The sequence below is a fragment of the Mustela lutreola genome, chromosome 8 (genome assembly GCF_030435805.1).
Source record: "Mustela lutreola isolate mMusLut2 chromosome 8, mMusLut2.pri, whole genome shotgun sequence".
Lineage (NCBI taxonomy): Eukaryota > Metazoa > Chordata > Mammalia > Carnivora > Mustelidae > Mustela > Mustela lutreola.
The window spans coordinates 44,386,333-44,499,717 of NC_081297.1; the positions used below are offsets into that span (position 1 = coordinate 44,386,333).

At 38.2% G+C, this 113,385-nt stretch overlaps 1 protein-coding gene and 1 long non-coding RNA gene across 3 annotated transcripts; one reads left to right on the forward strand and one right to left on the reverse strand.

Annotated features, from left to right (window-relative positions):
• Positions 1-257: 257 nt before the first annotated feature.
• On the forward strand, positions 258-92,448 carry KDM5A (lysine demethylase 5A). Of its 2 annotated transcripts, none has more exons than XM_059184463.1 (28): positions 258-908; positions 3,427-3,504; positions 5,201-5,323; positions 16,052-16,222; positions 18,242-18,376; positions 23,651-23,756; positions 24,948-25,039; positions 25,644-25,802; positions 26,872-26,991; positions 27,686-27,859; positions 35,094-35,275; positions 37,121-37,283; positions 40,047-40,166; positions 44,130-44,324; positions 56,115-56,296; positions 56,663-56,787; positions 57,236-57,386; positions 58,755-58,869; positions 60,954-61,309; positions 65,608-65,746; positions 68,755-68,934; positions 69,707-69,868; positions 71,577-72,128; positions 72,487-72,630; positions 78,960-79,119; positions 81,003-81,223; positions 83,709-84,119; positions 90,607-92,448. In XM_059184463.1, the coding sequence occupies exons 1-28, from the start codon at positions 744-746 to the stop codon at positions 90,811-90,813; spliced, it is 5,088 nt and encodes a 1,695-aa protein (XP_059040446.1). In that variant the 5' UTR covers positions 258-743; the 3' UTR covers positions 90,814-92,448. The 2 variants fall into 2 exon arrangements, with proteins under 2 accessions (XP_059040446.1, XP_059040447.1); XM_059184464.1 differs by having other exon boundaries at positions 259-908; positions 27,686-27,844.
• Positions 92,449-94,949: 2,501 nt separating this feature from the next.
• LOC131838382 (uncharacterized) lies at positions 94,950-97,268 on the reverse strand. Its single transcript, XR_009356582.1, has 3 exons — positions 97,129-97,268; positions 96,869-96,966; positions 94,950-95,039 (listed from the first exon to the last, which is right to left on the reverse strand). It is a non-coding gene; the product is annotated as an uncharacterized LOC131838382 (long non-coding RNA).
• Positions 97,269-113,385: the final 16,117 nt, after the last annotated feature.

Sequence of the window (113,385 nt, forward strand, 5' to 3'; positions counted from 1 at the left end):
TGGAGATGAGGCGGCTATAAATTGGCCGAGTGAGAGTATTCAGAAGGGAGACTAACAATCAAAAGACTAAAGAAAGAGATTCCGAAAAAGTGAGTTACGTGGAAAGAGACAAGAAGGTTAAAACACGCCGCGGTACCCGGGCAGTGAGATAGTACCGCCTAGGGCTGGCTGAGTTTGTTTTCGTGTCATTTGTACACAAAGGGGAACCGAGCCCTCCTCACCGGAAGAAGAACCTCTGCCCTCTGGGACATTACACATTCCTCCGCGCCGGAAGAGTGCGTTCCCCCTGAGCTCCGGCTGTTTTCCTCTCAGCGCTCTCTTCCCTAAAGGAACGCTCGTGGAACCTCCGGGGTCTGCCGCTTGAAGCCGTCGGACAGCGCAGAACTTTCGCAGACAAGGAGATTAGGAACCACACCCGGCTGTCGGCAAAGGGAGGAAGAAGGAAGGCCCTACGACGAGGCGTCGCGTTGCTGCGGAGGGATTCTGTTTCTGTGGTGGCGGAGGGATTTGACAGTACGTTAACTTCCGGAAAAGTCCTGACCCAGAGAGGAAAAACCCCGAAGGAAACAATAACAAACGAGAAGAGGAAGCGATTGTGGGGTTCCTGTGTTGAGCAGTTCTTGTCCGAGAAGATGAGCTTTGGCCGCTGTCAGGAGACGTGAGAGGGTTCGGAGGGCTTCAGCCAGTCTTTCTCCACCTGTTCCCCGCCTCCTCCCCACCGGGGGGGCCCTCCGGGTATTGCCATGGCTGGCGTGGGGCCGGGGGGCTACGCGGCGGAGTTTGTGCCACCTCCCGAGTGCCCAGTCTTTGAGCCCAGCTGGGAGGAATTCACGGACCCGCTCAGCTTTATCGGCCGCATCCGGCCTCTGGCGGAAAAAACCGGCATCTGCAAAATCCGACCGCCCAAGGTACCGGAGTCCGAGGAGAGAGGGCAGGGAGAGTGCTTTAGCTTTACTTTTCGGGTCCTTCTGCCCTTTCATATTTACTCTCTTGTTTCTCAACAACTAGAAGCTAAGTTTCTCGATGTTCTTGCCTTGGTTTCTTTTGCAGGCTTTATGTGGTAGGTACGTCTGAACGCGAGAGTGGTGTCCCAGGGGCCTTTCCGCCTAGAACTTGGGAGCTGGTACTTCTCTTCTTGATTGTAGGCAGGGCTAACAAAAGACTTCAGGCCTTTCGTTGGCCGAGATGGTGTTTGAAGTGTTAGGGCATGACACGTCCTACCCTCCTGTACTGTGCTCATTATGGTGCTATAATAAAAACTGCCCTTGCATTTACTTTTTTATATTTATCCAACTTCTGTTAGTGCTTAATTTATTAAATATTTGCAGGCCTCGTCTCGAGGGTAAGGTTTCTTAAACGGTAATCTGAGATCTAATTGTCCCCTAAGATGGTATTTCCAAACAAGAACCCTAGATTCTGTTGCCGCAATGAAAGAGGCTTCCCAGGGGAAAAGGAAAAGCATTTATTTTAGAATTTGGTGGCTTAAGAGGAATTAGTCAACAATAGAGGTGGAAGAAAACGTTGAATCTTTTGACATAAGGAACCAAGATTCAAAGATTTATGAATTGCAATTATTGCAAATTACTGTTCGCCTGTAGGTTTTTATAATCTTATGTCTTTAAAGCAAGGAAAGCCAAGACTACGCCTTTGGGGGAATTAGTGCCCCAAGAGGTTGTGTGATTTGCTCAAGGTCAAAGGGTTTTTTTCTTTACCGGTTAAACCAGCATTTTCCAAATGCTATTCTTGGTCCACTTGCACAAGGCTCAACCAGATGCTTGTTAAAATGCAGATCTCTAGGCCCCTTTTCAGACTAGAATAAATTTCTGGATGTGGAAGTTCTAGAATGTGCTTTTCCAGCACGTATTCTCAGATGATGCTTAATGCACATTAAAGTTTGTGAACTATTGCCTTCGGTGCTTCTTAAAGGAACTCCTTGCTTTGTGTTTTGTCTACTAATCTGAATAAAAGGTGAAATACTGTTTTCCGTGTTGCATTTTAAAAAGTGTCTCTCACCACAGATAACCACAAGTGGTGGGCACCCTAGAGAATAAAAAGAGTTTAAGATAGGAGGGAGGAGCAGGAGCTAATTTAGCACCTACAGAGTATTTCACTTAATATTCTTTGAAACCTTAGTGGGTAAATAACATCTCATTTTACAGATGAGACAGGTTTGAATAAGTTACATAACTTATCAAATGTATGATCTTGGGTGAGTGGCAAAGTAGATTTTGAACCTAGATCAGTCTGTTTGATTCTAAAACTCAGACACGCTGCTAAACCTGTTTGTGCTTAATGAATTCGGTTAAGATTTATAAACTGTTAATAACAGGCAAAAGATTAAAAACTGATTGCTATGATAATTGATGGTATATGCATTGCCATCTTCCTAAAGCTTCATTTAACTGTTTAGCTATCAAAATTACTTAATACTGGCAAAACTTGAAGACTGAAGTTTTTCCTAAACCATGTTTTTATCTCCTGTCTTGCCTTTATGAATTAGAAATTGTACTAGCGTACCTTCAGGTAAAAAAAGTGTGTGTGTGTGTGTGTGTGTGTTTATGCCTTTTATTACTGAAAGATTGAAATAATATAGCTTTTCTTTGTATGTTATGTTATTATTAAAAATAAATCTTGTTTATAAGCGCTATTTAATTTCAATATTGGTGAGGTTCTTTAGTTTCCAAAAATAAGAAAAAATTTTTTGACTACTTCCCACATTTTTAGGTAGATTTACTCTTATTTAGGCCAAATCAAAATACGTTTTCTAGAACCCTACTTGAACTGTGCTATCTCATTTCATTTATACCATGGCTCCAATCTGGAAATTGCCCTTGTTCTGTGGATTTGCTTACTTTTTTTTTTTTTTTTTAATACTTGGATGCTGAGAAACCAGGCTTTGAACAAAACATTTATGTAACATAGACTATGAAGTGCTGTGTCACATTACACATGAACAAAAAAAGATTATATATGTATTATATAAGTACTTCAAAAATTATATAAGTACTTGAAAAAATTACTTTTTAATCCTCAGTTTTACCCTTTATAGTTTATTTCAGATTCTGTTTTGTTTTTAATTTGGTAAATTTAGATGTTTATTAGACACCGTTGTGATACATGAGTTCACTGCATTCCACTTGAGTAATTGGGGAAAACAGACTGGTGCAATTTGAGGAGGATTTATAGATAAAATAATTTTAATAATGGAATATGAGAGATGAGTGATTGAGATAAGTAATACTGAAAATATCTCATCTGAAAAATACTACTCTTTCTGTTTCTACAATGAAAAATACTTAAAAGTCGACTTCTTTTCATTATGATTTATGGCTATTCATCCCCTTAAACTAAGGGAGTGAATAATGCATTCTTTGCTTATACATCAGTATGTTTAAAAAAAATATATATGTATATATTTCTATTTAGGATTGGCAACCTCCATTTGCATGTGAAGTAAAAAGTTTTCGTTTCACTCCCAGAGTCCAGCGCCTGAATGAACTTGAGGTGAGTGTTAGATCAGGATTTCTTCCTCCTGATTCATTCTTTTTTTTTTTTTTTTTAGATTTTATTTTTTTATTTATTTGACAGAAAGAGAGAGAAGATCACAAGTAGGCAGAGAGGCAGGCAGAGAGAGAGAGGGGAAAGCAGGCTCCCTACTGAGAGAGAGCCCAATGCGGGACTTGATCCCAGGACCCTGAGATCATGACCCGAGCTGAAGGCAGAGGCTTAACCCACTGAGCCACTCAGGCACCCTCCTCCTGATTCATTCTTAATATTGGGCTCTAGCAGAGAACTTGGAGCAACTCATGTACCAGGCTTAGAATTAATGTTAGTTGGGATTGAATGGAAGGAGGTTTCTTCTTTTCCCTTTCCATTTTTTTTTCTCCTCTCCCTTCTTCCCTCCCTCCTTTCCTTCCTTCCTTATTAAATAGGATCCACTTCTGGGATGGAGCCCTACATGGGGCTTGAACCCACAACCTTGAGATCAAGACCTGGGCTGAGATCAAATTGTAAAAAATAGTTGTTAACAGTTTTTTTTCACTTAACTGGGACTATGGAAAACACTCTCTAGCTATGTGTTTCATAGTGGTAATATCTATTGCTTACCTGCAGAGACCTGGAATTCTTTTTTTCTTTTAAATTTTGAGATCCTGAAATTCTTTTTTTTTTTTTTTTTAAAGATTATTTATTTATTTATTTGACAGAGAGAGAGAGAGATCACAAGTAGGCAGAGAGGCAGGCAGAGAGAGAGAGAGAGAGAGAAGCAGGCTTCCTGTGGAGCAGAGAGCCCGATGCGGGACTCTATCCCAGGACGCTGAGATCATGACCTGAGCTGAAGGCAGTGGCTTAACCCACTGAGCCACCCAGCCGCCCTGAGATCCTGAAATTCTAAGTTCTACTTCCTTTAGCACTTATTATTCTACTAAAATTTTATGTTAATGTCGGAAGATTCTCTCTTGGGGTCTTGGAAGAATATGTTTTAATATTTTATGAAAGGTTTTCAAAGGTTATTTTTAGCTTTAACAGAACTTTTCCAAGACTGTTAATCTGATTTATTAACATGTCTCTTTAAGTATTACTGGTCTCTTTTAAATTTTCTAGATTGAAGTCTATTTAAATATTGCTGTTATACCTCTGCTGGGTTGTTGAAAGATATTTCAGTGTAGTAGAAAAGTGTTTCAGAGTACAAAAGAGAAATCTTAGCTAGCTGAGGCTTAATATGTCATGGTGAAGTTTTTTTTTCCTCTTGATGTTTCTGAGACATTTATTTTCTGGGATTTTAATCCTTTTTTTCCCTTAGTCTCTTGTAATTAGATACATGAAGGATTTTAATATCAGTAGGGTGGAGAATTGGTGTATCTGAGGTAGGCATATTTTCTATGGATGAGATGATAGAATGTTTAGAAACAGAATAATCCAATTTACTACATTTTCTGGTTAGCTAAAAGTTAAGCCAACTATTACCAAAAAATTGCTTTGGTTTATAAAATACAAGAACATTTCTGATATCTTAGAGTGATTTTTGGCCTTAGTGAATAAAGTTTCTTAGAAGTATTTTGTTTCTTGGTTGGACTAAGCAATAATGAGGTCTTTGGATTTCTTTAAAAAAAAAAAATGAGTACCTTTGTTAAGTAAAGCTGATTTATTTTCAATCATAATTTAATTCCTATTTCTGGTTTATGTTTTCTAAAAATCTTAGGCAATGACCAGAGTGAGACTGGACTTCTTGGATCAATTAGCAAAATTTTGGGAACTCCAAGGATCTACTTTGAAGATTCCAGTGGTGGAGAGAAAAATCCTGGATCTGTATGCTTTGAGCAAGGTGAAGCTTGTACTTAGTTTAGAAATTGGAGCAGGGGGGAAAAAAAAAAAAAAGAAATTGGAGCAGAGGCTAATGAATCTATGAAATTAGGAATTTCTAATAAACTTGATGGAAAACATTCCTTCCTGGGCAGGATTTGTGTGTTTGACTATGAAATGTAAATGAAAAATTTTGAAATTATCTTTAAAATTATTTTATAATTTATAGTTAAGATTTAACATATTTAGGGACTCCTGGGTGGCCCAGTGGGTGAAGCTATTGTCTTCGGCTCAGGTCATGATCCTGGGGTCCTGGTATCGAGTTCCACATAGTAGGGAACCTGCTTCTTCCTCTGCCTGCTGCTCCCCCTGCTTGTGCTCGCTCGCTCTTTTCTCTCTGACAAATAAATAAAAATCTTAAAAAAAAAGAAAGATTTAACATATTTAATGGCAAATTAGTAGGCTCTGTGATAATCAATATGCAAGAGAAATGATGCCAATCTGTTAATATTATCTTGTGTTGAGTGTATAATGTTTTTTGTTGACCTTGTCATCGTTTTTCTGTTTCTTAATTGAAAATTTGTTACATTAAAAGAAATTCATATCATTATTCTCATGTGTGATATGAATCCATTGTATTAATAGCTATAAGTAGTGTTAAGGGGTAACTGAAGCCAGCATTATCCAGAATGAGTAAGAGTTGAAAACTTAAGAGGGAAGAGTTTAGATTAATTTTTGCCTAAACTCGTTAATTTTGTAACATCTTATTTCCTAATGTGAAAAGAACTAACTGATCTGCAGCAGCATTTAAATTACGTTGAAAAATGGGGCACCTAGGTGGCTCAGTGGATTGGGCTCAGGTCATGATCTCGGGGTCCTGGGATTGAGCCCCGCATCAGGCTCTCTGCTCACAAGGGAGCCTGCTTTCCCGCCCCCCCACCCCACTCTGCCTCTCTGCCTACTTGTGATCTCTGTCAAATAAATAAAATCTTAAAAAAAAAATTACCTTGGGGCGCCTGGGTGGCTCAGTGGGTTGAAGCCTCTGCCTTCAGCTCAGGTCATGATCCCAAGGTCCTGGGATCGATCCCTGCATCGGCCTCTCTGCTCTCCAAGAAGCCTGCTTCCTCCTCTCTCTCTCTCTTTCTCTCTCTCTCTGCCTGCCTCTCTGCCTACTTGTGATTTCTCTCTGTCAAATAAATAAAATCTGAAAAAAAAATTTTTAAAAATTACCTTAAAAACATGTTTTGTTGATATAGTAATAAAAATATATGATCCTTCTGACTTGTGAGTGAAGATAGCTTGATTATCTGAGGAACTTTGAAAATATCTTTCTTTGTGGTCTTTCATATCCTCTGATTGATACATTCTTTTGAAATAAAATTGTTACTCAAATTATAGAGTTAATTTTGGAGACTCATTTTCAAGGAAAAACAAGACAAACATATTTAAGCTATTTTTTTGTGATACATTTTAAATTTAGTGTCAGGTCAGAATGCTGTGAAACAATTTTTTTAAAGATTTTATTTATTTATTTGACAGAGAGATACACAACAAGAGAGAGGGAACACAAGCAAGGGGAGTGGGAAAGGGAGAATCAGGCTTCCCGCCAAGCAGGGAGCCCAATGTGGGGCACGATCACAGAACCCTGGGATTATGACCTGAGCCGAAGGCAGACGCTTAACGACTGAGCCACCCAGGCGCCCCACTTTAAAAATTTTATATTAAATTTTGTACTGAAACTTAAAAGATTTGGCTGATAGCTGGTTATCATCTCTGGAGTTTGTGTTAGAGACATGATTTTGAAACACTTTGCTTTCCACTACTTTATAATGGGAAACAAATTTTCAGTCACCAGTCTGAGTCAGTAAATTCTCATTTTGATGGTTTCCTTGTTGATTAAATTATAATTTTGTCTTACTATTTTTAATAATAAAAAGTGATACTTGGAATGTCTATAATTTAATGGAGTTTTAAAATTAGCAATTACTGTTTACAATCAGTGCAGCAAGGAACATTCATTCTAGCCCTTAAAAACCTTGTTGGTTGGGTGCCTGGGTGGCTCAGTTGGTTGAGTGGCTGCCTTTGGCTCAGGTCATAATCCTAGGGTCCTGGGATCAGAATCCACATTGGGCTCCGAGCGTAGCTGAGAGCCTTGTTCTTCCTCTCCCTCTGCCTGCTGCTCTGCCTACTTGTGCATGCTCGCTCTCTCTTTCTGTCAAATAAATAAAATCTTCAAAAACAACAAACAACTTTTTTGGTCAGTGTAATACTTTGTAAAATATCAGGCTTAAAATAAAAACTAACATCCTTCCTCTCCACTCCCATTCCTAGTCCTCAGAACTAATTACTTTCAATTCTTTTAGCTGTTTCTGAGTTAGATCTTTGTATTTCCAAGTAATGTACTCACGCTAGCTCTTCACTTTTTAGTTTTAAATATTATACACTGATTTTCTACTGTTAGAGATGGAGAGGGGGTGTAAGAAACCTAAATCCTTACTTACTGCCCCTGTTCTATTTTAGTGTAGTTAGATCAAAAAAATTTTTTAAACCCCCAAATCAAGAGTTGCATGCTCCATGAATTGAGCCAGCCAGGTGTCCCAGATTAGTTTTTTATTAATCAAAATTTATTAGTTTGCCTGTAAATACAAATATTATTTGTACCTGAGCCTTATAGTATGCTATGATTGTTTTCCTTATACCAATTTTTATTTTCCTTGGAGTTAATAATCACCCTCCCTGTGGTCATTTTGTAAGTTTTCTTTGTAACCATCAAAAATTTATTTTCAGATTTTCCAGCAGCAGTATCTTTCCACATGATTTACCTGTCAGGTGATCTATCAGTTCCATTTTCTTCTTGAGGCCATTCCTTTGGAGCTCTTTTTTCCTGCTCCGATCTCTATTCCTTGTTTTTTAAGGTCAGCTGTCAGCTTGGAACCTCCTTATGCTGTATTGTTCTGGGAATTCCCTTTCCCTTTCCCCTTATTTCAAGTCCATATTACTTGGTTTCCTCCTATTTTGGTGAAGCATTTCTTGTTAGTTTCATGAAGAAGGTGGTGAATGGAATATAAATTTTTGCTCATCTCAAAGTGTTCTATTCTTACACTTTAGTGTTTAGAAGTCTAAATTTTAAATTGTTTTTCTTTAATATTTTGAAAGCTTTACTCAATCTTTCCGCCTTTAGTGTTGCTGTTGAGAAGAATGATGCTAAATTAATTCTTGTTCCTTCCTATGTGGCTTTCTTTTTCTTGAAGATGCAGAATCTAATCTTTATTCCCAGTGCCTTGAGATTTCACATCAGTATGTGTTTTTCATTTATACATAAATCTTTAGTTATTGTTTTGCTTTTTATCACATTTTTAAACAGTTCACAGGTGGACATCATGTGTTCCTTGATGTTTCATCTTTGTTCATCTGTCATCTTTAAAATGAAAGTCTAGAACTTTCACTAATTTAAAGTCCAGCTGAACATTTCATAATGAACAAAGCTTAATAAAATTTACATTTTATTTTTTACTTTAGAAATTTTTTTATTAACATATAATGTATTTTTTGGCCCAGGGGTACATGTCTGTGAATCATTAGGCTTACACACTTCACAGCACTCACCATAGCACATACCCTCCCCAGTGTCCATAACCCAACCACCCTATCCCTACCACCCCCTCCACCCCCCGCCCCCACCCCGGCAACCCTTAGTTTGGTTTGTGAGATTAAGAGTCTCTTACGGTTGTCTCCCTCCCGATCCCATCTTGTTTCAATTTTTTCCTTCCTGATCCCCCAGATCCCCGATGTTGCCTCTCAAATTCCTCATATCAGGGAGATCATATGATAATTGTCTCTCTATGACTTATTTCGCTCAGCATGATACCCTCTAGTTCCATCCATGTCGTTGCAAAAGGCCAAGATTTCATTTCTTTTGATGGCTACATAGTATTCCATTGTATATATATACCACATCTTCTTTATCCATTCATCTATTGATGGACATTTAGGTTCTTTCCATAGTTTGGCTATTGTGGACATTGCTGCTATAAACATTTGGGTGCAGGTGCCCCTTCGGATCACTACACTTGTATCTTTAGGGTAAATACCCAGTAGTGCAACTGCTGGGTTGTAGGGTAGCTCTATTTTCAACTTTTTTGAGGAACCTCCATGCTGTTTTCCAGAGTGGCTGCACCAGCTTGCATTCCCACCAGCAGTGTAGGAGGGTTCCCCTTTCTCCGCATCCTCACCAGCATCTGTCATTTCCTGACTTGTTAATGTTAGTCATTCTGACTGGTGTGAGGTGGTATCTCATTGTGGTGATTTGAATTTCCCTGATGCCAAGTGATGTGGAGCACTTTTTCATGTGTCTGTTGGCCATCTGGATGTCTTCTTGCAGAAATGTCTATTCATGTCCTCTGCCTATTTCTTGATTGGATTATTTGTTCTTTGGGTGTTGAGTTTGATAAGTTCTTTATAGATTTTGGATATTAGCCCTTTATCTGATAATGTCGTTTGCAAAAATCTTCTCCCATTCTGTCGGTTGTCTTTTGGTTTTGTCTACTGTTTCCTTTGCTGTGCAAAAGCTTTTGATCTTGATGAAGTCCCAGTAGTTCATTTTTGCCCTTGCTTCCCTTGCCTTTGGCGATGTTTCTAGGAAGAAGTTGCTGCAGTTGAGGTGGAAGAGGTTGCTGCCTGTGTTGTCCTCAAGGATTTTGATGGATTCCTTTCTCACATTGAGGTCTTTAATCCATTTGGAATCTATTTTTGTGTGTGGTGTAAGGAAATGGTCCAGTTTCATTTTTCTGCATGTGGCTGTCCAATTTACCCAACACCATTTGTTGAAGAGACTGTCTTTTTTCCATTGGACATTCTTTCCTGCTTTGTTGAAGATTAGTTGACCATAGAGTTGAGGGTCTATTTCTGGGCTCTCTATTCTGTTCCATTGATCTATGTGTCTGTTTTTGTGCCAGTACCATACTGTCTTGATGATGACAGCTTTAGAGCTTAAGTCTGGAATTGTGATGCCACCAACTTTGGCTTTCTTTTTCAACATTCCTCTGGCTATTCGAGGTCTTTTCTGGTTCCATATAAATTTTAGGATTGTTTGTTCCATTTCTTTGAAAAAAATTGGTGGTATTTTGATAGGGATTGCATTAAATGTGTAGATTGCTTTAGGTAGCATAGACATTTCCAATCCATGAGCATGGAACTTTTTTCCATTTCTTTGTGTCCTCCTCAATTTTTTTCATGAGTACTGTATAGTTTTCTGAGTACAGATTCTTTGCCTCTTTGGTTAGGTTTATTCCTAGGTATCTTATGGTTTTGGGTGCAATTGTAAATGGGATTGACTCCTTAATTTCTCTTTCTTCTGTCTTGCTGTTGGTGTAAAGAAATGCAACTGATTTCTGTGCATTGATTTTATATCCTGATGCTTTACTGAATTCCTGTACAAGTTCTAGCAGATTTGGAGTGGAATTTTTGGGTTTTCCACAAAAAGTATCACATCATCTGCAAAGAGTCATAGTTTGACTTCTTCTTTGCCAATTTGGATGCCTTTAATTTCTTTTTGTTGTCTGATTGCTGAGGCTAGGACTTCTATTACTATGTTGAATAGCAGTGGTGATAATGGACATCCCTCCTGTGTTCCTGACCTTAGCGGAAAAGCTCTCAGTTCTTCTCCATTTAGAATGATATTCTCTGTGGGTTTTTCATAAATGGTTTTGATGATATTGAGGAATGTACCCTCTATCCCTACCTTGTGAAGAGCTTTGATCAAGAAAGGATGCTGTACTTTGTCAAATGCTTTTTCAGCATCTATTGGGAGTATCCTATGGTTCCTGTTCTTTTTTTTATTAATATATTGTGTCACATTGATTGATTTGTGGATGTTGAACCAACCTTGCAGCCCTGGAATAAATCCTACTTGGTTGTGGTGAATAATCCATTTAATGTACTATTGGATTCTATTGGCTAGTATTTTGGTGAGAATTTTTGCATCGGTGTTCATCAAGGATATTGGTCTGTAACTCTCTTTTTTGATGGGGTCTTTGTCTGGTTTTGGGGTCAAGTACGTTTTATTTTTGTCAAAGTGTTTATGAAGTTTATTGTAAGTAGGTTCATCATAAGGGAATTTGTGAATCATTCCAGTCAGTGATCCTAAGACTTCAGTCTTTTTGCTATCTTTCTCAGTGTCACAATTGCAGGAAACCTCTCCAGGCAAAAGCAAAATTGTGATAGCCCTCAATCTCAGATCCAGTTTTAACTCCATGTAATGTGCCATGTTGTCTTCCTCCATATATACCCAAACTATTGCTTTCTTCATAGCTTTCCTGTACCCTTCTCTATGAAGTCACTTTTGAGGAGAGAATGTCCACTATCTCATTTAATACTTTGATTGCACTTGATAACTTTTCTTCTTCTTCTTCTTTTTTTTTTTAACTTGGTATAGGCACTCAGGCATGTATGTTTAATTCCTTTTTTTTTTTTTAACAGTAACATATAATGTATTATTTTGTTCAAGGGTACAAGACTGTGATTCATCAGTCTTACACGACACCCATTGCTCACCACAGCACATACTCTCCCCAGTGTCCTTCACCCAGCCACCCTATCCGCCCCCCACTCCTTTCCCCACTTGTTAAGTTTTCTTCTCTGAACTCATGTGTTTGAGGTCTTATAACTTTTCTTGTATTTTTTGTATTCTTTGATAATTATATCTCCCACTTATCTTTTCTCACTTTTTGAACTTTTATTAGTTAAATGTTAGACTGATAACTTGATTCTAGATTATTAGAGTATTTGATCCTAAGTTTGCTTACCTAGTTCTATTAGGTTAGAGTCCCTTCATTTTTTTTTTTTGAATTATTTTTATTAACATACATCGTATTATTTGCCCTAGGGGTACAGGTTTGTGAATCATTAGGTGTACACATTTCACAATGGATAGAGTTCCTTCTTTTCAGACTCCTGAGAGTAAATCTTTAGTCTTGTCCTGGGGTTAGAGAGCAATAGTTGCCTGGCTGTGCTGACTGGAGGAGGTCTAATTGCTTTTATACAGGTTTTCAACCAGTCCTGTTCTCTTTTTATTGCCGTTTCTGATTTTATTTTATTTTGTTTTTTTAGGATTTTATTTATTTGACAGAGAGATAGATAACCCAAACAGGGGGAGCAGCAGGCAGAGGGAGCGGGAGAAATAGGCTCCCTGCTGAGCAAGAATTCCCAACTTGGGGCTCTATCCCAGGACCCTGGGATCATGACCTGAGCTGAAGGCAGATGCTTAACTGACTGATCCACCCAGGCGCCCGCCATCTCTGATTTTATTTTTATTTTTTTATTTTTTAAGATTTTATTTATTTATTTGACAGAGAGAGATCACAAGTAGGCAGAGAGGCAGGCAGAGAGAGAGAGGAGGAAGCAGGCTCCCTGCTGAGCAGAGAGCCCGATGCGGGACTCGATCCCAGCACCCTGAGATCATGACCTGAGCCGAAGGCAGCGGCTTAACCCACTGAGCCACCCAGGTGCCCCAACCATCTCTGATTTTAAAGGGACTGCTGCTTCCATTTCTTAGGTCTTTCCAGGCTCTGATTCTCCGTGGCTTTCTTCTGTTGAAGGTGCTTGTTGGTTTTTGTTCTTGCCTGCTAGATTATCACTTAATGTATCTGCTTTCTCTTGGTCCTGTGCCTTTTTGTACCTTAACTATCTTTTCAGCGGAGGCTTGAGAGAGAGGTTTTAAGTAGGAGACTACTACTTAATTCTGTTAAGATTGTCTCCTACTGGCCAGACTTAGTTTTACATTGAATGGAAATTTTCACCTTGATTAACATTACTTTTCGCTCAACTTTTGGTTGAAGGGCTTGTTTCCATTTTGTTCGGTTTACCTTTGCATGTCATGTGCCTTTTTATAGGACATGGCTTACAAGTGATATTTTTCTGGTGATAATGGTGTGATATATTTCATGGTAAAATGTTAGGAGTAAATGGTTTTTATATTGTGAAATTATATGTGATAATTCTTGAATCTGTCAGCTAAAGAAAAATAAGTGTAAAATTTTGTGTGTTTTATGGTATCAGGTCCTGTTAGATTGTTAGAGTGTTATATACATGGAAACAAAGTCATAGTATTGCTTTCTTGGTGAGATAGTTTTATCTTATTTCTTAGCCATACTCTGACTGTGCTAGCTGTCATTTTCACAGCTGCATGCCAGTAAGCATCTTAACTGGGTGGTACAGCATGACTGGATCCATGCAGATATATCATTACTAATGTAAATTTAACTTAAGGTGCTTTGCATACAAACTAGAATAGTATGTAATGGTGATAAATGTATTGTATAATGAAGACTACTAAGAGGGCTTCTGTTTCTTTTGGACTCTTCCCCACTTGCTTCAACCACAGTGGTTTCCTTACTGTTCCTCAGACATTTGAGGTATACTTCTAAGATGGAGCCTGCGCTCTGACTGTTCGTGTATATCTGCTTGGGTAACTCTTTCACCTTGAAGAAGTCTTTGCTCAAATTTCACTTTTATAATGAACTTTTTTGTGACCATTTATACTTTGGTTAAACCCTCACTTGTGAGGTCTTTTAACTGCTTTTTAAAGTTTCTTCTATGGGGCTTATCACTTTAAAATTTACATACTATGTTTATTGGCTGGTTTTCCTGGTAGAATATAAGCACCATGAGGGCAGAGATCTTCATTTTATTCACAGGTGTATCCTAAGCACCCAGAATAGTACCTGACAGTATAGAAGCGCTGGAAAGATGTGAATTAAAGGCATCCTGATTCATGCACTTGCTTCCAGATAGCCCTCTAAAACACCCTCATTGTGTTTTCCTCTACACTACAAGATTGGAAAAATAAACTTTTTTCTCCTTATAATTTTCCCCTGGCAAGTCTTTTTTAACAGAAACGGCTTCTCTGAGGATGTGCTAAAAGAAGCTAAAGAATTAGAGATATGTTCAACTTTTGTGCACATGAACTTACATGTTCCCACCAAGCTTTGAGGGAAATTTTGCTTTGGTATAGGTTCGTTTTTGTGTATAAGAGCATTGTGGGAGTACAAGAGCTGAAAAAATAAACATGAAGTGTTTATTTACAGCATGCACAGACCTCACGTGCCTATACACACAGACATAATAACACTGCTAACGTTGACACTGTGCTTATTTTGTCCTGGTGCTTTTCGTGTTTTATTTCATTTTTCTTTATAACTGCCTCATAATAAATTGTAAGTGCTATTATTAATATTTTAATAATAGGGCTCCAAAGTGCAAATTATGATGTAACTTACCCAAGGTCACACAGTTACTAAGTAGTGAGGTTTGAACTCTGGAAATCTGGCTCCACAGTCCATGTTCTTAGCCTTTTTATTCAAAATTATGGTAAAATATGCATAACATAACAGTTAACCATTTTTTAAGTGTACAATTTAATGACTTTAAGTGCATTCAAAATGTTGTACAACCATCACTACTCTTCATTTCCAGAACTTTCCCTTTCCCTTCAGGCCTCTGGTAAAACCTCTTATTCTACTTCCTCTATTAAATTTGTTTATTCTGGGTATTTCATATAAGTAGTATCATATAATATTCATCTTTTTGTGTTTGAGCATAATGTTTTCAAGGATCCATGTTGTCACATGCATTAGTTTCATTCCTTTTTAAGGCTGAATAATATTCCTGTATATGTGTCTATATCAGATTTTGCTTATTCATTTCTTGATGGACCTTTGGGTTTTTTCCACCATTGTTACCAGCATTTGAGTATTGTGAGTAATGCCTCTGTGAACATTGGTTTGCAAGTATCTGTTTAACTCTCTGTTTTTAGTTATTTTGGGTGGAATTGTTGAGTCAGGTAATTCTATGTTTAATTTTCCTTTTAACTTTTTTTAAGTAAGCTTTACGCCCAGTGTGGCGCTTGAACTCACAACACTGAAATCAAGTTGCATGCTCCACCAACTGAGCCAGCCAGGCACCCTTTTCTTAACTTTTTTGATGAAGAGAAATAGCAGTAGTGTACAAGTGTACACTCAAATATTTTTTTGAGTTCAGGTAACTATGTCACAGTCCTTTTTATTTTATCATCAGTCACCTGAACACTGCCTGTATTTTAGAGTGTGAGAGATGTACAGTATCAGTTTCTGAAAGATAGGGAACCTTTATAGATGTATGTTCTATATAGTGCCTGGTTTGATGTGAGCATTCAGCCAAATTGTTCAATTTATCTTAACTCTTCCTATGTTAATACATTCTGTATTATGTTTTCTAGTAAGTTTACCACTGTAATCTCATCTTTCCTTTGTAATCTTCCATGTAAAACTTCTTTTGAAAAATTATAGCCTTTTCCAAAATAGTCTCTGAATCCACTGTTTCCTTGACATTTCTGTTAAAATTCTCTAAATTATTTGGTACATTTCCCAATTTTATTTCCTATGTTTATTTCATGCTATATAACTTACATTTATGTTTATTTTTGTTGTTTTAATTCTTACTTTATATTTTGAGTTCCTTATGGATATGGAGTACATAAAACTGTTTAATTCATTGAAAATAGGCACATTAAATAATAGAGTTTAAAACTTCTGAAAGTTGTTCTTTATTTCATGCTTTAAGTGTTGACAAATTTCAATGTCAGGTGTATGTGGAAAGGAAATTAGAAATCTAATTTCTTAAGCTCAGAACAAGTTTTCTGTTTAGCAGGCAAGATACAGAGTCAGAATGCATTAATCTGCCTTCTTTTTCTAAATGATTTTTACTTTCTTTTCAGATCGTTGCCAGCAAAGGAGGTTTTGAAATGGTTACAAAAGAGAAGAAATGGTCTAAAGTGGGTAGTCGCTTGGGATATCTGCCAGGAAAAGGAACTGGGTCTCTTTTGAAGTCACATTATGAAAGAATTCTCTACCCATATGAACTTTTCCAATCTGGTGTCAGCCTTATGGTGAGATGCATCATTTTTTGTTTTCAGGAGTGGATAAATCCAGTCCTCCAAATGAATGTTAGACTGTGTTTTCTGTAACAAGGTAGCAGTTTGCTAAGCATAGAAAGTTAAAAAGGTTTCTCTGGGTACCAAAATTTGGGGTAGCAAGGTGTGGTTTAAAAATTGCAGCTACTTTTGATGGTTTACAAGATAAAGGTCAATGGGAATGAAGGTTGTTTTCTTATTTATTTGAAATAAATTCTCTTGACTTAAGCTTTTTGAAGAAATCCTCCTCTTGATTTCATGTATTTTTTAAATAGCTTTATTGATGTTATAATTTGCATACTGTAGAATTCAGTCATTGTAGATACACAGTCAGTAAGCTTTAATAAATTATACATTTATGCAGTAATCACCACAGCTCAGTTTTAGAATATTTCCATCAGCCCAGAAAGTTCCTTTGTGTTTGGTTGTAGTTGGTTCCTGTTCATAACCCCAAACCCAGATAAACACCTGATTTTCTTTCTGGCTCTGTAGTTTTTTGCCTTTGTAGAAATTTCACATAGATGGGATCATACAGTATAATTTTGTGTCTGGCTTCTTTCACTTAGCCTAATGTTTTCAAGGTTCACCTATGTTTTAGCCTGTATTAATACTTCATTCCTTTTTATGGCTGAATAATAGTCCATTGTATGGATATACCATATTTGTTTATCCATTTACCAGTTGGTGGACAGTTGGATTGTTTCCAGTTTATGGCTATTATGAATAAATGCTATGAATATTCATGTATAAGTCTTTGTGTGGACATATGTTTTCATTTCTCTTGGGTAGATACCTAGGAGTGGAATTGCTGGGTTATATGGTAAGTTTATGTTTAACTTTTTAAGAAACTGCCAAACTGTTTTCCAAAGTGGCTGAACCATTTTACATTCCCACCAGTAATGTAGAGGCTTCCAGTTTCTTCACGTCTTTGCCAACACTTGGTATTGTCAGTTCTTTTGCTTATAGCCATTCTAGTGGGTGTGTAGTGGTATCTCATTGTGGTTTTAATTTTCATTTCCCTAATGACCAGTGGTGTGCATCTTTTCATGTGCATATTAGCCATTTGTATATTTTCTTGATGAAGTGTCTGTTCTGATCTTTTTTTTATTGGATTGTTGTGTCATCTTACACTTGTTTTAAGAGTTTGCTATGTAGTCTGGATACAAGTCTTTTATTAGGTATATGATTTTACAAATATTCTCTGCTAGTCTGTGGCTTATCTTTTCATTTTTATAATGGTGTCTGTTTGAAGAGTAGTTTATTAATAATTTCCTTTACCCCCCTTCTATGGATTGTGCTTCTGTTGTCATATTTAAGAAATCTTTTCCTAACTCAAGTCCCCAAAGATACTCTTTTTTGTTTTCATCTAGTAGTTTTATAGTTTTAGCTTTTATATTTAGGTCTAGATCCATTTTGGGTTTTTTTGTTTGTTCGTTTTTTTGTAGGTGTAAAGTATGAGGTAAAAGTGTAAGTTCATTTGTGGGGGGAGGGGAAATGTATATGTATATGAATATTCAGTTGTACCAGTATCATGTGTTTAAAAGACTACTACCCTTTTCCTATTGATTTACATTGGCACCTTTGTTGAAAATCAGTTGATTATTAATGTGGGTTTATTTCTGGTCTCTGTTTTGTTCTTTGGTCATATATTTACCCTAACACCAGTACTATACTGTCTTGAGTATTGTAGCTGTATTTTAAGTTTTAATATCCAGTAGTGTTAGTCTTCCAACTTGGTTCTTCTTTCTTCAGAATTTTCAAAGAACATGCATTTCCACATAAATTTTAGAAATTGACTTCTCAATTTCTGCAACAAAAGCCTGCTAGGATTTTGATAGGGATTGTCTTGAATCTGTAGATGGATTTGCTGGGTAGAATTGTCATCTGGTTTCATGTAGTTTTGGGATTTATTGGAAATTTATTATTTCTCTCCTGATTCTCCAATCTTACTTCTTATCAGTGAACCTGCTTTCTTTCTGTGCTCTGATTCTTTAGGGTATACAGATGCCTAATTTAGATCTTAAGGAAAAAGTAGAGCCTGAGGTTCTTGGCACTGATGTCCAAACTTCCCCAGAGCCAGGCACAAGAATGAACATTCTGCCGAAGAGAACAAGGCGTGTCAAGTCTCAGGTATCAACCTCCATGGATCATTTTTAATAGGAGTTTTAAATGCATTGACTGCAGAACAATTATGTGGTTATTGGAGGCATTCACATACTGTTGTTCTTTAGAATGTGAAGACACCTGTCTTTCATTTAACTTTAAGATGAACAAGGAGGAAATTGTAAAATTCAGTCTGATTTGATTTAGGAAGCTTTTTGTTAAGTTTGAACAGTTTTGATGAGGAGGACAAATCAGAGTAGGGCCAGTGTTATAGACATGCTGATGAACTGTAGTTTATTTTATTTTCATGGTTAGCAGAAATGAGAGGAGTAGGAATGGGTGGTTTTATTTTTCGCTCATTCCTTTAAAAGCTAGAGTATAAATTTTAGTGTTTGAACCATTCCAATGTTAACTTCTATAGTGTTCTTGTAGCCAAAAATAATTTCATCAGAAGAAAAATACCCTAATTTCTTCTTGTCTGGACCTGCCCTATCTTCCTTTCCCCATTCTCATTTGTGGTCTTCAAAGTGTGCTTTTAAAGTTGTTGTAAAGATAGGTCTGTAGGTTGGGACAGGAAGATGCTGCTTTCCTTGCTCTGAATTGCTCCTTAAATCTCCTCCATGGTAATTTTAGCTTCTTAGGTACTTTGATAACAGAAAGGTAGGTGTCTTGGATGGAGAATGTGAATTTAATGGAAATTCACTGGAAAGTGAATTATAAATTTATGTTCCTTTATTAGTAAGTTACCAGTATGTAATATAAATTGTTTGGTAATTTATAATTAAATAAGTATTTTATTGCATTATAATAATATAATTTATATTTAGCATAATGAGAATTCTTAGTTATAAACCATTATAAATTAGTAAACTCTGGTTTGGTCATTAAGTGATTTTTGTTACTGTGGCTGATCTCAAAAGTTCTAACCATCATTGGGTATATAGTGATGATTCTGTTTCAAGACCTGAAACACTTGAAGACTAGTAGTCTCTGACTTGGTGACTCACTAAGAGTTGCCCCAGGTGGCCTTGCTCCTCTCATCAGTTGACTACTTGTGATGAAAGTTCTTTTGATGTTCCTTCTGAAACCATAAAAAAGCTTGGCTGCTCATTGCCTGTATATAAGAAAAAGACAATATAGAATGTTTTTACTCGTTGGAATAATTGTTAATGTAGTCAGATTTGTTGATATGAGGTAGAAACTAGAACCATTGTAAGCTTTTCTTTGTTTTTTTGTTTTTTCTTTACTGTAGGCTTTTCAGTGAAGAATTTGTTCAATTCACAGTTTGTCCTTAATTTCTATATTCCTTAGTCTGCCTTATTCCTACTCTTCAATTTCAAAAAGAAGAGAAAGGCTTTCTGGTAGAACTCCTTTGACTTCTTGCCCCATACACAGAACTGATGGTATTCCTTCTGAATTTCTGCCAGTTTCTGTGGGCAAAGGGTACCTTTGTCTCTAAGGATAATCCTCCCACATCTGTCCTTTCTGGCTTCTTTAGGGATTTTAATACGCCACTTGTGAGATCTTTCTCTCTTACCTCCTTTGTCTGCTGAATCTCCTCCTACCCCCAATGTAAACATGTTTAAAGTCTCTGTCATCTTAAAACAAAAACTCCTTTCCTTGATAATGCCTTACTCCTTGCCTCTTTTCATGAAGTTTCTTGAAAAGCAGTCAATGTTGTCTCATTTTCCTCAGGATCGGTTTAGCTTTTGTACTCTGTAATCTGACACTGAGCTAAATTATTTTGTTGAAACTGCACCACCCAAGTTACCACTGAGTTAATAATTGTCAAAAGCTGAGGGCTTTTTATTTCTTCTTCATCTTTGAGGATATATACATTTAATAGGGTAGTTGACTCCCCTTTTTGAAATTCAGTTAACTTGATTTTTCTTTGGCTTCCGTGATGCCTCTCTCCTGTTTATCCTCTTCACTCTGACCTCTCCTTAGTTATCTTTGTTCTCTCTTCCTCCTCAGTCATCTTTGTTCTCTCTTCCTATTGCCCTTTACATGGTGGTTTTAAGTCTTTTCCTATCTTTGCTCTCCTTAGCTATCTTATCTACCCTATGATTTCAGTTACTACCTGTACACTCGAGACTCCTAAATATGTTGTAACGCTCATGTTTCTTTTGTGTTTACCAAAGATGTGTGTGTGCATATTGGTGGCCATTGGTGGCCACAGCAGGAATGCTGAATTCAGTACATCTCATACATGACCATCTTCTCTAAATCTGTTTTTTCTTTATTATTTTCTAGCCTGGTATCCATGACAAGCACAGCCATCCAATAGTCTTTTTAAACAAGAAACAGAAGTTACAGAAGTTATCTTATTCCACTTTCTTATCTCTATCACATCACTTGTTTTACTCTTGTTTTTATTCTTTTTTTTTTTTAAAGAATAGATAAATAATATTTATTTTGGAGAAAGAGGGGGAGAGAGAATATTTATTTTGGAGAAAGAGGGGGGGAGAGAGAGAGAGAGAGAGAGAATGAAAGTGCATGCAAGTGGGGGGAGGGGCAGAGGGAGAGGGAATCTCAAGTAGACCTGTTGAGCACAGAGCCTGAGGCAGGGCTCTGTCTCACAACCCTGAGATCATGTCCTGAGACAAAGTCAAGAGTTGGACACTTAACCAGATCCACCCAGGTACCCCTGCAGTGATTGTTTTTTTCATCTTTGACCTCACTAGTGAGCTTTTTGAAACCTGGAGTCACAGTTTGTCTGTATGAAGGGTTATTAGACCCTTAACACATTTATACATTAGTACGAAGCCCATGATGCCAGTATGTCTCATTATTATTATTATTATTTTTTAAAGATTTTTTTTTTTGTTTATTTGACAGACAGAGATCACAAGTAGGCAGAGAGGCAAGTAGAGAGAGGGGAAAGCAGGCTTCCTGCTGAGCAGAGAGCCCGACCGTGGGACTCGATCCCAGGACCCCGAGATGATGACCTGAGCTGAAGGCAGAGGCTTAACCCACTGAGCCACTCAGGCGCCCCACTTTGTTTCATTATTGGTGACCTTAAGTTTGAGCCAGATTTCCATTATACTTAACTTTTTTTGTAATAAAAGTAATCAGAGTACACTGAAAGACAGTGTGAATAACTTGACTTCCAGTTATGTTTTACCCAGTGTTCTCACATTCATTGATGATCCTTACCTGAATTAGTTATATTGGTGGTTGCAAGCTGGGTGATATTCTAGCTCTGTCATTTTCTATATTTGTTAACATTTTTCTTTAAAGGAGAACTCTTCTCCCACACTTTCTTGAGTTACTTCTTTCATACACTAAAACGTTTATATCTTAAGTGTACAGTTTTGTGAATTTCAGTAAATGTCTGTACCTGTGGAACCATGACTGACTCCCCCACTATAGTCACTACAGATAATGTTTTTTTAAAAAATATAATGTCTTATTATTTATTACCATCTCCTACTCCTTTTTGATAATACTGTTGTTCCAAATTTGCTCTCTAAATGGGAACCCCATCAAGCTGCTTCATGATACTCTTTTGACTTGTCTCTATCCTTATTTGAGCACTTGTTTAGCACAAAAGTTTTCTTGCCTTGCTTTAGATTTGGAATCAGTCATTTCTCCGTGGAATTCTGGTTCATTTTAGTGTGAAATAATATTCATTAACCAAGATCTGAGCACAAGGTGTGCTTGTTCCTACTGGGATGCCATTGCTTTTGTAGGTCCTTTTAGTGGTTAGAGCTGGGAAATAAAATTTAAAAACATTATGAGTTTATATTTTCAGAAATGGATTGATAATTTCATTTCTAATCTAGCATCTCAAAGTTCTTTTGGTTTATGTTATAGCTCTTTTCCTAGTTTTTTGAGTTGGCAGTGTAATTTATTTCTATTTTTCTGTTTTGACTGAGATGCTTAAGACTATAAAACTCCCTGTGATCACTGCTTTGATTTATTCTGGATATTCTGATTTATAGTCTTTTATTATTGTTGTTGTTACCAGTTTTTAATAGGAAGTTAAAGATTTCTGACCGGTCTTTTTATTTTTTATTTTTGCTACTTCTACCTTTTATTCCATTAAGATCAGATAATGTTTTATTATTTCTACTTTTTGGAACTTTATTGCCTGAAAAGGTTGTGAGGATCAATTGATTAAAATAGTATGGTACAATAGTATCTGCTACTGTATGTTTTATGGTACACAGTATCTGCTTAGTGTATGTTAGGATTTCTTATATACTGTGCATTAATAGTGGTGAATGTATAGTGTCATGTTTATCCTCAGACTGTAGAAGTTGATTAATATAATTAAATTGATCTACTAAATTTTAAATATATTAAAATGCTCTTTCGTTGGTTGATTCTTTTATGATCATAGACTCACAACGTATGTATTTTATCCTGATTCATTTTTATTCTTATTGACTCTTTTTAATAAGTTTTAGTTATTTACTTAGTTTACATTCAGAGTATATGGTTCATTTGAATTCATGGTGTAACACTTTAACTATCAGGATGTTCTCATCTTCAAATACTAGAGTGGCAGATAATATCAGCTTAAACATTAGGAACACAGTTTTCACATGAGGACACATTTTTCACATAAGATTTCCAGAAATAGGTAGTTCTAGGGTTGATGCAACAACTGCACATTGCCATGAAGGGCCTGGGCTCTTTCCATCTTTCTACTTTGCTTTCCTCAGTGTGTGGGGGTAATAGATATCTTCTTAGCTGCAGTATGGCTGCTAGGGTCCAGTGTAGTGCTTTCACCAGGCTTCATCTCCTAACAGTAGGGAAGGAGGTTGGGTAAAAGCCTTACTACTCTTTGAGAAGCTTTCTCTTTTATTAGAGACAAAAGTCTTTCCCAGAGGCTTCTAGAAGATGTTTCATTGGTCCAGACCAGATTAAGATTTCTACTCCTAGCTCAGTCATCACTAACAAAGAGGAATGGCATGATTGGCTTAGAATAATCATTATTCATCTAATAGGGTGGGCATATTGCCTTTTGATCAAAGATGGGTGTCCATTAGCAAGGTAGAAGTGAGGATTTCTATTATTACCAGTAGCACACTGGTTATAACCAGTAGCATTTGTTTATGGACAGAACCTAACTGACAACTGTTGTTTTAATTAAGATAGATTTCCTTTTGTGGAAATGAAGCTGGGTGACTATCCAGTTGTTGTAATAAGGCTGTGAGTAGATTTAGAGAGCAAAAATAAAATATTTTTTTCTTCATATTGAAGAGGATCTTGAAACTTCCCTTGGTAAGAAAGTAAATGTATGAATCAGAAAGATTAGATAATGCAGTTTTGTTTATATATTTATTTTTTTAGTCAGAATCTGGAGAAGTGAACAGAAACACGGAACTGAAGAAACTTCGAATTTTTGGGGCTGGGCCTAAGGTCGTGGGCCTGGCAGTGGGAGCAAAAGATAAAGAAGGTAAAATCTCTTATTTGGTCACGAAAAGAAATAAGGTCTAGCCATGTGGTTCCAATAAGATTCACATAATATTTGAATTGAAGTTTGCCTTGGGATTTTCTTAAGAGTGTAAACTTGGAATGTGGTTCCTAGATGGATCACCTTTTATGGCATTTAATCTTGAATTTAAGGCTTGAGGAACCATATTTTATTGAATTTTTGTAATATTTGGAAGAGAGAAATTTTCCTTTTCCATGTCTAATATATGACAGAAATTTTTAATTTCTCAAGGCTAGTTTAGGAGAGAAAGGTGGAATGAATGATTCTCACCTGGTGATCCATACCTTATAACTTTTAAATTTAAAGATCGATTTTCTGACCTTTAGTATCAGAATTTATTGTGGAGAGCTTATGATTAAAATTCCCATGATTAAAATTCTAATTCTGATTTTATTTTTCCATAATTGCCTTGATATATTATGACACTTCATTTAAATAAACTCTAGGTTTGTAGAAAGCCTTGTATTCTCAGCTTAATATGTTTGAAACTCTGAGTAAAATTGCTAATGCAGAGATCAAGTTCCATTATTCTCTCTATATACGTGTCAGTTTTAAAACTCTATAAAGATTGTATTGGATTTGTTTTTAATGTATATGAATTTAGTGAAATACTACAATCACGGGTTGTATTATTACCCTTTTCTTGATAATGAGAAATTACATCACAATTCAGATTGTGGACGAGAACTCTGGAGGGTCAGATGATATTGTCCCATCACTCTAAAAACATTCATTGTGATAGGACGCACTACATACATAGTGATGTTTATTATCACCCTTCTAAGAATTAAGCACTTTGATTATCTTTTTCATTCTCGTACCTATTGCATTGGCTGGCAGTGATCTTAAAACTAGTCTCAAATTAGTCCCTGATAAACACTACATACAGGCAGTATAGAATTAGTAGTTTAGCTCTCTGGAGCTTGATTGCCTGGGTTAGATTTCCAGATCTGCCACTGACTGGCTGTGTGATTTTGGGCAAGTTATCTAACTTCTCTAGACTTTAGATTCTTTATCTTCAGTGGGGATAATAGCATAACTATCTCATAGTGTTTTTGAGATTTAATATAAATTATTTTAAATAGTGTCTGGTCCATAGTAAGCTCTCAACATTAGTTTTTACTATTATTATATAACTATTTTTATTTCAAGATGAGGTCTCCCGAAGACGAAAAGTTACCAACAGGTCAGACGCATTTAACATGCAAATGAGACAACGGAAAGGAACTCTCTCTGTTAACTTTGTAAGTGTTCTGAGATGTGTCAGGAGGGAAAGGATTTATTTTTAGTTTTGCACTTTATATCTCGCTGTATTTTGGTATGCCGTTTAGTTAGTTCGTTTGGTTAGAAGACTAGATGGTAAATCTAAAGTTGCAGCTTTCGTTAATGTAATGTGAACCCTGCTTTGTCTGTTTACATTGACTCTTCCCCTGAGTTATACTCACATGTACCTTGTGAGTGAGAGAATGAATATGAATCTGTAAATTCTTGAGCTGTATTGTAGACAGTGCTCAGAATTCATTCTCTACTGAAGAGTGTTTGTGTATAGGATGACATGGTGTATTTTATTTATATAATTGACTTTCAAGTAACCTGGATTTGTGGTGTTTCTTTATTCCAATAACTTGATACGCTTTTATTAACTTGCCTGAGAAGCACTGAGGAGATTGAGGAAGTTTTATGAAAAGTTGTCTAAATACAGTCATTTAAAAAATATTCAGGATTTAAGTTATGTGTGCTCTTAGTGTACATTATTTTGTTTGTTTCAATTAAGGAGTTCCTGGTAAAAATTTAATATTATTAATATAGAAAATAGACTTCTATTTTATTTTGTTTGTTTTCTAACAGGTTGATCTCTATGTTTGTATGTTTTGTGGTCGGGGAAATAATGAAGATAAATTGCTTTTGTGTGATGGATGTGATGACAGCTATCATACATTTTGTTTAATTCCCCCACTACCTGATGTGCCCAAAGGAGATTGGAGGTGTCCTAAATGTGTTGCTGAGGTACAAGCCTAAACTTTACAGATCCTTTCTTAATTAACAACAGTGATGTTCACATAACACATACAGTAAATCCATTAAAAGCTCTTAATTTGTTCTTCAATGTTTAAAGTCTCTGGGATTTTTTAAGAGCAATATTGAATGAAAATATAATAATTGTATTGCGGCAGCTTACCTTTCATAAGTTCTTTTTTGACTGTTAGATAATTCTGTTTGTTGATGTAGATGAATGATACTTATATTCAGAACTTAGTATTCTTGGAAAATAATAAAAATGAAGAAAGACTGTAGGTTTTTTTTTTTTTTTTTTTTAAATTTAAAAATAAGTCAGACATGAAGCTCTAGAACTTAGGATTCATCCAGTTTTCCTGTTACCAGATAAACTGATGGTTCTATTAGTTTAATTTTTACTTGATTATCCTGAATTATTCTTAATGTCTAAAGACATTATTGTCCTGAAATACCTAATTTGTTTACTTATTTTAACTAAATACTGTGATAGTACATGGAAGGGAAGGGCTTGACTGGGCTGTATGTGGGTGTATTCAGAGCTTTGAGTTATTATTCTCAAGGTAAGATGATTCAGCAGCAGTTCTGCTCTGAGAATTTGTGTTCATATACTGGTCAGGGTTATTGATGGTATGGAACAGCCTTTCCTATAGCTAGATATTCTTGCAATCCAGTGGATATCCCTTTATCCATTATATTTTCTTTGTCCATGAACATTTATTTTCTCTGTAGCTAAATCCACTGAGAAGCTGAGAATGATAGGTATCCTTGGACTTCATGGCATGGGAGTAGTTCTCCCAGTGTTTGTTTTGGTGCCAGAGCTTAATATCAACTATAGAGTCTGAAGCTGTTTTGTTACCACCTTCCTTACGGAAGGCTGTGAAATTGTAGTTGAGGTTCTAGAACATTATTTCCTGATTCTGTGTTGCAAGTAATTAATACTTGTTTTGCTGTCTAAGGTTGATTGGATTTGCTTCACCTAGGGAAATTATCAAAGAAGGTAATACTAATATTTTGTTAGTTCATTTTCAGTGAGTTAATCTTAGGTATTTCTTCTTCTTAGGAATGTAATAAACCTCGAGAGGCCTTTGGATTTGAACAAGCTGTACGAGAGTATACGCTTCAGAGCTTTGGAGAGATGGCAGATAATTTTAAGTCTGATTATTTCAATATGCCAGTTCATGTGAGTATCTATCATTTAGGTCAGTTTGGGGAGGGTATGAATATTTATCTGAGTCTAAAGCTTTTGGTTTGCTTTCATCATTTTTTGGAAAAACGGACAGCATGAAAAAGATGATAGAATATTAAATCTTGAAGATTAAGGGGCCTTGACATCTGTTTCTATTTCACTCACTAATGTGGCACTGTGTACTCTCCTGTTGAGAAATCTGCTTTGATCTTTGAATTGTTTATTAGCCTTCTGTGAGTAATCTTTTATAGAAAAACATGAAGTATATGACCGTTGTTCCTTTTGCTTGGTTATTTGTAATGTGAAGTTTGCTGCTTTTCCTAGGGGATCTTGGGCTTTTTAAAATCCCTATCCAAAAAATTTGGCAAAGCTATTAAAATCAGCCTTGAATTTTGCATTTCCTTTTTCCTCCTTGATGTGCTTGCTGGGTCATCTTTATATTTCTTAGCTGGGAAATAGCTTACACAAAAAGGCAGTGCAAGTTTATTATGTTTTTCTCAATATCTAGTTTGTCTTTAGCTTTTCCCTGTCCTTAGTGGGAAGAGCTAGGACCCTGGTCTTTTTCGCTCTGGAAATAGGACTTTTTCATTTTATCATGGGTATGTGTTCATTTCATTTGACAGGCATATAATGTGTTAGATGGTTATGGTTGAGTTAGTAATCTGTAATCTTTGTTTTCCCTGTGTAGATGGTTCCTACAGAACTAGTAGAAAAGGAATTCTGGCGGTTGGTGAGCAGCATTGAAGAAGATGTTATTGTAGAGTATGGAGCAGATATTTCCTCAAAAGACTTTGGAAGTGGATTTCCTGTAAAGGATGGTCGGAGAAAGATGCTGCCAGAAGAAGAGGTGCAGCAGATAGTAGTAATTCAAACTTATTCCAAGTTGATTTAGTCTTTGCATAGTAGAAAACTACCTTTCTCTAATCTTATGGGTTTATGTTAATTTAAAATATTAACTATGCAGGATTTGGACATTATAAGTAATTTCCAGTTTTAAAAATAATACATTCAAAGTATCTTTAAAAATTTAACTTTAGGGCAGCCCTCTTGGGTCCCTTCCTTTGGAGCTCTGTACTAGCACTCAAGCTTTAAAAGAAATTTAAAACAAAGTTTAACTTTGCATTTTAAAACCAATTTAATTAGTTTAAAACTATGATTCCAGTTAAAAGAATTTTTTGCCTCTTTCTGTTTGAGAATCTAGAAGGTGCTTTAAGAGTACTTTTTTATTTTAATTTTAATTTTTTTAAAGAATTTTTTTCATTGATAGGCCCCAAATTAAGTTTCTTTCAGTACTTGAGCAGGTAGGTTTTCAAATATGTTTAAGCTGTAACGTACAATGGAATCCTCTTGCATTAGTGATAAACCTCTATGTACAAAGCTGAATTAAGATGATCATTTCCTTTTCTCATTATTTCGGTTCTTTTTACTTTTTCTCTCCCTCTAGAATTGGCAGTGATTAATAGTTTTATTTCCTATTAAAAGAGTTACACATGGTTAAAAAAACAACCAAAAAAAAGGGTTATATAGTACAATAGGATATACAGTTAAAAGTATATCCAGCCATTCCAGTTCTCTTAAGATTACTGTTTGTAAGGTATATCTTTTCCCGTTCTTTCACTTTGAAGCTGTTTTTACCTTAGGATCTAAAGTGTGTCTCTTCTAGGCAGCATATGACTGGATTTGCTTTTTTTAAACCTAGTCTGAGGGTTGCCTTTTGATTGGAGTTATTTAGTTCATTTACATTTAACATAATTATTGATACTGATGTATGTCTGCCATTTTGTGATTTTGTATGTCTTCCTCTATCTCTCCTTTATGGCCATTTTCTAGTGTTAAACAGATACTTTTTATAATATCATATTAATTTCTCCATATTATTTTTTGTTTGGTTGGATCCTTTTAATTATTTAGTGATTTTAATAATTATAATATACATTTTTTAAATGGTTTTATTGAGAATGTACATCTCTATGCAGCCTACTTCATGTTAATATTGACTTAATTCTGGTGCATATAACAACTTAGAAACAATATCTTTTCATTTCCTACTTTCTTTTTGTGTATTGTTATACATTATATGTACATGTATAAATACAAAAACATAGCAGTATAATTATTACTCTAAACCATTTTGCATTTAAAAAAAAAGAAAAGGAAAAAATACACATACACCCTGTTACACATTTGCTCACAAATTTACCATTTCTGATGCTCTTCATTTATTTCTGTGGGATACAGGTTGCCTTTCGGGTTCATTTTCTTCCAGTCTGGAGGACTGCTTTTATTTTAGTGTGGTATCTAAGCAATAAATTCTTTCAGTCTTTGCTTATTTGGGAACATTTTTATTCAGCCTTCTTTTAGTCTTTTAACAGTAAATGGTTCTCAATTTTTTTTTTCTTTTTATTTCAAGTGCCTTGAAATGGTGGTTTTGGTAATTTTGTCCAGATTTATCTTTGTTGTCTGTGGAGGAGAATTGCCCAATCTCTTCATATTAACCACTGCTGGAAGTTCTTCACAATTAAAAAATCTCCCTCCTGGGGCGTCTGAGTGGCTCATTCATTTAAGGATCTGCCTTTGGCTTGGGTCATGATCTTGGGGTCCTGGGAATGAACCTTGCGTTGGACTCCCTGCTCAGCAGGGAGTCTGTTTCTTGCTCTCCCTCTGCCTTCCCTTCCTCCACTGCTCGCACTCTTTCTCAAGTAAATAAATAAAAAATCTTTAAAAAAGTACCCCTCATACCCAAGTCTCTAGTGTGACAGAGGAAGACCCTATTTTATCTTCTAGTGCATCCTTCCAGATCTATATCTATATAAGCCTTTATACATCATACATACAGAATTACATATTCCTTTTTACTTACTGTTTTTTTTTTTTTTTTTAAGATTTTATTTATTTATCAGAGAGAGAAGGAGAGAGAGCGAGCACAGGCAGACAGAATGGCAGGCAGAGGCAGAGGGAGAAGCAGGCTCCCTGCTGAGCAAGGAGCCTGATGTGGGACTCGATCCCAGGACGCTGGGATCATGACCTGAGCCGAAGGCAGCTGCTTAACCAACTGAGCCACCCAGGCGTCCCTTACTTACTGTTTTTTAAATATTTTTTAAAGACTTGTTCTTTTATATTTAGAGAGTGCACAGAGGGGGAAGGGATAGGGAGAGAACCTCAGGCAGACTTCCTGCTGTGCATGAAGCTTGATGGGGGCCTCCATCTCACAACCTGAGATCATGACCTGAGCTGAAATCAAGAGTTGAATACTTAACTGACTGAGCCACCCAGGCTCCCCTTACATACTCTTTTTTCTTTTTTTAAAAGATTTTATTTATTTATTTGACAGAGATCACAAGTAGGAAGAGAGGCAGGCAGAGAGAGAGGAGGAAGGAGGCTCCCTGCTGAGCAGAGAGCCCGATGTGGGGCTCAATCCCAGGACACTGGGATCATGACCTGAGCCGAAGGCAAAGGCTTTAACCACTGAGCCACCCAGGCGCCCGGGTCATAGAGTTTTTAAAGATTGTTTTCAGTGTCAAACCTCAGTGATTAATATTAATAATATAAATAATTTTCCATGTGTGAGTTTTGAATGAATATTCATTTATCTATTTCTGTTTTTGCTCTATTCACGTTCTTATAAGAATGTGGAGGGGAGCACTTGGGTAGCTCACTTGCTGGGCATCTGCCTTCAGCTCAGGTTAGGATCCCAGGGTCCTGGGATCAGGTCCCACGTTGGGCTCCCTGCTCAGCCGGAAGCCTGCTTCTCCCTTTCCAACTCCCCCTGCTTGTGTTCCCTCTCTCGCTGTGTCTCTGTCAAATAAATAAATAAAATCTTAAAAAAAGAAAAGGATCTGCAGAAATGCTGGGTTGTAACCAACCATAGTATGCAGAGACAGATGATACAGACTGGGTCATGGATTTGCCATTTATTTTCTAAGCAATTGTGTTTTTCTCAGGATATTATTTTTGTGTTATAAGATGGAATGAGAGAACCTGTTTATTACAAAGGGATTTTAAGGACTAATTAGACAATGTGTATGAAACTTTGGACTTTTTTTTTTTAAAGATTTTATTTATTTATTTGACAGACAGAGATCACAAGTAGAGAGGCAAGTGGTGGTGGGGGGAAGCAGGCTCCCCACTGAGCACAGAGCCTGATATGGGGCTTGATCCCAGGACCCTGAGATCATGACCTGAGCTGAAGGCAGAGGCTTAACCCACTGAGCCACCCAGGTGCCCCAAACTTTGGACTTTTTAGGGGTGCCTGGGTGACTCATTCAGTTGAGTGGCCGACTCTTGGTTTCAGCTTGGGTCATGATCTCTGGGTGGTGAGATTAAGTCCTGAGATGGGCTCCCCACTCAGCGGCAGTCTGCTTCAGGATTCTCCCTTCCTCTGTGGCATCCCCCCAACCCCCCCCACATGTTCTCTTTCTCTCTCTCTTTAAAAAAAAACAACAACAAAAAACTTCAGACTTTTTAATACTTATATCAGTTCATTACTCCTCTCTGAAAGTTACTGTATTAGAATAGTAGATAACTGCAGCTTTTCACCAGGAGTTGTACATTTATGTTGAACTTCTATATGGGTTAACTGTTGATATCTGATAGCATATTTCTCTGGTATCATAGTTTACTGGAAAAGTACTTCCAAAGTTAACATATTTATCTTATGAGTACAGTGTGCTTATCAACAGAACTTCTAAGAAATAAAAAGAGGTATAGGACTTGAAACCTTGGGAACATTTTTTTTCCTTCTTGTCTTTGCTCCATATTAAATCCTGTTAGTTCACTTTTCATTATTTTCTATAGGATTGCCTTCTTTTTCATACCCACTACCACCATCCTTCTCTAGGTCCTATCATATCATGTTGGGATGATTACCATAGTTTTACATAAATGACCACTTGTGTTGGGACTCCCTAAGACCATCTCCAGGTTCAGTGATTTTTCTGGGAGGACTCATAGCTATGATTTATTATAGTGAAAGAAGGCAAAGCAGAATAAACAAAGGGAAAAGATGCATGGTCCAAGTCCAGAGAAAACCAGGTAGAAGCTTCCGAGAGTCCTCTTCCAATGGAGTTACACAGGATGCACTAGTATCAAATTGACAGTGTGTATGAAGTATTAGCCTACCGGAGAAGCTCATTAGAGACTTAGTGCTCAAGGTTTTATAGGAACATGGTGACGAAGGCATCCTCTACTCAACACATACTAACACCGCAGACTCCCAGAAGGAAAGCAGGTGTATGTAAACCTCATTGTATAGCCTAGGCATTGTGAATCACTCTGTATTAGTGGAGGGAACTGTTGATGATGTAAGTTTGCATATGCCAGCTGACAGAACTTTAAGCAGGCTCTTTGAAGAAAAGCAGTCTTAGGCCTGTTATGGTAACCATTTTCTGCTTACTGCTTCTCTCTGCAATCTTTTTTATTACTGCTTTTATTTAAAATTTTAAGGTCGGGGGCATCTGGGTGGCTCAGTGGGTTAAATTAAGCCTCTGCCTTCAGCTCCGGTCATGATTTCAGGGTCCTGGGATTGAGCCCTGCATCAGGCTCTCTGCTCAGCAGGGAGCCTGCTTCCCTTCCTCTCTCTCTGCCTGCCTCTCTGTGATCTCTGTCAAATAAATAAATAAAATCTTTTTTAAAAAATAAAAAAAAAAAAAATTAAGGTCGAAAGGTCTTTGGGAGTTTAGTATGCAATTCTGTCTACTTTTTTTTTTTGTAAAGTAGTTTAAAAGTTTAAAAGTGGTTTAAAATTTTCCATAATCAAAAGTTTAAAAATACTGAAGATACTATGTTTATATTGCTTCATTTTTCAAATTCTGTCTTATTTCTCTTCTGAACATAGGCTAAAATCCAAGCTTCTTAGTTTGAAACACAAGATTAAAGGTCCAAGATTCTTCTTTTCTAATCTTATTTCCTGTATTTCTGAGCATGACTATTCTACTCTTCCCTTTCACCTGTCAGAACAGTATATTTTTGGTCCCTCCGTCATTTACTGTGAAAGCTTATCTGTTTTTTCCAAGCTGTACTCTGCTTCTTCCTTTTCATAGAAGTTTTCTTAATGATGCAAACCCATACTGATTACTATTGTCCTCTGAAGAATTAAAGAAATTGCTCTTTTATCTGTATTTGGAGTTTAATATATGCAGCCTTGTCTTTTTTTTTTTTTTTAAAGATTTTTATTTATTCATTTGAGAGAGAGAGAGAAAGAGAGCACAAGCAGGGGGAGGTACAGAGGAAGAGGGAGAAGCAGATCCCCAGCTGAGCAGGGTATTACTCAGGAATTACTCAGGCGTCCCTATACAGCCTTGTCTTGAAACTTTGTATGTAGGCCTTATCTCTTCAAGTGATTCATTATGTTTTCAGGCAATCAGCAGACCAACCAACTAAAAAGCATATGGAGTAGTAATTGTGGAAAGCTTTGGGGGCGCCTGGGCGGCTCAGTTGCCTAGATGTCTGACATCATATCAGGTCATGATCCTCAGGGACCTGGGACTGAGCCCTGTATCAGGCTTGGTGCTCAGCAGGGAGTCTGCTGCTTCTGCTCCTTCCCCCACTCATGCACACTGTGTCTTGCTCGCTCTCAAATAAATAAATAAAATATTAAATAACTGACAGCCTCTTTTATTTTTTATTTTTATTATTTTTTAAGATTTTACTTATTTGAGAGAGAGATAAAGTGAGAGACAGAGGGAGAAGGAGAAGCAGACTCCCCACTGAGCAGGGAGCCTGATGTGGGGCTCGATCCTGGGTCGAGATTGTGACCTGTGCTGAAGGCAGACACCTAACCAACTCAGCCACCCAGGCACCCCTGAAAGCTTTCTTTAAAAAGCCTGTTGAGGGTATGAATCATGTCTTTATTTTTTAATGGAATTCTTACTTAAACCTGTGCTGGACTTTCTTATTCTATCTTCTGCGACTCTTAATCACAAATATAGTTTTCATTGTTTTGTGCTACATTATGGATGATACTCTCAAATCTGAATTCTAGTTGACACATTCTCTCTTCACTGTTGTCGTTGGCTGTTAAATCCCTTACTTTGCAGGTTTTATTTTTCAACGCTGTATTATAGAAAGTTTCAAATGTATGAAAGTGTACATAATAAGGAATTTCCCTTCTTCCCTAGAGTACCTGGCATCCAGGTTCAGCAGGTTATCAACCTCCTATTAGAAGGCAGTTGGATTCTCTTACCTGTTTCTGCATTCAGTCTGTTGTCAGTCTGTTGTGATGTCACATATCCTTGTATCCTTTGGAAAACTCACACTATGTTCCTGCAAGAATGAGAGTGAAAAGGGCAAATAACATCTTACAGTTATTATGAAAATAGTTTGACTTTGCAGATTCCTTGAAATAGTCTTAGGTTCCCTAGACCCCACTTTGAGAATTGCTCTCCACAAGGACGATAAGCACTTTAAGGCTTTACTTCACGGCTTCAAGGATAGGTTTTTGGGAAACTTGGTGTCCCGTCTAATTAGAAACCTCAATGAAAACTCAGGGACAATAGCTTTCCTTTTTCATTCTGCCTTTCATTCCTTTCTTTGTTTCTGGAAACTGGGAATTCTTTACTCTTCTGAGTTCTTCTATGAAACAGATGTTTTTGTTATTGTTATAATTTATTTAATATTTCTGGACATGTTTGTAGTGAGGGTGGTAGTGGTAACTTTCTGCATCATCTTAGTCTTTGGTGTTGACATAAATGCAGGATTAAGTGTCTTACTATTTTTTGTTTTCATAGCATCTGACACCATTCTATAAACATAGTGGTAAACATTTTGGGAAATTACACTCCTGGGGGTAAAATAGAAATATAATACTGACCTATTAAAATGAGTCTTACATTATTTTACCAGTAAGGTAGGGAGGAATAGTGTAAAAATGCTTTTATCCTTCAGGATAAACCGGAGGGATCTGAAATAATTAAAGGGAAATGTGAATACCACCTGGATAAGATAGTTACATGAGTTATGTGTTACAGAGCAAAGAGCACAGATGGACTAGATTATTATAAATACTACATGCATTTTTTAGTTTTTTTTGAAGACTCCCTTGGAATTGGGGCACTTGTCGTTTCTGATCTTGCATATATATCTTTTTTTTTTCTTGATAGGAATATGCGCTTTCTGGTTGGAATTTGAATAATATGCCTGTCCTAGAGCAATCTGTTCTTGCACATATTAATGTAGACATCTCTGGTATGAAGGTGCCATGGCTCTATGTAGGAATGTGTTTCTCTTCCTTTTGCTGGCACATTGAAGATCACTGGAGTTATTCAATCAACTACTTACACTGGTATGTATGATTTTTGTTACATGCTTAGGAATCTTTTTAAAGGTGTAATGAGGGACGCCTGGGTGGCTCAGTTGATTAAGCCGCTGCCTTCAGCTCAGGTCATGATCCCAAGGTCCTGGGATCAAGTCCCACATCGGGCTCCTTGTTCGGCAGGGAGCCTGCTTCTCTTGCTGCCTCTGCCTGCCTCTCTGCCTGCTTGTGTGTACTCTCTCTCTCTATCTCTGACAAATAAATAAAATCTTAAAAAAAAAAAGTTGTAATGATATTAGGTGATATATTAGCAAGAACTGAATTTAAAATTATTCCTACCCAAAGGAGGGTAATATATAGAGAAGCATAGAAGGTCCTAAAGGTATGTATATCTCAGACACCTTCCCTTTTAAAGTATGTACATGGAGCATGCATCAGAGCCTGCAGTTTTAGGTCGTGTGATACTTAATTTGGTATACGGGGCAATTACCTTGGTATATCTTTTGATATGCAAGGTAGGATTTTAAAGTATGTATAGTTTAAAAAAAAAGTATGTATAATTGAGATCTGACTAAACTTTCAGGATTGGAAGTTATTAAAAGATTTTTTCTTTTTAATGCCATTTTCCCTAAAAATGCCTGTTATGTGCATATTTATTAAATTCTTTGGCTGAATTTTTCTGTGGCTCCCCCACAGCTTTCATTGACTTGCCCATGTAAATTATCATGACATCAGTTAAATGATTTTCTCCATTTGGAAAATACTGCTCAAATCACACTATGCAGTATTGGAAAACTGTAGTGATTTTATTTCTCTGCTTTATCACTGTGCTGTATAATACGATAACTCTTAGCTACATGTGGCTTTTTAAATTAGTTAAGATTAAGTAAAATTAAAAATGTACTTCCCCAGTTACAGGAAGCATTTCAAGTACTTTATGGTCACCGGTGACTAGAGCCCTGTGTATTGGCCGGCACAGATAAAGAATATTCTCATTATTATTGTTATTTTTTTAAGATTTTATTTATTTGTTTGATACAGAGAGAGAGAACACAAGTAGGCAGAGAGGCAGGCAGAGAGAGAGGGGGAAGCTCCCTGCTGAGAGAGAGCCCAATGCTGGGCTTGATCCCAGAACCCTGAGACCATGAGCCACCCAGGCACCCCAGAATATTCTCATTATTGCATTAAGTTCTCTTGGAGACAGCACTGGATTGTATTAGGATTAGGAAATTCAGCTGTTTTATAAATACTATGACTCACTAAATCTATTTCCTAGAAGTACAGCATCGTATTATAAATGAACTCTAGTTCACTAAAGTCTGGTGCATTAATGATGCCAAGTTTTTGGTTCTTAAGATTTGTAGATAGAACTCTTTTCAAGGTTTCAACAGTTTCTACTCTTGCTTTAGTTTTTAGGTTAGTAAAATTCAACTTAGTGAAGTTATGTAAAGGTATTCTACAGAGTGTTGACTTCAGATTTGATCATTGTGGGGATAATGGGAATGTCCAGGGGACTTAGGAAATAAGGTAGTATGTTAGTATCCTTTGGAATGATGTTTATTTTTCATATAGTGCCTTTCCTATATGAAGAAACTATTTATTGATCCACCTTAAAGAGTTCATGTGCTTTGAATTGCATTAAGTTGATTTAGAATTAATTTTAATAGTAGTGATAAGTATGTGTCTACGTATTTATGTACCTTGCCTTACTTCCTGTTATGAACAGATTCATGAATTGGTTTGCCAAGATTCAGGGTATATAATCTGTGACCATGGACAAGACAAAATTAATTGTAGTACAGTGGATTTGAATGAGAGACTCTGGCCTTGTTGGTAACATGCTCACCTAGCTAAACAATTATTTCTTTTTGCTAGGGGGGAGCCAAAGACATGGTATGGTGTGCCATCTCATGCTGCTGAACAGCTGGAGGAGGTGATGAGGGAGCTGGCCCCTGAGTTGTTTGAGTCCCAGCCTGATCTCCTGCATCAGTTAGTCACCATCATGAACCCCAATGTACTGATGGAGCATGGTGTGCCTGTGAGTCTTTTTGTGTCTCCTTTTAGTATTTTCATTTTAAGGTTCTGTTATCTTCTCATTAGACAGAAACACATTTGTTTTATAACTGGAAGCAAAAGATTTCATCTTCTAGCCAAATTATAATTTATATTCTGAAGGGAACAACATTTCTTGGTAAGAAAGAGGTGTTTTAAAGTATTAATCTTACTTTATGTATAGCAACCTATTCAGTAGGCTTCTGTTTTCAGTAAACCTTTATATCCTGGTTTTGACAAAAATCTTACATTCTTTATTGTCTATTGAAGTAATAATACTCTCTAATTTATTATCTGTATTATCTTTGTTTTGTCAGAGTGTAAAGTATTTTTTTTTTAATTTTATTTATTTATTTGACAGAGATCACAAGTAGGCAGAGAGGCAGGCAGAGAGAGAGGGAAGCAGGCTCCCTGCTGAGCAGAGAGCCCGATGCGGGACTTGATCCCAGGACCCTGAGATCATGACCTGAGCCGAAGGCAGTGGCTTAACACACTGAGCCACCCAGGTGCCCCGAGTATAAAGTATTTTTAAGTGATACTTGAAACTAATACTTACCCTTTGGAGATCATACTTCATTAAAGGTTTCACAGCTTTTTTTTTTTTTTTTTTAAATATGTGATAATCAGGGACGCCTGGGTAACTCAGTTGGTTAAGCGGCTGCCTTCGGCTCGGGTCATGATCCCAGCATCCTGGGATCGAGTCCCACATCGGGCTCCTTGTTCGGCGGGAGTCTGCTTCTCCCTCTGCCTCTGCTGCCACTCTGCCTGCCTGTGTGCTCTCTCTCTCTCTGGCAAATAAATAAATAAAATTTTTAAAAATAAACAAACAACAAATAAATAAATATGTGATAATCAAATACTATGAATACCTTTTTTGCTTTACCTTTTTAAAAAAGATTTTATTTAGAGAGTGAGAGAGTGTGCAAGCATGAATGGGGGGAGGGGCAGAGGGAGAAGGAGAGACAGAATCTCAGGCAGACTCTGCACTGAGCATGGAGCTTGATGTGAGGCTTGATTTCGTGACCCTGAGACCATGACCTGAGCCGAAATCAAGAGTTGGATGCTGTAACTGACTGAGCCAGCCAGGCGCCCAGTATTTGTGTTAAAAGATCTTACTTGTTTCAGACAGAGATAGTGAGAGAGAGCGCTTATACGTTATACACATGCCCACAGCGGGGAGGAGCAGAGTGGGAAGCAGACTCCCCACTGAGAAGGGAGCTGGATATAAGGCTTGATCTCAGGACCTGGGATCATGACCTGAGCTGAAAGCAGAGTGAACTTATACTAGAATCTGGGATATATATATATTTTTTTTAAAGATTTTATTTATTTATTTGACAGAGAGAGATCACAAGTAGATGGAGAGGCAGGCAGAGAGAGAGAGAGGGAAGCAAGCTCCCCGCTGAGCAGAGAGCCCGATGTGGGACTCGATCCCAGGACCCTGAGATCATGACCTGAGCCGAAGGCAGCGGCTTAACCCACTGAGCCACCCAGGCACCCCCTGAATCTGGGATTTTTCTAGAGACACATAGTATTGGGGTGGCTGGGTAGCGCACACATACTCTCTCTAAAATAAATAAATAAAGACACATAATCTTATCATAAAAATAAGTGGAATCCAGGAAAACTGATTTTGAGGTTATCGCCATATAACATGTGAGCTAATTACCTAGTTAATTTCCAAAAAATTATCTAAGAGTAGGAGGCAATTCCATTTTTTAATGTTACTGACAACATAAGGATGAAGGGATAAAACAAAAAGTCTCTCTTTTTCTTTTTTTTTTTTTTTAAGATTTTATTTATTTGTCAGAGAGAGAGCGAGAGCAAGCACAGGCAGACAGAGTGGAAGGCAGAGTCAGAGGGAGAAGCAGGCTCCCTGCGGAGCAAGGAGCCTGATGTGGGACTCGATCCCAGGACACTGGGATCACGACCTGAGCCGAAGGCAGCTGCTTAACCAACTGAGCCACCCAGGCGTCCCAAGAAAAAGTCTCTTAATTGTAAAAATTTTATCACATTTCAGAAACTAGTAGCCCAGTCAGAGTAACATTTTCTTTTTGAGAATTTGCTACTTTTTTTTAAAGTCAATTACAATTTTATTTTATTTATTTTTAAAAAAGATTTTAGTTATTTATTTTATACAGAGACACAGGGAGAGAGGGAGCACAAGCAGGAGGAGTGGGAGAGGGAGAAGCAGGCTTCCGTCTGAGCAGGGAGCCCAATTTGAGCTCTATCTCAGGACCCTGGGATCGTGACCTGAGCCAAAGGCACATGCTTAATGACTGAGCCACCCAGGCGCCCTGTCTGCTACTTCTTGTTGTGAATTATTGTAGCTTGTTATCAGTGACTGTTTTAAGAAGGTAAGAGTTCGGGGACGCCTGGGTGGCTCAGTTGGTTGGACGACTGCCTTCGGCTCAGGTCATGATCCTGGAGTCCTGGGATCGAGTCCCACATTGGGCTCCCAGCTCCATGGGGAGTCTGCTTCTCCCTCTGACCTTCTCCTTGCTCATGTTCTCTCTCACTGTCTCTCTCTCAAATTAATAAATAGAATCTTTAAAAAAAATAAAATAAAGAAGGTAAGAGTTCAGGCTGCTTCTTAAACCCTGATATTATTTTCTGATATGGGTAGGTGAATGCTTTACTGTTTTTAATTTTAGAAAATGCCTCTGAAAGTGACTGATAAAATCTCTTCCTCTTTTTTGTTGTTTTTATTTTGTTTTGTTTTGTATCCCTGTTCCCACTTTGCATTTAGGTGTACAGGACCAATCAGTGTGCTGGCGAGTTTGTTGTGACATTTCCTCGTGCCTATCATTCTGGATTTAACCAGGGCTACAACTTTGCTGAAGCTGTGAACTTCTGTACTGCTGACTGGGTCTGTTCTATAGCAAGTAGCTGTTGTACGTCTACTAACACCCCTGGAAAATGCATCTTAGTGGCCATATTTGCTTAGGTGGAGAGGGGAGGATTTATGAGTATTTTATTTTTTATTTTTTTAAGATTTTATTTATTTGAGAGAGAGAGAGAGAGCATGAGGGGAGAGAGGTCAGCGGGAGAAGCAGACTCCCTGTCGAGCAGGGAGCCCACTGCGGGACTCAATCCTGGGACTCCAGGATCGTGACCTGAGCCGAAGGCAGTCGCTTAACCAACTGAGCTACCCAGGTGCCCTTATGAATATTTTAGTAGAGACTGGAATGGGTGTTGTAATTTAGAGAATTCAGTTAGAGTTTCCATTGCAGTTTTTATTTGGAAGATTTTATAGTTCTCTACTTCTCATCCATTCATTCTTTTCCCCATTCTGTTTGAATTTTAAATGAGCACTTGTTAGTTTTTGAATCTTTCTTTTCTGAGAGACTTGTCGTGCCTCTAGTCTTTGCCTTCTCTGAGCAACTTAAGGATTTTATAATGACAACTAGATCTTTTCTTTTTGACAACTGGGTCTTTTTAAGAATTAATTTTACCTGTATTTTCAGGTATCTAACTTGGATTTTTATTTTAAAATACCCCTTTATTACTTCCCTTCTTATAGACAATTAAGTAATTTTATTCTTCCTGCCATTTTATGTTTTTTTGCATTTCTTAAAAAAAAAACTTAAAGAGTAGCTATAGTACTGAGATCTCTTGTGGGATATACTTGTGTTTAACTGATAATGCCAAGGGTGCTGGGGTGGCTCAGTCGTTTAAGCATCTGACTTCAGCTCAGGTCATGATCCTGGAGTCTTGGATGGAGTCCTGCATCAGGCTCCCTGCTCAGGAGGGAGTCTGTTTCTCCCTTTTTCTTTACCCTTTCCCCTGCTTGTGCTCTCTCTTGCTCTCAAAGGAATAAATAAAATCTTTTAAAAAATAAAATAAATGATAATGCCAGTGATTGCTATTTTGCTTTTTTGTATGAGGTAGATATCAAAACGTGACTAGTTATGATTATGTCATGTTGGTTGGGAAAAGACTGCAAATTTATAATACACTCTTTGACTTTAGTTTTCATTTTGTGATCTTTTTTTGGTCTCCTCTCAATATTTGGGAGTTTTTGTTTTTATATTTTAAGAGAGAGAGAGAGCACCCTGAAGGAGAAGAGATCATTGTAGCAGGTTCCATGCTGAGCGCAGAGCCTGACATGTGGCTTGATCTCTTGTTGAGTTCAGGACCCTGAGATTACGACCTGAACAAAATCAAGAGTCAGATGCCAACCGACTGAACCATGCAGGTGTCCCAAGGGGGAGATATTTTTAGTAATAGTGGGTCTTGTGTTTTCTGTGGGCACATTAATTTATTAAATTCCATGATTCATGATTTCATGAATTTTTGTTTCCTTGGTTAATGAATGACGTGATGAGTAATCTTATTTGATCTAGTAATTTGAAACATTAGGCTTAGGAAGCAGTATGAGCAAGACTGAGCTTAGGACTTTCCCTTAGGTGTGAGGTCTATTTTTTAAAATTCAGCTAACCTTTATTAAAATGTTTATGATTTACTTCTTGGCTGGATGTAGTATAGGAAATAAAGATAATTCAGAAATGAATTCGAGATGGTTTCTGCCTTTAATGTGTTTGCTGTTATTGATGTGTGGCCTTTGGCAACTCTTTTAATTTCAGTGTGCCTAAGTTTTTTACCTTGTCTGTGAAGATACTAAGATTCTCTTAATGACCTCAAACAATTGAGATGGTATATGTAGAAATCCTTGAAACTCTTGAAAAGAAGAGATATGCTAGATATGAAAAATTATAGTAGCTTTAGATTTGGAATATGGTGATTGATGGTACTAAGTTTATAAGCCACAACAGATAATCAGTTCTATTTTATGTGGCTTCTTTACAGAGTATAATAATTAAGATCTTCATATTTTCTTGCCATTGTTAATCTATATAAAAAATGTTTAACAAGTAAATATTTATGAATTAGGAAATGGAAGAGTTGTGTGTTAATAGGATAATGCCTAAGTTCAGTATCATTATTTTCTTTGGAAAGATTCTTTCTTTCTTTCTTTTTTTTTTTTTTTTTAAGATTTTTACTTATTTATCTGACAGACACAGTGAGGGAGGGAACACAAGCAGGGGGAGTGGGAGAGGGAGAAGCAAGCTTCCTGCTGAGCAGGGACTGTGCCCGCCCCCCACCCCGCCAATGCAGGGCTCCATCCCAGAACTCTGGGATCATGACCTGAGCCTAAAGACTCAGCCAGCCGGGCACTCCGAAATACTGTTTCTTTAAAAGAGTAGGTGCGCCTGGGTGGCCCAGTTGGTTAAACAGCCAACTCTGATTTTGGCTCAGGTCATGATCTCAGGGTCCTGAGTTCAAGCCCTGTATTGAGCTCTACACTGGAGGTGGAGCCTACGTAAAAAAGAAAACAAAAAACAAAAAAAGAGCATGGAAATAATGTTTGATTTAGAGATAGTCTTATATTCTCAAAATGTAATTCCTGTGATTGTCTTCTGCCTTTTTCAACATGGAGGTGAATTCTTAAAGGTTCTTAAAGGTCCATTTTCTTATTTTTTCTCTTTTATGTCATAGTTTTCAAATGTAAACTAAAACTCCCATTTAAACTACCCAGGTTTTCCTGCTGGACAGAAGGGTAGAAGTTGGTGAAAGATAGGAGGGAGGAAATGTGTGTGTATATATGTGTTTGTTTTTATGTACAGGCATACATTGTTTTATTGCACTTTGCTTTATTACATTCCACACATAATTGCATTTTTTACAAATTGAGAGCTTGTGGCAACACTGTTTTGAGAGCAAGTCAGTTGGCACCCTTTTTCCAATAGCATTTATTCACTTCACGTCTCTGTATCACATTTTGGGAATTCTGGCAATATTTCAAACTTTTTTGTTATTATTTGTTCTGGTCTCTGTGATTAGAAATTACGTCTTAAAGTTCCGATGATGGTTAGCATTTTTTAGCAAGGAAGTATTTTTGAGTTAAGTTGTGTACATTGTTTTTTTAGACATAATGCTGTTGCACACTAAACACTACACTATAATGTAGACATAACTTTTATGTGCACTGGAAAAACAAATCATTCATTTTACTTACTTTATTGTGATACTTATTTATGGTGGTCTGGAACCCAACCCACAGTATCTCCAAGGTGTGCCTATGTAGTATAACCAGTATCATAATTTGGCTTAAAGCTTGATGGTTAAAGAAGTTTTCAGAATTTATTCTAAAAGGTGTATCTGATGATTATGAAAAGTGAGCATCTAGTGATTTGTTTATTCACTTAGGGAGAATAAAGTGTATAATCTTACGATTTCACTTGGATTCTCTTTAGACCAGACTGATCCTTTTAAAAGAATTTCTAGATGCTTTATATAAATTGTCTTTTGGTTTGGTTCTTATAATAAAAGTTAATGTGAATTGTTGAAGGTAGTGCTTTTTTCCTCCCCTTTTCTTTCTTCTTCTTTTTTTTTTAAACTTTTAATAACATCTCTGCTTTTTGGTCTGTGGAAACTTCCATGCTGAAGCTATCCACTTAACCCTTTATTACCTAAATGTTTTTTTCTTTATTCTTTAAAGGCAGCTATGTTAAAGTGGTCTAAAAGAGTTTGCTTTTTCATTTAAGTATCAAGGAACTGTACTTCTTGTTGTACATAATGAGTAGAGTAGAAAATCAATAGCTTAGGCTAGAAGCTTAGCATCTCAAATTATAGAAATTTTCTGTGGGAAGGCCTTTGAAATTCCTGCTGGGCCATAAAGATTTTATATTTACATTTCCTTTTATGTTCAAATGAAATTTGTTATTCTACCTTTTTTGGTAATAAAACAGAGGAGCTGTAGACTAAGTACTGGTTTTTGCTCTGGAATATGTTATAAGCAAGTAATTTAATTTGACAATTTTGTTTACAGTTGCCCATTGGACGTCAATGTGTTAATCACTACCGACGGCTAAGGCGCCACTGTGTCTTTTCCCATGAAGAACTCATTTTCAAGATGGCAGCAGATCCGGAATGCTTAGACGTGGGGCTGGCTGCCATGGTGTGCAAAGAATTAACTCTCATGACTGAAGAAGAGACAAGATTAAGAGAGTCTGTTGTACAAATGGTGAGTTTGTGGACCACATTTTCTCTATTTGATACAGCTCATGGAATATACTAAAAATTGAACTTGTAGAAAGAATCCATTTTCATCTTTGATTCCTTTAGAAGATGAGCACAAAAATCACACGTTGGAAGAAAGTGTGTGTGTGTGTGTATGTGTGTGTGTATGTTTAAAGATTTATTTATTTTAGGGAGAGAGAGAGAAAGTATACAATGGAGTGGGGAGAGGGAGAGAGAATCTTAAGTGCACTCTGCTGCTGAGCACGAAGCTTGATACGGGGCTTGATCTCACAAGCTCAAGACCTGACCCGAAATCAAGAGTTGGGCGCTTAACCAACTGTGCCACCCAGGCACCCTGGAGAAGGTATATTTTTATTCTTGCTATTTTGGTTCTACAAAATGAAAGGTTTTAGAAATCTTTATGTCACCTCTAGATTTTAAAAAATGGAATCCTGTCATGTAGAATTTCTTAGATATATTCCTTTTTTAAACCTTTTACATACAGTATTATTTCTTTAAATAAGAAAGTTCAGATCCTTTACTCTGAGCTTTGAAATGAATAAAACTTGTGCTTCTGGTGATTCCAGCTGTCAGAGTGGACTGGTGGATTGATCTGTTTTTGTTTTGTTTTTCCCCTGGGATCCGCCCCCAGTTTGGAAGCCAGTTGAATTTCTTTCTTTCTTTTTTTTTTTTAAAGCCAGTTGAATTTCTGATGGAGTTTCTTACAATGATGGTGGCTGGGCAGTGGAGTGGCTATACCATTCCCACAGGTGTTGGGATTTTGAATGCCTAAAATAAACTAAACCTTTGTCACAATCAAGTTAATGAACATATCACCTTCAAAAATTTTCTTAGGCCCCTGTATGATCCTTCCCTCTTGTCCCATTCCCCCTCTTCACTACTCCCACTCCACCCTCTTCCAGGAAGACACCAATCTGCTTTCTTTCTTGTGCCTTTTTAAAAAGTGTCTTACTTAAATTGAGTCATACAGTTGATACTTTTTGTTTAGTTTCTTTGACTTAACATACTTTGAGATTCATTTATGTATTTATGTATTAATTGTTTATTCTTTTTAATTGCCAAGTAGTAGTTGTAGTATTTTTTGTATGGATATACCACAGTGTATCTTCACTTACAAATGAACATTTTAGTTGTTTTCAGACTTTTTCCTGTTACCAGTTAAGCTGCTGTGAACATTTCTGAACAGATTTCTATGTTGACATATATTTTCATTTTTCTTGATAAATACTAGGACTGGAATGACTGGGTCTTATGACATGTGTATGTTTAATTTTTTCTACAAACTGCCACACTGTATTCCAAAATAGTTTTTACAGTTCTGCCAGGAATATGAGAGTTCCACTTGTCCTGCAATCTCCCTGACACTTGGAATTTTAACTTCAGATTTTTTTTTAAAGATTTTATTCACTTATTGAACAGAGAGAGAGAGCACACAAGCTGGGGGGAGAGGCAGAGTGAGAGAGAGAAGCAGGCTCCCCAAGAGCACGGATCCCAATGCAGGATTTGTTCCCAGGATCCCAGGATCATGACCTGAGCCTAAGGCAGACACTTAACCAACTGAACCACCCAGGCATTCCCAACTTTAAGTAGATACTCTTAATAGGTTTGTTGTGGTAGTTCATTGTGGCTTTAATTTTAATGACTAATGATGTTGGGTACCTTCTAAGTGCTTATTTGCTGTCTGTATATCTTTTTAAAAAAAATTTTACTTATTTATTGGACAGACAGAGATCACAAGTAGGCAGAGAGGCAGGCATAGAGAGAGGAGGAAGCAGGCTCCCCACTGAGCAGAGAGCCCGAAGCGGGACTCGATCTCAGGACTCTAGGACCGTGACCTGAGCCAACGCCGAGGCTTTAATCCACTGAGCCACCCAGGTGCCCCACTGTCTATATATCTTTGAGGGAAGATTCTGTTCAGATCTTTTGGCCAACTTTTAAAACTTGGGTTCTTACTGAATTTTGAGGGTTCATTATATAGTCTAGATACAGATTCTTTACCAGATAGGTGATTTGAAAATATTTTCTTCCCGTCTGTGGCTTGTCTTTTCCTTTTCTTAATAGTATTTTTTTTTTAAATATTTTATTTATTTATTTGACAGAGAGAGAGAGATCACAAGTAGCAGAGAAGCAGGTGGGGGGGGTGGGGAGCAGGCTCCTCACTGAGCAGAGAGCCCGATGTGGGGCTCAATCCCAGGACCCTGAGATCATAACCTGAGCCGAAGGCAGAGGATTAACCCACTGAGCCACCCAGGTTCCCCTCTTAATAGTATTTTTTTGAAGAGCAGGAGTTCTTTGGTTTATCAATTCTTTCTTTTTTGGCTCATGGCTTTTGGCTATACCTAAGAAATCTTTAATTCAAGATCATGAAGATTTTCTCCTGTGTTTCCCAGAAATTTTTTAGTTTTAGCTCATACATTTATGTGTATGGTCTGTTTCAAGTTAATTTTTGTATGTGGAATGAGGTATGGATCAGAGTTTATTTTCTTGCATATGTCACTTATGATTTCAAGCCCACTTATTAGATTACTAACTTGAGATCTCCTGTTTTGGCACAATTGGTTTTAGCTAACTTAATAACCAAGTAACCAAGAATAATAAGAACAATTGGTAGGTTGAGAAGACACTTTATTTTTTGACATATCCCAAGTGGTAGAATGTAACAGAAGCCTTGTTTCCTCTCAGTAAAATCAGAATTTTCTTGAAAACACCATTTTCAGTTAGAAAAGTTTATATAATCACAAAATTAAGGACTTTGTCTATTTTTAAAAAATTTCAAATAATGGGCTATCTTAGATTTGAAGAGTTTTGAGGAAATAAAGGTTTAAGCTGAAGAAAAATACTGTGGTAGATAGGAATTTGAATCTGAAAAGTAAAAGAAAAATCAATTTCACCATTCTTTTTATGGGCGTAAATGGGGGAAAAATCTTTAAACCAAAGCTATATATAGCTGTTTAAAGCTGTATAAAGCTATACATACTACAAATGATGTAAATATTAATATTATAAGCTAATTATTTTTTAAAAGATTTTATTTTATTTATTTGACAGAGAGAGATCATAAGTAGGCAGAGAGGCAGGCAGAGAGAGAGGAGGAAGCAGGCTCCCTGCTGAGCAGAGAGCTGGATGTGGGCCTCGATCCCAGGACCCTAGATCATGACCTGAGCCAAGGCAGAGGCTTTAACCCACTGAGCCACCCAGGTGCCCCTAAGCTAATTATTTTTAAGAGTTTATGACCTTGGAAATTAGAGTTTTTGCTATATGGTCAGATTTTTTTTTCTAATTTGAATTACCTGTGATAAGAAACAAGAGGGTTGCCTTGGTGGTTCAGTCAGTTAAGTGTCTGCCTTGGCTCAGGTCATGATCTCAGGGTTCTGGGATTAAGCTCCGAGGTGGGCTCTCTGCTCAGTGGGGAGTCTGCTTCTCCCTCTTCTTTTGTCTCTCTGCCCGCTCATGCTTTCTCTCTCAAATAAATAAATAACTTTAAAAAAGAAGAAGAAGAAGAAAGAACAAGATAAAAGTGAATCTTTTTATTTTTTAAAAAATTTTTTTGAGAAAAATGAATTTATGACTTGATATAGTTAATATTATCATGTTATATCTATATTCTTAAAAGATTTCTTTGCTTATTTTTTATTAGCCTTTTATATTTTATTATTTTTTAATTTTTATTTATTATTATTTATTTTTTTAAGATTTTACTTATGTGGGGCGCCTGGGTGGCTCAGTGGGTTAAAGCCTCTGCCTTCAGCCCATGTCATGATCTCAGGGTCCTGGGATCAAGCCCCGAATTGGACTCTCTTCCGCAGGGAGCCTGCTTCCTCCTCTCTCCCTGCCTACCTCTCTGCCTACTTGTGATCTCTCTCGGTCAAATAAATAAATAAAATATTAAAAAAAATAAAAGAAAAAAAGAACTACCTGCTCTGCTAAAAAAGAGTAGGTAATTTAAAAAAAAAAAGATTTTATTTATTTATTTGATCGAGAGAGATCACAAGTAGATGGAGAGGCAGGCAGAGAGAAAGAGGGAAGCAGGCTCCCTGCTGAGCAGAGAGCCCGATGTGGGACTTGATCCCAGGACCCTGAGATAGCCGAAAGCAGCGGCTCAACCCACTGAGCCACCCAGGCGCCCCGCGGTTATTCATTTTTTTAATAAGACTGTCTTTTTATTTATTTTATTTTATTTTTTATTTATTTATTTTTTTAAAGATTTTATTTATTTCACAGAGAGAGATCACAAGTAGACAGAGAGGCAGGCAGAGAGAGAGAGAGAGGGAAGCAGGCTCCCTGCTGAGCAGAGAACCCGATGTGGGACTCGATCCCAGGACCCTGAGATCATGACCCGAGCCAAAGGCAGCAGCTTAACCCACTGAGCCACCCAGGCACCCAAGACTGTCTTTTTAGAGTAGTTGAAAGTTCACAGCAAAAAAAGGGAAAGGGGGGGCGCCTGGGTGGCTCAGTGGGTTGGGCCGCTGCCTTCGGCTCAGGTCATGATCTCGCGGTCCTGGGATCGAGTCCCACATCGGGCTCTCTGCTCAGCGGGGAGCCTGCTTCCCTCTCTCTCTCTCTGCCTGCCTCTCTGCCTACTTGTGATCTCTCTTTGTCAAATAAATAAATAAAATCTTTAAAAAAAAAAAAAAGGGAAAGGGTAGATTATAGAGATTTCCCATATGTCTTCCATCACTACACATGCAGTGCCTTCTGCATTATCAGTGTCTCCTGCCAGAGTGGTACATTTGTTAAAATTTATGAACCTGCATTGATGCATCATAATCACCCAAAGTCTATAGTTCATATTGCAGTTCACTCTTGGTGTATATTCTTTGTGTTTGGATGAATATATAATGACATGTATCCATCATTATAGTATAGAGTATTTTTGCTTCACTAAAATTCCTCAATGTTTCATCTGTTTATCTCTGCCCACCCCCTTCCATTGGCAAATACTGATCTTTTTACTATCTCTGTAATTTTGTCTTTATATTGTATAGTTGAAATCATACAGTGTATAGTCTTCAGATTGCCTTTCATTTTTTTCATGTGAATGTCTAGTTGTTCCAGCATGATTTATTGAAAAGAATATCTTTGCTTTATTGTGTTGTCATCTTTGTGAAAGATCAGTTGACTGTATTTATGTGAGTCTGTTTCTACATCCTCTGTTGTGTCCATTGATTGATTTGTCTATTCCTTTGTAATACCATGTAATCTTCATTACTACTGTAGCTTTATAATGTTTTAAAATTTTTATTGATTTTTTTATTTGAGTATAGTTGACACACAGTTTAGTGTACAATTTATCTAAGTCTTAGAGTCAGATAGTATTAGTCTTCTGACTTTGTTCTTCTGCAGTATTGAACCATTATGAGTCTTTTACTTTTCCATATAAACTTTAGAATACTTTATCAATATCCATGGGGATTTTGATTTTGATTGTATTAGATTTATAGATTAAGTGGGTAGAACTGACAACTTGACAACACCGAACATGGAACACCTCTATCCATGAACATGGAACACCTCTCCATTTATTTAGCTCTTTATTTAGCTCTACTAGATCATATGGTGATTCTGTCTTTGATTTTCTGAGGAACCTCCGTATTTTTCCACAGTGGCTGCATCAGTTTTCATTTCCACTAATAGTGCATGACTGTTTCTTTTTCTCCACGTCCTTGCTGACACTTGTTTCTTGTATTTTTGATTTTAATAATTCTGATAAATGTGAGATGATATATTGTGGTTTTTTAAGAATTTTTAAAAAAATTTTTATTTCTGATATATCATGGTTTTAATTTGCATTTCTCTGATAAATGATGTTGAGCATCTTTTCATGTGTCTCTTTACCATCTCTGTGTCTTTGGAGAAATGTCTGTTCATGTCTTCTGCCCTTTTTTGGTGGGGGTGGTGTGGTGGAGCCTAACGTGGGGGTTGAACTCACAAACATGAGATCAAGACCTGAGCTGAGATCAAGAGTCAGATGCTTAACCCACTAAACCACCCAGGCACCCCTCCCCATTTTTTAATTGGTCAGATTTTTCATTATTATATTTGTTGTGGTCATTTTGATGAGTGATCTTTGATGTTACTGTTGTCATTATTTTGGGTGCCATGACCTGTGCTTATATAACAGTGAAATTATTATTATTAGATAAATGATAACTTATTAGATAAATGTTTTATCTACCAACTGGCTGTTTCCTCATTCTTTGTTCTTTGAGACACAACAATATTGAAGTTAGGCCAATTAATAACCCTACGATGGCCTTTTAAGTGTTCAAGTGGAAGAGTCACATGCCTCTCACTTCGATCAGAAACTAAAAATGCTTAAGCTTCATGAGGAAAGCATGTGGGAAGCCTAGATGAGTCAAAAGCTTGGCTTCTTGTGCCAGAGTTAGCCAGGTTGTGAATGCAGACGAAAATTTCTTAAAGGAAATTAAAAGTACTACTCTAATGAACACATGAACAATAAGAAACTAAAAGAGCCTCATTGCTGATGTGGTGAAAGTTTTAGTGATCTGGATAAAAGATGGAGCCAGCTACAGTATTTTCTTATGCCAAAGCCTAATCCATAGCAAGGCCCTAACTCCTCAGTTTTATGTAGGCTAGGAGTGGTAAAGAAGCTACAGAGGTTTGAAGCTAGCAGAGTTTGGTTCGTGAAGCTAGCAGAGGTTGGTTCAAAGAAGTCATCTCTATACCACAGAAATGCAAGGTGAAGCAGCAAGTGCTGATGTCGAAGTTGGCACGAGTTTATTCAGATCTAGCTGAAGTCAGTGAAGGTGGCTACGCTAAGTACAGATGTTCAGTGTATAAGAAACCGCCTTCTGTTGGAAGAAGATGCCATCTAGGACTTTGTTAGCTAGAGAGAAATGAATGCCTAGCTTCAGAGTTTCCAAGGAGAGGCTGACTATCTTGTTAGGGGCTAATACAGCTCATGACTTCAGGTTGAAGCCAGTGCTTATTTACTATTCTGAAAAACAGAGTCCTTAAGAATTAGCTGAATCTACTCTGTGTCCTGTAACTGGAACAACAAAGCCTGGATGACAGCACATTTGTTTACAAATGGTCTAGACCTAGTTTGCCATGCTGCAAACAGGACATCTGTTCTGCAACCTATGGATCAAGGAGTAATTCAACTTTAAAAGTCTTATTATTTAAGGAATATTTTGTAAGGCTGTAGTTGCCATGATAGTGAGTGATTCATGTGATGGACCCAGGCAGAATAAATTGGAAACCTTCTGGAAAAGGTTCACCATTCTAGATTCTATTAAGAATATCCCTGATAGGGGCGCTTGGGTGGCTCAGTGGGTTAAAACCTCTGCCTTTGGCTCAGGTCATGATCCCAGGATCCTGGGATCAAGCGCCGCATCGGGCTCTCTGCTTGGCGGGGAGCCTGCTCCCCTTCCTCTCTCTCTGCCTGCCTCTCTACCTACCTGTGATCTCTGTCTATCAAATAAATAAATAAATAATCTTAAAAAAAAAAAAAGAATATCCCTGATAGATGAGGCAAGGCCTGAATATCAATATGAACAGGAGTTTGGAAGAAGCTGATTGCAGTCTTGGCTTGGATGACTTTGAGTATTCAAGACTTCAGTGAAGGAGATAACTGCAGATCGTGGAAGTAGCAAAACTAGAATTAGAAGTGGAGCCTGAAGATGGGACTGAATTGTTACAATCTCATGATGAAACTTGAGCAGTTGAGGAGTTGCTTCTTATGGACAAGCAGAGAAAGTAATTTCCAGAGATGAAGTCTGCTGGTGAAGATGCTGTGAAGGTTATTGAAATGACAGTAAAGAATTTAGAATATTACATAAACTTAGTGGATAGTGCAGTGGCAGGATTGTGAGAGGATTGACTCCAGTTTTGAAAGAAGTTCTAATTGTGTGTAAAATGCTATCTGACAGCATTGTATTCTTCAGAAAAGTCACACGTGAAAGAAGCAGTTGATGTGGCAGACTCTGTTGTTATTGTTGTCCACCAATTGAGCCAGCCAGGTGTCCCAGACTCTTGTTTTATTTTAAGAAATTGCCACAGCCACCCCAACCTTCATCAACCATCCCCCTGGTCAGGCAGCAGCCCGAGTGACATGGAGGTAAGACCCTCCACCAGTGAAAAGCTCAAATGATATTGAGCATTTTTTAGCAATAAAGAGTTTTTAAATTAAGGTATATACATTGCTTTTTTAGGCATAATACTATTGCATATTTAATAGGCTGCAGTATAGGGTAAATATAACTTTTTTATATGTGCTGAGAAACCAGAAAGTTCATTTGACTTATTTTATTATGATACTTGTTTTATTATTGTGGTCTGAAACAAAACCCACAATATCTCCAAGGTCTGCCTGTACATTGGTGGAGACTCATGAAGTCGGTTTTTGTGGTATAGTCTCATTTCAGGTTTAACCTTCGTTATTAATGGGGTATCGTTTTTCCTTGTTCTGCAGTAATTTGAGTATTGCATCTCTTGATCATTTTATTTATTGTTTGATCACATTTCTTTAAGGACTCTTTTCCTGTAAACTCAACTTCTTCTTATGCCCTTGAGACTCTAATCTCAACCCTTTCTTTGCATATTGTGCCCTTGTCTTTCCTATCTTGAAGAAAGTTTTCATTTTTTTCCTACCAAAAAACTCGAGTGGTTTTTCTGTGGCCAGTGCCCTTGTTTCCTTTTTATCCCTTCATTGTCACTGTCATTCTGAAATTCTCAGAATTTGTTAGTGATTTTATTGCCAAAATCTAGTTGCTCTTTGTCTTTTATCCCCATGACCTCTTTGTTGCACTACATTTTGCTTCTTTGTTCCTTTCCCTAACACTTGCCTACTGTTTCTTGCACCTGATAACACTTGCAGTCGCTTTAAAAAAAAAAAAAAAAAAAAAAAAAAAAAGATTTATTTATTTATTTTAGAGAGACAACGAGCTGGGGGAGAGACAGGGAGAGGGAGCGAGAGAATCCATAAGCAGATTCCCTGCTGAGCATGGAGCCCAACTTGGGGCTCCATCCCAGGACCCTGAGATCATGACCCAAGTTGAAACCAAGAGTCAGCCTCTCAACCAAGTCACCCAGGTGCCCCTTGCCAGTCACTTTTAATTATTTTCCTCATCTTCAATTGCCAGTGTTTGCAGGGTGCAGCCTTTGACCTTTTATTGTTTTCTTTTCGTGCTACTTTAACGAGGAATTCTTAGCTTTCCTTAGGATTTTACCTCTTTTTCAATTACTACCTTGTGGTTTCATTTCTCAGGTTTTGATATTTCCTCCTAGTTTATGCAAACACAGGAATTATTGTCACTCTGAAAGAGGTGTCATATCCAGTCACCCATTTGTAATCCAAGTTTCCCTGGGAGACATTTCTGTTTAGTTTTTTGTCATCTTACTTTCAGCATCTGAGATAGAATATCATCTCCTCTCCATCTGTCCTTTCACAGACCACTTTACTAATTCCCAATAAGTTTCAGGATCATTATTTTAAAAACTTGATGTGATCCTTGACTCATCCGTCTCTTTCACAGTCATCTGCTATCTCGTTTGAAGTTTTTACTTGGGCAGTGTCTCATTAATTCCACTCCCACCCCCCTTTTCTTTACTGCTACCGTTTGGTTTCATTCCTTAATTTTCTCACCTTGATTATTTCAAATAGCCTTTTAATTTGTATCTCTTTTTTCTTCTCTCTGTTCTCTCCTAATAATTTATAATTTTCTGAGTTATATAATGTTGAAAAGTATTATAAGGAAAAATTGTTCTGTGATAGCAAAGCTTGGGAAATGGTAGATTAAGAAAAAACTACTTGGGGGGCGCGGTGCCTGGGTATCTCAGTGGGTTGGGCCTCTGCCTTCAGCTCAGGTCATGATCTCTGGGACCTGGGGTGGAGCCCCGAATCAGCCTCTCTGCTTAGCGGGAAGCCTGCTTCCTCCTCTCTCTGCCTGCCTCTCTGCCTACTCTCTCTTTGTGAAATAAATTAAAAATCTTCAAAAAAAAAAGAAAAAACTTGGGGATAAAGAAGTAATGATTCCTTACTGTAAAACTTCTATGATATGCTGGTGTTCATTGTTAATCTCTTAAATTGGGAGTATATGGGTAATACATAGCGTTTTCCCATAGACAATTTATTTGATTTTTTTGCAGAGTATCTTCTAGGGCTAGGGGTTACTGGAGCATACTTTAGGATCTGGTGTAAAATTTATTTGAGACAGAGACAGACAGACAGAAAGTGAGTGGCAGGGGGTGGGGGCCTCGGGGCAGAGAGAGGGAGAATCCCAAGCCATTTTAACCAACTGAACCATGCAGGTGCCCCAGATTTCTTGATGTATTAATATCCTGTTTGCCAGCTGTTCTGAAGCTGTGTAAATTCTTAGAAGCTCAGAAATACCTGCAGTGCATTTTGGAACCATTTTTACATGAAATAATTTTTAAAAAAGATTTTATTTTATTTATTTGTCACAGAGAGAGAGAGAGAGAGAGAGAGAGAGAGAGAAAGAAAGCACAAGCAGGGGAGCAGAAGGCAGAGGGAGAAGCAGGCTCCCTACTGAGCAGGGAGCCTGGTGCTGGATCTTGGGATCATGACCTGAGTTGAAGGCAGGCACTTAACTGACTGAGCCACCCAGGCTTCCCTACATGAAATAATTTTTAAAGCAAATATTAAAGGCTAATATCAGAAATAGGAAGATATGGGTGTATGGTTAAGAGACATGTAGATTAAAACCAATATCAAAAACAAGATCTGTTTTGTAAGAACTGAATTGTGTCTGCCAGTGAATAAATTATTGTGTTTTTACCTTGGGTAAAAGTTTGCTTTCATAGGGAAATTAGGTTTATAAGTACCTTGCTTACACAAGTAGTGACTCTAAAGAGAACCCTTGTATATTAAATGGAAGTCTTTATAAAATGCACTTCAAATGCTCTTATTTTCTTAAGCTGGCAGACTGAATTTAATTACCTTTCTTTTTGATGTCTTCCTGAAGTAGATTATATTTTGATTTGCATAGTTGAAGTAATTTTTACTACTTTATCTTTGCATATATTTGTATTTATCCAGGTTATTTTGAGATCATTGATTACTAATATATTTATATTCAAGATTCAAGGGTATATTATCCCTCGGACCAAAAAAAAAAATAGGGGGGTGCGGAGCCTGGGTGGCTCAATGGGTTAAAGCCTCTGCCTTCGGCTCAGGTCATGTTCTCGGGGTCCTGGGATCCAGCCCCACATCAGGTTCTCTGCTCGGTGGGGAGCCTCCTTTCCCTCTCTCTCTGCCTCTCTGCCTACTTGTGATTTTTCTCTGTCAAATAAATAAATAAAATCTTAAAAAAATTTTTTTAATTGATGTTTTTCTTGCTTTAAGGAGAAGACAAAATCATATGAAACAAAATATATAGCTTCATGAATTATTATATAGTAAACTTTGCTGTCATCACAATTCTAGTCAAGAAATAGAACTTTGTAAAAAAAAAAAATAGAACTTTGTTAGCCACCCCAAAATTGTCTCCCAATTACAATTTCCCTCCCTCTCCTCAAAAATGACTACTTTGACCTTTGTAGTAAGTTCCCTGAATTTAAAAAATAGTTCTATCAGTCAACTGTGTATTCTTGCACACAAAGGTTTAATGTTTCCCATTTTAAAAAAATTAAGAATGATTAATTTTAGAAAGTATTTTGATGATGTGCCATTGTACCCCTCGTGTTTATATCTTAAGTCAGATTTACCTGTAGAAGAAAATTTAATAACTCTTAAGTTCTGATGCTTGAGAGCTTGTAAAGACTTGATGTAGTGACATGAATTGTTTTTCAGGGCGTCCTGATGTCAGAAGAAGAAGTGTTTGAACTTGTTCCTGATGATGAGCGACAGTGTTCAGCGTGCAGAACCACGTGTTTTCTCTCTGCTCTCACATGCTCCTGTAATCCTGAACGCCTTGTGTGTCTCTACCATCCAACTGATCTGTGCCCCTGCCCCATGCAGAAGAAATGTCTTAGGTATCCTTAAGTTTCTTGTAAAACTTGTTACTTCTTTTAAAAAACCGAGTGCACTGTTCTTTGTAATTCCCCTTTCCCAAGTGTGCACTGGGAACTTTTCTTTGTCTCTGCTTCCCTGCTGAGGACCAATCCTTTAAAGTTGGCCCTAAACTTGGCAACTAATGTTAGATATTTTTATCCGTTGATTTCACATGTTCCTTGTCTCTCCCTGCATTAAAACTCTGTGAGTGGCTTTGATCTAAGACCCCATTTCCTTGGTCGTTTATTAAGCTGATTTTACTTAAAATTTATTTTAATGTTGTTGGTTTGCAACGTTTTTAATTTCTGTGTTTTTTGTTTATTTGTTTTGTTTTTCTTTGTGCTTAGATACCGCTACCCATTAGAGGACCTCCCTTCTCTGCTGTATGGTGTGAAGGTCAGGGCACAGTCCTATGACACTTGGGTCAGCCGTGTTACAGAAGCATTATCTGCCAACTTCAACCACAAGAAAGGTTAAGCTTTTGTGTGCATACACATTGAAAGAGGTCTTATTTTGTTTTATGTGCTTTTCCTCCAGTTAGGGAAAATTGTAGGCTTCATATGGGATTTGTAGCTAGTAGGTTGGTTAGTTTTCTATTTGAAAATTTTCTTTTACATAAATAGTTAATATAAAATGGGACAGACAACTAACTTACAGTAGATAACGTATTTTGGGGAGCCATTGTTATCAGTGGACTGCCACTAAAGGTTAGTTAAGAAAGAGGAATTACCTTCCTGGAGAGAAATTGTCTCTAAGGGTTAAGAATGGGCACCTGTTCTTAAGCTTTTATTGCATTGGTGAGATTTTCACAGCTGCAGTGTTTCCACTAATAGATTGATGACTAACTTGAGAGAGGTTGGTGAGTATTTTTAAATGCCTTTTTATGTCTGTGGTCATAGTATGTAGCTTTGTTTTTACAGATTTGATCGAATTACGAGTAATGCTGGAAGATGCTGAGGATAGGAAATACCCAGAGAATGATCTCTTTAGAAAACTCAGAGATGCTGTGAAGGAAGCTGAGACTTGCGCCTCTGTGGCTCAGCTGCTTCTGAGCAAAAAGCAGAAGCATAGGTAAGACTAAGAAGAGTTCTCCAGTGGTTTCCTGTGTATTTTTTCGTTTTGCTTGTTTGCTTTTCTTTTAGAGTAAAAGCCAAAAGTGTAACTGGCCCCTCCCAATCTATCTTTGACCTCTTGTTGTGGCCATTTCTCTCTCTTCAGTTATGTCCCAATTTTCTCTCCTACTGCTCTCCCTTTTTTCTTGTTCCACTCTTGAGTCCTCTTCCCCTTTGAGCTTTTTAACACCAGGCATGCTTCTGCTTAGCGCCTTTGCACTTTGCTCTTCGAGCCCTCTTCTATCATATCCAAGTGGCTTGTTCCCTCACTTCTTTCAGTTCTTTTTCAGATCGCTGACACATTCTTCTTGAAGAGGCCTTCTCTGACAACGCTTTATAAAACTGCAACCTTCTTATTCTTTTCCTGAGCTCTTTTTCTCTTAGCCCTGTCACGTCCCGATATACTGGTTTATTTATTATCTCCTCCTTTCTTTCCCAGTCCCACTAGACACCTTCTAGACTAGAATGTTGCAGACTTTTTTTTATCCTTTTTCATTGCTCTATTCTTGTGCTTAGAATAGTGTCCTGCAAATACTGGATGTGCAATAAATATTTGTAAATAAATAAATGATACTACATGCTGAAGGCAGGTGGCAGCAAAGACTAACCTTGGTGGATGCTGGAGAGGCTGTATTTTTAAGAAGTGTAGAAGTTAAAAAAAAAAAAAGTGTAGAAGTACGTACCCTTGATTTAATGGAATTCACATGTGCTAAATGTTCTGCGGTATTGTTTCATATACATGCCAACACTTTCCTGAATGGGTTTTGCTATGGCCCTTCATGTTGGGTTCTAAATCACTTTGTACATTTTTTATTTACCATTTGATTAGAGAACTTTTCTTTGAAGCATTGATCAGGGAATTTTCACCTGTCATTGGGTCACTAACCCCCTTGGGGAATCTGACAAAAGCATACGGACCCTTTTCTTAGAAAAATGTATATACACATACTATTCCGAATCCGTTTCAGAGGGGTTTATCATCCCCTAGCCAAGTTAAAGGCCCTTGTTCCACATTTTAAGGTTTTTGAGGTAGAAGATTTAATTTTATTAATAAACATAGTATTTTACTCTGAGGAATTTATTGATTGTTTAAAGTGCTCAATACTTGGAAGATTGGAGGAACTGTAACTTGGAGAGTTGAATCTTTGAGTCATTAACTAATGAGGGTAAAAACCTAATTTGGAAGTGATCGCCATTACAGTAGAACCTCTCAAACATTCGTATTCTGGGATTGCTTGGGTGAGAATTCTAGAGAGACTAGAAGTTCCTTTGCTATCAGGTGACTATGGATTTTTCTTACTTATGTCTCAATATTATTTCATATCAGGCAGAGCCCAGATAGTGGGAGAACTCGGACCAAACTGACAGTGGAAGAATTGAAGGCCTTTGTCCAACAACTTTTTAGTCTTCCATGTGTCATCAGCCAAGCTCGACAAGTAAAGGTGGAGTATTACATTCTTTTCTGGGGTAATATCCTTTGTAGTATGGGTTTCTGTTTTGGGTCAACAAAATAGTATGTCTAGACTAGCTTTTTGTTCCGTTTGTCACATAAATGGTGCTGTTTGAAGGTTTTCAGTAGGCAGTAAGAACCCCTGGTTTTGTTCTTAACCTTTTATTCTCCTTTTCAAGTTCTGGAACCAATGTAGTTAGTTTAGAATTTTTTCCTACATTGATTTTAGATCGGAATCCTCATTTAGCACAGATGTAATTGAGATGCAAGAAAATAGTTAAAAGAACCTGAATGTATCAGTAAGTTACTAGTTCATGAGCTTTTAAAAATGTGAGCTCTGAAATTACTAGGGCCCTGATGGCTTCTTGAATATGTACAGTCTTAAAAAGTATATATCAAATATATTAATCAGCATAGTTAGCAATCCTCTGGTAGTTTGTGGTGGTTTGTGATTTGGCCATGGGCAGGGTATCTAAAATGGTTTTTATCAAGGTTATCAGCTTAGGCGCACCCAGGTGGCTCAGTTGGTTAAGCGTCTGCCTTGGGCAGAGGTCCTAATCCTAGGGTCCTGGAATTGAGCCCTGCATGGGGCTCCCTGCTCATTAGGAAGCCTGCTTCTCACTCTTCCTCTGCCTGCTACTCTCCCTGCTTGTGTGCACTCTCTCTCTGTCAAATAAATAAAATCTTAAAATAAAGGAGGGGGGTATCCGCGCACAAAATCCAGTATCAGTTGTGTTTCTGCTGTTATTCTATGCCATGGGAGCATTTAGTAGTTGACCACTCTTTCCTTCCTGAGAGAACTTTCTTCTCTGAACATCTGGGACATCATCACACGTTCTGTTTTTCTTCGCTCATTCACAGTTCCTTCTCTTTGGTGTTCTTTGTCATTTGTTTTCTCCTTGGCTTGACTTCTGAGTGTTGGAGTATAATAGGAGTCTCAGCTCTTTTTTTAGATCCTGACATCTTACTTGTTCAGTGACGTCAATATCACCTGTATCTTATTGATACCCCAGATCACCAACTCTCAATGCTTTTGTTCTCTCCTACGGGCTTGTACATCCAGTTGTGTGCTCTGCTTATCCAGTTGTATCCCTCTGCCTATGACTAAAAGGCATCTTAAAAACCTTTTAGTGAATCAAATCCTTGATTCCTTTATTTCCCTTATAGCCCACATCCAGTCTCTAAACAAGTGTGAATATTCAGAATGTTTCCCAAAGTGAACCATTTGCCATCATCTCCATTGCTTAAACTGTGCTCTGAACTGCTAGATTCTGCCCCTTGGATTACTGTAATAGCCTCTTAACTCATCTCCCTTTTTCTTCTCTGGTCCTTGACAGTTTATTTTTCATTTGGTAGCCAGTGTGATCATGTAAAATGTAAATCAAATCATATCACTTCTCTGTGGTTAAAATTCTCCAGTGCTTCCCCAAAACCATTAGAATGAAATCTAAACTCCTATATGGCATTATGTAATCTGACCTCTGTTTATTTTTAAACTGCATTTTTCCCCTTTGCTTCCCATCATCCACTTTAGAGCAGGACGTTCCTCTGTGAAAGGTTGTGTGGTTATTATCCGCCCAGCCTGAACTGCTCTTCCTCCTAAGGTCCTCTAGCTCCTCATTTTAGTGTCAGTTCATCTCTTTCCTGTGACCACCGTTGCAAAGTAATATGCCCGCCTCTCTGGTCATTCTTTATTGTGTTGCCCTGTTTTATTTTCACAGCACTTAAAATTAACTGAAACATTTTCTATTCAGTGTCTGGCTGTGTATATGTTCCTTGAAGACAAGGACTTCCGTTTGTTTCAATGCTGTGTGCTTAGAACAGTGGCTGCATTGTAGTCCGCAGTCATTAAATACTGTTTGAACGAATTAATCATATTTTAAAAGTAAATGTGTAAGTAATTACAGAGAAGCATAATTATGTTCTTAACTAGTATATCTGGTGCTATAGTGGTGAGATTATTGGATTAGAATTATTAGTCTAGAATTTGATATTTTGCCTGAACTTCTATCTATTCCATACTCATTTTGTATCTTTTAAATTTGTTTTTTATTTTTATTTTTTTGACTTTATCAGAATCTCCTGGATGATGTGGAAGAGTTTCATGAACGTGCTCAAGAGGCCATGATGGATGAAACCCCGGATTCTTCCAAACTTCAGATGTTGATAGACATGGGCTCTAGTCTCTATGTGGAGCTACCTGAATTAGCCCGACTAAAGCAAGAACTACAGCAGGCTCGATGGTTGGATGAAGTAAGACTGACCCTGTCAGATCCACAACAGGTCACTTTGGATGTCATGAAGAAACTGATAGACTCTGGGGTGGGGTTGGCCCCCCACCATGCCGTGGAGAAGGCAATGGCTGAACTACAGGAGCTCCTTACAGTCTCTGAGCGATGGGAAGAAAAGGCTAAGGTCTGCCTACAGGCAAGGTGAACACATATATTGGTGACTGTTGCCTCTTTAATAACTAATGGTAGAACTGAAGGATGAATTTAAATATCTGTTTCATTAAATATTTAGTTAGATGTTTTATGCCTTCCCTGACCAGTCACTAAATTATCAAATAAGTCTGCATATAAACAGTTTCAAATATTGTGTGCATGTTCCTGCAAAGTACTTTGCTAAGTAGTTTAAGTGAAACAAAGTAGTATTTTGTTTAGAACCTTCTCATTACCTATACTATAGTTCAGAGCTAAGAAATATAATGCTCACTGCAATATGTTATTGTTAACTGAGAGGTACAGAAAAATGCTATAGGAATTCAGAGGAGGAGAGGTCATTTTTAGCTCTAGTGGTCAGGAGAGAAGCTTGAGAGAAAATAAAGAACTTAGGTAAAGCTTTGAAGCACGAGTGGGATTGAATGGAAGGAGAGTAAGAAAGATCCAACTAATAAGTTTAAAGAATACTTAGGGTGTGTTAGGTGACAGAAGTTAAATGGGCTTTGTTTGAGTAAGGATTTATGTAGGAAAGTAGTGGGAAAGGGGAAGCAAGAAAGACAGGAGACCATTACACAGTTGCATTAGCATTGGTACACTCATTGGATTTGCAAGATTTCAGTAAACCATTCACCGTACTTGATTGTATATCAGCTAATTAGACTGTAATGTTCTTTATGAAAGTATTTCTTCAGCTAAAATTAAGACCTATAATTTCTTTTGTGAGGATGAGAAACCTGGCATACTTAAAGCCCATAGTTACTAAATAACACAACTTTTCCTGTCAACTGCAACAAAAATAAGTGGCTGGCAAAGTACTTAAGTACACGAAGACTCCAGAATGAAGTGGAAAAGGCTTTAAATTTGAGCTGTGTTGGGACACCTGGGTAGCTCATTCGGTAAACCATCTGCCTTTGGCTCAGGTTGTGATCCCAGGGTCCTGGATTGAGTTCTACATTGGGCTCCCTGCTCAACGGGAAGTCTCCTCCCTTTGCCTGCTGCCCTCGCTCGAGCTTGCTCTCTCTCTCTTGCTCTCTCTGGCAAATAAAATCTTTAAAAAAAAAAAAAAAAGTCCATTGTAAGACCTCCAGAGAGATGATAAATAAAGAAATAGATTTGAGCTGTGTTATATAACAAACACAGTTCTGTTTAACCGAGAAAAGGCTGGATATATTTTTGCTGGATATTTTGCTGTCTAGTTGTCATGGGGAATACATACTAAAATGTATCTATAGCTTTTCCTGTTTGAAACCTTCAAATTATTCATGGCAGTTCCAGGAGCATAGTAAATGGGAAAAGCTAAATAACTGGAATGCAAAACCTGTTTTGATACACCTGATGCAACTTAGAGTAGTCTACAGAATGAGATTTTGTTGGTAGTAGTATTTGAAGACTTTTTTCCTCTCATTTTCCACATTTACCAGTCACTAAGTTTTAAGGAGCTCACCTGTAAAATGTCTCTCGAATCTGTCTTCCTCAACTCCATTGTCACTGACCTAAGTGTGGGGTTCTTGTATTTTCCCTTAATCTTTGCAATTCAGTATTTATGGAGTACCTACTACATGCCAAGTACTATTTCTTTTTTCTTTTTTTTTAAAGATTTTTATTTATTTATTTGACAGACAGAGATCACAAGTAGGCAGAGAGGCAGGCAGAGAGAGAGGAGGAAGCAGGCTCCCTGCAGACTCTGAGAGCCCGATGTGGGGCTCGATCCCAGGACCCTGGGATCATGACCCGAGCTGAAGGCAGAGGCTTTAACCCACTGAGCCACCCAGGCGTCCCCCCCAAGTACTATTTTTAAGTGCCGTAGAGATAGTAGGGGAAAAGACCCACAAAGTCCCTGCTGTACAAGAGAGCCAGCATTCTAGTGGGGAGAGACAGGTGAAAAGTGAGTGAATGAATGTTTGAATGAACTTCAGATAATTAGTGTCATGAAGAAAATAAAATTAGTAAGAAAATAGAGGAAGAGGGCTTGGTGGGGATAGTGGGAAGTGGAATCTTCTTTGTTTTCTAACTTCTGTTGAAGTTAGATTTCTGAAACACATCTACGTCACTTCTGGGGATCCTTCCATCACCTGCCAAGTCAGTTTAGGTCCCCCTGCTATTATATTTTGATAGATGTATTCTTGGCCTTTTGGATTGGTTAACTTCTGACCGCTGTTTTCTCAATATCCTGTTCCTCTGCTTTTGGCCTTCTCTCCCTGCCTCTTGAATAATGTCATTCCTCAAAATTCTGGCTTAGACCACTTCTTTTTTCACTCTGTACATCTCCCTGGAAATTTCTTCTTATTTTCTGGCTCAATTGGCCCTCTGTATGCTAATTAACTCCAAATTCTTATCTATAGCACTGATATTTTTCGTAGATACTGTCTGCCTATTTGGTAATTCCATTGGATGTCTTGTTGGTACCTCAGATTCCACATATCCAAAATTGGATTCATTAACTCTTTCCCATCATCTTGTCCTTTGTTCCTTTTTCCTTTGAATTAAACCATTGTTTTTTCTCCTTTAAACAAGCTTTGGAAATTACCTTTGACCTTTCCATTTCCATACCCTCAACCTTAGTTAACTACCAAGTCACATTGATTATATTTCCTTGATGTTTTTCACTTTCATTCTTCTTTGGGGTACTGTCATAGCTGGCCTAAATCATAGCCACAGGCTCTGGGACCTCACCCTGCTCTCATCATTCTCTGCACTGCAACTAGTATTTTCTTAAAAGACAGCTGTAGTTTTTTTTCACTCCTTTGCTTAGAGCCCTTCACTGTTTCCTATTCCCCTAGGGATGACATTTAGAGTCCTTCATCTAATTCATAAGGCCATCTTGTAATCTAGCCCTTTGCTTAAGCCTCATCCCTTGCTAGTCTTCCTTTGCATTCTGTGTTTCAAGTGTCATGATCACCCTGTTTTCCTCAGACATGCCATGTTCTTTCTTGTCTCTGGGCCTTTGCATGTGCTCATTTTCTCCTCTGGAACACTCTTCCCTTCTCCCTATCCCCTGTGGTATACACTTACCCAGCCTCTGGTCCCAGCTTTCCTGACTCACTCCTATTCAGAAAGGCTAAGAAAGCTTAGGCGTCACTTCTGGGAATCCTTCCATCACCTGCCAAGTCAGTTTAGGTCCCCCTGCTATTATATTTTGATAGCATCTTAACAGTGCTATGAATAATCCCCCTCTAACACCACAAGATTAAAATGTTTAATGAGGCAAGGGCTCTGTCACTCTGTCACTCCTGTGTATTAATAGTCTCTAGGAACTAGCACCGTGCCTAGCACGTGGTAGGGTTCATGGATAATGAAACTGTTCCCACCCTCGGTAGCTTCCTATTGCTTCCATGGTGAAATTTATGGCTCTCAAAATCTCTTACATCTTTCTTTCCTGTCAAAATTCCCCTACTTCTTGCTCTTACTCCTGCTCCTACCTCACTCCCGTCCTCACACTGGACTACTAACTTTTTTTTTTTTTTTAAGATTTTAGTTTTTAAATTAAAAAAATATATAATCTCTACCCCCCCCCCCCAAGTGGTACTTGAACTCATGACCCTGAGATCAAGAGCTACATGCTGTACCCACTAAGCCAGCCAGGTGCTCCTGGACCTCTAACTAATTTTTAAACATTTCTTCATGTCTTTGTTCATTATATTCCTGGGTTTTTTTTTTTCCTTTAACCTTTCACTTGAGAAAATCACACTTCTTTTTTAAGCTTTGGCTCAAAGCCTTTCTCAGCTCCTCTAAGCAGAATTAATCACAACTTCCCATAGTGGTGAGCCTAAAATGATTTGCTCTTTGTCCCCAGTACAAGTTTAATTCTTACCTTGTATTCTGATTCACTGAGGATAAGGTCTATTTTATTCATCTTTTAACTAGGTGATATTGAATGTGGTTGAATTAATTCCTGGACTTAGAGACTATTCCTGGACTCCTAGACTATTGCTTTCCACACTGCTGTCTGACACGCATCTCTGACAATTTCAGATATTGTGGAGAACTAACATAGATGCAATTTAGTGTAGTGAAAAGAGCAAGGTATCTGAGACTCATTCTGAATCAGTGTTTGAGCTGTGCCATTCACCGTATTAAATGGTTTTAGGAAAAGAAATAATTTTTGAGTTAAGGTTTTCTTATTTGTAAATTGGAAATTAAAGTAATAGCTGCTTTGCCTCTCTTATAGGATTGTGGTAAGAACTAAATGAAATCATATATATGAAATTTCTCTGCATGTTCTAATTTAAATGTTGGTAGTGTTTTGACTTTTCCTTATGCATCTGCCCTGTCTTTGTGGTTTTTTTAAGACCACGGCACAGTGTGGCAAGTTTAGAAAGCATAGTTAATGAAGCCAAAAACATTCCAGCCTTTCTACCCAATGTATTGTCCCTGAAAGAAGCATTACAAAAAGCTCGAGAATGGACAGCTAAAGTGGAAGCTATTCAGGTAAGGAGCCTCTTGAATTATCCTACAATTTTGGTAATGCTATCTCACAGATGAATCCTTTAAGCCTTTAATTCTTTAAAATAGAATAACCATAATAAAATAATGGTACTTAAAATTCAGTTGTTCTTCCATCTGATTCTGTCATTCAGAATAAATATTACCTATTTAAATGTTACTTCTCTGGACTCCCTGCTATGAAAGATGGCGGAATTAGCTATTTATTTAACTCCTAGCAATAGGGAGTTTATTCCCTGCTGTGTTCTTTGAATCTTTGCCATGTGTGCAAATAAATTTTAAAATAGGCAGAAAAAAGAAAATGAAATTAAAATTTACCAAACACCATAACACTTATAATAGATATTATTCTAGTTGTTTGGGAGTGGAAATGTGAGGGAAGGATGTAAAGATAGTACGCTGGCACTCAGAAAGACATGTATTATATATTTTAATTTAAAACAATATATAACATACCTCCTGAATTATAAAAACCTTGCAGCATTTCATTATTGAGTATGTATATACTTTTCTTTTGTATGTACTCTTTATTGTAGAACTATATCCAAAGAAAAGGAAACCAACTCTTTGCTGTCCCAAGAAAGAACATACTCTAGGTGTCAAGTTCTAATGACTTTTGTTTTAGTTTATTTTCAGTTAACTCTTTCTGGGAGCTTCTTAGATGTGCTCTTTCTATACTATTGTTAAAATTATCTGTATTTTCCAAACTAAGGATTGCTGGAGGGGAAATGGATGGATAGGGAGATAGGCTAAATGGATGATGGACATTAAGGAGGGCATGGGTTGTGGTGGGCACTGGGTGTTCTCTGTAAGTGATGAATCACTAAATTCTACTCCTGAAACCAGTACTATATTATATGTTAACTAACTTGACTTTAAGAAATATTGGAAGAAAAAAAATTATCTCTGTTTTCATCAGGACAGCTCCTCTGTTTCATCTTTTTTTTTTTTTTAAGATTTTTTCATTTATTTGACAGAGATCACAAGTAGGCAGAGAGGCAGGCGGGGGGAAGTAGGCTCCCTGCTTAGCAGAGAGCCCGATGCAGGGCTCGATCCCAGGACCCCAAGATCATGACCTGAGCCTAAGGCAGAGGCTTGACCCACTGAGCCACTTAGGCACCCCATTCTCTGTTTCATCTTTAACCCATTTCAGGAGGTTGGTTGTCCTCAAATATTTGATTACCCTTAGTTGGCTGTTAATTTATGACTATAGGACCAAGTCTACAAGATGGCTGTCTTGTGTTTCCTCTGTAATTTTGAAGGACTTGTCCTCCGCCAAGCCCTCCTTTCATTGGGAAGACTTGACTCATAGGATCTAAGTAAGTGGACAACTTCTGTTGACAGGCATACTCTAAGATACAGAGCTTGGGAACAGGCTAAGTCAAGCCTTAGCCAGAAGGTCTTTCGTAGTCAAATGGCTATAGTTGGGTACAAGAAGGGATAGCAGTAAACATGGTATTTCTCAGTTGTACCTATTTGAGCTTTCTTTTCTCTTTCATATACCTGTCTGTTCTTTAATCCTAGTACCACAGTGATTTAATTATGCCATTGTAATATCACTCAGGGCTAGAACTTTCCTATTATTATTACTGAAGATTCACTTAAGTTGGGGTGCCTGGTTGGCTCAGTTGGTGGAGCATGTGACTCTTGATCTTGGGATTGTGAGTTCAAGCCCCACACTGGGTGTGGAGCCTACTTTAAAAAAAAAAAAAATCACTTAAGTTTCTTGTCTGTTTTTCCAAATATTCCAGTATAACTTTCAAAATGAATTTATAGGCAAATGAATCAGTTAACATAGGAAATAACCTTTTATTGCAATGTCTGTTTATAGCATGTAACTATGCCTTTCCCTCATTCAGAGCTTCTTAATAACAATGAATGTTAAGGGCATGTATACAGTTTCTTAGACTATGTGTCTGTCTGCCTGGAGATTCATCCAGTCTAAGGTATTACTCTGAATTACTGCCTGTTGGCTGCCAACCCACTGCAGGTGTTCTTGCCAAATCCCTGAAATGGATTACTTGTTAACCCTCTCACCTCTTTATAATGATTTCTTTAGTGAACTTAAAGCAGTAATAGTTTGAAAAACAGTAATTTCATTATATGGAAATATTAAACCATTGTGACTTAGGCAAATATCTGTTCTCATCTGTATTTATATAACATAAAATGGAGGTGGCTATCAGCACCAAAATACTGCTCTGTAGTCATTGGGAAAGTTTGAAAGCCTTTGAAATAGGAGAAATTATGGGTGTTCTTTTAGTGGAGTACTGGAAGTTTTCTGGAGAACTCTCCAGGATCATCTTACTCTATGAGTGCATGCTGTGGATTTTTTTTGACCAGGCTATTTTACAACTTTGCAGTTATTAAAATTTAGAGTACTACAAATGAATTGTGTCCATAGAAAGACAGTTAAATTCATAATGAAATAGTTGATTTCTCCATGGTAGAGAAGATGAATTGTCCTATATGATATTAAGTATGTTTCCATCTGTTAGCAAATTTCCTGATTGTATTTATAAATGTCTTTTTTTTTTTTTTTAAGATTTATTTATTTATTTTAGAGAGAGAGTGTGTGTGAATGGGGGAGGGTCACAGGAGGAGAGAGGAAGCAGACTTCCTGCGGAGCAGGGAGCTGGACATGGAGCCTGATCTCTTCAACTCATGACCTGAGTTGAAACCAAGTGTCAGATGCTCAACCAGTGGAGCCACCCAGATGCCCCTGTGTCTTGTTCTTTAGATTATCTTTTGAACTGATTTTTACATCTTGACTGGCTCCCTCGTTGATTAATAAAAATCTTTGACAGAATGAATTTTCAGACTTTTAAAAAAGGACATTGGAAGCTCTATTAGTTCAAGAAATAGAACTAGGTTTAAAGAACAACATTTAATAAAAAAACTCAATGCTAAATTCTTTGTAAGATCTTCTGACCAATATCACTAGACTCCATAAGAAAGTGCAAGTCATGTGAGAATGCACTTTTGTGTTTCAGAGTGGCAGCAACTATGCTTACTTAGAGCAGCTGGAGAGCTTATCTGCTAAAGGGCGACCTATCCCTGTGCGTCTGGACGCGTTACCCCAGGTAGAATCACAAGTGGCAGCTGCACGGGCATGGAGAGAACGGACTGGGAGGACCTTCCTTAAGAAGAATTCTAGCCATACCCTGTTGCAGGTAAAGAACAGTTAGTAATTTAATACCCTTAGGTAGGAGTTTCATTGGTGAAGATTATTTTCAATTTATCTGGTCATGGTTTTATAAGTGATTCTTATTAAGTGATACCAAATGTTGACTGGAAATCTGTTGCCTTACACAGATTTATCCACAGTTCATCTTGTACTGCATCCAGAAAAAGGAATCAGCCTGGATCTTATCTCTGTTACTAATGGATTCTGTCCTTGAAATATCTTACATGTATTACCCTTTTCATCTTGAGCAGTTGAAACGCCCTAGTAGTTAAAGAGCATAGGCTTTGGAGTAAGGTACTTCATGTTGAGGACTGGCTCTCTAATTGCTAACCCTGTGTCCTTGGGCAAGTTGTTTCCTCTCCGAGCCTTCGTTCCCCAGTTTGTAAAATACAGGTGATACACCTACAAAAGAAGGTGGTTGTGAGGATTGCATTAGGTGTGTGTAGAAGGTACATAAGAAGGTGCCTAGGACAAGATGAGTGGTCAGTAAATGGTTCCTTTTTATTATTTTCAGTTTTAAGATTTTTTTTAAAGATTTTATTTATTTATTTGACAGTGAGAGATCACAAGTAGGCAGGCAGAGAGAGGAAGCAGGCTCCCCGCTGAGCAGAGAGCCCAATGCAGGACTCGATCCCAGGACCCCGAGATCATGACCTGAGCTGAAGGCAGAGGCTTAACCCACTGAGCCACCCAGGCGCCGCCCCAGTTTTAAGATTTTTTTAAAAGCCAGGACTCAGTGTTTGGTTTTATTTTTGTAGGTGCTGAGTCCCCGGACTGACATTGGTATATATGGGAGTGGTAAAAACAGGAGGAAAAAAGTAAAAGAACTAATAGAAAAAGAAAAAGAAAAGGATCTGGACCTTGAGCCTCTGAGTGATCTGGAGGAAGGATTGGAGGAAACCAGAGATACAGCTATGGTGGTAAGAAATTATGTAATGCATTCTGAGTCTGCATCGTGAATATAGAATTCTATAAAGCTATTAGATTCGCTGGTTTTATGTTCTTAACTATTTTTACTTTTATCTTTGGCTTTATAGTAAAATATTTCATTTTTATAGATTTATAATCCAAGTTTATTAGTCTGCTCATTCCCTGTGAAACTGTCTTTTCCATATCTCTATTCTTTTTTACTATTTTAATAGTCGTCTAATATTCCATCAGATTGTCCATAATTTATTGAACACTTCTCTGATACATCAAATACTTTATTACTCTTTGCTATTATGGATAACATAAAGTGAAAATTCTTTATAAAGTCTTTTCCTTTTTTCAAATTATTTTCTTATACTTGGCTCTTAGGAATGTGGTTACCGGGTTAGAATTTAATAGCATTTTATGACATTTAATACTGTGCTTTTAAAAGGAATTATATCCATTTAATGACACTAGCTGCTATTTAAAATATCTCCCTTCTCTTAGTCTCATTCACAGTGTAGTGGATGCTCAAGAAAATACTTGTAACTAAGTAGAATGATGGGTGTTTTTGGAGAGGAGGAGGAATGTGTGAAGATGACTAGGAGCCTGAGGATATAAAGAGAAATAAAAAATGAGTTTGGGCCTATTTAACAGTAGGGAATTACATACATTAAGTTACTTGATATGATGTTTCTGCCTACATATGATCCTGGGTTTTGGGTTTTTTTTTTTTTAAGATGTATTTATTTGAGTGAGAGAGCGCATGAGCAGGGGGAGGGACAGAGGGAGAGAGTGCAGGGAAGCAGACTCTCCCGCATAGCAGGGAACCTGATGTGATGTTCGATTCCTGGACCCCAAGACCACAACCTGAGCTGAAACCAAGAGCTGGATGCTAAATTGACTTAGCCACCCAGGCACCCTCAAATGATCCTGTTTTGAGGCCAGTGGAAATGATTTATTAGGGAGCCTGCCTATCAAGTCAGTCCTGTCAGATGAATAGAACTGGAAATTATTTCAAAATTGTTTCAGTGCTATCAGTTTAAAAAAGAAAATGCATTGGCAGTGTTCATGACAATTAAATTTTGTTTACTTTCACTTATTTTTTTAAATGAATTACATAAAACCTTGTTATATTTGGCCATCAGACTTTGTTATTCTACTTCTGCATGAATTGGAGAAGCTATTGAGAAAGAAATAAAAATTGATTTGTGTAGAAGTCATCCCCTGGGAAGGAATTACAAGGGGATGAGAAGTAATATTTATTGGGTGTTAACCTTGTGCGAGGCACCAAGTTAGGCACTTTCATGTGTTACCTTATTTAATCCTCAAAAAAACAAAATGGGGTTGGTTGGTATCCTCATGTTTCAGAAAACTGAAATTTGGAAAACTTGTGCCCCAGACCAACCATCTGTAAGTACAAGAGCCAGGCTTTGTGCTTAGGTTGCTTAACTCTAACGCAGATTATCTTTGTACTATACCCTACAGAAGAGTTCTAGGTACTCTACTGATAGAAATTGCCAAATATGGCAGCACTTTGCCCATTTCACAGATGAGGAATGTTTGCACCCAAATTACAGGAAATGATTGATAAATGCCTGTTTGTTAAAGACAGTGCTTGTCATAATGAGGGCACAGTGTGGAGATGATCTCTCAGCTCTGATTTGGCATTTTTGCACTATTTTTCAATGACTCTTAAATGTTTGTTGTGTACAGGTGGCAGTTTTCAAAGAACGGGAGCAAAAAGAGATTGAAGCCATGCATTCCCTCAGAGCAGCCAACCTAGCCAAGATGACAATGGTGGACCGTATAGAAGAAGTAAAATTTTGCATTTGCCGCAAGACAGCCAGTGGGTTTATGCTACAGTGTGAGCTCTGCAAAGACTGGTTCCATAACAGCTGTGTTCCCCTTCCTAAATCAGGTTCCCAGAAAAAAGGGTCTAGCTGGCAGGCTAAAGAAGTAAAATTCCTTTGCCCTCTTTGTATGCGGTCTCGAAGGCCGAGGTTAGAGACTATTCTTTCACTCCTGGTATCTCTTCAGAAGCTGCCTGTACGTTTGCCTGAAGGAGAGGCCCTGCAGTGTTTGACAGAACGAGCTATGAGTTGGCAAGATAGAGCACGGCAGGCCCTAGCCACAGATGAACTGTCCTCTGCCCTAGCCAAACTGTCTGTGTTGAGCCAGCGCATGGTGGAGCAGGCAGCTCGAGAAAAGACTGAAAAGATCATCAGTGCAGAACTCCAAAAAGCAGCTGCTAATCCAGACTTACAGGCAAGTTTAGGGTTTTCTTTCTTTTTTTTATTTCATGAGATTATGTGTATAAATTGTAAATCAAATATATTTTACCAGCTGACTAGGAAAACAGTAAGTTGCCAGCAGCTATGTTATCCATAACATCTTTCTTGTATATGCCTATAGAATTTTCTTTGGGTATATACCTGGTCATTTTAGTGAACCATTAACCTGGAAATATCATTGAGACAGACCTTGGCATCATAACCAAATAATTTGATGTGTACTAACTGTTGAATTCTGTTGGTCTTACATTTAGGTGTTCTTAAGTGCACATTAATTACCCCTGTTTATTTAGTTTTTCCCTCTGTTCATGTTGGAATTGTTTGTTGTTTAGGGACACTTACCTAGTTTCCAGCAGTCTGCTTTTAACCGGGTGGTGAGCAGTGTATCTTCTTCCCCTCGACAAACAATGGACTATGATGATGAAGAAACAGATTCTGATGAAGATATCCGGGAGACATATGGCTATGACATGAAGGTAATTAATGGACAGGCATACCTGATCACTGGGCTTGTTAAAACTACTGAACACTAATGTTTGAAGCCTGAAAGTAAAAGAGGAAGCTAGTCTATTTATCCTGCCTTTGTGGTGATAGCATTTTTTTCTAAGCCCCCCAGAATACAGACTGATAAAACAATTTTTTAAAAGGATGGAGTTTTTTTTTAAAAATCGGTGTTTATTTTCTTTATCTTGTAACTCCTTGTGGCCTAAAGGGACTAGAAAAATCATGCATTTAACATGGATGGGACTGGAAGAGATTACGCTGAGTGAAATAGGTCAAGCAGAGAGAGTCAATTATCATATGGTTTCACTTACTTGTGGAGCATAACAAATAGCATGGAGGACAAGGGGAGATGGAGAGGAGAAGGGAGTTGAGGGAAATTGGAAGGGGAGGTGAACCATGAGAGACTGTGGACTCTGAAAAACAGTCTGAGAGTTTTGAAGGGGTGGGGGGTGGGAAGTTGGGGGAACCAGGTGGTGGGTGTTGGAGAGGGCACGGATTGCATGGAGCACTGTGTGTGGTGCAAAAATAATGAATACTGTTACGCTGGAAAAAAAATTAAAAATAAAAATTATGCATTTAGATTACTGAAAGCTTTCATGGCTCATTTCAGAATTTTGTTTCCTTTGGGTAGCTTAAGTCTGTATAGTTATGTTTTAAGAATCCCATTCTAGCGGTGCTTTGAGTCTTGCTCTGATTTCTCATCTGGATGGTGCAAGATAGAATGTCCTAATCAGAGATGAGTTATACTTGGGCCCATGGTTCAAATTTGCAGTTACAGCTGCAGCTAGAACAAATTATTTACCCTCACTGTGATTCTTTTGATAATGACACTACACTGGTTTTGGCAAGTTTGTTTTGTGTTAGATCCTACTGGCCTTTTATTATTTTGTGTCAGGCCCAGGTGCTTTGTCTTTTACTTAGTAGTAATAACAGGCAGAAACTCTGTCAGGTTGCAGTTAATCCATTGATCTATTTTATATTAGTCTTTGTTGAACTGTTTAGAATTTGTGTCTCTAACCATTAATACCATCTGTCATAGATGCTTGTAAGCTATCTGCTGTAAAATACTTTTCTCAAGATAAAAATGGATCTTGGGAATGTTTTAACGAGGGAATTTTTAGTTTTATGAATTAAAGACTTGAGCAAAGTTAAAACTTGAATTAGCCTGTTATGCTAAAGAAGCAGCTGGGCAGGAATGCAGCCCATGCCACATATAAGTTCGCTAATGCTAGAATTGCCCATTTACTATGCTTAGAGGCCTTATCTGGGTTGTTCTCTTTCTAGCACAGTAAGTATCAATCAGTGCTCTAGAATTGCTAAACGGGATGGACTTTAGAAGCATTTTAGAAACCTGTGGAAACAAAACATCACAAATATTACATGATTTTAGGGCTAGGGATCAAAACTATGGTTTGATATGGTTGTACAGAGTAATCTTTTTAATGAAAATTATATAGTGGTGTTAGCTTATGAGCTCTCCTTTGGTAGGAGGGGACTTTATAATATGAATTAGGAATTTAGTGTTAGCAATATATTTGATAGCTTAGAAAAATAGAAGAATGGTAGGTGCAAGACTTAGGGTAATTAATTCTTGACAAATCAGGAAACAACAAATTTTGGTGAGGATGTGGAGAAAGTGGGACCTTCTTACACTGTTGGTGGGAATTCAAGCTGGTGTAGCCACTCTGGAAAACAGTTTGGACCTTCCTCAAGAAGTTAAAAATAGAGCTGTCCTGTGACCCAGCAATAGCACTAGTAGATATTTACCCCAAAGGTACAAATGTAGTGACCCGAAGGGGTACCTGCACCCCAGTGTTGATAGCGGCAGTGTCCATGATAGCCGGATTGTGGAAAGAGCTGACATGTCCATTGACAGACGAATGGATAAAGAAGATGTGATATATATATGTATAAATGTATATGTATGTATGATATATAATACATATATCATCATATATAGGATATATAATAATATATGTTATATAACATATCCATCAATAATATATATATCCATCAATAAATTATATATATATCTCTCTCTCTCCCTCGAGATGTCCATTGACAGAAGAATGGATAAAGAAGATGTGAGATAAATATATATATCATTGTATATATCATACATATGATATATATAAAATATTACATATATTATATGTAATATATACAATAAAATATATATCATATACATCATTATTTTAATATATTTTATATATAAAATATATAAATCATATATATAAATAATATATATTCCATATAATGGGATATAGTGATATCCCATTATATGATATATATCAGAAAGAGTGAATACTTAGCATTTATATCTGTGTGGATGGAACTGGAGGGTATTATGCTGAGCAAAATAAGTTAATCAGAGAAAGACAATTAGATAGTTTCACTCATATAAGTGGAATATAAGAAACAGCGTAGAGGATCATAAGGGAAGGGAGGGAAAACTGAATGAGAAGTCATCAGAGAGGGAGAAAAACCATGAGAGACTCTTTTTTTTTTTTTTTTTTTTTTGAGAAAGAGACAGAGAGAACATGAGTGAGGAGACGGTCAGAGAGAGAAGCAGACTTCCCGTGGAGCTGGGAGCCTGATGTGGGACTCGATCTCAGGACTCCAGGATCATGACCTGAGCCGAAGGCAGTCGTCCAACCAACTGAGCCACCCAGGCGTCCCGAGAGACTCTTAATTATAGGAAACAAACTGAGGGTTGCTGGAGGGGTTAGGTTAATTGAGTGATGGGCATTAAGGAGGGCATGTGATATGATGAGCACTTGATGTTACAGGCAACTGATGAATTATTAAATTCTGCATCTGAAAGTGATGCTGTAATGTATATTGGCTAACTGAATTTAAATTTTATAAAAAGGATAATTCAAGGTCACATTTACCTTGATGTAGGTTAAAAATATTTTAAAAAATTAATTAAAATGTTATTTGCTGATTTAGTTATAATTAATTTGGTGATTTTTTTTTCCATTTTTATGAAGTTCCTGATTATAACCATGAATTCATCTTTAAAATAGTTTGAATTTAGTATCTTGGCTTGAGAGAGAACCCTTAACGTTTAGGAAGAAGAGTAGAAAAATAAAATCAGTCATTTGATCCTAGTTATCATAGCATTTAATTTGTGCTTTATGTTGTTGGGTTACTTCATTTGCATGTAGTATCTTGTAATCACCACTGAATCAGGAAAATCATTACTTAGGAAAATATATGTTTAATGAAGGAAAGTCTGTCATGGATCTTTTGTATGTGTGGCTGGCATATCCTTTCACATACTCATATGATCATTTCCTTTTAGGGCATATTGATTTCCCTTTACTGAAACTGTCTGTCCATATCACAGTTTATATTTTGCAAATGCATTTAGTGCAGAATTGCGCATCAGAAAGGAGGATATGCAACAGTAGTAGCTCTTCTCTCCTGAGAAGTTCTTTCTTGCAACCTAGTAATTGCTTATTTTAAAAATGAGAAAGGTTGGGTTCCTGGGTGGCTCAGTTGTTAAGTGTCTGTCTTTGGCTCAGGTCATAATCTCAGAGTCCTGGGATCAAGCCCTGCGTTGGGCTCCCTGCTCAGCAGGGAATCTGCTTCTCCATCTCCCACTCCCCCTGCTTGTGTTCCCTCTCTCCCTTTCTGTCAAATAAATAAAATCTTTTTTAAAAAATGAGAAAGGCAAATAAAACACTTAGATTCTTTTAGGTTTTCCTCTTCACCCTTTTTAATGCTTGGACTGCTTGAGCTTTGGTGGAAATAGAGTCAGTTTTATTTGAGAGTTTAGTCCAGCATAATACCAAATAAGATAGAGTGACAGATCTGTATATAAAACACATTTCTCACCAAGAGTACATTCTACCTTTCTTCTATGTTTGCCATTAATGGGACTTAACTATAATTTTCCTCCTTAGGGAGAGTAATTTGTTTAAGCTTGTTGTTTGTCAGTTCTTTTACTTTCAGCCTGTTTTTTTTTTTTTTTTTTTTTTAATGTGTCTCTTGAAGATAGTATATATAGTAGGGTCCTTTCTGAACTGCATCTGTATGCATTTGTGTAATACTGTTGAGTCTTGTTTTTTGTGTTTTATTTTTTAAGTAATACTACAGTCTCTCTTAATTGTGGGTATTTAGTTCATTTTCATTTAATGTAGTTGTTGACATGGTTGTGTTTAAGTTGATCATTTTGCTGTTTATTTTTTATTAATTTTTTTTTCCTTTGTTGTACTTCTTTGGGTTACCTGAAAAAAAAAATGTAATGTTTGATTTCATTTCCTTTATTGACTTCTTGCCTTATAGCTCTTTTTGTTTATGTGTTTTCAGTGATTGCTTCAGTGATTTTGTCATGTCTTATATTTTTTTCTTTCCCTATGATCCTCTGCCTTATTTCTTTTTTTGTTTTTTAATTTTATTTATTTGACAGAGAGATCACAAGTAGTCAGAGAGGCAGGCAGAGAGAGAGAGAGAAGCAGGCTCCCTGCTGAGCAGAGAGCCTGATGCAGGGCTCAATCCCAGGACCCTGGGATCATGACCTGAGCCGAAGGCAGAGGCCTTAACCCACTGAGCCTACATGTGCCCCATATTTTAGGTTTTGTAAGCCACATATGGTCCCTAGTGGATATCCTTTTTTTCCCCCCAACTCTTTAAAGACATAGACTATTCTTACCTTATATGCCATACAAAAAATGAGCTGCCAGTTGGGTTGCAGTGTGCCAACCAGTTCTGCTCTCCACATTTGTTTTCTGCCTGCTGCCTGCCTTCTGCTAGAAGAGGACATTAGAAAATATTTAAAAGGCCTGAATAGTGAGAAGGGACGTGATCTTTCCCATGTTTTATTTTTCTCTATTCGTGTCATCATCTGAACTGCATGTTTTGTTTTTTTTTCTTTTTTCCTTTTTCTTTTTGTTTTGCTCTGGCAATGGGAACTGGGTCCAATTTGTAGTTGTTTTTTCACATCCGTGAAACCAACTACATCACATTCCGTTAGAGCAGAATGAACTGGCCAACACTTCCTTCTTAGAGATCTGGCTCCCATCTCTGCAGGGCCTCTTCTCTGAGCTTGTAGGTTCTAATAACCCCACTTCTTCCCTTTGTTACTACAAACTCTAGGGTTGACAACTTTTTCTTGTTGTTAGCTTGGTGCTAGCTCTGTGCTATTTTTGTCTTTTCAAGCCTTTAATATACATCTAACCAGTTCATTAAATTATCCTTGTTGAAAGGCCTGTGATTTCTGTCTTCCTGATTGCGCTCTACCATTAAAGCTCTACATGTGAGCTTCTGGAAACTAACTGCAGGGGAGAATCATCTGAGAACTAATTAAAGCTGTCAGAAGTACATAATTTGAATATTGCCAGTTAGGCTCTTCATTGTATTAAGAAAGAACAATCTAAGAGCAATTGATAAGCCTCTAGGCTTGAAAACCTTTGGAGAGGATTAAATGATTTGTGTCTTTCAGATGTCACATCTAAACCTTTCTTCCCTTCCTAAGTCCGAAAAGTGTCAAGGTTCTCTAACTTGGGAGTATAGGAGTTTTTTTTAGTTGTAGACTGTATAAGGTAGATTAGTTAGTAGTAATTTTCTTATAGGTTTATTATCTCTGGATTGTTTTTGAGGTTTACTTTTTCCATTTTGACCTAAAACTGTAGTCATTACTGACCCCCTCCACCATTCCCCCACACTGTGGGCATTTTCTGTCTTATTTAATACTGTGCATTTAATTTTAAAGTCATATTTAAAAATTTTTTAAATTTAATTTTTTAATATAAATTCAGTTATTTAACATATAATGTATTATTGGTTTCAGAGGTAGAGTTCAGTGATTCATCAGTCTTAAATAATACCCAGTGCTCATTACATCACGTGCCCTCCTAATGTCCATCACCCACTTACCCATCCATTCTCCCCACTCAGGCTACCCTATTTGTTTCTTATAATTAAGAGTCTGTTGTGGTTTGTCTCCCTCTCTGATTTTGTCACGTCTTATTTTTTCTTCTCTTTCCCTATGCTCCTCTGCCTTGTTTCTTAAATTCCACATATGAGTGAGATTATGTGATAACTGTCTTTCTGTGATTGACTTATTTTGCTTAGCATAATACTCTTTGGTTCTATCCATGTCATTGCAAATGACATGATTTTTGATAGCTGGTAGTATTCCATTAAAGTCATATTTTTAGTATATTACAAGCTTGAAAGCCTGCAGCTAGGTCCTTGTCACAGGGTAAATGAAGTGGTTCTAATTCTGAATACCCCTCTTCGTTTCCTCTTTTTTTTTTTTCCCCTTTTTTTCCCTTCTTTGTTTCTTCTTCAGGACACAGCCAGTGTGAAGTCCTCCAGTAGTCTGGAGCCCAATCTGTTTTGTGATGAAGAAATTCCCATCAAGTCTGAAGAGGTGGTCACTCACATGTGGACAGCACCTTCATTCTGTGCGGAACATGCTTATTCTTCAGCTTCTAAGAGTTGTTCTCAAGGTATTACCCTTTAAAACAGTGTAAAGAAGATATACCTGAGGGGTGCCTAGGTGGTTCAGTTGGTTAAGCGTCTGCCTTCAGCTCCGGTCATGATCCTGGGATCCTGGGATCGAGCCATGCATTAGGCTCCCTGCTCAGCAGGGAGCCTGCTTCTCCTCCTACCTGCTCTTATTCTCTCTTGCTATCTCTGTCTCTCTCTCAAACAAATAAAATCTTAAAAAAAAAAAGATATACCTGAAACCAGGGAGAAGAAACATTGTATTAAGGCTATGAATCCCTCTTTTAAAATTTTTTTTTTAATGTTATTTATTTTAGAAAGAGGGAGCAGGAGGGGCCAGAGGAAGAGGGAGAGAGAATTTCAAGCAGACCTCATACATAAAGTACACACAAAGACTTAGCTTTTCTTTTTTTTTTTTTTTTTTTTTTTAAAGATTTTATTTATTTGACAGACAGAGATCGCAAGTAGGGGGAGAGGCAGGCAAAGAGAGAGAGGGGGAAACAGGCTCCCCACTGAGCAGAGAGCCCAATGGTGGCTGGATCAGGGCAGAGCCTGACTCTGGGCGTGATCTCAGCAATCCTGAGATCATGACCTGAACCAAAATCAAGAGTTGGATGCTTAAGCAGCTGTGCCACCCAGGCGCTCCAGACTATGAATCCCTCTTAAATGTACATCCTGGCCATGAAATGCTTGTAAAACCTGAAAATGCGATTTTTATTAAGAAAAGCTAAGTCTCCGGGTGCTGGACGGCTCAGTGGGTTAAGCCTCTGCCTTCAGCTCAAGTCATGACCCCAGGGTCCTGGGATCCAGCCACCATTGGGCTCTCTGCTCAGTGGGGAGCCTGTTTCCCCCTCTCTCTCTTTGCCTGCCTCTCCCCCTACTTGTGATCTCTGTCTGTCAAATAAATAAAATCTTAAAAAAAAAAAAAAAAAAAAAAAAAGCTAAGTCTTTGTGTGTACTTTATGTTACTAGGTGGTAACCTAAAAAAAGTTACATGGAATTATTGAATCCTAGTAAGAACCTTAGAGGCCTTCTAGTGCTATCTCTGTTTATATAAAATCTCTGATAGGCCTCTATTTGTTCATTACCACTTGTCGAGGAGCTTGTCGCTTTTTGAAAATATTCATTCTTGTTTTGGAAAGTGTGAAGTGTTAGGGATTTCCTCTTCCTTGGTAGATAATTGCCCTCATATGTCTACTTTGCTTTTCCCCATTGAAAATATATCACACTGCTTTAGGTCACATGTCTGAGAAGTAAAGGGTGTTTCTCTTTTCATAGTAAAATTTAGGATCTTACGGAGTGGCATATTACTGTTGGTTTATCAGGAGGATAGCAGCTTATTTTTATAGGGCACCTCATGTGCTTAATCTTTTGGTCCCCTCTAAAGTGGAGAAAAAATAAGAGATTCTTTCCCATTCTCCTTCCACTGTCAGTCACAGACTAAAGAATCAATAAGGAACCAATTTTTTTAAAAAATATTTTTATTTATTTATTTGACGGACAGAGATCACAGGTAGGCAGAGAGGCAGGCAAAGAGAGAGGGGGAAGCAGGACCCCTGCTGAGCAGAGAGCCTGATTCGGGGCTCTATCCCAGGACCCTGGGACCATGACCCGAGTCGAAGGCAGAGGCTTCAAGCCACTGAGCCACCAGGTGCCCCCCAATTTTTTACTCTCAACTAATTTTTTAGAGTGGGCATTAGAATTCTGGATCTTTCTGTTTTGTATTTTTTTTGAAGATTTCATTTTCACTTTCATATGGATACAGTGAATTCAGATATCTAGAGTAAGTACTGGAGGAGGAGGGACCATTCTCTTAAATACTTACTTTCGAAACATGACATATTTTTTCCATGGTTTTCATTTTTTGTTTTGTCTTATTGGAAAGGTTCTAGCACCCCAAGGAAACAACCTCGGAAGAGCCCTTTGGTGCCCCGAAGTTTGGAACCTCCAGTATTAGAGTTGTCACCTGGAGCTAAAGCCCAGCTGGAAGAACTTATGATGGTTGGAGATCTCCTAGAAGTATCTCTGGATGAGACTCAACACATTTGGCGGATTTTGCAGGCCACACACCCACCCTCTGAAGACAGATTCCTGCATATCATGGAGGCAAGGAGTTAAAGCTTACTTAAACAGTGGTTTTAAAGTTTTTTAGAATGCCTTGGTTCTTTGGAGGTGCCACATATGCCAGAATGGGGATGGCTGAGTGGGTAGTACTATGGCTGTCCTCCTTTCCTATTAAGCCAAATGTAATTCTGCTTTATGGTCTAATTGCGATTTTATGTAATATTTTGGGGGGGAACCAAACGCCATTTCCACTAAAAAGAATGGAGGATACTGAAAACTCTTAGTTTTTCTCCTAAGGAAGGAACAACATCCTTAGCCCATACTCCCACTGTTGAAAGGCCCAAAAAAGAAGGTGGAAGAAAATTCAGGTGGAAAAAAAAAGGCAAGGGAAGGGCTAAATAGGGGAGGCACAAGGGAACAAGAGGGGAGGGTTAAACAGCAGATTGGGTGGGAAAGAAAGTCTGCATTCATATATTAATACTTAAAGAGCAGTTTGCAGTTTATATAGTGTTTTTATATCCATGATCTCATTCTATCCTCAGTATAAATAATCCTGAATGGATGAGAGAAAAGGATAGACCTATTTCTACATATTAATAAAGGGTCAGAGATGTGGAAACTTGCCTAGGCCACATATTTATTAAAAACAGACCTGGATTCCAACTGGGCATTTCACTTCGAGTATTCTTTTCATTATTCTTTTCCATTACTTACTTTGATGCAGTGGAATGATACGGTGTCACCAACAGTTGGTACAGATAAACTTGGCAGATGATAGTTAGCTTTTGGTTTGGAATTCAGATTAAAGGTAGCCTGATTTAGATACTGTTTTCCAAAATACAAAGGGTTTTCTTCACATCCATTATCTCATCTGATCCTCTTTATTTTACACATAAGCAAACAGACTATTGAGAAGGTAAATACGTAGTTTGAGATGTGGTAGACTTAAGACATTTATAATGCAGTGTTCTGCATTCTGCAGTTTCTTAGGTTCTCATCAAAGATTTTTCAGTCTCAAATATGTCACAAAATGAATTCTCAGGTGGTATTTAATTACAAACGTACATGTTTCACTATTTATTTTTCTACCTCCTCCTCTTCTGAAAGTGTGCTAGACACACTTTCACTATTAAAAATTTTTAATGCTGGGGCACCTGGGTGGCTCAGTCAGTTAAGCATCCTGACTCTTGTTTTCAGCTCAGGTTGTGATCGCAGGGTTGTGGGATCCAGCACTGCACTGGGCTCTGTGCTCAGGAGGGAGTCTGTGTGGGGTTCTTTCCCTCTGCCCCTCCCCCATTCTCATGCACTCCATCTCTCTCTCCCCTCCTCAAATAAATATAGAATCCTTAAAAAATTTTTTAAATTTTAATGTATATTACATCGGCAGATAGTAGAAATTGGAACAATATTAGAAAATTGAAAAATAAGGGTTTTTTTTGCTTTGTCACATCAACATCTCTAGCCCTTGCCAGAGTCACTATATGTAGTGAGATCATGGATACAGTTTTTTGTCTTGCCAACAATTTTAATAACTTCTTAGCCATTGGGAATTATGAGTTAATAAAGAACTGTCGTAGTGCTAAGTGAAGACCAAGAAATTATTACATTTAATACTTTTAGCTTTATATATATGTTTTATCTCAATTAGAGGTGCTACACATATACTGATATAGGCTAACAATGGTCTTTTTTCCCTATTAAGCTAAAGTCACATGTTTTCTACAGGCTTTTCTTTATTTTCTGTTTTTATTGAATATTACATTTTTTTTTTTTAAGATTTCATTTATTTCTTTGACAGAGAGAGAGAGATCACACAAGTAGGCAGAGAGGCAGGCAGAGAGAGAGGGAAACAGGCTCCCTGCCGAGCAGAGAGCCCAATGCGGGACTTGATCCCAGGACCCTGAGATCATGACCTGAGCAGAAGGCAGTGGCTTAACCCACTGAGCCACCCAGGCACCCCTATTACATTTGTTTTCTTAAAATGTATTTAAAATATCTTTATAACATTTTTTTTTTAAGATTTTATTTATTTATTTGACAGAGAGATCACAAGTAGGCAGAGAGGCAGGCAGAGAGAGAGAGGGAGGGAAGCAGGCTCCCTGCTGAGCAGAAAGCCCAATGCGGGGCTCTATCCCAGGACCCTGAGATCATGACCTGAGCCGAAGGCAGCGGCTTTAGCCCGCTGAGCCACCCAGGCGCCCCTCTTTATAACATTTATTGTGTTCTAATGTACCCAACATAAAATCTACCATTTTAATCCATTTTAAGTATATGGTTCACTTGTCACTAATGGCATTTACGGTGTTACACTATTGCCATTGTCCATTTCCAGAACTTTTGAATTATCCCAAACAGAACCCCCACACCCATTAAGCAGTAAGTCCCATTTCTCCTTCCTTCAGCCCTTGGTAACCTCTCTTGTCTTTCTGTCTCTGTGAAGTTGTCTATTCAAGGTACCTCCTACAAGAGAATAAAGCTTTTTTAAATGTCTTGCTTTAAAATTCTTTCTAATTTGATATTGTTGAAGGATGACAGCATGGAAGAGAAACCATTAAAAATAAAAGGAAAAGACTCTTCAGAGAAGAAACGGAAACGGAAGTTAGAAAAAGTAGAACAACTTTTTGGAGAAGGAAAACAGAAGTCCAAGGAGTTAAAGAAAATGGATAAACCTAAAAAGAAGAAATTAAAACTAAGTGCAGAAAAATCAAAGGAGCTGAATAAACTGGCCAAGAAATTGGCAAAGGAAGAAGAGAGAAAGAAAAAGAAGGAGAAGGCTGCTGCAGCCAAAGTTGACCTTGTGAAAGAGACTACTGAGAAGAAGAGAGAGAAAAAGGTGCTGGACATCCCCTCAAAGTACGACTGGTCTGGAGCAGAGGAGTCTGATGACGAAAATGCCGTGTGTGCCGCGCAGAACTGCCAGCGGCCCTGCAAGGACAAGGTGAGCTCTAACTGTATCCACCCCCCTGGGGGAGAGGCCAAGGAGCAGTAGTCGGGAGACAGAAGCCTGATGTCATGAGAATCTGGTTTTGATTCCAGGATTTGGGCTTCCAGCAGAATATGTTTTCTACAGTTTCTATAAACTGTTTTTCATTATGAGGCTCTTAGGTCAGTGTGCTTAATGGAAGAAATGTTGTGCTTTAAAAATCATGTACCTGGTGAACATAAGAAGACCAGAGCAGAGAGAAGCTATGTGATAACCCTGGGTAGCCGTGCATTTCATGTGTGGTTGGCATAGCGGGGTTCAGTGTAGTCCTTGAGTCCTTTTGCCTTCCCTGTAGGGTGACTCAGAGAACTAAATACCTTGTCAGTTAGTTAGTCACGGTGGCCTCAAAACATTCTGAGCCAGTGTTTTAAGAGCTCTGGCAAATTGTGTTAAAATTTTTGTTCTAAAGACCTAAAACTAAGGGGTTAAAGCTTCACTTTTGGTCTGTGTCTTACACACACTCAGGCCTATCTGCATTCTTCTAAAATGGAATGAGATTTTTTCCAGACACCTTGCAAAAAATAATTAAGACCTTTGAAGATACTATTTTAAAAGTTTTGGCCCTAAATTTTAAGTATAGTTACTACATGATGGCTGTTCTTTTAGGTAATACTGATGTTAAGAATTTTTGAGAAAGATGGATAGATTTTATGAAAAATCCCAGTTCATTGAATGACTGGAGACATCTGTTATGGTTCCCATCCAGATTAGTAATTCATAGTTTTAATTTTATTTTGCTCATTATACCACTTGATATTTAAAATTTTATTACCTCCTCAATTTGAATATATGAACAGAATAAATATAACTGCATCAGTACTCCCTTATTTCCCTCCTCAAATATGTGTTAGAGCTTGAAGAGGTCACCTTGTTCAGGGTCTTCATTTTACAAATGATGAAACCAGGACTCAGTGAAGATAAATGATGTGACCAAAGTCACAGTGCTAAGTAGTACAAAGCCAAAAGTAGAACCGAGGTTTCCCTCCTGAGACCAGGTTTTCTTTATCCCCATCCTACCGATAATTAAGATGTAAGTACAAAAACATTCCAAAACTAAATGACACTTAAGACTTAAATTATACTTACTGTTTTCCACTTATTTTTGGAAAATGAATATATGTTGGTAAGAAACATATCCCCATAGTCTAACCTTCCAGGGACAATACCTATACATACTTTAGTGTGTTTTCTTCTAGTCCTTTTTCCATATAGTTTATTTTATATCATGTCATACTGTCTCTCACTTTTGTATCTTTATTGATTTCATAAATATGTTTCTATTTTATAAACATTTTTAAAGTATTTTAGTAGCTACATTATATGTGTGTTTGTATTTTTCTTTCATTTTAAATTTATTCTCATCTGAATTTGTTCAGTAAAGAGGCTGATGAAAGGCTGTTTCTCTTTGGGTACTGAAGTATTGGCAGCTTAGTGTTGGCAGAACCTTCTCCCTTTGTTTCTTTTCTAACTGATTTTGTGGTAGTATCAGACTGGCAGCAAGAAGTGGTGTTTCTTTTTCAAGTTTTCCTGTCATCCTTCCTACAATGTTTATATCCATCATGAACCTTTTGCTCTCTCTTTTTTCACCTTTTCACTTAGTAATCTTTTCCCTCTCCTCTGCTCAGCATTTTAAATATCGCTCAGGTCATCTGTTATCTTCCTGTAGCATATAAACACTACAGGAAGTTTTTTTTCCTCATCTGCTATGAAATTGTTAACACATGCCCTGCATATTCTCAGGGTTATGAGAATAAGAGGAGATAATCTCTATGAAAGTACTTGCTAACAAAATGTTAAAATGTGATGGTTATATTTGCTCCTAACATTAAAGGTATCTTTTAAAACCTACAAAGTTTTCTTAATAGAACAAAAGGAGACTTAGCTGAACATGCAGATAAAATGTCTGTTTCAAACTGTTCAAGCACATGCAAAAGTGAGGAAGGTATATCTGAACCTGTCATCATCCTACATAAAAGAAACTTAGTAAATGTTGTATTTCTGTAATGTGTTTAATTTTAAACAAATTATTTCAGATTGTAAACATTTTGCCTATTGTTGCTGTTTTTGCAGTATTTATGGTTCTCTAGGTTTGTTCTCAGCACTAGTTTTACTAAATAAAAGGTGTATTTCTTTAACTGCTTTGTAAAAGAATCTTAGAACTTTCTCAATGTGAAGTATAGTATTTCTCTAAGAAAACATGCATGACACATATCTTCAGAACTAAATATAAGAAAAGAATGTTTTGAGAGAAGTCTATGCTCCTTAAATGTCATGCAGCAAAAATAACTTCTTGAGTTTATTCATATTTAGGTAAATGTACATTTATCATTTTTCTAACCAGTAATAATATTCCTTTTCCCCAAAAACGTGCAGACTGAGAAGACTTTGAAGGGCTACCTGAATATATGTAGGCTCAATTTCAGGATGTTTTAGAAAGAGAAAAGAAAAACATTTTCAGAATAATACTGTAAAGGGCTTTAGAAAAAGCTGTCTCTTCCATCATTGTCAAATTAACCTCAAGGTGAAATTAATTAAAAAAAAAAGAGTATTTTCAAAAAATTAGTTTTAAGGTTCAGAATCTTTTTCTCCCTGAGGTCTGCCCCTTTCATTCATTCTTAACTGTTACCAAGAGTAAAACAAGTTAACTTGAAGGAGCAAACTCTTTCAAGCTAATATTTAGGTAACTTTTTTTCTGTATAGAGTAAATACTTAATCATCTTATTTAGGAAAATAGACTTTTTTCCTTTTTTTTTTTTTTTTTAAACCAAACTCTTCCTGTGGGCCTTTTCCATACCCATTACCACTTCCGTAAGAAGTTTGGGATGGTAAATAGAGATTAAGTTTATAAGCCTGTGTCTCTCACATTTATTATTTGTTAGTCATTTTCATTTTAAAAGATTTTCATGGTGATGCCTCAGCTATAGTGTTTGTGTTACTAGTTCATATCTCTTTTTAAAAGCACAGATAATCAAAGGTTGGATTACACACAAATTATGGTGACATGGAAATAGGCTAACCAATTGTTCCAATTTGCCTGGATTTTCTTAATTTTAGCAGTGAAATTCCTGTGTCTTGGGAAATATCAATCTTGGGCTGGCTAGGAAGCTTGGTCCCTTAATGTTGAGAGCACCAAAAAAATAAACACAAGGATTCTGAACATTGTTATATTGTACTTTGAATAAATTGTTTTAGTTTTTTGTATCTGGTTTTCGCAAGGAATCTTGGGTGAAGTAGAGTTGAATGCCAAAATAATAAAAGCTCAGTAAGGGGAACTAAGCTAAGAATATCACTACCTCTCCAGGCTTGCTTTTTTCCCCAGTGCAGTAGTATGCTCTGCAAAGTGAACAAGATATTTTTAAGGATAAATTCCAAACCATATAGCAAAACATGCCAAATTAACATTATTTCTTGTATTTACCATATTTCTTTTTTAAAATTTCCCCAAATCGAGCTGCTATCTGTTTGTACTATACTTCTAAATCTCTTGTCCTTTGAGATTTGAACAACTTATAGCTTTGAAGTTTTTTAATTATTATTTTTGTGATTTGATAAGTAGCTCTTTTGAAAATAATGAAAGGGGAAGTGACTGTTAGAACTTAATATGCAGTCAGCCACATTCTGTGTTCTTGTGTCTTCAGGCACTATATACTCTGTTGCCCCTGTGTCAGAAATCATTAGTGGATTCCACTGACATTCCAGACTTCAGTTTGCTTTATGATCCAGTGGGCCTTTTCAAACAAAAATAGCACTGGATTTAGTTGTTAGTATGTGAATGTGATTAAAAATAATAATAAGGGGCGCCTGGGTGGCTCAGTGGGTTAAGCCGCTGCCTTTGGCTCAGGTCATGATCTCAGGGTCCTGGGATCGAGTCCTGCATCGGGCTCTCTGCTCGGCAGGGAGCCTGCTTCCCTTTCTCTCTCTCTCTCTGGCTGCCTCTCCATCTACTTGTGATTTCTCTCTGTCAAATTAATAAATAAAATCTTTAAAAAATAATAATAAGAAGATACTTGTAAGGGAAGAACTGGGTTTTTTTTCCCCCTGCTCGATTATTGAAGTGAACTGTTACGTAATCCATAGGCTGGGGTAGAATCTGTGTACTGGTGAATATCTCAAGAAAAGTTTATACTTTTTTGGAATGGTGGGAGAGCTAGGCTTAGGAATGGATCTCTAGCCAAAATCACAAAAGAGAACATGTCTTCCTTACTTGCGAGAGGTTGGCAGATTTAATTTGAGGAAACCTGGAACCCAGTGAGTGTAGTGAAGAATTAGATTTTAAGAAACATGGAACTGCTTTTCTTGGCAGCAGATAACTGATAAATTAGGAAATTTCTTATTCTGTGGATTAGCATGACTGAGGACTGGACTGGAGTAAGAGGGTTGGAGGTAGGAGTAGAGTTGTCTCTTGGTTCAGGGTGGCATCATAAAGAGGGCAATACCTGAAATTTGGGCAGCTCAGAGAAACAGATCATCTTCCCAGTTCTCTTTACCAGCTCAAAGAGCCAAAGCACTTACCATCAGATTGGCATTTTGTAAATCTTCATAGCTGTACTACCTGTAGTTTTAGTTTGTTGCCCAGAAGTCGTTTATCTCCCCTTTCTGTCTTTCACGTACTAGTTTGCTGCAATAGGAACATTTTGATCAATTTTCTTTACTACACAGACTTCAGAAGCTAAATATTACATAAACAACTTCAGAACAAAAAAAGGATTTGTTTTAGGACAAGTTGTTAAATGGCTGTGAATTTACTAGCAAACAGTATCACAGAGTGCCAGGGACGATCAGATTTAGGGTATATAATTACCTAGAATCTGACAGAAAATGTAGTCTTCTGGCTTGTACCCCTAAGATATTCTGAGGCTGTAGGTTTGGGATGGGTCTCAGCCACACTTCTAACAAACACAATAGGTAATTCTATGCAAGTGCTCTACACATTTTGAGAAACAGTGCTGTAGGCAGTTATCCAAGGTGCAAAATGCTTTTTGTGTAAGATAAGGTAATGAGCCATGAAATCGTGATCTTAAAAAATGCCTCCAGTGTCCTAGGCAGTGAACTAGCTGTTTTGCCATATACTATTTCATTTCTTCCTCTAAGTAATCCTGTAAACAAGATGTTATCTCCATTTTGCAGATGAAGAAATTGAGCCTTAATGAGATTAAATTATTAGCCTCAACCCATACATATCAGAACTCAAAACTTGTGACTGAATTCAGTAGTCTTCATTTGGCACAACACCATCTCTTAAGATCTGGAACTCTTGAATAAGAACAGTAGAAGCAGAAAGATTATTTTGACCAATGATTTTTCCCATGCTAAATCATAGTCATAAAACCACTAATATGAATATCATCATTTTGATAATTCTTACCTAATTTTGGAAACTACTCCCTTTCCCTGACACTTATTTACCTAGCCAAAACCTCCTCTTCTTTCTCATAAGCTGCACTGAGGTACCTATTATACCCTTTCATGCCTCTTTGTTCTGAAAACTGGCAGAGCCCAGTGTTGTAAGTGGCTTTGTAAGTTGCCAGTGAGATGATCCACTTCATACTGAGGAGTAGCTCTTTTAATCTTAAATGTTCTCATCTGCTGTGACATCAGCTATAAAAACTACCAACAATCACCCTCCAAATACAAAAGCCCCAGATCACTTTCTTGTTATCTCTAGGCCCAAGGCTTAAAGTCACCAAACTACAGTCGTTGTCTAGCCTCACAATATTCTCTGGAGGGTCAAAGTTTGCTTAGTGTCCACTACTGACCTATCAGTTATACAGACTCTAATTTGAAACCCCAGAGTAATCTATTGACCTGTGACTTTGACTGTTTTAATTGGATAATTTGTAAGATTTGACCTCTGATATTTGCTAACTTTTTATAGGGAGTTGTATTTGTAACGGAAGAAGAGAAGAATAAAAAATATTAGTTTTAAAAGTGGCCTATGTGACTGCTTTTCTAAAAAGGTATTTAATGCTCTTAGTACTTTGGCTTATCTCTTTGAAATAAAGCTAATACACAGGATTGCCTTCACATTGTTGTATTCTTCCTTTCTTGATCAATAATTGCATTGTCTTAGAGCCTAGAAATTGTTAATAGCTAAAACTACTTGGCTGCTCTATTAGAAGTTCCTTTTTTGTCAAGTTTTTCTCAAATATGTTTTTACCTCAAAAGGAGCCCCGGGTAATTATGAGGTAATGGAGTACCTAAGAGGCCCAATTTTGTGGACATACTATGGTAAAATAGAATTTGGGGGTATTAACTTCCCAATTTCTGTCTTTAAAAAGTAGCCCCATAAGAAGTCATTGTCTGTCTCTGGACGTCCCAATTATTTGCTATCATTTAAGCCAAGAAAGCTCTTTGTTTTTTGTTTGTTGTTGATATTTTTTTTTTTCCCCCTGAGGCTTAATGTTTATGTGACCTAAACATTCCCCAATCTTGTCTCCTACAGGTAGACTGGGTACAATGTGATGGTGGCTGTGATGAGTGGTTTCATCAAGTTTGTGTGGGTGTATCTCCAGAAATGGCTGAAAATGAAGATTACATCTGTATAAACTGTGCAAAGAAGCAAGGGCCAGATAGCCCAGGTCAAGCACCACCTCCTTCCTACATAATGAGCTACAAACTACCAATGGAGGATCTTAAGGAGAACAGTTAGCAGTTGCTGGGTTAGTCTGGGACATGGGGAGAAATGGACCACGTTGAGACCTTAGTCATCAAGTAGAGTGGTTTAGATCCACTCAGAATGTTGCTTCCAAAGACGAATGGCCTTCAGAGAAAGTCCTCTGAGCTGACTTCCTCTTTGCATGGTCTGTGTGATCTACATTCTCTTCAACACATCTATGCAGAGGGTGTCTTTGGTACAGCAGCCAATATTTCAATTTGTCTCCTCTGAGTATGGTTTGTTACTTTACAGCCAGACATGTGATTGAGCTCTAGAATGCTGGTTGGCATTAATATACTGGGATGCTATCAGGGCGTGTAGGATGTGGCTCATGGCCAGTTGGTATTAGTTAGTGGAGTACAACCTAGCAGCAGCACCATCTGGAGGTGCCGATGACTTGGCTCTCCTTAGGACAGTTGGAGAGGAGTGAGAGTACCACTCCCCTTCTGCTGTTACCTGGCATATAATGCCCTACAGATACAACGATGGGAGCAACAGGGCCAGAGTTAACTCCTGTTAATCATGGGATAGTAGCCAGCCAGAGTCTAGATCCAAGCTTGTTCATACCAAGAAGAAAACCCTAAGTGAGAGGCAGATCCCCTTATCTTCCCAAGGAGAGGAGTATGTCTTCTAGTTCAGAAATCTGACTAGATTGGATTCTGGAAAGAAGAGCTTTTCTCATTTCAAGTCAAGGAGCCCTTTTTTGGCTTTGAGAAGTCTTGCTGTCTTGGGTCTGCATTTTAGAGACGAGCAGGTACATGGATCCAGGCTCCTGCTAAAGAAGAGAAGACAAGTCAGAAGGTTTTACTGAGACACAGTGATGCATGCTTTTCGGGGAAACCTTCATTCACAAGTACCAGATACCACCAGGCTTCAGGCATGGCCATGAGCAAGACCAGCAAATAACAGCTTTTTGCCTTGCAGCCCTGACCCCAATGTCTGCTATTTCCAACACTGGCAATTTCTGATTGTGGCCCACAGCAGATGCTGTTGAATAACACCATGGCTTCATCAGAGAATGTGGGGTTGTAGCACCTCTGGGTGATAAAGTTGTTTTAGTAAATCCATTTTTAAAAAAAGAAAAAAGGACTTGTTTTTACTTTTTTCTAAATGTCTCTGACTACTGACTGTTCTATAAATAGATTATTTTTCCTTTTTTAATACACATATATGAATATATAAATATATATATTTACTGTTACCAGCAGCATATGACAGAGTTTCAGCATCAAAAATCCATTTGGGGGCTTGCTTTCTCTTTTTTGCTTTTCAATAAAGAAATCCCATTCCTTCCTTGTAGTACAAGGAGTTAGCACTTCCTTATCCGTCCTAACCTGACCAGATTTTCCATGTTGTTTTGTTCAAATAGATTACATTTCCTTTGTGTGTTAGAACTTGTCCCTATCTGTTGGGAAACTTGGTCCTACTATTTCTGTGGTGGCTGTTTTGTTTTGTTTTTGTATGTGAATGTTTGAAACTATGGTGCTGTGTTCTCTTTCCTCCTGTTGTGTTCTCTATTCTTGTTAAGGTGTTAGGTAAGCTGTATGGAAATGTTTATTAGAAGGGGACTCATCTTTTTTTAAAGGACAAAAAAAAAAAAAAAAAGAAAAAAGAAAAACCCTAAAAGAAGTGTTTGGTCTTCACTATCCTGTGTCCCAAATCTGTGGTTTGACTTAATTCATTGATTTTCTTTTTAAAAGGGAGGAGCAAGGTGGGCCTAGAGAACAGCTTTTCCCTTTTGGCCCCAATCTCTTTTAAAGAAATGTCTTCTAGTAACTAGAAGTGAAATGTACTGTCCAGTTACAGTTTGAGTGGGTATGAGATTTAACTCAAAAGGCATCTTACTACAAAAAAGCAAAAGCTTTCCTGTAAAACCCAGTTTCTGTAAATGCATTCTCTGTGGTTCATACTACCTAATTTTTAGTCATTCTTCCCTTAATCTTATATAACATTTTTAGTATTTTGACCTATTAAGAGGTTCATAAATGTCACTGTGCATGATCTCGTGTGTATATGATTTAAGATTTCAGTGGATATTGCAAAGTAACTGTTAACCAATTTCATAAGTTTTCATTTTGCCAATCTGTGTGAAGATATTACTTAGTTAAAAATTTCATCTGGTTATAAAAGAAAGCACAATATTGTTTGCCTTTTCATCCTCTCTGTAAAGATCTTCAAATACTTGTGAGTAAAAATATTGGAGTTTTAAGTGATGGCTGCCTGGGTAGACTACATTTAAAAATATTTAATTTTTCTTCCTAGTCACCTGTTAGCTTTACTCAGCCATCAGTGGAGGGGCATGAAGATGCTGAGAAAGATGGCTAAGGTGCTCTGCTTCTGGATTATGGTGGATGGATATAGGTGGCTGTTTAGGGAATAATTTATGTCCTTAATATGGTATTCACCTGCTGGAGATGTGAGAGAGATGCCAGGCAGTCTTCCCCCATGAGTAGCTCCCTGTTTACCTTCTGGTATTTTGAAACTTAAATCTATCATTTAGTTGATACTGTGAGCGTTTCTGTATTTATTTGAAAGTCAGAGGATTTGGTCTGACTCTTGACCACAGATTTAGACCAAGGCTGAGAAGAACAGATGAGAGAAATTAATTTTAAAAAATTTAAAAAGGGATAGAGAAGGAGGGAGGAAGAAAAATGAACATACACAAGTCTGTAATTTTAATGAACTAAGACTCATCTATTTAAAGTCATGCTGATGTCCTGATATAATATAAAACATTGTTTTCCATTAGAGGAAATTACTTACTTTCAACTTACTCCATTCTTCAGTGTTGTAACATTTTATATTAAAACTTGATTTAAAATGTTCCTTTACCCTTCTCTCCAAAGTTGCAAATTTTCACCATTGGTATTTTCACTTATATGTTAATTCTATCAAATGTATTTCTTACTACCTTCATTATAGCTATGTTGGGGAAGGTTAGAGAAAGAAAAATGAAAAAAATGCTATGTAAGTCTTTAACATTCTTAAAAGGGGTAGGTCATTGGAGCTATGCAAATCCCCAAGTTTACAACTGTAACATTAGTAGTTTGCTTTCTTGTTGGCAGAAGAGGGGACGTTTTCTTCCCACAAATGTTTTTTTACTTACTGATAGTTACTTCAACAAAGCCATGTTGAGATTTAGATGCTAAGGCTCCCTTCCTGAGTTGCTGCAAACCACCTTTGCACTGCATGATTCAAATTTGTGCCTCAATAAAATTACAAATTACTGTATATCATACTTTGAATAATTGAGAAGATGAGCATTAATTCTGTGAATGCCTACCATGTACTTATTTAATAATCAGAATCTTAGCAAAGGCTAGCAGGCCTGTAAGATTAGAATAATTTTACCTGTGCTTCACTTCTGTTCTTCTCTGCTTTTGTCTTTGGTGTCCAAAAAACTGTCAGTTTCTTTGCTTTTCTTAATTTTAAGATTCTGGATACAGTTTCAGTACACATAAAAGAAACTCCCTGCTTGTCAATATTTTAATTCTGTAGTACATTTGTGAGACTATCAGCCAGTACTTAAAATGGGAAGATGAAAGGAGAAATTGAGAAACCCCTTCTTTCAAACGATGGGACTATCTGCTTTTTAAAGGAGAAAGTGACAATTTGGAGTGGGATTTAAAAATTGTAAATTGTGAAAGAATTAAGCTGTTAAAGTCCCACATAAACCAGGTTCAATAAAGGTTTACATATGGAACTAGCTTCGTATGCGTGTAGAAAGTTGCTTTTGCAGTAGGTCTGTTAAACTAAATTTTTAAAAGCAGACAACTGATTTGTCTTTTACCTTTTGAACCCCGCCCCCCTTTTAAAAATTAAATCATATCATTACTTCTTTGGATATGAATGTGCCAAGTGATACTCAAAACATGAGAAGGAAAGAATGGGATGTGAATATGTTTTGGAATTGCAGTCTTCTCTTGGCCTGGATCATATCCAGTCACCACTATGCAATGAATAATGTGCACTGGGAAAGGAGATGCTGGGTTCAGATGGAGCCTGCTTATTCTTACTTTTGCAATACTCCAAGATGTCTGAACAGGAATGTCTTTTGTAAACCTCAAGACCCTCTACTGATTATTCTCTTACGTATTTATTTACCTGTTAGTGACACACTTAAATACAGACTCTAATTTACCAGGGTTTTTGGTGGTGCCTTATGAAAAGTATAACTTGATTTCTTGTTTTTTGAGCATGTTTTCCATTTCTTTTGTTTTCTGAAAGAATATTAGATACGGTTATTTGCATTACATCTGAAAAAATAAAAGAAGTTTTGTGTGTGTGCTCAGGTTCCCCCCTACTCTGTCATTTACATTGGTGGCAACTCTAAATGGTAACCAAGTAAAGGTCAATTTTGGTCATGAGTATTGATCCCTGGGGAAAACTAGCAAGTATATGAGAGCCGCTTTCAACCTGTGCCAAAGCAGTTTCTAATATTGCAATTGCTCTCTATAAAATAAAATACCGGCCTCAAATAATTTGATCAGTGGTGTGTTTAACCTATTCCTGAGAACAGTGTTTTCAGAAAGTGTGAAGTGGAAGAAGTGATTCCAGAAGATTTCAGCTCTCCTCTGTTTTCAGCAAGAATCCAGCGATGACCAATGGACATTTCCCAGCCTGTGATTCTTGAGCAGTTTGTTCCTTGCAGCAAACCAGTAATAGAGGGAAAATGAGGAAGTACTATATTTTGGTCTCCTAATGCTCTAAGCTAGTTCAAACTGCAGCTGACTTTAGAGATTGCATTTTTTACTCATTGCTGACGATACCAGGTCATACAGGCATTGCTGAAAATGTTTCTGCTTTCAGTGAAGTTGGCCTCAAATATGAAGTATGTGAGTGTGTATATGTATGTATGTATTGGTGAGGAAAATTGGTGGGAAGGAGGGGGAAAAATCTGGTTATCTCTTAAATTGAAAAATATTTTTCTTACCAACAAAAGAAGACCCCTGAAATTCTATACAGTGACACATTTTGTTTAAGAATTAATGTGGGATCCTCCCGGTATAGCAAATATTTCATGGGACCTTAGCATTGTGGTTGATATGAGTAAGTTGAAGAGGCTGAATCTTGGCCATTAGCCATTAATTGGGAAGTCAGCAGTTGATACAAGGAGAGAAAAGAGAAATAGAAAAAAAACTATATTATATGAATAAATTTAGAATAATTTTGGAATTTCTTATTTTTACCTATTTATTCTTTGAAATATATTTCTGCACTACTTTTAGTAGGAAGAAAGATTTAATTCACATTTCCATGTAGTAAAGTTCCATGAAATTTCTTTACCAAAGATTTTTCCTAACCTTGTCTTTGGAGCTAGGTTGAATATCTTATTAATGGGAAAGAAGGCACCACAGGAAGTCTAGAAAATGGCTTAATGGATCCAGCTCGTAAACCTTGTATTAAGGAACCCTGGTGGGTTTCCCAGAATATGAAGCCAGAATTCTTTGTAGTTTACAAAAACAAATGAACAAAAACTTCAAAAAGATGAGGACTTTAGGATTACATAAAGTAAAGAACAAAGATTTAGGAGTCAAATAAATAATGGGTTTTAGCTCTGCATATGACCTTATATTAGCTTTTTAAAAAAGATTTTGAGAGAGAGTGAGAAAGCATGAGAGAGGGGAGGGTCAGAGGGAGAAGCAGACTCCCTGCTGAGCAGGGAGCCTGATGCAGGACCTAAACTTGGGACTTCAGGGTCATGACCCGAGCCAAAGGCAGTGGGCCAACCAACTGAGCCACCTAGGCGCTTTTATATTAGTTTTTTTGAGACTGGGTTTTCTACCATGTGCGGGCTAGTTTGTGTGGATAGAAAGACATTTAAGTTACAGCTCCTCCCCTTAGAGTGAAACAGAAGATGATTTTTAAGGATGTTTCCTACTAAAACTTAAAGAATTTCAAAAGGCAGATGGACTTTGGACATGTCCAAATCTCTATTTATTGATAGATCTATTCAGTACTTCTAATGAGGGAATATACAGACTACAATGAGTATTCTTTTAGAAAATGTAAATATTACATACTTAGTCACTTACATATTAGAGCTTACCCATAGTCTTCACTTGAGTCTGAATTTTGCAGAGCTTATCAGGCACTTTTATGTAAGTACCAAGACTGGCACCTCGCTGTTCTATCCAGTGCCCAATTCTGCGGAGGGAAGGTGAGAGTATCAGATACGTTTAGATGGACCTAAGTGTACCACTCCTCCTCCTGAATTGGTAGGTCTTAGTATTTTTCCACCACTCAAAGCAAAGGCCTCTTCCCTCTCCCTACTAGGCTGCACTGTGCTGAAACCAGTAGGTCACTCACTGGTCTTTAGTCTTGGTACGCTGCTTTAGTCTTTCTGGCCTAACCCTGCCATCCTCTTGAGTTGGGGGCTAAGCTTTGTTGAGACACAAGATTGTTGTCACTAATACTCTTTGGAACCCAGAACAACCGTTCAAGCACACCTCGTCTTGATCAGGGCTCAGTGCTTCTATTTATTTTGTCATAGACACATCAGAGTTCCAGTTGGAACATTAAGGCTGGGTTAACACCCTTGGTTTCTCCTCTTTGTAATTCATTACTGCCATCTAAAACTGGTGTCTGGAGGGGGAGGGTGCTGGGGTGGTTCAGTTGGTTACGTGTCTGACTCTCGATCTCAGCTCAAGTATTGATCTCAGGGTTTTAAGTTCAAGCCCCATGTTGGGTGTGGAGCCCACTTACAATAAAAGAAAACAAAGGAAGAAGGAAAGAATAAATGATAGAAGCCTATCCAGTCATCAGTGTTCTCTCCTTGTATTCAATTGCCGTTACCTACTATCCCCAATTCGTGTTCCCATTGCGGCCCTTTCTTAAAATTTCCTGCTTTACAGAGGGACACCTGGCTGGCTCAGTTGGTAGAGCATGTGGCTCTCTTGGGTTTGTGAGTTCAAGGGTGCAGAGATTTTATATATAAAAATATATATATAAATGGAGATTTTAATATATATATTATATAGATATTTTATATAGAAAAAAATATATATATATAAAATTGAGACTCTGGTTTCCCTATTCTTTTGTGAACTTCCCTACTTTTTCATTAAGTGGAACTTGGCTCTCAGCCACATTTCCTTAGGGCTATTTCAAGTTGAGGGTGCTCATTTTCTCACTTTACTACTACAAGGTGTGAACTGGTAGGTTATAAGGGCTGTTGTGCTTATGCTGTTACTGATTGCCACTGCCACACATTGAGACCTCTGATATTCAGCTGCACCACCATCTATCCTCATTACTGTCATCACTGGTTATTCTTCCACATTTATGGAGGACTTTGATGGTTCATGTGCCTCTCTGCCTTCATTCCTACCGTTATTTGGGGCAGTATCATTGATGACTTCACCGTTTCTGGACCTCCATCTCCAATAATCATTTTCACTCCATTTAGCAAACAAATTCTAAGGCCATATGTTGGACTCTCAAAAATTTCTTTTTGGGGGCACCTGGGTAGCCCAGTCAGTTAAACATCTGACTCTTCATTTCCCTTCAGGTCATGATCTCAGGTTTCTGAGATCGAATCCTACATTGGGCTCCATGCTGGCTGTGAAGTCTGCTTAAGATTCTTTCCCATTCCCCCTCCTTCACCTCCACCCACTTCCCTCTTTCTCTCTCCCTCTCTCTAAAAATAAATAAAACAATTTTATTTTTTTTTTTTTATTTTTTTTTTTTTTTAAAGATTTTATTTATTTATTTGACAGAGAGAAATCACAAGTAGTCGGAGAGGCAGGCAGAGAGAGAGAGACGGAAGCAGGCTCCCTGCTGAGCAGAGAGCCCGATGCGGGACTCGATCCCAGGACCCTGAGATCATGACCTGAGCCGAAGGCAGCGGCTTAACCCACTGAGCCACCCAGGCGCCCATAAAACAATTTTAAAAGCCTTACTTCTGAAATGTTAATGTCTAGGATCTTAATCATACTAGTCTGATTTTTAACATCTTGTCCTTTGATCTCTTCCTCTCAGTATATTTATTCTATGACCTTGAGAAACCCCAGTCGCTCTTCCCTTTCCAATCTCAGTTCACTCTGATGAGGGAATATTCAGACTATTTTGAATATCCCACCCTCTATCTTCTCCATTTAGCCTAGGCTGCGTGGCCTATCTTCTCATGGTGTTTCCCCGTCACTCTGGCCCTGTAGAACCGATTTCTGGATCATTTCAGCCATCTGACTTTGCCCTTATGGGCTGCTGAATACTACCGAGTACACACCACTGATTGGTAGCACCACAAATGGACTCACGTAGGTGGGCTCTTAAAGCCCCAGTGGTCCAGCAACCCTTCCATTTTTAAAGACTACTTCCAACTTTCACTGAGGTCAAATCTCCACCCACCACCTCCTCCCTCAGCAGAGGCCTACCCTCCTAACACCTATTTGAGCAAATTAAAGCTAAGGAGAGCTCTGAGTTTCCCTAGTCACCTATATCATCAACATCTTAAAGTAGTTTCATCAGAGGCTCTTCTCTGTATACCCCTTTCAGATGCCCTAGTTCACTTCCAGTTACCCCTTACTACCCCTTACTACTTTTATTTGGATTTTTCCCAAATCAGTATCGCCCATGCTTGCCTTCTTTTGCTCCTTAACTGTCTGGTAAGCATTTCTATTTGTATTATTTCAATCACTTTAAACTCATTGTGTCAAAAATCAAACTTCTCTTCCCACCCCCGAATCACTTTGTCTTTACTCCCTCCAAAAGAATAGCTCCGTGCCCAAGCCAAAATTCTGTAAGCCATCCTATATTCTTTCTGACCCCTCCCTTCCTGTATGCAATTATCTCCTCTGTTCCCATTGTGATGCATTAACTCAAGCTCTCCTCCATTTTCACCTGGATTTCTGCACTAGGCTTTAGTCTGGTCAAGCTAGTTTAATCTTGCAAATTACTAGAATAAATTATCTAAAGAGCCAGTCAGTTCAACACATTGTCCCATGAAAAAAACAAACAAACAAAACTAAAAAAGAACCTACATTGTCCTATGGAATCTGCCCATTTGCCTTTCTAAGTTCATCTCTTTCCGCACACACCCTAAGTCACTGCTTCAGACACAGATGTTGGTTTCCTAAGCCTTTTCTGGAATGCTCTTCTAGCTCTCATTCTCAAGATGCCAGTTTAAACGCTACCTTTTCAGGTGCCTTTGTTCTCTCACAACAGCTTGTCCTACTCCCTTATGGGACTTGGCAATATGTATTATATTTGCTTATGAGTTCTGTGAGGCCAGAAGCTTTGTTTCCTTCATCTCTTTGTACACACCAACTAGAAGAACCCCCCGCATATGGCAAGCATTCAATAAATGACTTGAGTGAATGTTGTTTCGTGCCTTTGATCCTCCGTATATATTGTTATCTCTCAGTATACCGAACTCTATGTTTGAGTTGCCATGCCCTCATCCACATTGCCTCCCATTAAAGAACAAAAATTCAACTGAGTAAATATGAAGATCTGATTGGCTTATTAAATGATACATGAGGACAGCATCCTATCTAGCCAAGTTAAGAGGGAAGCTCTGAGGACCTGTACAAAATGGAAATTTTTTTATGGGAAGGAGGGTGGGGCAATGATGTTATTAGCAAAAAAAAAAAAAAAAGCATTTCAGAGAAGGTCAAACAGTTTCCCTTAGGGGGAAGATCAGGAGGTCTCAAGCTGACTACCATATCTTCTATTGGGGAGGGGGGGATAGAGAGGACCCATGTGACAGATTACTTCACTGATGCTCACCAGAAAACTCCTAACTGACTGATTATGACTACTTCTCTGAGGGAGGCTGAAACTGCATTAGATTAGGTATTAAGTCCCAGTTTGGTGATTTGGCCTGACACAAGTGACTCCATGTTGGGCCTATGGTTGTCTTTTGAAAAGTCCTCATTCTTTGAAATTCAGCTCATCCCCAAAACTCTTTTGAGAAGTCTTCAGATTAATCCTTTCCTCCTAATCTGATTTAGGTGTCCTTTCATGGAGCTGATAGCATTTTAGATTATACAGTGGTTCACAAAGTGTGGTCTCTGAACCAGCAGTATCAGCAACACTTGGGAATGTGTTTAGAAATCCACATTCTTGGGTGCCTGGGTGGCTCAGTGGGTTAAGCCGCTGCCTTCGGCTCAGGTCATGATCTCAGGGTCCTGAGATTGAGTCCTGCATCAGGCTCTCTGCTCAGCAGGGAGCCTGCTTCCTTCTCTCTCTCTTCTCTCTCTCTCTCTCTGCCTGCCTCTCTGCCTACTTGTGATCTCTCTCTGTCAAATAAAAAAAAAATCTTTATAAAAAATAAATAAATAAAAATTAAAAAAAGAAATGCACATTCTTGGGCCCTGCCCCAGACATTTTTAATCAAAACCCTGGGGGCAGGGCCCAAAACCTGCATCTTAACAAGCCCTCCAGTTTGTTGCGAAGTTTGCCAAAATTCGAGAACCACTAAACTGCATCATAGTCACTATATTTATATCTCCAGCTTCTAGCACAATGCTTAGAACAAGTTTATTGTAAAGATTTTCCTTATAGGGGCGCCTGGGTGGCTCAGTCGTGAAGCAGTTGCTTTCGGCTCAGGTCATGATCCCAGGATCCTGGATTCGAGCCCCACATCGGGCTCCCTGGAAGCCTGCTTCTCCCTCTCCGACTCCCGCTGCTTGTGTTCCCTCTCTTGCTGTCTCTCTCTTTCTGTCAAATAAATGAATAAAATCTTAAAAAAAAAAATCTTTAAAAGATCTTCCTTATAAAGAACTAAAATCCGTCTTCCTGTAGCCTCATACTTTAATCCTGATTCCTTTAAGGACATGAAAAACTAGTCTGACTGTCTCTGTTTTGGCAGCATTTCAATATTTGACAATGACCGTTATTTTTACCTCCCCACCCCTCACCATCAATCTTCTGGCTTAATATTAATTCTTTCTCATGTGCTATGACTTTGAGTCTCTTCAAACTCAAACTCACTGGATTTATCTGAACGAAGTCCGACTTCGTATCTATCTTAAATATATATTCAGAGCATCCTTTTAGCTTTCAAGCTACAATTCTAAAGGTGAAACTGGATATGTAGTGTCACCCCAACACAGTGGACTTCATGATCGATACGACTAACATTCCTTTTGCACAGTTGGACACGTACACTGGAAACCAGAGGTGGTCCGAAGCTCTGTCTGTTACCTATCTCAAAGAATCTGGCCTTGGTAACAGGAAAGTAATTCTCTAAGGTGGTCTCCTAGAACTGAGTTGGTGGTTCTCAGCCCTGATAGCACACTGGAATATTCCGGAGAGCTTTAGAAATCCATCCCTGCCCCTCCCACCCCCAAATCAGTTGAATCAAAGTGTCTTAGAGTAGAACCCAGGCGCCAGTATTTTTTGGAACAGATTCTTTGAGATAGGATACCATGAAATTCAAAGACTCTTAATAAATTTACAGTATTATGCAACCATCACCACAATCTAACTTTAGAATGTTTCCATTACTCCGAAAAGAAGCTTCATGCCTCTTCAAAGTCATCCCATTTCCACTCCCAACTCCCAGCAGCCGCCAGTCTACTTAATGTCTCCATAGCTTTGCCTTTTCTAAACTCAAGCATTAGGATTAAAAAAAAAAAAAAAAGTTTCCAGGTGATTTTAATAATGCAGCCAAAGGTTCAGAACCACATTTCTAAATGCATTGTAGGGAGTCTTAATTATTATTATTTTTTAAAAAGATTTTATTTATTTATTTGACAGACAGAAATCACAAGGAGGCAGAGAAGCAGGCAGAGAGAGAAGGAGGAAAGCAGGCTCCCTGCTGAGCAGAGAGCCCCATATGACCTGAGCCGAAGGCAGCGGCTTAACCCACTGAGCCACCCAGGCGCCCCTGTCTTAATTATTTTTAAGGGCTGTGTATCATAAGAATAGTTCACATATTTTCATGTGTGTGTCTCCCACCTACGCCAGTGTATTCACCCATCTAGTATGACAAGATCATTAATTTGAACAGAACTTAATAGACCATTCTATTGTTTTCCTTTTATACTTCTTAGAATCATAATTAAAATTGCTGAGAGGGGCGCCTGGGTGGCTCAGTGGGTTAAGCCTCTGCCTTCGGCTCGGGTCTGTGATCCCAGGGTCCTGGGATAGAGCCCCACATTGGGCTTTCTGCTCAGCAGGGAGCCTGCTTCCTCCTCTCTCTTCTGCCTGCCTCTCTGACTACTTGTGATCTCTCTCTGTCAAATAAATAAATAAAATCTTAAACAACAACAACAAAAAACAAAAAAAAAAACACCAAAAAAAAAAAAATTGCTGGATACCTGGGTGGCTCAGTTGGTTAAACATCTGCCTTTGGCTCAGGTCATGATCCCAGGGTCCTGGGATCGAGTTCCCATTGGGCTGCTTGCTTAGCTGGGAGCCTGCTTCTCCCTCTGCCTCTGCCTGTCGCTCCCCTGCCTGTGCTCGCTCGCTCTCTCTCTCTCTCTCTCTCTGGCAAATAAATAAATAAATCTATCTTAAAAAAAAAAAAAATGATTCCCATGCTTTCCTCCAAGCTATTTTAAAACATGTCTAGTCTGCTTTTCTCCCTTTTGCTTGTAAATTACCAGTGACAGAGGTGATCTCAGGAGCATTCTCCCTGAGATAATGTAGTCTCCAGAAATGACTACAACATACTGCTATTGATCCCATCCATGAACTTGTTTTCCTTTCAGTGTCTTTCACATTGGTGTTTTTTCATGTTTTTTCACTAAATGTTTTCTGTTTAACTTCTCTGCCAAATATAGATTTTTGCACTAGTACTTCCAAAAATGTTTTGAAGAAAATGTATTTCCGTTTTTTATTTTTTATTTTTATTTTTGTTTTTTGTGCTTTTTTTTTCCTAATAGCACAGAGGTGCCTGGGTGGCTCAGTTAAGTGTCTGACTCTTGATTATGGCTCAGGCCATGCATGATATCAGGGTCATGAGATCAAGCCCTGCACTGGGCTCTGCCCTTGGCATGGAGTCTGCTTGTCCCTTTCTCTATGCTCCTCCCCACTCCTCTCTCTCCAATAAACAAACAAATAAAGTCTTTAAAAAATTTTATTTTGTTATTATTTTTAAAGATTTTATTTATTCATTTGACACACAGGGAGAGCGAGAGAGGGAACACATGCAGGAGGAGTGGGAGAGGGAGAAGCAGGCTTCCCACTGAGCAGGGAGCCAGATGGAGGGCTGGATCCTGGGGCTCTGAGATCATGACCTGAGCTGAAGGCAGACACTTAATGACTGAGTGACCCACGGACCCCAAATCTTTATAAAAATTTTAAAAACATTAAAAATGGTACATGCACATTTGTTTAAGAAAAATATTAAGAATAAATGAAAAATGACCCTCCACCAAAAAATGAGTACTGTTAAGATTTAACCAGATTTACTTCCTGACAGTTATCTGTCCATATTTATATAGGGATATACACAAATATGTACAGCTTTACATAAATGAGGTCACACTCTGCTGCTTTGTAACTGCTTCTTTTACTTAATAATAATAGCATTCGAGCATTCGTAGAAGACAAATATACAGATTTGTATTCTTTTTTTTTTTTTTAAGATTTTTATTTATTTATTTGACAGAGAGAGAGAGAGATCACAAGTAGGCAGAGAGGCAGGCAGAGAGAGAAGAGGAAGCAGGCTCCCGCTGAGCAGAGAGCCTGATGTGGGGCTTGATCCCAGCACCCGGAGATCATGACCTGAGCCGAAGGCAGAGGCTTAACTCACTGAGCCACCCAGGCACCCCCAGATTTGTATTCTTTTTAATGGCTATATAGTTTTGCATAATATGGAATCTTAATGATTTTTAAGAGTTATGTATATTGAGGACACTATTTCTTTGTCTTGTGTTGCAAATTTTTGATGACTTTGTTATTAGTCTTTTATTCTTACTATTTTTTACTTTATAAAAGTTATTATTTTATAATGTAAACTTCTTTAGTTTTATAATTCCTGGTTTTCCTGACATTCTTAGAATGACTTCTACAAGATAATAAAAATACCTCTGTGATTTTGCTTACTACATTTCTAGTTTTATTATCTATACTAAATTTTCGTTCCATCCTGAATTAATTGGTGTGAAAAATGACAAATTTTTTTAGATTATTCCTCTGTCAACTACATTTCTTAAGTTTCTTACTGCATACTCATTCACTCTTCAAAGTACTTGAGCATTGGCTTTGCATTTCTTTTCTTTCTTTTAAAGAGTTTATTTATTTGTCAGAGAGAGAGAGAGAGCACAAGCAGGCAGAAGGAGAAACAGGCTCCCCTGCTGAGCAGGGAGCCTGATGTGGGACTCAATCCCAGGACCCTGGGATCATGACCCAAGCTGAAGGCAGATGCTTAACCAACTGAGTCACGCAGGCACCCCGCAGATGTTAGTCTTATGTAATCATGTACATCTAATCACATATGTCCCATCACTTTTGCTGTGATCTGTTGGTTAGAACTAAGAGGTCCAGCTCCTGCTCAAGGGGAGAGGCAGTGATTGTGTGGGGGCCACCTTACATCTGTCTGCCCCCCCCCCCACACACACACACAGTGAGGGTGAGTAATTCGCTGCATCAGTTTAAGACTGACATTGCCTGAGAAAAGAAACTTCCTTAGGCTAAGCAACATTCACAGTTTCCGTACTTTCCTATTCAAGTTAGATTGTAAAAGAAAAGCATAATGGCTTTGTTTTTCTAATGTTCATGAGAAAGAAAAGTAGTAGTTTTTTCACTTGGGCTTAACTTCTATAAGACTACTGCAATTTTAAGTAATTATAATTGCCCTTTGGCCAATCTCCTCCTGCATTCAGTGGAACAAATCTTTCCCACTTCTTAGAGCAGTAAAAATCTCCAGTTCACATCATATCTATTCCTATGTGTTCTGAGTTCCTCGACCCTCTTGGTAGTTCTCTTCTGAACACATTCCAGATTGTTCCTATCCTTTTTAATGTCTACGCAAAGCATTTTTTTAATCTTTAAGCTGTAATTCTGGAGGAAGGAGTCAAATCTCCTTGGATTTCTTAATTCATAAGATTCACAGGATGCATAGCAGAGAGTCTTTGCAAATTTGCCTCCTCTCCATGCATTTTCTTGTCTTCTGTAGCCTCGTGCTTTTGGAGGCTGTGAGCAATAGTTGCTGTACTTTCCATTCCTAATTTTCATTCACAAATATGGAAATGTGAGGATTCCCTCATCATTGTAATTACACTCCTATTTTCCTAAATACCCTGAGAGTTTCTATTTTGTTCCTAGGGATGGTTTAGTTGGGAGTTTCTTGTAAACTGCCTTCTTGAAGTGTGGTAATAAAAGATAGGAGACAAGGGACTAGAAGAAGAATTCAGACTTTTAAAAGTTCTCATCCCAAGTTTGAAAATTAATAGTAATTTCTTTTGAAGGTAGTAAGATTTCCATCTGTGCTACTGATGGGTGATTCCTTTATAGGAATCACCTGGAGAGCTTTTTCTACCTCAGCAAGCGCATGAGTCAGTGCTGGCTTTCTGTGTTGTTTTGTAGTTTTTTTCTGGGATATATTTAGTATTCTGCTTTAAATTCTATGCATACACACACATATATACATATATCCTAAATCATGTCTGAGAATGACATAGCCCTAACATTTCCAGGCATCCGAATGTCAATTTTTCCATGCTTCTAGTGCTAATACAATAGCATTTAAATCATTTCTAAACATGTTCTAAACAGTTCTAAAACGTGGCTACTGCTTGCATGAAAAATGTGTTGGGGAAATATTATGTATAAACAGCCTAGTTCCACCTTGTTTTTTCTAATATTACTAATTAAGCACCATTGTACAATGAAATATTTGTTTACCAAGCAAAGCTTTGTCTGGTGTGTAGGGTGTGTTGAGACTATGGAGGATGATGAATGGACAGGTGGAGGGAGAAGGAGATGCTGGCTTAAGTACACATGATATTGCCAAGTTTGAAGGTGTTTCTCTGTTAAGCTGTGTCTTTCCATAGCTGTATCTGCGCCTCCTCTGCTTTACAGAGATCTTGGACTTCTGCCTTCCAGGTTATCCATTTCTTTCATCGCACTAAAATTTGCTCTTCCCTCCTTCTGCATTAATAGCCTTTCTTTTTGCCTCCTTCATGCACCTGCCATTGGTCACCTGGTAGGACCTACCACCTGATTTCAACAGTCACTTCTTCAGGCTTCTGCTCCTTGGTTTGCGGGTGTGTATGTGGGATTCCTCCAATGCTGGATTTCTCTTTTGGTGGAAACCAAGAACTGAGCCACTGTTGACGCAAACACAATCCGAATGGGTCAGTGGTGATAGGGCATGGTGGAATCACGGGGACGTTTGGGACACTCCGGCTTCACAGATATGTTATGAACCTGGAGAGCTTCCAGAGGACAGCAGTGAAAACAGTGGGTGGAGTAAGGAAGGAGAGCTCTTGGAAAAGATGAAAGGATTTAGGGTTATTTATCTTGGAGAAGAAAGGGCTGAGGGTGGCTTTCAAAAAGATTTCAAATATAAGGCCAGCTGCAGAACATCTTTCTTGAGGGTGGAATGAGAAATAAGATCGCTGCAGCGAGGGGATTTTGGCTATAGAGGTTTTCAGCTTGCGCTGCCCATTAGAATCATCCGGGGAGCTTTAAAGAAAAAAAAAAGTCAATGGCTAAGGGGTGACTGGGTGGCTCAGTTGGGTCTGACTTTGGCTCAGGTTGTGATCTTGGGTCCTGGGAGGGGGTCCGACTTAGGAGTCGGAATCCCTGCTCAGCGAGGAACCTGTGTTTCCCTCTCTCTCTCTGCCCCCACCCCTGCTCATGTGCACTTGAGTTCTCACTCTCTTTCAAATAAATAAAATCTAAAAAAAAAAAAAAGTCAATGGCCAAGCTGCACTTCAGAACAATGAAATGAGAATCTAGAGTTGGGAACCAAGTGTCAGCAATTTTTAAAATGTTTCCCAGGTGATTCCAATGGGCAAACAAGGTTAAAAGTGAAGATAACTGGTCCTTACCTGATAAGACTGATGTGATTTGAGAGGGGACTCTGAGTGGAGTGTATGGTCTTCCTATTTAGAAATGGTTTGCGTATGTAACAGACGCTTAGCTTCTTTGGGTGTGGATAGATAGGTATAGATACATCTGCACAGGTATCTGTCTGTATCTACATCTATCTGTCTGTCTGCCTGTCCGTCTTTATATCCCTTAGAGGTAGGTTTTGATGGGGTAGCCTTCTTTAGATGCGGTAGTTCTCAATCAAGATCATCTTTGTGAGAATCAGGGTCAGTGAACAATAGGATCACATTGCAGAGCTTTAAAAATACAGAACTATCTGGAACGCACCCCATTCAGAAGAACAAATCAAAATCTCTTTGATGGAACCCAAACTATAAATTTATATATGTTATAGATAATATGTATATTATTACATGTATATTATGTATATATGTATATTACATATATAATATGTATATATAGCTAGATTGATATCTATATATCTATCTACATCTATGTAGTTAAATATAGCTATCTTCAAATTCATATAGCCCTATGGATGATTCTGATGTACAGTCAGTGCTGGGAATCACTTTTTTTGGGGGGGGATCACTTTCTAGGGAAGGATCACATCCTCCTGATTTCCACCTCTCATGAACATCTGCTGTGGGAAAGACACTGCAGATTTTTTTTTTAATATTTTATTTATTTATTTGACAGACAGAGATCACAAGGAGGCAGAGAGGCAGGCAGAGAGAGAGGAGGAAGCAGGCTCCCTGCCGAGCAGAGAGCCCGATGTGGGGCTCGATCCCAGGACCCTGGGATCATGACCTGAGCAGAGGCTTTAACCCACTGAGCCACCCAGGCTCCCCGACACTGCAGATTTTGATGGCATTAACTTTGCCCTGAAAAACACCCCAGGCTGTGCAACTGGGAAGAATTCTCCATCCACCTTCGGTTGCCTCCTTTCCCAGTTACACACCTGCTTCCCTGAAGTGGATCAGCCAGCAGGCAGGCATCAAGAACCTCCCGCGTGCCTAACACTATGTATTCTTTGAGAATAGAGAAAAAGAAGTAGTTCTTCCCACTTAAGGACTTCACAAACTCTTGCACTGAAACTCATTAGGAAACACACACAAGAGATTGTTGGATTAAATGGTACGGACAGCTGGGGGCGCCTAGGGGGCGCAGTCGGTTAACTGTCTGACTCTTGGTTTCAGCTCAAGTCCCCATCTCAGGATCTTAAGATCCATCCCCGCATCAGGCTCTGTGCTCAGTGGGGAGTCTGCTTGGAACTCGCGCTCTCCCTCCCACTCGTGCTCTTTCTTGCCCTCTCTCACTCTTCCTTGCGCTCAAATATATAAATCTTTAAATGGTACAGGCTGCCACAGAAGTCCAGTTCTGAGGAAGACTTCATGGAAAGTGTGGGATTTGAGCTGGTCTTAAAGAGCAGGTAGGATCTGGAGTGAATGTGGGAAAGTAGACCAGGCGAGACTTTGAGAAAAAGCATTTGCCGGGAGGGGAGGACCGTGTTTGAAAGGAGAGGGAGGCAAAGTTGGCAGGAGTGCATGGACCAGATTCTCACACACATGACTGTGGGCCACAATGGTAAACATTCTAACAAGCTGACACCCTCCTAGAGTGGTTGAGTTCTTAGTGTCAAAGAAGGATTTGCAGAAACCCCTTAGGGAGGTTATCCTCTCTTAATCCTTTCTTTCCTAGCTGACACAAGGCCCACGGAAGCAAGCTTTCTGATTCAGAAGATTTTACATATTAATCTTAGAAGAATCGAGAGGAAAATGGCCAAATGATGTCAGTCTATTCTAGAAATTTCTTTTTCCATTTTCTTAATGGAGGGAGTTGGAGTGAGATGTAACAAGAGTGAAGGCTGGGGTAGGGCTACTTGTTTGGAGGCTTGAGAACAGGGGAAAGTGCATGTGAGAAGCTGGGGCCACGGCCTCTGAGAGCAAACTCTTTTGGGTTCCCTTTCCCTCTCTGGATGAAGAAAAGAGTCCTCAGCTGTGAGAGGTGAGATCATGGGTGCATCTCTAGTTCTATATCCATCGGCAAGTGATCAGGGCATTGATGTACGCCCTTGCCTATCACAAATAAATGCCTGCAGTATTGTGGAAAAATGTTCAGCATAAAAGACTGTACAGAGGTTGAAATTGTTCTTTCTACACATGGTCCCTCTGCCCTAATCTCTCACCGTGGCTCTGGGCTATCGTGTGAGGGTGTCGAAGCTATGTTGAGAATTCCTCCATTCAGTCAGAGCCCCTTATCGCTCACTGTTCATCAGCCAGGAGTTTCCTGCTGAGGCTAGTTACCTAAATGTTGCAAACTCTCCTCTCTGTGTATTCTGAGGATCCGATGAGAAACCTGGGAAACGGGGATCAGAAGAAACTGGATACGATTGGAAAAGAACAATTTTCTGGAGTTAAAGAAGAAAGTCACGATTTTTCCTTCTTTGCTCAGGAAGGTAGAGCAGTGGGGGACGATTGTACACACAGCTGGGTAGGAGACTTGCCTCTAAGTAGATTGTTAAAATAGTTCAGGTCTGATGAAGTTTTCAGTGAAAGGAGTATTTTTTTTCTTGTCATTTCATTATCTACCTCTCTCCTAAGAGAGCTCTGTTTAATCCCCTGGGCCAGCGATAGCCCAAACAAACACAGAGCCAGAGCTGTGCTCCGTAGCCTTTTTCTTGTCTTTTTTTTTTCCTCCTGGAGTTAAAGTGTAGCCTGGTAGCTGTAAGTAGTGGACTTTGAAATCTCACAAGCCTGAGTTCAAATTCTGCCTCTAACATTTTTTTAGTTACATGAGCTTAATTAAGAAAGTCATCTCCTTTCTGGGTATTTAATTAATTGATTAATTTACTGGGTCTCTCTCTTTTTTTAAGTTTTTATTTATTTGACACAGAGAGAGAGAGACAGTGAGAAAGGAAACACAAGCAGGGGGAGTGGAAGAGGGAGAAGCAGGCTTCCTGCTGAGCAAAGAGCCTTATGTGGGGCTCGATCCCAGGAATCTGGGATCAGGACCCAAGCGGAAGGCAGAGGCTTAACAACTGAGCCACCCCAGCACCCCACTGGCTCTCATTTTTTAAGAGGTCATACTAGTAATCTCTGTTATCTCTCCTGAACAGATGGGGCCCCCAAATGTGGGGGCACCCGCTTGGGGGGAAGCCAGCAGCACAGGAGGTGAGGGAATTCACCAGAGGCGGAACAAAGAAGTTGGAGGTTTATTGAAGACAGGGGAAGGGAGCCGAGGGCAGGATAGCAGAGGAGGGGCGGTGTGGTACGAGGCAGTGGGTCGGGGCTGTATTTAAGGGGAGAGGGTGAGGAGGTATGGGAACCTATGGAATCCTCCTTTTTTGGTCCAGGTGTAAGTAACACATTCGTCAGCTTGGGCTTATGGGTATCTTGAGGTGGGTCACCCGATGGGCCTGTCTGTATTCAGCCAGTGTGGTTAGGGCTCTGTGGGGGTTCCCATCATTCAAGCCTCTTGCCCCAAAGTGGCATCTACATCTGTTTCAGAGGTTTATTCTGAGGATAAAATTAGATGGCACACGTGTAGCACTCACTCAGCACAGTGCCTGGCACGTTGGAAGCGTCCAATAAATGAAGAACAGCGACGACTGCTATTAACATTCTTCGTCTTAAGTTTTATTTCTTTAAGTCCTTGGGCTTCGAGAGTTCATGCTATCCTCCCTGGAATCCAACCCAGCACCTGAGAACGGACTTCCGCGTGTTCAGGACGCCTGTCGTCCCAGGGATTTCCCCAGCGGGATCCAGTGCTTGGGCAGCAATAGTCAGGGAGCAAAACATGAAAAAAAGCCTTTTTTATTTTAAATTAATTTTAGACTGAAGGAAATGTTGCAAAAATAGTACAGTTTCCGTCACCATCTTATCCAACCAGACCACGATTGTCAGAACAGGAACCTAGTGTGGGCGGAGCGCCATCAGCCTGAAGGCCTTCTGTACATGGCACTGGTTTTGACACTGGTCAGTGGCCCTTTTATGTTCTAGCATTCAGTCTAGGACCCTTGGGAGGATCCCAGGGGACATGTGAATGTTACTTCCCCTCGGTCTCCTGAGGCCTAAAACAATCTCTGTCTCCTTGTCAGTTATTTGGTCCAGTGTCCCCCTCTGGCTTTGTCTTAGGTTTCCTCATGACTAAACTGCATTTTTGGCAGGAGCGTGGTTGTGTTTTTCTTAGTACATCATTTCCTCGGTTCGTGATATGGATAGCAGTATGTCTTATTACAAGAGATGCTGGCCTGGGCCACTTGGTTATGGTGGTTTCTGTCTGATGTCTCCACCATGAAGTGACTCTCTCTTTGTAGATAATAAATATCTTGGAGGAGATGCTTCGAGACTATGTAAACTTCTCACCCATTCATTTTAGCAGTCATCGGTAGATCTTGTCTCCAACAAGGATTACAGTGGGGTTTGTCTAGTGGTGAGTTTCTATTTCTTGCTTTCCTTCTACTTTTATTAATTAGAATTCTACTGTACAGAAGAGCTGCCCTTTTCCTCCCATTCATTTATTTGATTGATTATTTATTTTATTAGCATGGGTTTGTGAATATATTTCATTCTTTGGGTTAAAATCCAGTACCATCCTTATTCACTTTGTGGCTTGAATTGTTCCAGTTTTAGCAAAACTATAATTTGTGGAGTTGATTCCACTTCTTTTTTTCTTTTTTTCTTTGAAAAATTTTATTTATTTATTTGACAGAGATCACAAGTAGGCAGAGAGGCAGGCAGAGAGAGAGGAGGAAGCAGGCCCCCTGCTGAGCAGAGGGTCTGATGCTCAATCCCAGGACCCTGGGATCATGACTTGAGCTGAAGGCAGAGGCTTTAACCCACTGAGCCACCCAGGTGCCCCTCCTCTTGTTCTTTTCTTCTCTTTCAGATATTTGAAAAGAGATCGAAAAGGTCAATAGGTTCCTCACCTCTGTGGTTAAAGAGAACTATGCCTATTAATTGTTTTTAAAGGATTTTATTTATTTATTTACTTGAGAGAAGAGGGAGCAAGAGAAAGCACAAGCAGGGTGGTGGCAGAGGGAGAAGTGGACTCCCCGCTGAGCAGGGAGCCTGATGCGGGACTCCATCCCAGGACCTTGGGGTTATGACCTGAACCAAAGGCAGACGCTTAACAACTGAGCCACCCAGGTGCCCCAGTGCCTGTTCATTTAAAGATCTCTCTCCACTTTCTTCATTAACTCATTCCAATGTTGAAACTGGTGTTGCTCAGAAATATTCTTTTTGAAATGAATCATGCTCATTTGAAAATTTTTTTACCCTTGTGCCACTCCTAGTAGAGAGAAAAAAAAATGCTGGCAGAGTATATAATGGCATATTGACATTGAAATATGCCGGGATCAACGGGCTAGAAGCCAAGACCTGCCAGGCCCACTTTCTCCATGGTTCACTCTATTTCTGTTTGAGGACCACATCCTTCCATTAACCTAACAGTCCGAGTCTTAGAACCATCACGGCCTCTTGAGTGAGAACTCTTGAAAACTGACTCTCATGTTCCCTATTTTCAGGTTTCCTGACCCGGGAGGTCAAAGGCTGATGGCTAAGTGAGGTAGAAGCAAGGCTAGTCCTGCCTGATTTGTGCTAAACCCCAGACAGG

What these genes read in the sequence shown, in the direction of transcription:
- KDM5A (XM_059184463.1), top strand. Translation starts at nt 744, where the DNA reads ATGGCTGGCGTGGGGCCGGGGGGCTACGCGGCGGAGTTTGTGCCACCT. An exon ending in GAACTCTCTCTGTTAACTTT is followed by an intron (nt 25,040 to 25,643) that starts GTAAGTGTTCTG and finishes GTTTTCTAACAG; the next exon opens with GTTGATCTCTATGTTTGTAT. An exon ending in AAGGTCTGCCTACAGGCAAG is followed by an intron (nt 61,310 to 65,607) that starts GTGAACACATAT and finishes GGTTTTTTTAAG; the next exon opens with ACCACGGCACAGTGTGGCAA.